The sequence below is a fragment of the Phodopus roborovskii genome, unplaced genomic scaffold (assembly GCF_943737965.1).
Source record: "Phodopus roborovskii unplaced genomic scaffold, PHOROB, whole genome shotgun sequence".
NCBI classification, from domain to species: domain Eukaryota; kingdom Metazoa; phylum Chordata; class Mammalia; order Rodentia; family Cricetidae; genus Phodopus; species Phodopus roborovskii.
This window is the reverse complement of record NW_026125391.1, coordinates 23,713,930-23,858,108: the sequence shown is the minus strand read 5'-3', so window position 1 is coordinate 23,858,108 and position 144,179 is coordinate 23,713,930. Positions and strand designations below refer to the sequence as shown.

The following is a 144,179-nucleotide window of genomic DNA, read 5'->3' as shown; positions in this document are numbered from 1 at the left end:
GAATCCCCCACCACTACCATTGTCTAATCACCAAAAAAAAAAAAAGTCCCCACCCAGTGATGCTCAAGGTGGAAGGAGAGGCCCAAGTTAACTCGCAATAAAGACACTCTGCTTTTGCATATGATCAGGTCTCTTGGTGGTCTTTTGGGGGTCAGGACTTTGGACACAACAGCACTATTAGGAGGTATGGCCTTATTGGAATAGATGTAGTGTAGGAGTGTAGGAGGAATAGTGTAGGAGGAAGCATATCACTGTAGAGACAGGCTTTTGAGGTCTCCTATGCTCAAGCTACACCCAGTGAAACAGACCACTTCCTGTTGCCTACACATCAAGATGTAGGACACTCAGCTACTTCTTCAGGAACGTGTCTGCCTGCATGCCTCCACATTGCACCATGAGATTAACAAACTAAACCTCTGAAAATATAAACCACCCCAATTTGCTTTTCCTTCATAAGAGTCATGGTCTTGGTGTCTCTTTACAGCAATAGAAATCCTAACTAAGACAGTAGGTGAATGACTTTAACACTGAAAATTATTTCCCAGAAGCCCACATGTGTGTGTCCAGTTATCTGTCAATAAACATTGAGTTGTTTTTACCTCTAAATGACTGTGAGTAATGTGATAACTGATAGGGCAAGATGCCTGCGACTCTTTTGGGTACTTACCTGAAGGTGAGATTGTTGGGTAATTCCATGGTGAGTGTAAGGGAAAGTGGCCAACTAAAGAAACACACTCTGAGCAAAGCCAAAGAAACACACTTTGGCCCTGCAACCAGAACCAAAGAAATGCACACTGACCCTGAAACCAAAGTGCCAAAGTGCACACTTTGCCCCTGGAACCAGAGCCAGTGAAAGAAATACACCCTGGTCCTAAAATTAGAGCCAAAATGCTAAAAAGGACTAGTGAAAGAAACACACTTAGGCCCTGAAACCAGAGCCAAATCTGACCCTAAACCTGTGCAGAAAACAACCAATCCCTGAGCATGAGATCTAGCCAATCTGAGCTCAAGGATTGGAATCTGACCAATCCCCACCCTGGAAATCTTCCTGGGAAAACTCTGCCCCCTAAGAATCTCTATATAAACCCTTTGTCTGTTCAGCTTGTGGCTGTTCGGCCTGCTGGGCTGTCCTCTGTCACCCTGGCAGAGGGCAGCTACTCTCCTGGATTCTTCCCTCCCAATAAATCTCTTGAATGAGGTTTGAGTGAGACCTTCAGGAGCAGAGAGACAGAGAGACAACCCTGAGTGGAGTGGGCAAAATGAAGTTGTTACATTCCACTCTGGAGGGGGGAGGGAGGGCCTGGAGCAGAGCTGATAGACTGGAGAAGCCTTTCCCTGAAGCAGGGCTGGAAGCTGCTGTGCTTACAGTGACCTGTGGTATTCATCGGCCAGAATACCTTTCCATCTAAGCTGTACAAGCCAGAGTCCCTGTCCATCCTGCCTGAGCCGTCAAAATGCTTACAGTGAGCTTAGAGCAGCACGAGGTTTCCAATTGCCAACCCTTGTTATTTACTATCTTGTTTGTGTTCTAGTCATAATTTGTCCTTACTGGTTAGATTGTATCTCGTGGTTTGACTTGCATTCCTCTGGTGATTGGTGATACTGAGCATCTTTTTTACCTGCTTTCTGGCCATCTGTCTTCAGAAAAACATCTATTTAGTCTTTTGTCCTTTTTTAAAATTGGGTTGCTTTTTCCCGTTGTTGTGTTAATAGGATTTTGGACAGTCATCCTTATCACATATATTATTTGTAAGGATTTTTCTCTCATTTCATGAGTTAGCAATTTTTTAAATTGTTATTTATACGTCAGATCCTATTAAAAAGCTATGTTTAAACCTTTACCTTGAATATTTGGGAACTGAGAATCCTTCAATGAACAGACCTCACCTCTATAGAAACTATACCACAGTTTGAAAACAAAATGAAGGGCTGGAGAGATGGCTCAGTTGTTCTTGCTGCTCTAGCAGAGTACCAGAGTTCAGTTCTCAGCACCCACATCAGGCAGTTAGTTTACTACTGCCTGTAACTCCAACAACTCCAGTCAATTCTAAGCTGACCTTTGGCTCCCTCCAGCTCATACACACACATACACATGCATGCACACACGCACACACACATACACAAAACTTTTGGAAATCACAAGAACTTTCACTGGCAATTTTTTTCAAGTTTAATATTAAATTCAAACTAATGTTAAATATATTTCAAACTTCCTCAATTCACAACTTGTCTCAGTAAGATATAGTCATGCAATGTGTAATGATTACTTGGTTAATGACAGACCACATAAGCAAAGGTGGTCCCACAAGATCCTATCACCTAGTGATGTCATAGCCATTTAAATTTGTGTAAATACCTTCAAGGATGTTGACATAATGTTGAAATTGCCTAGCAACACAATTCTCAGAATTTATTCCTGTCATTAAGCAATGGGTGGCTATACTTAATTTATTAGCAAACTGGAAAGCATGTTTCTTGACTTAAACAATAATTAGATAGATTAACAGATCTGACAACAGAAAACCAAAGCGTAGATGCCTGTGGGGAAAATATAGTAATGCTTTTTGGGAATAACATTTCTCGATCATGCCCAACAGGCCATGTCATGGCGGAGAATAAACACCCTCTGCAAAAGCCAACTGCTATACTTCATGTGGAGAAATAATGTTGAAAATGTGTATGGGGTGCTTGGAAGACTTTCATTCATTCTTCTGTTTTATGACTCTGTCAGACACTGGGATCAGATATGAGTGAGCCAGGAATGAGTCCTGACTTCAAGAAGCTCTCACTCTGATGGGGGAAAAAAGGACCAAGGAAAGAGGCAATTACCATACAATAAGGCAAAGAGCTAGCTTGGAGGAGGAATGCTTCCATCCTGGTTAATTTCACAGCTAATTGCTGTGAAGCATACCTCAAAACTACCCAAGCCAGTGGCTGACATGTTTCAGCTTGTGAACCCCATTGCCAGTATAAAACTTCACAAAGTGTGCATTGCTGTCATTACATTCTCTGTGCCCCTTTGGTGCTAAGAGGTAGGGTGCAGATGCCTGGCATTTTGTGTGTGTGTGTGTGTGTGTGTGTGTGTGTGTGTGTGTGTGTGTGTGTAAGAGACAGGCAATTTTTTAAAATTTGCTTTCATTATAAAAGTAATATATTACTCTTGTTGATGATGCATATACAGAGAAAATGACTATTAACAGTCTGCAATAGTCTGTTTCAGCTAATATGTCATTAAGATGAATTCTAAATTGAAAGGTGCTAAAAAGTAAATAAGAAAAAGCAAGAAACAACAACAAAACCCAAGTACCTTAGTAAGCTTTTGAGGTCTTGGATCTATGTGGATGAGAGCAGTGACATCCAAAGGAGGTCTGGGCAAACTGAACAGGGAAATCAGCAAGAACCCTGGATTGCATAATTCCAAGGGAATGATATTCGTTTCCACACCCATGGTTTGTACTTCAAGTTAATATCTACATGTATGAACTAAGGGATAACTACTCTCAAAGACCTGGACCTTAGAAGATCCTCTTTATCACCTAAAGCCATGCTCCCTGCCTTAGGAATGGGTTAAAGAATGCGATCCATGCCTTTTCAAAGATTTACTTTGTGTTACTTTGCCTGAGAGAAAATAAATCTCTAGCTTCTGAAGCACTAGACAATATGAATATACTGGTCCTGGGCCAGCTGAACAGACATGAAGGAGAATGTGGCTTCCTTTTATTCAGTACCTCATATTTGCTTTCTGTACTGAAATCCAAAGGGTCTTGAGAGAGATGAAAAATGTTAAGATACAACCTGTCCAGCTGTCAGGTCATGTTGTCTCGGGAATATTAAAAATAATGTAATACACAGAAAGATGTCTGTGGAGAAGCCTGGGTTCATCTGTTATGGCTCCTGTCTCTCTTGCTAATTAAATGCATAATTTTAAATAAACCATGGTACCTCTCTACACCTCTGTCTTTTGTGTCTAATTACCCTATTGAATACCCAGCTATTAGGAAGATCAAAAGAAATTGTAAGGACAGAAGGGCTTCAAAAATGTAGCATATTTGTATTATAAGTTACTGTTAACACATTTATTATTGTCTGCAATGTACTCGTACACTCGGGCAAGAGGGATCCTTGCTCCAAGCCTTGTTCTAAAGAGAGACCTTCGTATCAAAACACACATGCATGTAAATTTATTAAGTACCTATCAACATGTCCCTAGGAGATGTGGCTTCAAGGCTGACAATACTATTGACATTCCTTGGAGAATGAAAAACTCTAGATAACACATTCTGGACCATCTTTATTAAATACATACCAAACATGACCTCAGAATCAGTCTCAATTGACATGGGCTATGCCATTTAAAATGCCACTTGAGTTGTTAGATTTAATTTGAACAAGATAATGAGCAGAACAAGGAGAGCTAAATGAACTAGTAGAGAGTCCTGAAATAAATAAGGAATTGTGGTCTATAGTGGAAGGTGCCTTTTTGTTTTGTTTTGTTTTGCTTTGCTTTGGTTTTAGTTTTTCCAAGCCAGGGTTTCTTTGGTTTTGTTTTTTCCAAGACAGGGTTTCTCTCTATCCCTGGCTGTCCTGGAACTCTATAGACCAGGCTGGCCTCTTTTTGAGAGAGCTGCCTGTCTGTCTCCCAGCTGCTGGGTGGGATTAAAGGCATGCGCCATCACCGCCCAAAAAAAGATTTTTTAAAAATAGCTATTTCAATTTTTTCATTTTTATTATTTTTAGTTATGTGTATGTGTGTATGTGCATATGAGTGCAGGTGCCCTCATGCAGAAGGGTCTCTGGAAGAGCCTTCTCTCCCACCCCTAGAAAATACTTTTGATCTTGTGTCAACCACAGTTACTTGCTATGGTCATTTGCTTGTTTTGCTAATGCTGGAAAAGACTTATGGAAGGCTAGATATTCACAGGCACTCCCGAGGTCAATGCAGAGTTCCCAGCCAGCCTGGGCTCAGAGAGATGCCTTCCTTCAGAAACAAAACAATGCAACAACAAACCTTCTAAAGACACAGATGTGTTTGACTAGTTTACTCTTTAAATAATTTGGGATATGTCTGAAATTTTTAAACAATGTTTTTCTTGTAGAAAAATACAAATGCAGAAAATGCAACAAAATGAGATTCTAGTGAAGGAAAATTGGAATGAGGAGCAAAAACATAGTATGATTAAAAAGAAGTTCATATGCAAATCTGCATCTATTTTTAAAAATGCCTATTTTCTATACATTCTAGACAGCAGTCTGGTCTCCTTCGAATGGGATTTGAATAAACTAACCCACATATTATTCCTTTTGTTTTTGTCATTATGATATCCTATCATCAAAAAAATTGAAACAAAAAAAAATTCAGTACTTCATGGATAGATAATGCTTTAGGGGTTGGCAAAAATATCAATGAAAGTAATAGAATTCATATGATACATATTCATAATATTTTCTATGATAATTACCATTTCAACTTCTTTAAATGTGTAAACATATGTGAAATTTATGGCTCATTTTCAAGTGTAAGAATTGGCTTAGAAACTGTGTTGACATTGCCAGATCCTACTGCCTCAGCAAAATAAAATTCCTCCAATTTCATTGAAATTAATTTAAAATTAACATCTAATATTATAGAATTATTGTTTGACATGAAAATACCATTAAGATAGAGATTCTTCTTGTTCTGTGTGCATATTAATATGCTCATGAACAGAATTATATTATATCTAGAATTTACTTTAAAATAAGTGGATAAAATTGGGGAATGTGAATAAAAAAGATTGGTTAACTGTTTACTGTTACTGAGGTTAAAGGAATGGTATATGGAAGACCTTTGAAAATATTTAAAAGTGGCTGGCAGTGGTGGTGTACATCCTTAATACCAGCATTTAGGAAGCAGAGACAGGTGGATCTCTGCGAGTTCAAGGCCAGCCTGATCTAAAGAGAGAGTTCCAGGACAGCCAGAACTGTAACACAAAAATCCTGTCTCAAGAAACAAACAAACAAGAAAATTGAAAGTGTGTGTGTGTGTGTGTGTGTGTGTGTGTGTGTGTGCACCCGTGCGTGCATGCGCACGCACTCATGTAAAGCCTTTTGGTCAAGTCACATATATTCCTAGACTCTCTCCACAAACTGTCTCACTGAACCCCGATTGGCTAGACTGGCTGGCTGGCTAGACAGCAAACCCCTAGGACCTGCCAGTCTCCACTGCCTTATATTCCCAGTGCTGGGCTCACAGACGCTCCCTGCCTTGCCCAGTTGTTGCTTTGGGTTTTTGTTTTTGCTTTTTTGCACACAGTATCTCTCTATGGAGCCTTGGGCAGCCTGGAACTCTCTGTGTAGCCCAGGATAGCCTCGAACTCATAGAGATATGCTTGCCTCTGCCTTCCAACAAGCTGAGATTAAAGGACACCGGGCTCCAAGCCCAGCCTTTTATCCATGTGCTAGGGATCTGAATTCCAGTCCTTGTACTTGCACAGCAATCACTTACCTGGTGAGCCATCTCCCCAGCCCAGGAAGTTCTTTGTACCCTATTATCTTTATTGGTAAATGTTTAAAACTGTCAACAATAAAGCTGGGCAATGGTGGTGCATGCCTTTCATCCCAGCACTCAGAAGGCAGAGGCAGGGGGAAGTCTGTGAGTTCAAGGCCAGCCTGGTCTACAGAGCCAGCTCCAGGACCGGTTCCAAAAGCTACAGTTTTGAAAAAACAGACAAGTAGAAATTTGTGTAACAAGAATGACCAAAAAGCTAAAAAATACACAGAAGAGGAAAAACTTTTTTTTTTTTGCACATTTAAAGGTTCTTTTGCTGGGGCCTAAAAAAACAAATTGAGGAAAGAGACATCAACAGGAAAAAAAAAAAAGACATAAACATATTTAACAGTAATATTTTTTCCTTTATTTACTTTTTAATTTTATATTTAATTTTATTTTTTGGTTTTTCGAGACAGGGTTTCTCTGTATTATTTTGGAACCTGTCCTGGAACTAGCTCTGTAGATCAGGCTGGCCTCAAAATCACAGAGATTTGCCTGCCTCTGCCTTCCAAGTGCTGGGTCTAAAGCTGTGTGGCACCAACATCCAGCCTCACTTCTAAATCTTATTTTATGTGTAAGGGTGACAAACCCCCTGGACTGGAGTTACAGATGGTTGTAATCTGCTGTGTGGGTGCTGGAACTCAAACCCAGGTCCTCTTAGAAGAGGACTGTGCTCTTAACCTCTGATAGGCTCCAAAGCTACAGAGAAACCCTGTCTCAAGAAGAAGAAGAGGAGGAGGAGGAGGAAGGAAGAAGAGAAAAAACAAACAAACAGAGGAAGAGAGAGAGAGAGAGAGAGAGAATAAGAGAATTTCAGAAGCAGTAATTTATGGAAAATATGAGGGGAAAGTAAGTGAAAGATGAGGGATATAGTGAGATTATTTATGCGAACTCATCTCATTCCTGGTTTTCTAGGGGCGGGGGGGGGGGTGATCCTAAAAGCTAGAGGAGCAGGAAGTGTGAGATTGTGTCTTCCAGATATAACAGGGAAGCTATTCCCATGAAACTTCAGCAGTATGGCTTCTTAAGCCAAACCCAAACAGGTGGGGCTCTGCCTTCTGAGTGCTGGGACTAAAGGCGTGCACCACCACCGCCCAGCAATCATCACAATTTTCAATCAGAACCATATTTTGTAGTGAATATTAATATCTTTTTACTAAAAAGGAAACATCTTGGCTAGGTGGTGGTGGCACACACCTTTAATCACAGCACTCAGGAGTCAGAGCCAGGAGGATCTCTGTGAGTTCGAGTCCAGCCTGGTCTACAGAGGGAGTTCCAGGACAGGCTCCCAAAGCTACAGAGAAACCCTGTCTTGAAAAAAACTTTAAAAAAAAAAAAAAAAAAAAAAGGAAACTTCCTCGGAGATGTGCTTTACTAGGTCAAAGGTGCAGACAACAGTTGGACCGAGGTCTATCTGACCTCAAGACCCATGTTTTCCTACTTCATGTTACTGTTCAAGTCATTTCTGTCACAAAGAATATTCCCACTTCCATGAGCAGCTCAGAGTCCATCCCATACAGGCAGGGAGAAGAGACGGTGCAAATAAGAAACAAGGTGCCGGATAAAAAGTGATCCAATGCAAAACATCAAAGAGAAGATACTAACGGGAGCAGTCAAGAGATAGATGCCCATAGATCCCAGGAGGTGTGCTGAAAGGGGAGTTCTTTAGCCAAGACGGGGTGAGCATCTGGCTGTACTGTTCATGCTACTCCATCTGGTTTGTAGGTGAGCCGTCCTCACCCTGCCCACTTCTCCAGGGGATCCTGCCCAAACACTAATAACAAGCCATATTTTAAAACAAAGATACGCTCGCTTTTGTGTGAGGCATTCATTAAAAGAAGTCACGTAAGAACGTTGATTTGTATCAGGAGAGAAACGTCCTGGAGGGAGGCTTGGCCCTGGAAATGAGGTTTATAATGACTGGTGAGCTCTGGCTCCCTCTTGTTAGGACAAGATGGTTTCTCTGGCCGGCTGTATCCCACTCACTCCTAAATCCCATGCTTCTCAGCTGTATCCCACTCACTCCTAAATCCCATGCTTCTCAGCTACAAGCCATCCACCTCGATGAGTATCTCTGTTTACTTTCTAACTAAGGGGTTTTAATGCAGGCTATTAGGTGTCTAATTTGCCCATCTGCTTGTTTTCAGAAGTCTGAGTCCTTTCATTTGTGGTCCTAGGTAAGTAGTAGCTTGAAGGGTTTTGCCTCTACACAAAAGATCAGTTCCCTAATTGTCAATTTCCATAAGTTTCTAGCTGGGGTGGGGTGGAGTGGGGGGTGATGGTGGAGGGGTTTAGGAATGGGGGAGAGAAAGTTATCAGGATGAACTGAGATTCCCTGATGCTTGTAGTACAGGTTGTTGCCTTCTTTCAGTTCATTCTCCTCCCTGTCCCCACCCCTCCTCTGAATTTTCAGAAGGAGCCTTGAAAGAGCCCTGTCACACTAAATAGCCTGTCATACAAAGTAGGCAACTACTAGACTATAGGGTGACAAAAAAGACTGGCTGAAGGTACATGGGATGGCGCCTTGGGAAAAGAAATACTCAGGCACCTCATATCTTTTAGATGGTTAAAGGTAGAGAGAAATTCATTTTCTGTTGATATAAAGTGTACAGCTCTTTATGGTTAAAATAAAGAATTTATTACACTCACTGAATATAGTAATACTGCCATTGCTTTGGAATGGTTTCATATTTCACAGTTTTTCTATCATTGAAATAGCAATAGTTACTCACGAAACAGGGAGGCCATTTACAGTTGCGAAATCTTACTCAAAATGTATTCATAAGGGCTGGGGACAATATCCAGTGGCTAAGAGCACTGGCTGCTCTTGCAGAAAACCCAGATAAATTCCCAGCACCCACATGGCTGATTACAAGCAGCTGTAACTCAGGGTCCAAGGGATCTGACACCCTCTTCTAACATCTGTAGGTACCAAGCATGCACATGACACACATGCAGGTAAGACACTCATACACATAAAATAATACATGCAGGTGTGCGTGTGCACGCGTGCCCCCCACACACACATTTTTCTAGTTTTCATGTCATAAATACAATTTTAACTTCTTCTAAGTCCTTGCTCTTCCTCAATTTTCCTTGTGGAAGATCTAGTAAGAGAGTAGAAGATGGCTGTGTTTTGGACGAATGTTTTCTGTTTCATGAGCTTTGGCAGACATGTTGAAAGTTCACACCAACATTCCTAGTCTTCATTATTTTTAACAACTGAGCTTGACTGAGCTCTCATCACAGAGGACTGTCTAACTAAGAGAGATTAACAGCCCCCTGGGTGATTAGCATTGGTTCTCACTGTAACTTCCCAGGACCAAAGCTATATACAGTTAAGCCATCCCTCTGAAGACATTCTAGAATGGATCATTATGGAGTCTAACAGGTCATTAATCAACTTAACTTCAGGGCCATCTTGAACCCTGGGACAAATCCTCATTCTCTTGGTATGTTTCCAATTTGAAATTATATCTAATCATGGTATCCATAATCGGTCAGCAGAGAAAAATACTTTCAAAAGTCCAAATAAAACAACAACGACAACAACAAATGAATAGCTAAGAATCGGACAACATAAAAGCCTTTCCCATTGGTAAATTTCCAGGAAAAATCAATCCTGAATGAATTCCTTGTCCTATTTGTAAGCTGAACTTCAAGACTTGCAGTGCATACTCCTCTCGTTGTTTGCTTTTTCAGTCTCATCAGATGGCTCACCCTCAAATGTCTGTGGGTGTGTAGTCCTGCAGAGGCCACTGAGTCTTCTGCCATCATAACGGCCTGATGCGGTTGTCCTTCTGTATATATGTTGGTCTTATTGGTTGATGAAAAAAACACCAGTAGCCAGGTAAGAAGTATAGGTGGGGCTACCAGATGAGGAGAATGCTGGGGAGAGGAAAAAGAGGGGACGCCATGCAGATACCAGGAAGACTGGGTGTTCTCTGGTAAGACAAGACCATGTAGAAATACATAGATTTGTAGTTATGGGTTAATAATTAACAGAAAGCTAGCCAGTAAGAAGCCTGAGCCATCAGCCAATATGTTATAATTAATAGGTGCCACTGTGTGTTCAGTTGGGGGGCATCTAGGTTGCTTCCAGGTTCTGGCTATTACAACTAATGCTGCTATGAACATAGTTGAACAGATGTTCTTGTTGTATAAATGTGCATTTATATGGAATTACTGGATCTTGAGGTAGACTAATTCCCATTTTCCCGAGGGACCCCCATATTGATTTCCAAAGTGGCTGTACAAGTTTGCACTCCTACCATCAGTGGAAAAGTGTGCCCCTTTTTCCAAATCCTCTCCAGCATAAACTGTCATTGGTGGTTTTGATTCCAGCCATTATGACAGGAGTAAGATAGTATCTCAGAGTTGTTTTGATTTGCATTTCCCTGATGGCTAAGAATGTTAAGCACTTTAAGTGTCTTTCAGCCATCTTAGATTCCTTCATTGAGAATTCTCTATTTAGTTCTGTACCCTACTTTTTAATTGGATTATTTGGTGTTTTGGTAACTCGCTTCTTGAGTTATTTGTATATTTTGGAAATCAGCCCTCTGTCAGATATGGGGTTGTTGAATATCTTTTCCCATTCAGTGGGCTGCTGTTTTGTCTTACAGAAGCTTCTCAGTTTCAGGAGGCTCCATTTATTAGTTGGGATACCAGCATAGGACTGACCCTGAATGTGGATGTTAGGAGGACTGGGCCGTCTATGGGGTCTCTAGTAATGGCTCAGTATTTACCCCTAGTATACAAATGGACTTTGGGAGCCCATCCCACACAGAGGAATACTTTCTCAGCCTAGGCCCTCCCCAAATGATATGACAGACTTTGAAGACTCCCCATGGAAGGCCTCACCTTCCCTGGGGAGCAGAAAGGGGATGGACTGGGGTTTGATAGGAGTGATGGGGAGGATGGGAGGGTGAAGGAACTAGGATTAACATGTAAAACAACCTTGTTTCAACTTTATATTAAAAAAAAAAAAAGACCAGTAACTGAGTCACACACCCTAGACAGATACCTGACTTTCTAAACTGTCCAAAAGACTCTGAAACCACCAAAACATTGCTAAAGTACATCCTTGCAAACAAGATACCTTGAGTGTGGATCCTCGGAACACATGTAAAAAGCTGGGAGCAGTAAGATGTGCCTTCAATTCCAGTAATGGCAAGATGGGAGGTAAAGACAGGTAGGTGGGTCCCTGGGAGCTCAAGGGCCAGCTAGTCTGGTCTAAAGCAAAATTCCAAGACAGTGAGCGATCCTGTCTCAAAAGGTGGATGGTGTGTGATGACTGATGATCCAGATTGTTGTCTGACATTCACATATGTACTCTGCAAGTGTTCACCCGTCCATACATATCACACACACACACACACACTCACACACACACAAAAGAAAAACCAAAACATATTAATCTACCCAGATCTCATGTCTCATCGATGTAGAAGTAGAAAGAATTTCTAAAAGGCTGTTCTAGAACCCAGGTAAGAGCCTCGTAATGCTACCCATCAAAGATGATGGCCACCCTTAGCATCAATGGGAAAGGCAAGTAACATGGGGAAAGGGAAATAGAGACATCTCCCTACCTGCTTACAGGGTGCCTGTGAGAACATGCAGTTCTCTAGCTTGTTTGTCATTTTAAATTCAGTTTGCATTTCTCACCATGGGGTAACCTAAGTGCTCTGTATTCAGGAAACACCTAGCTGACTTCCTGTATTAGTTACTTTTCTCTCGATGTAACAGACTGCCTGACAAAGGCAACTTTAAGGAAGGGATTATTTTGATTTATGGTTTAAGAAAGGTGTGCTGGCTAGGTTCATAGTAATTTGACCACAAACAAGTTTCCTCTGAGAGGAGGGAACCTCTTTGGAGAAAGTGCCTCCATAAGATCAAGCTGTAGGCAAGCTGGTGGAAAGTTTTCTTAATTAGTGATTATGGGGGAGGGCCCAGCCCATGGTGGGTGGTGCCATCTCTGGGCTAGTGGTCTTGGGTTCTATAAGAAAGCAGGTTGAGCAAGGCCTGAAGCGCAAGCCCATAAGCGGCATATGTCCTTGGCGTCTGTATCAGTTCCTGCCTCCAGGTTCCTGCCCTATTTGAATTCCTGTCCTGACTTCCTTCATTGATGGACTACTGTGGTGATATTTGTTTGTGATCTAGCAAAGCTTGCCTGAAGATTAGAGTGCAGAGCTAGCCACTACTTAGTCATAGAGGTCAAGCAGTGGTGGTACATACACACCTTTAATCCCAGCACTTGGCCAGCAGAGGCAGACAGATTTCTGTGAGTTCAGGACCACCCTGGGCTACACAAGATTGATCCAGTTTAAAAGAGAAATAGAACTAGGCAGTGATGGCTCACACCTTTAATCCCAGCACTAGGGATGTGGAGACAGGCTGAGCAGACACAGGAATATAAGGTGGGAGGAGATGGGAGCTCATAGAATTCAGTCTGGTGCTTTGTAGAGACAGCTTCTTGCCCACTTTGGTCTGAGGATTCAGTTGAGGTAAAAGGTCTCTCTAGTGGCTGGCTCCTTCTCCAATCTTTCAGCATTTACCTCGATATCTGACTCCAGGTTTTTCTTATTAAGACCAATTAGAATTCATGCTACAGAGTACAACGTGGAAGTGTGAGTCAAATAAACCCTTTCCTTGCCAAGTTGTTCTTGGTCATGGTGTTTCACAGCAGCAATAGAAACTTGACTAGGATGAAGGGAGACAGCCAAACAGCCAGTGCAGGAATGGTCGGTAATAGGAGGTAAGGTCACACTGGCCACATTGCAGTCTGCATCCAGGAAAAGAAAATGGACAGAAAGAGGGCCGGGTTTATCGAAACTTAGAGCCCAATCCCATTAATCCATTTCCTACAAAGAGGCCCTGTCTCCTAAAGGTTCCACAACCTTCCAAACATCACCACCATTGGAGAACCAAATGTTTAAACACATGAGCTGTGGGATACATTTCACTGTTTTCTTTCCTGACCATCACATAATGCAAAGACATACCTTTCAATTTTTAAGTTCCTACATAGTCTTTTTAAGAAATTAATTATATCCATTTATTTCTCTGTGTGTGTGTGTGTCTCTGTGTGTGTGTGTGAGAGAGAGAGAGAGAGAGAGAGAGAGAGAGAGGGAAAGATTGAGAGAGAGAGAGGGGGAGAGAGAGAGAGAGAGAGAGAGAGAGAGAGAGAGAGAGAGAGAGAGAGAAGGGGTGCACATATGGAGAAGAGGACTTGGAGGTAGGAGTTGGTTTCCTCTTTGTACCTGGGGTGAATTCATGTTCTCAGTCTGAAGGCCATGTCACTGGTGTCATGCCTTCTAATCGTCCCAACACTTCAAAAATCCAAAGTCCAAGTCTCCTCTGACATCCTAGGTAATCTCTCAGCTGTGTGTCTCTTTAAAAGAAGATGAAAAAAAATTATGCACTTTCAATACACAATGATATGGAATAACAATTTTTATTCACAAAGGGAGGAACAGGGGCATAGTAAGTTAAGATCAGACTAAAGAAAGGCTGAAATCCAGCAAGGAAGACACCAAATCACACAGCTCTGTGTCTGGTCCAGAGGGAGGCTAACATGGACCAGGGCCCCAATGGCTTTGGGCATCCCCATTACCCCAGATCTGCTGCCTACACCACATTTGAACACTGGAGGCTGCTCAATCTGCCTCAAGCTTTTCTTGGCAGATACCCCACAGTCCCAGTATCCCCCAACATCCTGGGGCCACTACTGAAACTTAGATTTCACCTTCCTAGATCTACGTACTGGCCTCAGGCCCTACCACACATTGCCTGGTCTAAGTGGCTTTCTGGAACTTAGTGAGTCTCCATGACCTCCTGACTTGTGCGTATTTCATGCATGAAAAAAACATGTAAAAAAATGATGCTGCCAAGTTCTGCTTCAGGCTTGAGATGCAGCTAACCCACTTGGACTACAGCAGTAGTGGCTTCTCCATACCTTGGTAACTGAGTCTAAGAAAACACTTCCATCATTGGCCACTTTGGATCAGGGAATCCTTTTGGCAGTATTCTAAATCCAAGCCCTATCTTTTAAAATATACTTGCATTTTTACAAGCTAGAGCTTTTCTCTACAAGAGGAGTCTTGCCTTTAGTACACCCATCCTCCTGTCCCAGTGTACAGCACCAGCTTTATCTATGATGGTGTTATTTCTTCAATAAGTATATCTGCTTTGCATCCGCCTACCTTGTCTGCAACTTTATTTTCACTGTTTTTATACACACACACACAGAGAGAGAGACAGAGAGAGAGAGATGCTTGTTTTCATTTTGTTTTTTTTTTTTTTTTTTTTTTTTTTTTTTTTTTTTTTTTGCCAGCTTGACAGAAACCAAGGGAATCATAATTGATAAAATTCATCTACAAGATTGGCTGGTAGACAAGTCTATAGAATACTGTCTTGATTAATGATTGATGTGGGAGGGCCCAGCCCATTGTGGGTGGTGCCATCCCTGGGCAGGTGGTCTTTGATAATCTAAGATAGCAGGCAGAATAAGCCATGAGGAGCAAGCCAGTAAGCAGTGCTCCTCCATAGTCTCTGCATCAATTCCTGCCTTCAGGTTCCTGCCTTGAGTTCTCACCCTTCTCTTGGCAATAGACAATGATGTGGAAGTATAAGCTAAAATAAACCCTTTCCTCCCCAGATTGCTTTTGGTCCTGATGTTCTATTTCAGCAATGGAAATTCCAAAGCACACACAGACTTACCTGTGATGTGTATGTGTGGAGGTCAGAGGACCACTTGCTGTGATCGTTTCTCTTTCTTATCATGTGGGTTCTGGGGATTAAATTCAGATCGTGGGGCTTGGCAGCAAAGGCCTTGCCCACAGCACTGTATCACAGGCCTTTGCTGCATCCTTAAATCTTCACCTTCTGCTTACCTCTCCAAACTGCCCAATTCTCTTATCTTTCTGCTCTTTGTCTTTTCTGTATAGAGCTAGGTAAAAGCAGGGAGCAATTAGCTGTGACACCACATGAATGCTGTCCTACCTTGACTTTTCTCTGCCAAATTAGCCCATTACTGTTTTGGCTTTTTGTTTGATTTTGTTTTGAGACAGGGCCTCCCTACATAGCCCTCAAAGTCCTAGAGCCCACTGTATAATGCAGGCTGGCTTTGAACTCACAGAGATCCACCTGCCTCTGCCTTCTGAGTCCAGCCTCACTCAAAATTTCAGAGCATGGGGAGAACACAGAAAGATTCTTTGTCAGAATTAACAGGATGGCTTCTAACCCAATTCCTAGCAGAGTCCTTATCGCCACCCTGACCCCTAAAATGTCACTGTGCCTTTGCTGTTTCCATTCCTCTAGAGTAGTGGCTCTCAGCCTTCCTAATACTGCGGCCCTTTAATATGGTTCCCCATGCTGTGGTGATCCCCAACCATAAGATTGTTTCCATTGCTACTTCCCAACTGTAATTCTGCTACTGTTATGAATCCTAATGTAAACATCTGTGTTTTCTGATGGTCTTGGGCAACCCCTGTGAAAGGTCAGCTGACCCACACACAGGTGGAGAGCCACATCTCTAGGCATTCTGTCTTCCAAATTCCCACCTGAATGGCTCAGTAAGCTCTTCTTCTAGATTTCTAGGACTTCACCAGAGCATAGCTCCAAACTCTTCCATATCCCTCCTCAAAAACAGTAGCAGAGGCCTAAGAGCAGTAGTCAGGTTCAGTGACCTCTCCACTTCTGATACTCTTCTGTTAATAGTTACTTTTCATTGCCTACATCTCTTCATCCATTTCACTTCATATGAAGATCGAGAGCTAGTCTGATTGGTCTGAGAACAGTTCCCTTCCTCTCCTTTGCCAGAGATCAAGGATTGGCATGCAGCCAATTCTTTATGGATGTCAGGATTTTGGCTGGCAGTATTTCAATGTCTAACTCTTCCTCAAGCCTCCCTCTTTCCCTTGGAACCCTCACCATCTCTGGACCGCTTATTTTCTTTTTCCCTTTCAGCCTGGTGTTTCTGGCCTGGAAAGACAATGTTGAACTTATCCTGGTTTCTGCCCAGTGACATGACTTCTCCCATATGTGAAGCCAGCACTCCACATTTACAATAGTTAACTCTACAATCCATGCTTACACAGCCTTACAGCTCATTTTTCTGGGATTTGCCCATTTCCAGAAAGAACCAGAGACTTTGGCATAGCCGCTGCCACTGTTTCTTTTTCTAGATCTCTGTATTAAACCTACTCCCAAGGTCCCCTTTCCTACAGTGTATTCTAGCTGCCCAGACTCCTGACTTGAAGCTGGTTACTGCTTCAGATGGCCATCTCAGGGGCACAGTGCAGGGCTAACATGTTCTCTGACATGCTTTTCTCCAAACAGCCTGCTGCTTTTAGTTGTTAGAACCTTGTATGCATTGCGTTCATTTCTGCCTCTTCTCCTGTCGTGTGTTTTCTATCACTTACTACTCTCAATGGGGCTTAATTAGTATTTTTTTGTTGTTTTCTTTTTTTGGAGACAGGATCTTGCTATGTAGCTTTGGCTTGCCTGGAAATGGATACATAGACCCAGGTGGCTTCCAATTAGAGATCCTCCTGTCTCTGCCCCATGAGTGCTGATGGGATTTTTTAATGTGCCACCTTGCTAGGATGAGTATTTATTTTAAAGCTGTTACTTAAGAGGGTCAATTCTTTCTCTAATACAAATAAACCTTCAACTGCTATTCCCCGCCCAGCCCCATTTGCTTCTGACCTACTGCACCCACTTGTCCTCAGCAGCTCGTCCTTCACCTACAAGTTCAGGTAGTGCTTAAGTGAAGAAACCCACCATAGGAGCCTCCTCTCATCAACTTCAACCCAGGTCAGGTTTGTGCCTAGAGTTGCCCTGTCTCTTTCTTTTATGGTTTTCTTGTATCTTAAAAAAAAAAAAATTAAAGGTGGTGGTGGCACACACCTTTAAACCAAGCAATCGGGAGATAGAGGCATAGAGGCAGGCAAATCTCTGTGAGTTCCAGGCCAGCCTGGTCTACGAAGTTCTACCAAGTGAGTTCCAGGACAGGCTTCAAAGCTACACAGAGAAACCCTGTCTTGAAAAACAAAACAAACAGAATTCTCTCATAACATTCATTTTCTAGGCACTTTTCCTCACCAGAGCATAGCTGCTCCCTATGCATCTGCCCCCCCCCAAATGTGTATATAACCTTAGCATTGAACAGATAAGTGTGAAGTAAATCCATTACCAGCTGCAGCAGTGACGATAATGGCTAATCGTAGACTGGACTTCTACTATGTATTAGGAATCTTATATATCGTAAAAATATTTAATTCTAGTGAACATTTCTATACAGAAATCTATTTCTCTTTACTACCTAGTATTCCTTTAATCCCAGTTCATGTAAACCAATGCTGGCTTTGGAGTTGGATTTGGCTTTCCTTCTCTAAATTCAAGCATGTTGTTTAAGGCACAGTTTCTGCCTTATATCAAGAAGCCAGTTGGTGTAAGGCAGAAGAAAACAAAATCTGGGGACTGTCATTTGTCTATACTTGGTTTTCTCTCTGAAATCCTAATTTTCCACATATACATTTTCATGCTTATTGTTTCCTTTCCCAATATGCATACCTTAAAAGTTGAAATTTTTACATTGATATTGTTGTTTAAGTTCTCCACAAGGAATAATAATAATTCCTAACAGCAATCTTTGAACTCTGCAGAAATAAGATGGGTCCCCACTTCGTCATTTCCACTTGACTCAATCTGATGCATCTGGACTACAAACATTACCCTAAAAACTCAATCTGATGCATCTGGACTACAAACATTACCCTAAAACCGATTTGGGACTATTATGCTCCAGACAATTCTTGACTAACTAGCTGAAACAGTGCATTTTCTTATTACACCCTGGCCAGAGTTTCAGATAGAACTTCAGTCAAGCATGTCCTGCCATGCAGAGACTACCTATAAATGTTACAGCCAGTCCCATAGAGAAATTTTGTTGCTAAAAATTTTCTTCTTACAGGATCCCATGGAGCAATCATCATCCCATTTCACCAGGAAGTAATCTCAAGATAATGCTACCCCCTTTCATGAAAATGAATATTATCCCTAAAAGCCAAGAGTAGGGTTTTAGTTGCTTAGGATTATGTATGGAAGGTGATGCTTAGATTCAGGTATTTCTTTTAGACAGGTATATGGTATGGTTGGGAGAGGTATGGTTTAGATGGTATTTAGGTAGATTAGCTTATCTTCTTGTGAATCATCTTAGTAATTATTAGTTATATATAGCTTACATTGTTATAGACTCATATTTGTGGTAACCTATGTGAAATTAAGTTTATATTCCCTTCCCAGATGATTTGTATATTATATTTTGTCATATTGTGTAAAATCTTTCCATTTATGGTGTTTTGTGCACAATATCCTTACCATATTCTATGTATGTATACTTTTACTTATGTTCAAGACATTTTATATATCCATACAATTTAGGATATTTTTATCATGCTGCACTATACAGTTCTACCTCTGGTCAAGACATTTGTACTCTACCTCTTTTTCAGAAATTTGCATGTATATATAAGTACATAGTTATATTGCTTAAGTTTTTGTCCCTACTTTATTCAGAGAAGTTTCAACCAGTTTTATAGCTAGGTTCCTGAGTATTACAGATTGATTATCTTCACCCATGTTTCTTATACCTGAGATTAGTCAGACATAGATGCTTAATCTTCAAACACTTCATAGACCTATAGAACATGGCATTTAAATGTTTTAAAATTAGTACTCCATTGACATGAGACAGCTCCTGACAGCTCCTCGAATTTCCCAATAATATGTTGGGCACTGTTGTAGCTCCTTCTGGAGTCCATCCTTGCCTCAGCTAATGGCCTCTTGGGCAAAGAACTGCCCCCACCTCGACCACTGATTTGGACATGCTGTCCTAATGTGCTTACAGGAGACAAACATAAAAGACTGCTAAACCTTGCCAAGTCAGGGTAAGACAGCCTTTCTACCTCCCTGATTCTATAGTGGTCTGTGAGATACTCTAGGCCTTAGCCAAAACTGGTTACACCAATGTTGCTGTGAGACTTTAGGTGACTGTTCAGGTAGCCTGCAGTTTCTGTCCTTGATACACTGTTTTGAAGCTGCCTATCCACACTTTCTGCCTATCCTAGTATTGTTATCTTCCTTCTCAGGTCTTTGATGAGGTTAAAGATTAGACTATCACAACTATTGTTCTCTCTTCCTAGTTAGATATTTAGGTACTAGACTTAATCTTCCAGCTTAGGACAACTCTATTGTAAACTCTGTTATGCCTTCAGTCTAGGACTAGATATGTAGGCCTTAAATTTATATATTCTTAATTTTTCTTTTTCTTATTCACTGTTTTTGTATCAATCCTAAATCTTTTCTTTAGAATAAAAGGGGAATTATAGTGAGATATTCACTCTGTCTGTACCTGTTGCATTGACCATGCCCATTGGGTGTGAGGACAGGTGCAGACATGACCTGGGGGATCTAGGTCTGAGGGAGGGAACACTCACTCTCTTGCTGGATGGAGACAGAGAGCATCTGGAGGCATCCTTGGGACAGGAACCTGCTGGTGTTCATCTGTCTCTGTTGTAAGTTATTTCTCCCTGAATAACATTTATTCAGCTTATCTGTCTTTCCCCATCCTTATTATTCTACAATAGTAGAGAGTTAGTTTGTATATATGTTTTGTTTGTTTTTTTTGTTTGTTTTGTTTTTGTTTTTTGAGACTGGGTTTCTTTTGTAACAGTCCAGGCTGCCCTGGAACTCAATTTGTAGACCAGGCTGTCCTAGAACTCACTGAGATCCTCCTGCCTCTGCCTGCCCAGTGCTGGGATCAAAGGTATGTGCTGCTGCCACCACCACCACAGGTCGACACTTTTTTTTATAGACCCTAATTTATTTAGCTATTATCATCACTCCCCACCCTCATTATGCAGATGTAGAAAGCAGCCCAGAGAGGCCAAAGAATTTGCCTAAGGTCATCCAGCCAGTGACTGCACTACTATGGCCTTCCCCCTCACAACTCATGCTTCTGTCACCTGCGAGGCCTTCCACAGGACAACTTCCGCATGGTACTTTGGCCTAGTCTGCTCAACATTGAGAAATGGGGGTCTCCCTTTTAAAAGCAAAATGTAAAGATGTGTAAATATGGACCACAATCCACCCTAAATCTTGAACGTAATTAATTTCTTCTACTGTGCTGGCTGTATTATTCTACAGATATGTTACTCTGCAATTCTTAAAGTTACTCTGCAATTCTTTGGCGATGACATCTAGTGTAAGTATCACAGGATGGAGGTCATCAGGCTTTTCCATGTAGACATACACTTAAAGCCTTAGTTCCAAGTTAATTTTCACTAACTGATAAAGTGTTACCTGAGAATGTGCTAAAGAATGACTTTCTGAAGCCTAGTGAGATAAGCCATTCATACTCTAACTCAGATCTCTTAAACAGAGCTGGTTATTCCTGTAGGGGAACTATATTCAGATCAAACTAATTTCTTAAATGACATAAAAGGAGCGAGACGCTTGGAGGAGCCTTATGTAACTGAGTGCGGATGGCTTCGGGACTAGATGGTAGCTGACAGGGAAAGGGAAGTCAAGTTCTAGAAAAGGCAGAAATTATCATTTAAAAATTACAATAACTATCACCTGCCAGGTATTAAAATGATTAAAGGGCTTCTTTTTCTACACCCCTATCGTGATAGGTTTCATAAGCAAATAATTTTAAGAACACTAACCTGTTAAGCACTAGTAATTAGTTGAGAAAAATAAACACAAATGTTCTTGAAGACGGAGCGAACCCTGAGGGGATTCAGTCCTCTGAAATTATATGGAGTGTTACTGAAGTAATTCTTGATGACTGCTATCCCAATTGAAAGCCCCCTTCACGTTTCCTTTTGTATCCCATCATCCAAAAACAACGTCTGGAAAAAATGAAAACCAACCAACCAGACACCCCAAGGGACTTGGCTCAGTCGGTAAGAGTGCTGAGCAAAACTGAGAACCTGAGTTTGAACCCCAGCACCCATGTAAATAGCTGGGTTCACTTCACGCACCCACATGTAGCTGTAGTGCCGTGGGAGGCAGGTACAGCAGTCAGAGCACCTGCTGGCCACTGCAGGTGCAGTGAGAGACCCTGCCTCAAAGGAATAAGGCACGGTGATAAAGCAGGACACCTGACATCTTTCTCAGGTCTTCATGTATGCACACACCGGCGCACAGCCTACCTGCCTACACACCCCACACACAAAACAGGGAGGGTCTCTCTGTAGCCCAGACTGTCCTGGAAACCAGGTCACGATGGTCTTGAACTCACAGCAGCCATCCTACCTGAGCTTCCTGAGTGTTGAGATCACAGGTGTGAGCTGCCATTGTTAATTCCTATGGCAGCTGCCAGGATCACTTGCTAATATAGATGGTCTGGTGGTTGGTGAAAACCCTCTGGAACGTCTTGGGTTTTTAGCAGAAGCATTTGCTATTTGTAATACTTGTGAATGGAAGGACACTGGACTTTCAGACAATGGCCGTGCCACTGAGTAGTTAACGGGATGTGATTTTTTGTCATCTTGTGTCTCTGGACTTTAGTTTCACAAGTCAGATGCAGAAATGAGATGGTCTCCTAAGGCCACCCAAAAAGCCCTGAGTTCCACAGTTTTAAGATGTTTTTGAACACTGTTGTACAAACAAGACTCTTAAAGCTTAATTCTGTGAAATAAACTAAAAATATATCTAAACCAGTGATATGGGAATAGACTATTTTAAAAAATAGTCTAAACCAGTGATATGGGAATAGACTATTTTAAAAGATACCTCCCAAAATGTCCATTATCGTTAAACTAGTTTCTCTCTCACTTTATCACTTCACTTAAACGGAGCAGAGCAAATGCCATCTCAAGGAGGAAGAGACGACTGTGTTCTCGGTACTGTGGATGTTCAGGCAGGAAGGGTGTAAGTTCAAGGCCAGCCTGAACTACAACATAGATCATATCTTAAAGGGGGGTGGCTGGACAGATGGTTCAGTGGTTAAGAGCACTTGTCTGCTCTTCCAGAGGTCCTGAGTTCAATTCCCAGCAACCACATGATGGCTCACAACCATCTGTAATGGGATCAGATTCCTTCTTCTGGTGTTCACGAAGACAGAACACTTATATACACAAAATACATGAATAAATAAATATTAAAAAGAAAAGAATGTAGTAAAGAATGTAGTACATAAGGAATGTTTCCAAAAGAAATCCATCCTTTGTCACCGGGGAGGACGAGAGTAGAAAGACAGGAGGACAGAGAAGAGCTAGCTGATTTACTTTCCATGGCCTCTCAAGGTGGAAAGATTAGGTTGGAAATAGATAGCTGACAAACTCACATACACCTGAAGACATTCACAGCAGTGCCTCAGATAAGGGTTGTTGTGAAAGGCCCATGAAAGGCCAAGGACTCCTGGAGTGAGGCTTCAGCCTCAGAGCATGTTCAAGAGGACAACACAGGCAGAACAGTGCAAACACAGGGAAGAGAGGTGGCCTGGAAAAGCAAAGCAAGTCCCTTGATTTATCAAGGCCAGCGTGGGGTATTTGGGAAGCCCAGAACTGATGATGTATTTCAGTGAGAAGACAATGTGCCACTCTTGAGGATGAATGGACCTTCATCTGTGGAGACTAGAGTTCAATATAGACCCTGTAGTGTGGGGGTTGGGGAGGGAGGTGACAAAACCCTCCAAATGAATTACAATGAAAGGAAGTTGCATAATTTTTCAAAATTGTAGAAATGACCAGTTTGGGGTGTTTTGTGTGTGCATGGGGGGGGTTGTTTAGTTTTTTTTGTTTTATTGTTTTTTTTTTTTAAGACAGAGTTTCTCTGTAGCTTTGGAGCCTGTCTTAGAACTTGCTCTGTAGACTAGTCTAGCCTTGAACTCACAGAGATCCACCTGCCTCTGCCTCCTGAGTGTTGGGATTAAAGACCTGTGTCCACCACCTGGTAACAGCCTCTATGGTTTTATGCTTATTCCTAAACATACTTTGGAATAAGCAAATTGTGAAACAAACTCTAAAAGATGGTACTTATATAGAAGAATGAGACATATGGACCTGAAGTTAAAAAATGACAGAAAATAGGGATGAGTCTGGTCCTCAGAACACACGATAGGAGGGAACCAACTCTTTCTGTAAGTTGCTCTTTGATCATGCCATTGCACACATATACTCACACACATACCTATGTTCATACACAAAATAAATAAGAATATAATTAGCTAGGTAGTAATGCTGCACACCTTTAATCCCAACTCTTGGGAGGCAGAGACAGGAGGATCTCAGTGAGTTCGAGGCCAGCCTGGTCTATAGAGTGAGTTCCAGGACAGCCAGGACTATTTCAAAGAGAAACCCTGTCTCAAAAAACCAAAAACAAAAAAAAGGGGGGGGGGGAGAATGTAATTATTAGCAAAAAAAAAAAAAAAAGCTACTGTTTCTTTCTACATTTGATTAATATGAACAAATAAATCAATTCTACCACACCAAAATTCAGACTCCTCATGGTTAAGGTTTGGTCTTTCTTTTTTTTTTTTTTTTTTTTTTTTTTTTTGTCGAGACTCAGTTTCTTTGTGGCTTTGGAGCCTGTCCCGGAGGACTAGCTCTGTAGACCAGACTGGCCTCAAACTCACAGAAATTTGCCTGCCTCTGCCACCAGAGTGCTAGGACTAAAGGTAAGAGCCACCAACACCCGGCGATTGGTATTTTCTGTAGTGCCTTACACACTAAGCATATATCAGAGGAACCATCATGTAGTTGAAGAGTAGAATAATTTTCTCTATGTAATAGCCCTGGTTGTCTTAGAACTTGATCTGTAGACCAGACTGGCCTTGCACTCATAGAGACCCACCTGCCTCTGCATCATGAGTGCTGGGACTAAAGGCGTGGGCCACCCACCCCTTCAGCTGTACATTTTTAAAGCAATCAGGATTATGAATACAATTACAATATGCTATTTCCCATACATTTTAAACTCTTCCCTCAATGTTTATTTAAGCGAAATACCAATTATTTTCACGTAGTTAACCATAACATGTTTAATACTTGCTTAATACTTATTTAAAGATGGGCTTTGCCTTGCTATCCAGGATGGCCTAGAACCCATCCTTTTGCCTCAGCTTTCAGAATTCTTAGATCATAAGCATGAGCTACTCATGCATGACTCAGGCTTTTTTTTTTTTAATAAAAAAATTAAGTTTAAGTGTATGGGTGTGCATCCCTGGTGCTTTCAGGCCAGAAGAAGGTGACAGAGCCCTGTAATTGGAGTTACAGTTGTCAGCTGCCACGTGGGTGCTGGGAATTGAACTTGGGTCCTCTGAAAGAGCAGTCAGTGCTCTTAATGGATGAGACATCTTTGTAGCCCCTCAAGAATTTTTCAAATAGCTGTCTTATACAGTTTTTTTTTGGAGACAGGGTTTCTCTGTAACAGTCCTGGAATTCACTATGTAGACCAGGCTGGCATTGAACTCACGAAATCCACTTACCTCTGTCTCCCAAGTACTGTGACAGTGCCCGGCCACATACAGGTTTTGAAAAGATTATGTTCACGAGTCTCCATTTTCCTGACTAAAAAGAGAGCATCTCAAAAATCACATGATCCAATAAATAAATAAATTAAACAATTGTATGCCATATGATAAAGTTTTATTTAAACAGCAGGAGAGATGTCTGATATCCAGAAAGGTGACTTGCCTAGAGTCACATAAGAAACCTGGGGCTCGCACAACACAATGCTGGCTTACCACTAAGTTTCTCTCAGAGTTCACTCTTCTTCCTCTCGGTCTTGCTTTTATTAAGCTGGTAATGTCTTATCTATCTTCAGCCTAGAAAGCAATCAATGAAATTCAAGTAGGAAATCACGGAAAACTCTGAAAATGAGGGAATCCAGAGGTAAACTACTAGCTATGCCATAATGAATAAATAGTGAGAAGAGTACATTTTCAGCCATCAAGGCGGCAGCCAGGGAATAGAAACGATTTCCTTGGGGAGAGATTATGCTAAGGAGACCAGATACAGATACAAAAGATAATTGCTCTTGGGAGTTTCTCTTTTTGAGTGTGTAGAACATTAAAAAAAAAAAAAAATCACGATCACAACCTCCACACAATTTCTCTCCCGAAACATTAGGTAGACCACTTTTCAAAAAAAAAAAAAAAAAAAAAAAAAGCAAACTAACTGGCCAAGCTCTTTAAACACTCTGGTTTGGGCGACAGAAACTGGAGGCGACTCCAAACTTTCAAGCTTTAAAAGCTCGGCCAAAGCAGAGCTAAGATTTTGCAAATACCCCCAGCTGGGCTGAAGGGCGCAGAGCCTGCAGCGCTCCCTACAGCTCAGAGTTAGAACCTTACAGAGCACAGAAATCCCGAGTTACCAAAGATTGACTCCCTCTCTCCACTTTAAGAAAACCAGGTGAAGGTTGGGGTAGAGGGGAGCCGGAATGGCAAAAGGCAGGATTAATCACTTCTCCCAATTACATCAGCAGCCCCCGCCCTTTCCTCCGTGCACCTCCTCTCCTAGAACCTTCGCTACGTACCGGCGATCCTTCGCCTACCCCAGCTCCATTATAAGCCCTGATACCTCCCCATTATCACCCGCCCTGCCACACTCCCCCTTTCCTCTTCCCTCCTCCCTCCTCGGAGGGGGGGGGAGGAGGAAACCCGAGAGAGGAAACAGGGCGTTGGAGGAAGGGGCTTCGCAATAAGAGAGGAGACTCCATTGGCCCGCAGGCCGTACGCGCGCTCCCCATTGGTCACGTCGGGCAGGAATCCCCGCCCCGCTGTCCCCGCCCACCCGCCCCTCCCCCGCCGCCCCGCGGCCCTCCCCCGTGCCCCCCGGCCAGCCCCACGGCGGGGAGGGACGGACGAGGCTGGAGTGGAGGCTCCGGCGGTGTCAATGGCTCCTCCTGCCACGGAGCAGCAGCAGCGGCGGCGGCGGCGCAGGGGCTGAGGAGGATAAGGCTCCTTTAAGGAGGAGGAACGACGACGCCTCTTTCGGCCCCTATCTCCTCCCTTTACACTCATTTCCCCTTCGCTGAGGAGGGGAGGGGAGGGGGGCGGAGGAGAGGGAGAGGGAGAGAAGAGGCCGAAGAAAGAGAAAATTCCTCCTCGCAGGGCGCTCTTTCAGGGGGTGTGGGGGGAGGAAGAGGAACGGAGGAGCCGGGCGCCCCCCGCGCGCTCCCGCCCCGCTCGCCCTCTCCGAGACCGCCCGCTCGCCCGCCCACTCCCCCCCGCCGCCGGAGACGCCGCTCGGGAGTCGGCGGGCCCGGCTCGTCTGCTCGGCCGCAGACGCCGCCGCCGCCGCCGCGCTTCGCCTCGGGCTCCCCAGGCGGACGGACGCCCTTTCTTTCTTTCTCTCGCCCGGCCCGTCTTTCTGTCTGCGTCCCTCGCGGCCGCCCCGCCCGGCGGCCTCGGCCTTGCCCGTGCGCCAGGCCTGGCCGGCCGGCCTCGCTCGAGCTCCGGCTGCGCCCCCGGCCTCCCCGCGGACCCGGGGGCTCACGCCCGTCCCGGGCCCCCCGTCCCCTCGTCCCCGGCCGTCCCCCAGCTCTTTCCCGCTCCCCACCCCCCCGTCTTCCCCGGCCCCCGGAGCTCGCGGTGCGTGTGCGCGTGAGTGTGTGTGTGTCCCTCCGCCAACGCCGCCACCTCAGCCCGGCAAATGAACTCCGTCCGAGCCGCCAACCGGAGACCCAGGCGAGTGTCGCGGCCGCGCCCGGTGCAGCAACAGCAGCAGCAGCCCCCGCAGCAGCCGCCGCCGCAGCCGCCCCAGCAGCAGCAGCAGCCGCCGCAGCCGCCCCAGCAACAGCCGCCGCCGCAGCAGCAGCCCCCGCCGCCACCGCAGCAGCAGCCCCCGCCGCCGCCACCGCCGCCGCCGCCGCCGCCTCAGGAGCGGAACAACGCCGGCGAGAGGGGTAAGGCCGCGCTCGGGGCCCGGCGGGCGGGCGGGGAGGCCGGGCGGGGGCGGCGGCGACGCGCCCGGGGTGGGAGACGGAGGCCGAGCGGAGGCGGGTCCCACCGTGCCGCAGTGTTCGCCCGGGCCCGACCTGGCCTGGCCTGGCCGGCAGGAAAAGCCGCGGCTGCGCGATTCGCCGGGGCTGCGGCTCAGGCCGCGCTTTGTTTGGTTTCGGGGCCGGCACCCTTCGTCCCCACCCCTCCTCGGGGCTTCCCGGCTGGCTCACCCACCCCGCGGGAGGCTGTTGGCGGCCGGGGGCGGGCAGAGGGTGGGATTTCCCCCCTTTCTGCCTGCTGGCTCGCTCTGGGCTCCCCCTTTCTCGTGGTAGGTGGGGGGACGGCTGGCAGCGTGGGGCGGTGAGGCAGGCTGGGGAACTTGTTTTCGCCTTCTCGGTGGGCTCCCCCTTGTCCTGCAGGAGGGGGAGAAGGGCGCCGGAGTGGTCCGCGGCGCCGGCTGGGGAACTTGCACCCCCCCCAGGTCACGGGGCAGGGGGAGCAGCGGCTCTTCCAACCCCAAGATGTTTGCTGCGCAGTTTGCCTTTAGTTACAGAGCCCCTGGGAAGGACCCGTTAAATCAATACCTTTAAATAAATAAATGTAGGAGCCATCGGCCATTTCCAGCCCCCTCCCTCGTGTGCAGTGCAGTTACCCTTCCGCTGTGTCGTCCCCCCTCACCTCTTCTCCCCACTATGCCGCGGTGCTCCGGTATTTTTCCTGGTGGGTTTGAGCAACCCTGTGTTAGAACCAGCCCCTTGGGATCGTGTGTGTGTGTGTGTGTGTGTGTGTGTGTGTGTGTGTGTGTGTGTGTGTATGTATCTGCATGTAGACTCGAGTGCGCGCGTGTGTGTTGTGACCAAGGCCTAGTGAAATGTGTCATTTGGACCCAACTGTGCTGCGCTGTCTGGTAACCACCATTGTCTAAGGGCTGAGGCTCCCCGGGGTTGGATTGCTGCTTTAGCAAATGTTGGGTTTTGCCGGGATGAAGAGGTTATTTGGGGGGAGGTTTGTGACATGAGAGTGTTGCACCTTGATCTCCGAACACAACTAGTCTCTCTATTAATGAGCCGCTTGCAGTGGGTGTAAGTCAGCACGGTATTTTTTTTTTTTTTTTCATGGTTGTTTGAAGGAGGAGACTTGTTAGGAGACATTTTGCGTGTTTTGGTTGGCGGATTAAGGTTAATTTTTCATGCGTTGCGCTGGTTGTCACACCTCCTTTGATTAAGGAGATTGCGTTTAAATGTATTTTTTTAGATTGCACATTCTTTCCTTAACTGTTTCATTGTATTTGATCAAAATATTTATCAGGTGAAGGAAATTGTTAGTTTGAAAACAGTTTAAAAGGTTTAGCATTAGTCACTGTTACAATAGTATTTGAGAAAGCAGTTTGCTGAATTTTGTTTGAAAGAAGGGAATGTTTCCAGCCAGCTCGAAGTCTTTTGCAACATGGTTGGTAGAAATGTTTTAGCAATTCTTTGATACGTTTACCAGTTTTTTGGCAAATTAAAAAAAAAAAATGTATCTCATGGTTACCTTAAACATACCAGAGAGGTACGATGTTCCTCAAATAATTTTCAGGTCTTCTAGAATTGACACTAGGGAAAACAAGCAAAATTGAAATGTTAAGTGTTTAATGTTAAGGATTCTGCTATTGTAGATCACCTTTTAAAGATGTCCTGATCTGTTAATAGCACTGAAAGTGTCAATGCATTCCCATTGTATGTTTTTAAATGTTTATTCTGCAGTCCCATCTTACCGCTGTTCTAGTTTCCAATCGAGTTGAGATAGACCCTGTGCATTTTCTTCATTTATTCTAAATTATTAGTTACCATAATCTAGTCCTACCTGCATCTTGGTCATTAATGGTCACATGCCAGAGTGTCAGTTTTCTCTCTATTGTTAAAAATCTGACAAAGATGTTCTTGAATCGTGGTTTCATTATGTACTTAACCAAATAGTAAGTGAAGTACACTCTGGGGGTTGTTGCTGTGTTGTAGGAACTGTTCTGGAGGTTCAGTATTGGCATGGAGGGACAAGGACTTGCTGGTTAGTCTTTCAGGGAGAATGGTGTGAGTCTTTCAGCGGGCAATAGATGGCCTCAGAATGAATAAAACATAAAGATGAATTAAGACTAAGATAATGAACATTTTCCTAGGCTTGTGCAAAAATAATATTCTTTGAAAGATTAGCATTTTTATTACATTTTTAAATGTACTTAAAAGTTTTAGGGAGTATACAGAGTATTTCTAGTTTAAGAATCTTCTATTAATACTCGTTTAGGAATATGCTGTAATCAATAATTTTATAAGGAGTCCAGAAAGATGGTTCAGTGGGTAAAAGAGCTTACTAAGCCTGATGACCTGAGAGTTCCATACTGAGACCTACATGATGGAAAGAGAGAACCAACTCCCTTAGGTGATTTTCTGACCTTATTACATCAGTGTATACATACATATTAAATAAACAAATAATAAAAATTTTAATTATTTTATAGAGGAATTAAGGAACTAAAATTAATGTGTTTGGTTATTTTTTAAGTCTTGGTGAATATGTAACTCTTACATATACAGTTATATGTTGGTTATACAGTTGTGGTTCAGGTAGTAAATCAAAGTGAGAATCAGAATTTTTAGACAAATTAATTCAGCCTGTATAATATTAACTTAGTTCACATGAAGATTACTGTAAGCTTTTTAGTTGTAATACAGTTACAGACAAAAAAAATCTTTCAGTTTTTTTAGTTGCTTTTTATCCACAAGTTAACTAGAATAGTGCTATTAAATATGTATCTACAAATATGTGTATTTGTCTGTTTTGTACACGCATTCACATTTTCTCTTGTAATGACCAGTGTTTGAAGTGCAATAGAAACTTAGGATCTTAGCAAGATTCTAAGCCACATACCTGGGTGATTTCTAATAGGCATTGAGAGGGAGTCAACATGCAGTTGTCATGCAATCTGAAATGGTCTACAGGCTTTTTGTTTTAATCTGAAACTTTTTAGTTTGGAATTTCACATACTACTAAAAACTAGAAGAAAGTTTGTGTTTCATATAGTAGTCACAGTTGGATAATATATTCCATGATTTAATGAAATTGGAGAACATTTGGGGTTGGGTTTTGTTTGTTTGATTTGTTCATATATTTTACTTGTTTACTTATTTTGGAGACAGGGTCTCCTTGGTAGCTCTGACAGGCCTAGAACTCACTACATAGACCAGTCTGGCCTCCTATTCACTTACCACTGCCTCCTAAAGTTCTGGGATTAAAGCTGTGCATCACCATGACAGGCTGTATCTTGTATTTTTAATTTGCGTATTTGTGGGGTACTCTGTTTTAGTACATGTATGTTATGTTGCAGCCAGGATAAGCATCAAATTAACATGCCTCTTCTTGAATATTTATAACTTCTTTCTGATTAAAAACAGAGTCCTTTCTTCAAACTTCTTTGAGGTACATAGTGCATTATTGTTTTCTGTAGTCAACCTACAATAACAGTAGAGCACGGTGCTCAGTTCTCTTTTCACTGTAACATGCTGCTGACCCACCTTCTTCATCCTTCCTCCAGTTCTCCTGGTGTCTCTGATTATGCATCAGTGAGGTCAAATATAGAGGTTCCATGTATGCATTTGTCCTGTGCGTGGCCTGTTTCACTTAACATCATGAAAGTGACAGATGTCACCCCTTTGTCTCCCTGAAAATGTATGCACGTGTATGTACATGCTCATTCTTCATCAGTTGATGGTTCTTAGTTGTTTGCATGTCCTGACTCCTAAGGTAAACGAGGCAGTGTAGATTTTCATGCTGAATTTGTTTCCTTTGTGTATGCATGTTTGTTTTAAAATTCTAAAAGGAGCTAGCTTTTGCAACCTGTCCCATGGAGTTCATCACCTTTATTCTTAGAACTTACCTTTTCTAGAAATATAGAGAAAACAAATCTGCAGATGTGCTATATTCTAACTAGTAGTTTTCTAAAGATTTATTTAATAACATTTCTCTCTCTCTCTCTCTCTCTCTCTCTCTCTCTCTCTGTGTGTGTGTGTGTGTGTGTGTGTGTGTGTGTGTGTTTGAATATGGGTTATGTACATGTATGAGTACAGAAGGGGATGTCAGATCACTAGTAGTAGGTACAGGTACATGGGTACTGGGAATAGAACTTGGGTCCTGAAGAATAGCAAGTGCTCTTAACAGCTGAGCCATCTCTCTAGCCCTTAGCCCTTATTTAAAAAACAAACAAACAAAAAAACACTGTTTCACTATGTAGCCCTGGGTGGACTAGAACTCACAGATGCCTGCCTGCCTCTAGCTCCCATGCACTGGGATCAAGGATGTGTACCTGTATGCTCAGTTTCTTAGTTACTTTTCTATTGCTATGGTAAGGCGGCATGACCAAGGCAACTTAATGAAAGAAAGTTTATTTGGGGCTTACAGTTTCAGAGGGTTAGAATCTGTGACAATCATGATGGGTGATATTGTAGCGGGAAGGCAGTAGAGCAGTAACTGAACACTTACATCTTATTCTACAAGCACCAGAAAGAGAGAGTTAACTGGGAATGGTGCGGGCTTTTGAAACCTCAGAGCCCGTCCCCCATGACACACCCCTTTCAACAAGGCCACAGTTCTAATCCTTCCCAGACAGTTCCACCAACTGAGGACTACACATTGAAACATGTGCCTATGGGGAGAATTCTGATCCAAACCACCATTCATGGTTAGCCAGTAATTTTTTAGATGCTAAAATTATTTTTTTAACTGAACATGATTGACCTATTCTTATAATCCCAGCTGTAGGGAGACAGATCCAGGATCATGATTTGTAGGCTAGCCTGGGCTACAAAGCAAGACTCAATTAAAATAGTTAACAAGTGCACAGTTTAAAATTAAATTCCCTTTTGTATTGACTGTTTTCTGCTTATTTGGGTTTATATATAAATGTCTGCGTATGAGGTCAATTCTGTGTGCCTGTTTGGGCTTATCCAAATTTACCTTTAGGTTCTTTGTACTGCTTATAGAAGGAACCTCTGAGGCCTATTTTGGATTCCTTTTTTTGAGGAATTAAGTGCCCTGGAACACCATCTCCATCTAGTGACACAGCCCTCACAAAAGCTCCCATGAGAGAAGTGTTCTTTATTCCTCTTTCTTAAGGGAGCCTGTTTCCCAAAGCTTAGGAATTGAGGGATACAAAATGTTAATGCTGAAGTCCTGCAGAGAGGCCTCAAGGCTGTCACTGCTTTCTTTGATGCTCTTCAAAATCTAGCAAGCCCAAGGAAAGGTAGGCAAGAACCACCAGCAGGTGTTGTCTACTAGCAGGGCCTGCCTTCCACTTTCATTTGGCAGAGTGCAAGGCTGGCTCATCTTGCAGTATGCTGGGGGGAAGGAGCTATTTGTAAGACCTGATACCAAAGTCTAGGTTTTTCTACAAAATGTCATACTACAGAATCTGCATGTAAACTTTCCATATCCTCCCAAAGACAACATCTTCTCTGCATTATTCATTATAATGCAAGTGCTGTGCAGCCTGGCACTGTCTTATGGGGAATAGTAATATGGAAACGCTTGTGTCCGTGGCAGTTTTCAGTAGGATGTAGTTTCCTCTCCAGATAGGTCTGTTTTTGTTGGAACAGGGTGTTTATTATGTAGCTGTGGCTATCATGGAACTTGATATGTAGGTTAGTCATTTGGGGGCTTAATTTTTTTCTTAATGTTGGAAATAGCTTACTTAAGGCCTGGCATGGTAGCATATGCCTTTAATGCCAGCACTGGGGAGGCAGAGGCAGGCTGATCTCAGGGTTTTGGGTCAGGCAGGGTTATATAGTGAAACACAGTCTTTAAAACAAAAGGAGGAAGGAAAATAACCAGCCTGGGAGTTATTTCAGTGTAAGAGTTCTTGACTTCCTGTTTTCTGTCACTCATAAGGTACTCTTAATTTTGTGTAAATCCTGTTGTACCTGCCTCTGAAGAATTCTGATTTTTACTTTCCATGTCAATTTTATTAGGCTGAATTACATTCTTCCATACAACTCAGATTAGTATGTGGGATTGGTGACAAGGTAGTACTCTTCAAATTGCATCTGTTGTCCCTGGGAAACAAAATTAGAGAACATTTTATATTTTATTATAAGGGCTGTGGCAGACAGGCAGTGTAGTGTGAAGAACTTAGCTGTCCTAAGGTAAGCAGCACACTGCTCTGCCATATTTTATAAAGTCTTTGAAGACAGATGAGCACTTGAACTTCTAGACAAAAGTATAAGAGTGAAAGATACATAGCATCTATAATTTGTACATGTGATAATCACTCAGTAATGTTCACTTTGGCATAATTTTAAAAAGAGGACATTCTGATCAATTGTGTACAAAATTAAATGCAAGAAAATAAGTGCCCATGAGACTTTATAAAGACTTCCGTATATCCAAAAGTTTTGATCTAGATAGCTTGGCATAAACTGAGCAACACAGATTTTTTTTTTAAAGCTGCTCTTTTTAAAAATATTTACTTACGTTATGAATGTTTTGCCTATATATATGTAAGTGCACTACATGCATGTTTGGTGCCCATGAAAGTCAGAAGAGGGCATTGAGTTTCCTGGAACTAAAGTGACAGATGGTTGTGAGCCACTGTATAGGTGCTGGGAATTAAACCTGGGTCCTCTGCCAGATCAGGAAGTACTCTCAACTGCTAAACCATCTCATCAGCCTGTGATACTTTTTAAAAAATTATAAATAAGTAATTTTAAATATAGTGAATTGAGTTTGTTTTTGGATTTATTTAATTATATGGAGATGAGTGCATGCAAGTGTGTGCACACAAGTATAGGCGATGAGGCCAGTGGCGTTGGGTCCCTTAGAGGTGGAGTTAACAGCTGATTGTAAATCTGACATGGGTGCTGGGAGTTGAACTTGAGTCCTCAGGGAGAGCAGCCAGTGCTCTTAACTACTGAGCCATCTCTCCAGGCCCTGATTGTTTTGTTTGTCTGCTGTTTTGAAGTAGGAAACAAGCAATAGGTATTAAACGATAGACATTATAACTTTCTGCTGTGCACTAATCTGCAGACTTTCTTAATACTAGTCTGGAAAGTACATTTCATTATTCAACTAGGAATCACCATTTCCATGCATAGGAAATGTAAATCAATTCTATCACTGGCTTCATATAAAGGGAAATGGCTAGAACATGTTGGTTGGATGCTTCCCTCATGTTCAGAGGAGAATTAGCCTAGCCCTTGAAGCAGCAGAAGTGTCCTTTATTTAATCTCGTCCAGGTTTTGGAAATGGGTACCATAGTTTCATACCATTAATGAGTCACGTGGCTTCACATGTTCCAAATAACCTGATGATTTTGTCTTGCCTGTGGACTAGTTAGTAAGGTGCTGCTCTGATTGGCCAGCATGGCTTTTTTCTAGCATGTTGATGACAACACTAGCAATTATTGTACAAAGAAGGGTCGATTTCCTCTGAATTATGCATAATTTAAGAATAAAGCATTTTAAGACATTTAGCTCATGGCTGAAGGTGAAATATTTCAGGAGGGAAAAATGTGAGTTAAATAATGGTGTTAGGCATGGGGGAGGGCCTAGACCCTGTTCCAGATGATATGACAGGCTTTAAAGATTCCCCCATGGAATGGGGAGTAGAAAGGGAATGAGGGTTGGTGGGGGGTACAGGGAAGGAGGGGAGGGTGAGAGAACTGAGATTGAAGTGTAAAACAAGCTTGTTTCCAATTTAAATTTAAAAAAATAAGGGTGTTAAGCAGTAATTTTAACCAGTTTATGAACTGAGTATGCTTTCCTTACCAGAGCATTTTTGTTTTGTTTTAATATTTGGCTAATATAGATGTGCTTAAACATAATGTTAGAAAACAAAGAGATGAAGTCAACTAACTTCCTTCATATAATTTACTTAGTTTTAAGGAGATGTCAAAAATAATTTGTTTAGCTGGGCCTTTAGTCCCAGCACTCGGGAGGCAGAGGCAGGGGGATCTCTGTGAGTTCGAGGCCAGCCTGGTCTACAGAGTGAGTTCCAGAACAGGCTCCAAAACAGTACAGAGAAACCCTGTCTCGAAAAACAAAAACAAAATTGTTTTGCTTTAAATTAGACACTAATTATGTTTATCATTTTTAAAACACCTTAAATGAGATAAGTTAAAGAAAGTATAGGTTCTGTGTGATTATTTCTTACCTCTCAGTTTCTAAAACTTCACTTTCAAGTGGTCTGCTCTTCTAACATGTAGGACATTGAAAAGTTAATTAAAAAGGGTGAAGGAAAAATTACTAAAAGCGTTCTCCCATTTAGTGTCTAAACACTAAACTGTTACTACTACTGTATCATGAGAAAAGGAGGGTTATTTAGATTTTTTTTGAGTTTTATGAGAAAGATTACAGGATTTTTTTTATGTGTATGAAAGTTTTGCCTGTATGTATGTATGTGCACATCTTGTGTGCCTATGAATGGTTGTGAGCCACGTGTGGGTGCTGGGAATGGAACGCAGGTCCCCTGCAGGAACAGCAAGTGCTCAACTACTGATAAACCCAGATTACAGTTTTTCAAATGCAAAAATTTGAAGAGTAGAACTAGAGTGAAGAACTTGTCCTTTAAATTACTTTTCAATAGTAATGGTAATCTTAGTTTCACTGTTCACTCATTGAATAACACTATTTTCCAGATGGCCAAGTTGGATTGTGGCAGAAACTATGTTGAAACTTTTTTTTTTTTTTTTGATCAGGAATTAACTGGCCACCACTGTGAGTTCCTTTAGTATCTTAATACAGCCATCTGATTTGAATTGGTCTGCTGGCTTGCCAGCTCTACTTGGATTTACATGTGTTCTTGCCTGGTGTTAAGAGTTTATGAAATTTTGTTTTCTATACCTAAGCATTGGTTTTATATTTTGTACACCTGATATATAAAATAGTGCATACATGTGAGCATGTTGCTTTTAAGAATCTATAATCTGGGGCTAGAGATGGCTCAGCAGTTAAGAGCACTGGCTGCTCTTCCGTAGGACCTGAGTTCAATTCCGTGCGTGCGTGCGTGCGTGCATGTGTATGTGTGTGTGTGTGCACATGCACACATGCACAGTGGCTAACAACTGTGTGTAACTCATGTTCAGGGGATCAAACACCCTGTTCTGGCCTTCAAGGCCAGCCATCAGGTGTGCATGTGGTACAGACATAATATAGGAAAATACCAGAGCACATAAAGTAATAATTAAAAAGAATTTATATCTAAGAGGAAGTAGCTGGAAAAAAGGAAGAACATAAGACCTTTTAATTCGCTTTTTTAAATGTTTATTTTTCTTATATGTGTATGAGGGTTTACCTGCTTATATGTGTGTGTACCACATACATAAAGGCAGGGGAATCTGAGTTTGAGGCCAGCCTGGGCTACACAGTAAGTTCTAGGACAGTCAGACCTACACAGTGAGCACCCCCTCCCCCAGGTAAAGGTGAGTTTAATAGATGAAAATAGGGGCCTTTACAAGCTTGTATCTTCCAGCTAAGAAAGATGAAAGACTTTGAATGAGGTAGAAACAACAGACTTTTGAAATGAGTTTTAACAAAGTGATATTGTAGTATAAGAATAGTGTAAACATTTACGTTTCTTTTACATGATCTACGTTTCTATGTTAATGTAGCTGTTAAATTAGCTCACAGTTGTATGTAATGCTCCGAAGGCATTTTCATTAAAGAACTTGGAGTACTGTGTTCTTTAATATTTTAGGCCAGGTTAAAGCAGAAAGGGAAATTCAGTGACTGGAGGAAGGGAGAGTGGAAAAGTCTTGCAGCCACATTCTATGCAGCTTTTCTGAATACACTCTGACTTCAGTTTTCTTAAGGTTTCCCTATCTGAAACTGATTTTGATTTAAGGATTGGGATAGAGAGGGAAGTAGATTTGGAATAGGTTGTAGTGGAAGTACATATAGATGAGTCATTTGAATTTATTTTTATTTTATGTGCATTGGTGTTTTGCCTGTATATATATTTGTGTTAGGGTGTCAGATCCCCTGGAACTGGAGTTTCCGATAGTTGTGAGCTGCCATGTGGGTGCTGGGAATTGAACTTGGGTCTCTGGAAGAGCAGCCATTGTTCTTAAGCTCAACACTCTTTCCAGACCCCACAACTACCCCCTTTCCCCCCCCATACATTACATTCTGACTGCAATTTCTCCTCCCTCCACTCTTCTTGTCTCTCCCCCAGATCCATTCTTCTCTGTTTCCCTTCAAAACGAGAAAAAAAAGGGGGGGGGGGTCCAAGCACAGGCAATAGAGTCAGAGACACCCCTGACTCCACCAAGCTATACAACCCTAAGGTATATACAGAGGACCTAGTTCACAGCATACAGGTTATTTGTCGCTTCAATTTTGTGAGCCCTGCTTAGTTGATTCTGTGGGCCATCTCCACCCTGATGGCTCCTACAATCCTTCCTCCCACTCTTCTGTAGGGTTCCGGATTATGCCTAGTGTTTGGCTGTGGCTCTCTGCATCTGTTCCCATCAGCTGCTGGAGGAATCCTCTCTGATGACGATTATGCTAGGCTCCGATCTAGAGTATAGCAGAATATCATTAGAATTCATTACATTGACCTTTTTTTTTCCTCAGTCATGTTTGGTTTTATGCTAGATCTCTGGACTGTGCTGCCTCTGGTCCAGACAGTGTCAAGTATGGGCTCCCTTGCAGTTATTCTCACCTCCAACCAATAAGGGTCAGGGATCACTTATGAAACCTGGTTTGGCCATGAATTCTTGGGTCCAGCAATCCTACTTCGGCCTCTAAATAGCTGGGATTTAACATTTGTGCATGTACCACACTGTTCCTTCTGTGCGTGTGTGAATGCAGGCTCATGTATGCCATAGCACATGTGTGAAGGTCAGAGGCTGTTCTTAAGTGTTGGTCTTCACCTTCCACCATGTTTAAGACAGTGTATTTTTTTGTTGGTTTTCCCCATTGAGCACACCAGCAACCCTGAAGCTTCAGGGATTGGCTTGTATCTACCTCCACTTTCCTGTAGGAATGCTGGGACTCCAGGTCTCAGGGTACTTGTCAAGCTTTCACATGGGTTCTGGGAATTGTAACTCAGTCTGCAAGGCTTTTACTCACTAAGTTGTCTTTCTAGCCCATGAGAACTGTATTATCAGTACCGCAAAGTTTACCTATCAATGCCTGAAATCCCAGCTACTCAGGAGGCTGAGGCAGAAGGATTATACATTTAAGGCCAGCCTGGGCAATTTGGGGAGTTTTTAATCTGAAAATAAAACTTTGGAAAGAGAATTGGAGATGTATTTTGCTAGTTCTGAGTTCAATTCCCAGCACTGTTTTCCCCTCTCCCCCCAAAAAAGTTTACTTACAAAACTAAACAGACTTCATGTTCCACGTATACATTACAGGTTTAAGGGGTTGCAAGGAGAGTCTTTTTATCTTTAGAAATTTTAAAATATTAGAGATGTTGACCTGTGATTTTTAAGTATTCATTCCAACATCTAATGCTACTGAAATAGTTCTAAGTATTTTTGTTTCCACATTTAAGTTTGAAGCCCATTTCTAGATACTTTTAAGCTTATCCTTTTTAGTGGCTTTAAAATGTCTTCCCACTGGGTGGGCACCACATGTGGAGGCAGAAGGATTATGATTTCAAGACCAGCCTGGGCATAGAATTGAGTTCCAGACCAACTTGGACTATATAGTGAGAACCCCCTACACACACACACACACACACACACACACTCTCTCTCTCTCTCTCTCTCTCTCTCTCTCTCTCTCTCCCCCCTCCCTCCCTCCCTCCCTCCCTCTCTCCCCTATCCACCTACCCATCCACCCAGGGTATTCCTAAGTAGCCCTGGTTGGGGGCCTGGAACTCCCATAAAGATAACACTGTTTGGCACTCAGAGTGCTGGAATTAAAGGCAAGCTCCATCATACCCAACAGAGAAAACACTTTTTCTGTTAATTGTTCTTTGTTTTATAGTTAGTAAAATTAAGACTTAGAAAAACTTGACTGGAGTGAAAGGCACAGCAATAATAGCACCCTGGCTATTCTTCCCTAAGCTGGGTTTGGTTCTCATCACTCACATGATGGTTTACAACCATCTGTAATTTTTGTTCTAGGGGTCAAACACCTACCCTGTCCTCTGTGGGCACCAGACATGCACACTGCAAAGACGTGCATACAAGCAAAAGACCCGTACACATAAAATAATCTTAAAATCTCTTTTAAAGAATTGTAAACTTTTTTTGTTGTTGTTGTTGTTTGTTTTTCAAGACAGGGTTGCACTATGTAGCCTTAGGTGTCCTGGAATGGAATTCCTTCTGTAGACCAGGCTGGCCTTGAACTCAGAAATATGGCTGCCCTTGTCTCCCATGTGCTGGAATTAAAGGTGTGCACCACTATTGCCTGGTTAAAAATTTTAAACATTTTGCTCTGTTTTTCTAGTCCTTGACCTTATCATTCCTGACACAGGAAAAAGATGAAAATTATCAACCTTGGTAAGTTCTCAAGTAAAAAGAAGCTTGTACTAAAGTGACTAGGGTACACAAGTGTCCCCTGAGAATGACTACTTGCTTGAAATGGACGTTATGGTAGCCTTACACACAGAAGGAGGAAGGAGTTCATTACTTTAAGTCTACTCTTAGGATTTGCCAGTCTAGGCTGAGATCTTCCCTGTCCACAGAAGTAGTTTAGAGAAGATTGCTATTTTACTTTCCTAACTTAACCTTTTTTTCCAGACAGGGTCTTAACTTCTTTGTTTCTGTTTTGTTTTGTTTGTTTATTTAGCTGAGCTAAATAAATAAATAAATAAAATAAAGTTTTGTAAGGAGATGTCTACCCCCCCCTTCCCTGATTTCTTTTTTACATTTGTTCTTTGGAGTAGGGAAGGGCAGATGGTGGTCTTATTTGTAGACTAGGCTGGTCTCGTACTTCTGGCAGTTTCAGCCCCTGGAATTCTGTGATTACAGGCATGAATCTTCACACCCTGCTGAGAAGGATTTCTTAATTAGGGGCTTTTTGAATAGGATGACTTCTGAGACCTCTTACAATTCTTCATGTAGTCAGTGGGGTTTGAATTTAGTAGTCATTATTATATATACATAATTCTTGTCTTTTGAAACTTGAGGTTGAGTTAAGAAGCTGGCTTTAAAATAAAATACAGGCTCAAGATGGATTGTAAATAAGGATATTGCTTTCACTGGCTTTTTTTTAAACTTATTTTTAACTTTTGAGATAGGGATTTACTGTGTAGCCCTGGCTGGCCAGGAACTCAGAGCTCTACCTTCCTTTGCTTCTCAAGTGCTGGGATTGAAGGTGTGTGCTGTCTTGTTCTTCTGACAAGTAGAAAACAAAGAGTAGTAATTTATTGCCTATATCAACCCATATTTTTCTGCTTAAATCAGATACATACACATTTTCAAGTGTGATGACCAGTGTAGATGTGTACTACTCTATGTGTGTCATCAGTTCTGGGTGTGGCTTTGTTGGGACTCCTGCTGTCTAGTAATATTTTTGCCTTTTAGTGGCCTTTGTGCCATATTTCAAAAAGTTACTTATTTGAAATGATTTCTTTATTTTTATTTCGTGTGCATTCATGTTTTGCCTGCATGTATGTCTGTGTGAAGTTGTTGGGATCCCTGAAACCAGAATTATAGGCAGTTATATGTTGCCATGTGAGTTCTGGGAATTAAACCCAGGTCCTCTGGAAGAGCAGCCAGTGCTCTTAACCACTGAGCCATCTCTCCAGCCCCCCAAAAATTCTTTTAATCTAACAAATTTTAGGGTTTTGTGTATGTGCATTTTTTAAAAAATATACTAGCTAAGAAAATACCTACAGGATTAGGTCATTCATTTTATTTTTGTGGTATTGTTCTATTTTATTATATTTTATTTGACTTTATCTGGGAATTAAAGGTAGGAAGATGGGTTTTTTCTCTTTATTTTTTTCCTTATTTTACATACCAATTTCTGTTCCCCCTCCTTCCCATGGCCCTCAACACCCCCTCCCATCCTATTCCCCACCCACTCCACAGGGAGGTTGAGTCCTTCCAGGAGGGATCATCAAAATCTGTCATTTGGAGTAGGGGCTAGGCCCTTCCTCCAGTCTCTAGGCTTAGGGAGTGTCTCTCCATGGGGAATGTGCTCCCAAAGTCCTGGAAGATGGGTTTAAATTAAATTATATATTGCAGGAGTCCAAATATCTCCACTGCAGAGATAAAACAATACTTGGAAGGCTCTTCACATATGAACTAGTAGTTACACTCGTAGCGGCCTTTATGGGGCTTTCTGATTTCACTGGAAACCTATACTCTTTTATTTCTGAGTTATTGATGTGGAAGTTTATCCGCAATCTCTTAAGAGTTGAAAAACTAAATGTCAGGAGCTTGAATGAAAGCTGCTACATTGGGGGGGGGGGGAACTCAGGGCTTAGGGGGTTAGAAAAATTCCATATACCTGTTACAGACATGTTTTAACATAGAAACAGAAACTGAGAAATATGCACTCTTGAGTTGATGTCAGAAATGTTTTAATGAGAGACTTGGTAAGAAGTTATGATAGAGGGGGAACAACTTGTTAGTTACACTTTTGCATCTATTTCTCAAGTAGTATATATGTAACCTAGAGAGAGAACCTGGGACTGTGGTTTTAGCATCATAGATATGACAGCAAAAGTGAAAGTAGATGTGTAGTATTACATCAGATTAGAAGGCTTCTCTGCAAAGGCAAGAGACTGAGAAAACAGCCTATGAAATGGAGAAAGTATTTGCTTGCTTACTATTTATCTGATAGCCAGTTAATTTCCAAAATATATAAAGTATTACTACAACAGAAAAACTAGTAACTAACTCTATTAAAGTTGGGAAAGGACTTAAGACATTTCTCCAGAGAAGATATACAGACTAGTATGCAAGTTGGTGAAAAAAAAAAAAAAGACAGTGTCTCTAGCCATCAGGGAAATACAAGTCAAAAAACTAAGATATTTTCTCACTTTTGTTATTTAAAAAAAAAAAAACAGCAGCAGTGAAAAAAGATGGGGCTGCAAAGGTGGCTCAGTGGTATTAAGAGTGCTTACTGCTCTTGCAGAGGACCCAACCATGTGGCAACTGACAACTTGCCACTCTAGTTCCAGGTTATTTGATGCCCTCTTCTGACCTCTGGGGACTCCTGCATGCATGTGGTGCACATAAACTCATGTAAGCTTACATGTGTACGCATTAAAGAGGAAGGTAGACAAGGCTAGGAGTGTAGCTCAGTGGTAGAGCACTTGGCCTAGCCTGTGCAGGTCCCTGGATTCAGTGCTTAGCACCTCACTCCTTAAAAGACAGCAAGTATTTGGGGGTGGGGGTGGGTGGGTGTAGAGGACTGGAGCATTTGTAACCACTGTTCTTGAAATGTCAAATAGTACAGTCCTGTAGAAGATAACAGGCCAGAGGTTTCCAGAAAGTAGAACTACTGTATTACCCAGAAATTCTACTTCCAGTTATTGACCCAAAGAGGATTGAAACCAGTACCTCTACCTTCCCCAATTGGGAGTTAAACCGAGAGTCTTGTACAGCAGGCAAGCACTTCCCAGCTGAGTTCTATTCTCAGTCACAGACAGCCTTTGTATCTTGAAGAGATGCTGACTCTTGTGTTCATAGCAGTAATTACCCATAGTAAGTAAAGTATGTGAACAATCCACCTTTTATTGATGAATGGATAAACAATATATAAACATAAACATTCACACAACCTTTAAAAAAAGGTACTGTGCAGTATGCAACATTGATGTATCATGAGAACATTATGTTGAGCAAAATAAGCTAGTCACAAGAAGATAAGTACTGCCTGATTTTATTCATACTAAGTATCTAAAATACTTTCCTAGAATCAACCAATCCCGGAATGGACTTGCCAGAAAATGAGGGAGCGTCTGTGGAGATATCAACAGACATAAGGTTCTGGAAATGTGTGTGTCCTTGGTACAGATGAAAACAACAGCACTCACCTCAAGTGATCTTGAGCAAATAAAAGGAACTAGGTAGAAAGTTGTGATGTAGTAGGTTTTGTTATGTTTTTGAGTCAGGCTCTGTGTAGCCGGATCTCTCCTGGAACTCCTGTGTAGACCAGGCTGGCCTAGAACTCAAAAAGATCCTCCAGCCTCTATGCCTCCCAGGTGCTGAGATTAAAGGCATGTGGCACCACACCTGGCCAGTGTTTTTGATTATGATATGAAGTCACACTACTTGGTTAATTGTGTTATCTTCAATATAATCCTTTTTAAATTAGAATAGCTTAAATTTTATATATTTTTCAGCACAGCTTTAAATACTAATTTATAAAAAGTTTTGGTATGTATAACCACAGTAACTTTACAGTGATAGGTGACTAAAGTTATTGATTAGGAACTGAGTAGAACTAATACCGGAAACCTAGAGTTGGGACTTTGAGCAGACAACTCTTTCCAGAGTAAACTTGGTGAGTGTAGCATAAAAATCTTTTTGTATCAGTTAGATTATGATAGCAAATACAAGGAAATTTAGTGTCTAAACTGAATGATTTGAAAGGGAAATGTGTTTTTGTTACAGTTAATTGACTCTTCTTCTAGTGGTATAGATGGAAGGCTGTTTGGTGTTTTTCATAAAATTGGGTTCTTTCTGCCCTAAAGAAATTAATGATTGTTGGTTCATGAGGTGTTGATAAAAGAAATTGTTTTGTCATCAATTTAAACACACACTCTGTGTGTGTGTGTGTGTGTGTGTGTGTGTGTGTGTGTGAGAGAGAGAGAGAGAGAGAGAGAGAGAGAGGAGAGAGAGAGAGATGTGCATACTAGAGCATGTATGAGGTGGTTGGAGAACAGCTTTGGGTGGTGGTTCTTGTAGCCTTCTGCCTCATTTGAGACAGGGTTTTTTTTTTTTGTTCACCTCTGTGTACCTGTGTACCAGGCCAGCTGGTTCCATAAGCTTCTATGGATTGTCCTGTTTTGTCTCTCATCTTCCCTTAAGGAGAGCTGGGTACAGACTGGAGCTTCAACACCTAGGTTTATGTAGATGCTGGGAATATAAACAGAGGTCCTCATTCTTGTTGCAATGCAAAGCAAGCACCTTTGCCCACCCTCTTACATTTGGTTTGTGAGGAGACCTAATATGTTAGGGAAGAAGTAATTGCTTTAAAAAAAAAAAAAAAAAAAAAAAAAAGAGCCTTTGAAATACAATTAGTCTTTTTTTTTTTTTTTAACTTTTATTTCATGTGTATTGGTGTTTTGCCTGCATGTATGTCTATATGAATGTGTTGGATCCCTTAGAACTAGAGTTACAGACAGTTGTGAGCTGCCTTATGGGTGCTGGGAATTGAACCGGGGTCGCCTGGAAGAAAAGCCAGTGCTTTTAACTGCTGAGTCATCTCTCCAGTCCCCACTAGATTTTTAAAATTGATTCATATGTTCAATTAGTTACATGACTGTCTTACAGGATTCGTAAAACCTAGACCAAGAGAAAACAAGCTCTTACCTGTTTTAAATAAAGTAAACACTATCAAATAAGTGAAAGATGTTTGTCTTAAAATAAAGGTTAATGATCTGGGAATAGCTCAGTGATAGACTACTTGTTTAGCATGCTCAGGTGCTAGGTTTAATAATTAGTGCCATTAAAATTTAAGTAGCTGGATATGGTAGAGCACACGTGTGGATCTCTGTGAGTTCCAGGCTAGTCAGATGTATAATGATACCCTGTCTGAATATGGGGGGGGGGGGACCTTAAAAACTATAGGCATAAAGAGTAGATTGTAGATAATAATTTATATGGGTATATACTTGATGTGTTTCTCTGAAATGGTGATATTTTTTTTCTTAATAAAACAAATAGAGAAAATCTAAATGAGAATTTTATGGAGCAGTTATATTTAAGTTTTGTCAGTTGCAGGAAACTTCTAAAAGTGGTTTTAGGAAAGCTTTAACTAACAAATGAATGCCATGAATGCCAGCATTGGCAGTAGATACTTAGATTTAATTCCTTTCACTTTCTTACCTGGACCCAGCTTCACTCACATAATTACTGACTGGCATTCCTGAATATTTTGAGTATATACTATATAATAAATTTGAAAGTATATTCTTGAAAAAGCAAGAAATCAAAATGTATTGCTTTAAGACAAATATACTTTGTCTTAAACTTTTTTGTTTTTGTTTTGTTTTGGTTTTTTCCCCAGAGACAGGCTTTCTCTTGTATAGCCCTGACTGTCCTGGGACTCACTGAGGTCCACCTGCCTCTGTCTCCCAAGAGTGGGGACTAAAGTTTTGCGCCACCACTTCCCAAATGTACTTTGTGTACAAGCAAAAAAGCAGACTCTTAGGAAAAGTATGTGGAGAAAACTAAGTATAGCAGATAATGGGCTATAGTTAAAGCTAGCGAGAGCGCTTGAGAGTGTGAGCTTGCACTCAGGCACAAACATGACCATATAGCATTAAGTATGCAAGTTTTTTAATGTCTTGACTAGGTATTTGGCTCAGTTATAGTATATGCTGAGCACCTACACGGCCAAGCCCTGGTTTTGATATCCAGCATCATGTCAAGTAGGTATAGTGGTACATACCTTAACACCAGTATGCAGCCTTGGGAGATGGAAGCAAGAGGACCCAAAGTCATCCTCAGCTACACACTGAATTCAAGGATACCCTGAAATACATAAGATCCTGTCTCAAAAAACAAAGCAAAAAGTAGTCTCAGATGGGTGCAGGGATGAATGCCTCTACTTTCAGCACTGAAGCTAATGAAGGATTCCAAGTTTTTGATTTGAATGTATATGATTGCTTTTTTTAAAAAATTAAATAGAAGCTACAAGTTTTGCTTTTTAGTTAAAATATCCAGAGTATTCATTCCTCCATATCCATTACTCATTCTTTTTTATAGTTGCTGAGTAGTCTGTATAAATACACTGTATTTATTAGAGTATTTTTTCTGCTGGTACTTAAGTTTTTAATTTTTGCCTTTATTGAACTGTACCAATTAACCTTATGTTAGTATCTTTGAATGTCTGTTACAATTTCAGAAACGGATTCATAAAATTAGGTCATTGGCTTAAAAGGAACTGGGAGGCAGAAGTAGGCAGATCTCAGTGAGTTCTAGGACAGCCAAGGCTACACAGAGAAACCTTGTCTGAAAAAAAAGGGGGGGGGATGTAATTTATAAATTACACTAATGTTAAAAAATTAAATACTATTGAATGAATGCGTGCATGAAATACTTAGGGAACTAGGCCTAGGGTTGAAATGATTTCCAACGATGCCCAGAGAAAATGGATAAAGTAGATTTGCTTCTCTTGGATTGGTTTAGTTTGGCTGGATCCTGTGCTTAGGGTGATCCTTCTTTCTCCACTCCACAATTCCTAGGATTATAGGTGCTACTTCTGGCAAGTCAGTTTTGAAGAATGGGTATAGATAGAGGAAAGAAAAGAAAGATTTAAAACAAACAAAAATCCTCAGTTAGGGCTGGAGAAATGGCTCAGAGGTTAGCACTGGCTGCTCTTCCAGAGGTCTTGAGTTCAATTCCCAGCAACCACATGGTGGCTCACAATCATCCTATAATGAGATTTGGTGCCTCTTCTGGCATGCAGGAATACATGGAGTCAGAATGTTGTACATATAATAAATAAATAAATAAATAAATAAATAAATAAATAAATAAATACATCTTTTAAAAAAAATCCTCAGTTAGTGAAAGGGTGTATCTAAAATGCAGAGGTTGGGAGAGTTACCAATATGCTATCTTTTCATCTTGTCTCACACTGTTCATCTCTTGGTTCACTTTATGTCTTCAAATCAGACTCAAAATCTCCCATACATAGAGCTGGTTTGCTTTCACAGGCTTCTTCCCTAGACAGATTCCTTATTTATATGCTGTTCTTGAGTGAACCACAAAGATGATTACTAACATTCTTGGGCACCACTGTAAGTTTTTTTTAACTTGGTGACTGCCTCAGTATTCATCTTCTTTTATATGTTCCCATGCCTTCTTAGTAGCTACCTATATCATAACCTCAGGTACTTACCATCTCATAGTTACTATTAGGCCCATCGATGGGTCTATTATGAGTGGTATATTATCAGTAAGTATTTTGCATGTTTTATATAGTAAGATATTTTGTTCACTGTCTTGAGTATGCCCTCTTATATAGTCGTAAAGGCCAGAGTTCTCTGAACTCAAAACCTTTTTGAATTAGCTTTTGTTAGTACTCAAAAATTTAAGATTTCTGAACCTTTGGAATTGTGGTTTTTGGAGTAGCAGTGTTGAGTTGGTAATTCAGGTAGGGAGAAGTCAGAAATGCAAGGGTTCTATAGTGGTGACTGTAGTGGTACATACTTGCATCCCAGAACCTGGTAGGTAGGTGGGGGTAGGAGAAGCTGGCATTCAGAGTCATCCTCAGGGCTAGTCTTTACTACTAGTGAATTTGATGCCAGTTAGTTCAAGACCTTATCTCAAAAAGAACTTGAGGGTTGGGGGAGCCAGATTCTTATCCCAAGCATTTCAGATAAAGATTTCTGCCTGACCATGGTGGTATGCTTTTAATCCCAGCCAAGGCAGGTGGATCTCTGTGAGTTTAAGGTCAGCCTGATCTATATAAAGAGTTTCAGGACTACACAAACCCTGTCTCAAAAGACAACAAAAAGATTCCTTAAGCAGTAATGCTGTTTGATAGTTATGTTTGCTAAATATTTAACTGGAGTATATTTTCCTTGTTTAAAAGTGTATGTTGTCAATGCATGGACTTGTAAGACAAAATAGAAACTGTCTATTTTAAGTGTGAAAAGGTTTTTTGGAAGTATTTATGTATGTCCCAGTTATTTAACTTGACACATGGAAAAACAAGGTAGAAAATTTCTAAGAAAGATAACACTACTTAGAGCAGTAATAACAACCATCATTTATTGGTCACTGTTCTGGGGGAGCACTAAATGCTCTTTAGTCTTGTGACAGCCCTCATTACACAGATAGTATTTTAAATGTAAAGAGATTAGAAACTCTGTCTTTGATTAAACAGCCTGGATGGCCCCTTAAGTACTATATTACAAGGCACCAATAATGATTAACTCATGTAAAATATTTCTAAGAAATGTAGCCTTTTGTTACATAAACTTAATCACTAATTGTGTTGCAGTTACCTGCCTTTTTCTTAAAGGGAGAGAAAGTATCCCAGAACTCAGGAGGCAGAGGCAACCAGATTTCAGCGTTCAAGGCCAGCCTGGTCTAAGGATTAAGTTCCAGGATTGCTAAGGCTACACAGAGAAACCCTGTCTCAAAAAACCGAGAGAGGACAACAGTAATAAGTAGTAAATTACACGCATAAAATGATTTTTTAAAAATGCAGGACGTTTAAAAATTGAAAAACCACAGCAATTTAACAAATTAAGGAAAACTATACTTTCATATTGTTACTTATTTTCCTACTATAAATGTGCATACATATGTATTCTTTGAAAATGTTTTGTTTTGTTTTTGAGGCAGACTTCTCTGTGTAGCCCTGGTTATCCTGGAACTTCCTTTGTAGACCAGGCTGGCTTGGAACTCATAGAGATCCGCCTGCCTCTGCCTACCAAGTGCTGGGAATTGAAGGTGTGCCCACTATGCCCAGCTGAAAACGGCTCTTGGTGGGTGCATAATACTTTACAAGTGTACGGAAGCTTACCTAATATCTAGTAGACTTGTAGTTACCAATCCATTTCCTGCATGGTTTCCTGCATTGTGCTGTAGATAGAGCAAAACCAAAAAAATCGTGCTGTGAATTTCAGCTCTGAGTCTCTGTCTCTCCAAGAACAGCTTTGACAAATGAAACACTTAAAGTTACAGTCTTTAGAACAGTAACAGCTGCCTTTGTTTGTATAAAAAAGGAAGGAGGATAACCTTCATTCTTAGTGAAATTAAAGATTATGATTATTAAAGACTATCAGAAGTGTCTGAGGAGGGCAGAAGCTGTAAGCCTAAGCATATTTGCTAAAGAGGGGCTTCACATTGAAGTTACTTGTAATAAGAGTTAATGGCAGAAATAAATGGGTGGTTTTGTTTAAGAAGGAAGGGAGAATAGAGCAGTACAGAAGCATACATGACCCCAAGTTCAGGAACAGCCATTCCCTGGCTTGGACTGTGATATCTGCCTCCCACCCCTGCTGCCTGCCCTGCTCTGCCCACCCAATCATTAGGAGCCAGTGTACTCTGATTCAAAAACAAAAGAAGTAGTCATGATAAGTTTACCAAAGCATAAAAGGACATATTAGTAAAGAGTAAAGTGATCTGAGAAAGAAGTAAGTGTGTGTGTGTGTGTGTGTGTGTGTGTGTGTGTGTCTGTCTGTCTGTCTGTCTGTCTTACTTTATAACCTTCCAAACTAGAATTAGATGTATAAACCACCATGTCTGGCTCCTCAAAACCTTTTTTGATTTTTGAGACAGAGTCCCTCACTGTATACCCTGGATGTCTTCTAAACCAGACTGTCTTCAAATTCAGAGTGATCCTCTGGCCTTTGCCCAAGAGCTAGGATTATAGGTGTACACAGCTGTGTCTGGTTTGCTTTTGAGTTGGAAATGCTGTAAGAAGTTCTACCAAAGATGATCAAAAGTTAGTTATAATATAGTGAATTGAGAAAACGTAGAAAAGAACTTGAAAGGCAAAAATCCTCTCACATGGAATTAGAAAGAGGAGATAACCTTGAAAAGCAGTAAAAAGCAGATAAAAATAAGAGAAACCAGGCTTGGTGGCTCATGGTTGTAACACAGAGGAACCCTGTCTCCAAAAAGAAGAAAAAAAAAAAAAAAACCCAAAAACAAAAAACTAGCAAAAACAACAACAAAACCCACAGGAAGGGTATTGTAGGAACTAAAGATTTCTCATGTCCAGTCACACTGTTCTTGAAGTAACACAGAAAGCTCAAAGAATACCATTTTGTTTTGTTTATTTGTTTGGGTGGGGGTGGGGAGCATTGAGATGATTTTTCTGTGTAGCCCTGGCTCTCCTGGAACTCACTCTGTAGACCAGGCTGACCTCAAACTCTGAGAATCTGCCTGCCTCTGTCTCCCAAGTGCTAGGATTAAAGGTGTGTGCCAGGAACACTGTATGAACCCTTCTGCAGAATCACAAAATAAACCTCAACTGTAGACATCTGGGAGAAGCTTTGGTGGTGAGTATTAAATGTAGAAACATTCCTAAGAACTCAGAAATACAGAGGCTGGAATGGCAGAACAGTGCTGTCCACAGCCATATATAACCCTGAAGGTGAATCATCTTGTCAGAACATGATGTCAGTGTTATATAATTCAGTAAGACAGAAATGAAAGAAGTAGTAAAACTAGGCCTGTAACCCCAGCTACTCTGGAGTCTGGGGCAAGAGGATCCCAAAATCAAGGCCTTCCCAGACCTCCTAGAAAGAAGACAGAATAGTCTCATTCCCTCATCAGTATAAACAATAACTCAAAGGATAAAGATCACAAATTAAGTAATAAATTCAGCCAGTAGAATTATAAGCATACAAAAGAAACATTACATGTCATACCATAATTAAATGTTATTAGACCAGTGGATATCTGGGGGAACATCCTAGTTTAACATTGTTCTTATGATGCAACTGGTGAATAGAGAAATATAGATGAATTATAGAAATTACAGTTAATCATGCACCATGTAAGGTTGTAACCTATTAGTACCACACATGACTAACTGTAATTTCCATAATACATAGGCAGAACTAGTTTTGCCTGGAAAACATATAACCTCAAAATATTTATCTTGTTGAAGTGAATTAAGCACACTACTTAGTTGTTCTGTTTCTGTTTTTCAGCAAGGGGAATGAATTCAGGCCTTCCAGTATTCTAGGCAAATATTCTACTAATGAGCTAACCTCAGATCAGCCCTTTACTTTTTTCTTAATAAGGCATGTTTGATTTAAGACTCTGTTTTCCTTCAAGTGCAGTTGCATGTAAATTTTCTTTCACTAGATTTTAATGGTTTTTTTGTTTGTTTGTTTGTTTGTTTCAATATTAAAGAAAGCTTATATTTTTGTTCTCAAAGTTTAATTCGACAGTTCTGAGTCACCGAAGACATTTTCTAAGAAATGTGTTATTAGGCAATTTTGGTACATGAACATTATGTGTCCTTACATGTCACAAAACAAGCCTTGAACAAATGAGAGAACATACTGTTTTTTGAAATGGCAAAGTAATATCAAAGTTCTCATTGAGGAACTTTTATTAATTTTAAATAATAGACATGTTGTTTCCAAAGTATATATAAGAAAAAAAATGACTTTATTGTTGCTTTTTTATATGGTTCATTTGGATCATTGAAAACTGAAGTATTAACAAGGAATCATGACAGGTGTGTGTGGTAGGTAATTCACGAATTTATCCTAGCACTCGGGATGCAAAGGATCTCTGTGAGTTCGAGGCCAACCTGGTTTACAAAGTGAGTTACAGGACAGCCAAGGCTGTTACACAGAGAAATCCTATCTTAAAACAAATGACAACAGCAACAAAAAACCACACACATACAAAACAAGCCAAAAACATGGAATCATGTAGGCCAAGTACTTATGCATAAAATAAATTTTAACAATTTAAAAAACATAGATGCTGTCTTTTTGTTAGCTTAGGGAGAGAATTTAAGTGATATTAGGTAAGGTAGCTTGTTGCTTGGATGCCTCTTTAGCCCACACAAGATTCTGGGTGCTGTCCCAGGACCAACAAGCAAACCGACTCAATTAAGAAGGAAATGACAAACGTACACATAATAAAATATGTATTTTTTTAAGGTGCTGGCAAAACACACAAAAAAGTAGTAAAGTGGTTGATAAGTATGGTTCACTATGTTCAAAAACACTATTGGAGCTAGTGGGATGGCTGAACGTGCTATGCAAACCTTGTGACCTGAGTTTGATCTCCAGATTCCGATAGGGTGAAAGGAGAGAAAGTAACTCACAGTTGTCTACTCCTTCACATTACTCCCCACCCTATAATTTGTATATACACACAATAATAATATATTTAAAAACCAAGTACTATTTTTTTAAAAAGAAGATATTGCAGTTCTAGCACTTGGGAGGCAGAGGTGGGTAAGAATCTTATTTCAAAAGAAAACTGAAGTCAAATAAATGCCTGTGTGAATGGTTAAGGAGAATGTGGTGTGTGTTGTGAGTAGTCAGCCTTCCAGCATTTAAGAACCATGGGGCACACTGTGATAGAGCTTGATGATGTTATACAGAATGAAACAAGCCACTCAGAAATTGCCAGATACAAGAGGCTGCTACATCAGGAGGACTTACTCGAGTTCCAGACCAGCCTGGGTTGTATAACAAGACACTGTCTCAAAAAAAAAAAAAAAAAAAAAAAAAAAGAAGAAGAAGAAGAAGAAGAAGAAGAAGAAAAGACAAATATTGGGTGGGGTTTATTTAACTTGATTGTAGAATGCTTATCTAATGTGTGTGTGTGTGTGTAGTTGGTGTATGAATGCATTTGTGCCAGGTTTCTCAATTAGTTATAGCCATAGAAAGAATTGTATTGTTGGGTTGTTCAGTATGTATAGATTTGTAGCAAAAATATACTTGCATTCTAAAACTTACAATTAAAAGCAAATGGTCTGGGTGGAGATGGCACATACTTTTAATCCCAGCACTTGGGAGGCAGAGGCAGGCAGATCTATGTGAGTTCAAGGCCAGCCTGATCTACAGAGCTAGTTCCAGGACAGCCAGGGCTACACAGAGAAACCCTGTTTCGAAAAAGCCAACAAAATAAATAAATAAATAAAACACAAGTAAATCATATCATAGTCATATACAGCATACCTCCAGACAGTGGGTAATAATTCACATATGTAGTTCTTAGGAAATTAATCTGTTAGTTTTAAGTACATGAGAAGTTGCCAGCCTCTTTCACAGAAAGAGAAATTAAAGTTACAATGTTATAGTTTACTTAGGGGGGAACATAAAGGTTGGGCACATGTTCTGCTGGTTGTGATGGAAATGTTGTGTATATACAATGTGGTATATACATCCTGGACAATTGAGCCTTTAAAGGCTGACCTCAAACTCCAGAGTGCTTGGGTACAGGGCACAGACCACCATGTCTAGCTTATTAGTCTTTAGTATTATCATATCCTATATGAATTTTCACAAGAGAACTGATCAGCAGGCAAGATTTTTCTGATGAATGAATGTCCCCTCTCCCCTTTGAGGCAGAGTCTTATTATGTGAGTTACAAAGTTAGTCTTGGACTCAGGGAGTTTTGGAATTAAAGGATTGTATGACCACACCCATCCCACACAATATATCTCTAAGGATAAAAATAAAATAATGTACCTAGTTAGTCTTTAAGTATTTGCCACATAAACCTCTGCCGTCTGTCTCTTCCACCTTGTATGATGTTGGTGTGCTAACTTTACTTGAAATCCTTGCTGCTAACATTTCTCACAGCCAAGCATGGTGCTGTTGGCCTGTAGTTGCAATCATCAGGAGGCTGAGAAAGTTTGGGCTACAGAGTTGAGATTTTGTCTCAGAAAAGATGAAGGGGGGGGGGGGAACTAAAGATCATTTTGTACTTTCCCTTGATTTTGTCTTTATAAAATGATAGAAAGCTGTCCTGAGGAGGACCATTTGCATATATGTAGTAAATGATATGCTGAGGTGTTTGAGGAATGGCAGGGAAAGGACAGTAGTAAGTGAAAGGAGAGTGCTGACAAGGCAGTGGGGACAGCCACACAGTTCATGGACTGGCAGTGTGTATGTAAGAGTGCTAATAAGTTCCTGAGTGTTTCAGAGCACCAACTGCTCCTGTAAAGGACCTAAGTTCCCTTCCCAGCAGCCAGTGTTTTACAACCCTCTGTAGTTCCCAACACGGTCTCCTGACCTCTGTAGACACCAGGTATGTATGTGGCGCACAGATACACATGCAAGCAAAACACCCATACATATAAAATAACCTTAAAAAAAAAAAAAAAAAAACAAGGTAAAGACTGATTCTCCTACTCAAAGGAACATGGATTAAATGTAAAAGAAATAAAATTAATGGACACACATCCTCCTGCAATACCTTTATATACTGAAACCATTTTGTAACTGCCTGAACTCAAAAACAAAAAGGGGAAAGATACCTAGACACCCCCCCCCCAAAAAAAACACTCATTTTGGAAACTAAAAATAGTTGGTAACTGATTTAGTGTGGTCAGTAAAGTTGAAAGTAAGCCCATAGGAAAGGAAGATACAGGAACAAGCCAAATCGTGTCAAAGAACCCAGAAAGACGACGTAAAGACACAAGTCCCTTTGAAGTCTGGGTCTATAACAGGAGTAAGACCTCGAGAAGTGATAGTTAAGACTTTCATAATACCTACCTGTTGGACACCCAGCTTCCTTCCTGTGTCCGTGTGAGGTTAGGCATATGCCTGTTTCTATTATTAAGGCAGAAAAGCTGGGCTATATTATGGAAAAGATACAGATAAGGATCTTTAAACCTGAGATGATAACTTAAGTGGGAAGTGTGTGTATGAAAAGGTGAAAATCTTAGTGCTTTAATCTTCTCCCATATAAATACTAGCTTCTAGATTTGTCTTTCAAAGATGACATTCCTAGCATGGCATTAAAAGAGGTAAGCTGAGCTGTTTAGAAACAAAGTAAGAGCTGTGGATGTAGCTCAGTAATAGAGCGTTTGCCTACCACACACAGCCCTGGAGTCAGTGTGTGGCACCCTAAAACATCCTCCCAGTAAACCCTAGAAAGAAGTTGATGAACTTGCCAGTGTTTATGTTGAAACTTCATTGTGATCCTGTTTCAGTACTCTGCAATAGCAATATCAACCTTTTCTATGTCAACACTTGTAACTGTTTCAAAGTTTTCAAGGTGTGGTAAAACTAAAGTGGGCTGAAAGTGTTAATACAGTAGCTGTAGCATAAAACAAAGGCAAGCAAGATAGTTCAGTGGGTAGTGGCACCTGCGCCAAGCTCTCGTCTACAGGTTAGATCCCTAGATCCCACATGGTAGAAGCAGAGAAGTGACTCTTGCAGATTGTCCTGTGACCTTCACATGCTGTAGCATGTATGCATGCAAATAGAAAACAGAACTATAAAAACAAAAGAAAAATGTTTTGTTTTTTTTTTTTTAGAAACTATAGCAATAAACTTGTGTCATCATGGCGTACTTTCTATGAAGAGTAATGCTTGAATCTGAACCCCCCCCCCCCACAGACACACACACAGGATAGTGTATTTACTGGGGGCTCAGTTCTCAGCCTGTGGTACTATTTTGAAATACTATGGGACTTTTTGGAAGTGGGACTGGGCTGTCTGTCTGAAGGTTTATCCCTTATTTCCACCTAGCTTTTATCAAAGACATGACATGAGCAAGCATCTGTCATAGCGAATTCACCACTTTCCCTACCATCATTATGGTCTGTGTATACCCTTTGAAGTTGCAAGCCAAAACAAATCTTTACCCAACAAGTTTTTTATGTTAGGGTTATTTTGATCATGCTAAGGAGAAAAAGAAGTAATAGACAAAGTTCTCCACTAACACATTTATAGTAACATTGTTTTATAGTTCTGTGAATCAGTGTCCAACAAATACTTAATTTAATACCTGCTTCTGTATGTTTGTGTTGATACATGTATTTATTATTAAGGAACTGGCTCATGTACTATACAATCTGTGTATAGGCTTGAGACCCATAATAATTGATAGTACAGATGAAGTCTGGAGGCTGTAGATCCTTTTTTGTTCCATTCAAATCTTTAGTTCCAAGGATGAGACCTACTGAGTATTTATGGAGAGTTATTTATTTACCCAAGAGTTTGCTGGTTTCAGTATTCATCTTGCCCCAATACACTCTTCAAATTGATACATTGACACGTAAAGTCTTAATCCGTACATAATCTCTGGCTGTGGAACTCACAGAAATTCACCTGCCTCTGCCTCCTGAGTGCTGGGACCAAAGGTATGTGCCACCACATCTGGCCATAATCTCATTAAAGGTGACTCTCGCATAAATAAACTGCGATTTTTTTTTTCCCCCTTAAGAGTCAAGACATGTAGGCAGGGTGGTACACACCTTTAATCCCAGCACTAGGGAGAAAAAGGCCACTGGATCTCTGAGATCCAGGCCATCCTGGTTCCAGGACAGCCAGAGCTGCATAGGAGACCCTAGCTCAAAACAAACAAAAGCTCTGTAGTTTTGTGTTTATCGTGCAGGACTTGAGTTCAGTCTGCTCACACCCTCCCCCAATGGACCCTGTATGTTAAATATATACACACAAGGAAGAAGTACTTTGTTTCTATCACTACTTGGGTGATTATAACTGCCGTCTATACAATTTCCTATTGCTCTCTGTTCAGTATTCTATTTGCTTTTAACAAGGACCTCAGCTAGTTGTAACTCCTCCTGACTCCTGAGGGATCTGTGCTTTTTGTAGTCCTGATTAATTGGGTTGTAGTTTTCTGTTGACTTTCATTATTACTGTGTTATAACCTGGGGAATCTGCTACATGCCCCACATGGTCTTCCTTTTCCCTTTATGAGTGAGCAGTAACAGACCAGTTTCCTCTTGGTAGTCCAGATAAATTACTCAGGCAGCCTAAAAACTCCATTGCTTTTTAATTCAGATACATGGGTGTTTGAAATGGCCAGGTGGCAATGATAACTTTCATTTCAGTGGCATTGTTTTATCTCCCAATAGGAAGAAGCCTTCTTTTCTTTCTACATCTTGATTCTGAGGCATGTGAAGAAACAGTACCATATGTCAGACATTAATTCAGTGAATACATAGTTGCATACAGATCACAACCCCATCCCTACAAAGTATTAACCTAATAATCTTCAAAAGACTTTATTCTATGAAGCCAAACTGTTCTAGGATGATATATTCAGTGAATTTCACAAGTATTTGCTGGGTTGTATCTAAGGCAGCAGATAAGGTGCTGCTCTTCCATTATGGAAGTGATCCAGTGATAATCAAACTTCAATGACATCAACCTCCCACGTCAAGTCTAATATTGGTCTGCTGACAGACATGGAGCACTCAGCAGAGGCTTCAACTAAACTGGCCTTCCTTCTCCCCTCTAAGCCCAGGCATAACCTTCATCCTCGATACTTGCTTAATATACACGGTTCATGAGCCCACTAACAGGGAAGGCCACCACTTGAATATTTGTTAAAGTCCTCTGCTGATGCCACTTTTGATGGCATTTATTTACATGTTAACACAAATATCTTGGGGCTTGCCCACTCAGGTTTAAGCACATACCTCTCCCTCAGGTTTCTTCATCCCCAATTTTGAGTCACATATCTCCACGTTCATGACCATCCAGCCATTGACCACAGCCCATGGATTGATAGGTAATTGTGTATGTGACTATATTCCTTCATCACTGCCCTTCAGTAGGTGGCCCAGAATGGAATTGCAGTGCTGTATCTATTCACCCAGAACTGATTTCTCTGTGTTGTACAGGAAGGAACATCCTATAAAATGAGCCCTGTCTTCCTGTGTCAGCTGATAAAGTGAATCCCCTTGGAGGTCACGTGCAGGTGACAGCAATGATGTGGTAGTGGCAGGAGTCAGGATTACCATGAGACATTTCATCTCAGTTGTTTGCACCTTAGGACAATCCGAACAGTATGCTTCTATTTGGTTGCAGAACATGGCTGTTAATGCCCTTTGACCTGCCATCTTCTGGGCCCACTGTCATTGGCCCATATAAGCATTTCTGGCCAAAGATCTGTGAATGGACATACACTTGTCATTTCCAGTCTAATCATTTAGTTTTCAGTATGAGGCTTTCAGATCTCTTCTTGTTTTGTTCCTTCAGCTACCAATGTTAAGGAATGTGTGCTTGCATATGTGTGTCTGTCACCCACAGAGGCTGAAGATCATGTCAGATTCCCTGTCCAGTGTGTTCTGGGAACTGGGCTTGGGTGTTTGCAAGAGTAGCAAGTTTTCTTAACCATTGACCCATCTCTCCAACCCCTTTTAGCTTTTAAAATAACCATTTTGATTTCTGTTTCCTAGTTAGTGATTTTTAACTCTTTTGTGGATGTATGCTTTTTTGCTTGTCCTTCCTTTCTTCCTCCCTTCCTTCCTTCCTTTCCTTTCTTTCCTTCTTTCTTTCAAGATAGGGTTTAGGTTTCATTTCACTGTGTAGCCCTGGCTCCCAAAACTCAGGATGTAGACTGGGCCGATCTTGAACTCACAGAGGTCTCCTAAGTGCTGGAATTAAAGGTGTGTGCCACCTCTGCCAGGCCATCCTTTTGCCTCTTCTTTTCTCCCCTTACATATTTAATCCTCATAAATAATTTCAATAAATAGTTGGGTTTGGTTTTTTTTTTTTTGTTTTTGCAATTTTACAGTTGTGACATTGAGGCTCAGTGAGGTTACGGATCCTGTCCAGGTTATAGTTGTATATATGAATATGTATTTATTTATATAACCAGTAAGGTTACAACCCAGTTCATATTTCTTAAATAGAATCTGTTTTTGAACAAATTGTGTTGGTTTTTTCCACCAACATCTTAATTCTGTTAAAGATTTTTGTATTGAATGCAGTGAATTCTTTGACTCAGTGTAACTATGACTTAGAATTAGACTTGGGGCTGGTGAGGTGGCTCAGCAGTTTAACTGTTCTTGGAGAGGTCTTACTATTGGTTCCCAGCACCCACATAAGGTGACTCAACTGACTGTAACTCTAGCCCAAGAGGATAAAACGAGCATCTACATTTACGTGCACTTACACACACACACACACACACACTAAATAAACAAACAAACAAACAAACAACCAGACATACAGAAGGGGGAAGGGAAGGTTAAGAGGTTTTCCCCTTCTGGGATGAAGCGTTTGAACTGAGTTAGGATCTTACAGTTGATATGAAGACTTTTATCATGACATAAGGGACTTAGGTTCCTGTTGTATTAGCCCAGTCCCCTCTCTTACACGACTTTTCTGTTGCAAATCATGTGTTCATGCTCCAGCTTTCTGTCTAGCAGGAAACCCGAGGAAAGGCATTCTTTCTTTTAGAATTTATCCTAGCAGTCATATAGAACACTTTGTATTCTCTTGGCCAAAACCTAGTCAGATGGCCAACTCAGTAATTTTGCTATTCTTATGAATCATAATGTAAATATCTTCATCTTCTGATAGTTTCAGGTGACCCCTGAGAAAAAAGTCAGTCCACCCCCTTGGGTCACGATCCACAGGTTGAGAATTACTGTTGTAGAGGTTAGTAAACTCCATTTGATTTGAGGCCTGTCACAGGTAGAACCTTAGCAATTTTTGCTACGCTGATATAACCATGTTTTGTTTTGAATTTCTTATTGAGAAGTACTGTGGTTCAGTGAAAACTACATCCCTGTGTTCATTTATAGTTTAGCAAAATTGAACTATAGGATGAGCAATAGTAGCACACGTCTTTAATCTCAGCAGCCAGGAGGCAGAAGCAGGCAGATCTCTTGAGTTCCATGCCAGCCTGGTCTTCAGACCAGAGCTAGATACAGAACAGGTCTCAAAAAATTTGAACATAAATATGTTAAAGTATCCAGATATTTTTTTATTCACTTAGATGTCTCATCGCTTGTTACTTAAAAACAAACAAACCACTGTTTGCAAATACATGAGGGAGAAAGTGTACTCCCGTTTCACATAGCAAACAGACTATGATTAATAAAGCAACATGAGGAGTCACACCAGGATCTTAAAAGCAGTATTAAATTCCAGAGCATTGCTTCTTTGACGTCCATCCTCCACACTTGTGTGCTGAAATGTCTAATTTATATGTTCGCTGTTGACCTACTGAATAAAGTAGTTGTTTACCTAACCTTTATGGACTTCTACTCAATCTTGACAGAATCTACAGTTATTTGTAAATAACAGCTAATTTTGGTTGGTTTTGTTTTGATTTTAAAACAGGATTTCACTATGTTGGCCCTGGTGATTCACCTGCTTCTATCTCAAGTTCTGGGGTTACAGGCATATGCTACCTAACTAACTTAGACTGTAATAAATAGGAGTATTTGTTTACGGTCCATTCTGTTTACTATAATTAATTTGGTATTACAAATTGAAGATGAATGAAGTTACATTCACGTGCCTTTGTGAACATGATCAAATTGCTAACTTTTTAACTGAGGTAAGTTTAAGGTTCCAGCAAATACACCTTTTTTTTTTTTTTTTTTTTTTTTTTTTGTTAATCTCACACACACACACACACACACACACACACACACACACACACACACACACACACACACAGAGTAGCCCTGGCTGTCCTAGAAGTCACTCTGTAGACCAGGCTGGCCCTGAACTCACAGATCCACACCTGTCTCTGCCTCTCTTTTGAGTTCTGGGATTAAAGGTGTACACTACCACCACCCAGCTTTATTTTGTTTTTACTTTGAGCTTGCTATTGTCTAGCCTCAGTCTCTGAATACTAAATTACTCAGATTGTAGGCATGCCTCTGCTGGCCTGGCCATCAGTTGTCTTTTCTATAGTTCTGATGGGTCTACTCTTTATTGAGCTAATTTAACAAGAACTGGTTTGGATTTTATTTCCTAGACTGAAACATGAAACAGTCTTGAATGCAGAACAAATCCTTGTATTTGAAACTGTTAAGTCTTTGGATCAATTGGTTTAGATTTGTCATAGTTACTATCAGTAATATGTGCAGCTATGATAATTGATGTTAAAGGAGGATCCAAAAAAAAAAAAAAAGGATTATATACATTGTTTTGAGATTTGGACTAGAATAGTTATTTTTTGCCTTGTAGATTAGGTTTTGATTTTCACTCTTCTTCACATTACTCCACTTTGCTTAATTCCTTTAATAACATAGATTTTATGTTATTACTCCTTATTTTATATCATGAGTGGTGGCACTCTTTCAAAATTCAAGGTTCTTTTGGGTGTAAATTAAACTAAACTCGATGTTTAAATATCTCACACAGTAAATTAAAATGTATTTCTGATACTCCACAGCTGTATCTTTGCTCTTGTCAGTTTGTCAGCCTGGCATTCTGGTTGGTTTTCCTCAGAGCTGGGATGATTGGAATACCTCCATAGACAGTATAGCAGTCACCTGATTTAGATTGTGCTAGCAGAAAAGAACACTGCTGTCTTAGAGCTCCCTCAAACTAATGCTGCATAAGATGGGCTTGGGCTTGCCTACCCTGAAATAGATATAGATCTGCCATGGAGGATGGGTATGTGAAATCAGTTATAGTGGCTGCTCTACACCTGAGTCTCAGACTGTTTGTATTTCCCAGTCTCAGGCTTAAAAAGGGGTTGCCGACCCCACATTTTCAGTGGCACAAGGTGATGCTGGTTTTCAGGGGTGGTCAGGAGGCATGTACCATGCATGGCACAAAAGGAAGTCAGAGGACAACTTCCTGAAACTCCTTCTTTCATGCCACCTTTACATGGATCTACTGAGGACCCCAAGGCTAAAGTTTTTGGGTTTTTTTGTTTTGCTTTTTTTTTTTTTTTACTAGTGTTGGTTAAATTTCAGGGCAAAATGTTTAATTAAGGATAAGTATTGAAATCTTATAATTGCCATCGACATTTGCTAGCCATCAATATGAAATAGTCAATTTTTAATATCCTGGTTGTGATTTCTGGCAAGAGCTAACCAGTTGGAACACTGATGGGAGTTTTCTAAACTTTTTTTTTGGTACATGTGGGTATGTATATGTATGCACGAGTGCATGTGTGCCATGTGCTTGTGGATGTGGGTGTCGGATCAAATTGAGATCTGAGTTTGCCAGGCAGGCTTGCACAGCAAGTGCATTTAACTGTGTAGCCCTCTTGCTGCCCCTGAAAATATTGTGATTATTTGAAATACAGTACTTGAATTCCATAATACTAAGAAACAGATTATAGACTTCTGTGCAGCCTAACATAGTTTTAAACCTCATGTAGTTTTAACAAAGTCTTCCATGTGTCTGTTTTCTTTAAAAATAGATATAGATGTTTTGTTTTGCTGGTTTACTAGAAAATAGATATTCTGTGCTGTTGGTGAACAGCTAGAAAATTTGACATTGCATGACAGCAGGAAAAGGAGACTCCCAGCACTTGGGGGAGGGGATCCTCTCTTATAACAATAGTACCACATGAAAACTTCAATGGTTTGTTATTCTTAACATTCTTCAGTTTTACTATGATGGGTCCTGGGTCCCATGTCCTGCCTTTGGTTTCAGTTAATCATGAAGTCAATTTATAGTAAACCAGAAACAGTATTTTTAATGACATTTTGGCGCCATCTGCTGTTTCCTAATGTGATATTCCATTTACTTTGGTAAAACTTGTAAGTAGGAGGTTAAAATATGGTGTTTCTTATTTTTGCCCATATATCATGCTTTACCTGCCTGGTTTCTATATCCCATCTGACATGACTATAGACTTGAATAAAAATATTTTTGTGCTCTCCCTCTGCTGATTTTAAGTTCCTGAAGACTTTGCTTACAGAGTCTCAGTGACAAGGCTCCTTTCCTCCATTCATGGTTTTATGTCATGGTTTCTCATCTCTGAAAACCTAGTTTTTCATCTTGTTTACTTACCTGTAAAGTTCCACAGCTGTCCCTTCAAATGAACACCCATCCCATAATTCTAAACTATATTGACTTCTCTTTTTTAGATAGCACTTCTCTGTATATCCCTAACTGTCCTGGAACTCACTCTGTAGATCAGGCTGGCCTCAACTCGGAGATTCCCAAGTGCTGGAATTAAAGGCATGTACCACCACTGCCTGACTTATATTTACCCCTAAACAGGGTTTTCTTTTTTGCTTAATTATTTTACTGATTTAATTATTTTTATTAAGTATATGTGTTGCTTACAAGTGTGTATGTGATGCTTAGTACCTACAGAGATCAGAAGAGATCCCCTGTAACTGAATTACAGATGGTTGTCAACTGCTATGTAGGTTCTAGGAATTTAACCCAGGAAGTCTGCAAGAGCAACAGGTGCTCTTCTTTAGCTGAGTCCTCCACAGTTTTCATTTACCTCAGGCTAGCTTCCAACTCCAGCTATGTAGCTAAGACTAGCCTTAACTCCTAATCTTCTCCCATCTCTTATGTGATAGCCTGTGTATAGCTTCTTTTATATAAATCATTTCTACTACAAATAAAGTATCTCATTTTATATTTGTAGTCTTTTAATTATCTGACAGCATCTGGTACTTTGTCTAGTGTAGCAATTTGTTTATGCGGGAATATACTAGACTATTCCAGGTACCAACCCAATTCTTCACAGAACTTGAAAAGAACAATGTACAACTTGTCTTTTTTCCTCACCAGATGTCTCCATGTCTGTATATGAATATAGGTGCCTTCAGAAACTAGAAGAATCTGATCCTTCTACAGCTAGAAATACAGAGGTTGTGAGTAACTAGATGTAGATGCTAGGAATGAACTCAGGTCCTCTGCACAGCAGTACACACCGTTAATTGCTGTGCCGCTTCTCTGGCTCCCTATTTTTGTAATCTCTAGAAAGTAAATGTGCATATACTATTAGGTGTGTAAACTTGGAACTTCGTTGTCCTAATTGAAAGACTTGTGCATTAAGACAGATGGCTCCAAGTGGTAGTGTTTGAGTAATAGATCATTAGGCCATTCAGAGCTTATCCAGTCATTTCTAAGTTACTTTTAGATGTTGTCTATTGAGTTTGCTGTAGTGATTAATCTCAGTTCTTGCTTTTCATTGAAACACTGTCCTAGATAAGTTCTGCATTTGCATTGTACTGGTTTGTTTTGTGTGTCAACTTGCCACAAGCTAGAGACATTAGAGAACAAGGAACTTCAGCTGAGGAAATGCTTCCATGAGATCCAGATGTCAAGCATTTTGTCTATTAGTCATCAATCAGAGAAGGCCCTGACTGTTGTGGGTGGTGCCCCCCTTCCCCCTTGGCTGGTAGTCCTGAGTTCAGTGAGAAACCAGGCTGAGCAAACCAGTAAGCAGCACCTGTCCATGGCCTCTGCATGAGCTCCTACCTCCAGATTCCAGCCCTGCTTGAGTTCCTGTCCTGACTTCCTCACATGGTGTACTAAGGTTAAGAATGTCTATGTTGGGAACTGGAGAGATGACTCAGGTTAAGAGCACCATCTGCTCTTCTAAAGGACCTGGGTTTAGTTTCCAGCACCCACATGGCAGTTCACAACTGTCTGTGACTCCTGTTCCAGGGGATCTGACACCCTCACATACACATACATGCAGGTAAAACCCCAATGTACATTAAAAAATGAATAAGTAAATCTCAAAGAATGTATATTAGTAATGTGTGCAAAGTGTTCAAATTTTTCATTAATTTGTGTGTGCATTGAGTGTAGAAGTTAAAAATATACTTGTATTCATCTTATTCTGAATATGGATGTAGATAATGCTATTTATGTACCAGAAGTATACTTTCTTCTCCAGTACATAGTATTATTACCCTATCTCTGGGCCACTCAAAGGGAATTCTTTCTAGTTATATTGATGGATTGTTGTTTTATGTATATGGGTGTTTTGCTTGCATGTATGTTTTTGTACCACTTACATGCCTCATGCTCTCTGAGGACATTAGAACATGTCAGATCCCTTGGGACCAGAGTTACATTCATGAGCTATTCTGTGGGTACTGAGTCCCTTTGAAGAGCAGCCTGTGTGTTTAACCTCTGAGCCATCACTTCAATCTCTATGGACTGTTTTTAAATATCATATGTTGCTTTTGTCATCATGTATCACTCCTAAAAGAACATTGAATCTTTTTCCAAGTGGCTACTGTTTATCTTGGAGCTTCTTTCCCCTTGCTTTTGTAAGGCAGCTGCATTACCTGCTGGTTACTGTGTCCTTGTCTTATTTCTGTATTTACTCTTTAGTTTGGCTGAAATAAGTCTGCATGTCTGGAATATTTTTTATTCTCTCTTCCCTTCAGTTTGATAGTTTAATGAAGAGTCATTACTTCCTTTGTGACCTACAATGAAGGCCATTGTTTTGACATTCACTGTGACAGTTGTCCTTTGTTGTATTTGTACTTTTATAGTCAGAAAAAAAAAAAATCGTTGACCTTTTTACAGCTTTACCAAATGCCCTACATTGTTGGCTGTTGTACAGCCTTACAAAATGACTACTGGAGTTAAAGGAGACAGTGTTTGTTTTTACCTGTAGTTAGCCCTTGGCATTTATAGTTTTAACTCTGTAATTTTTGCTCTTTGGGACCTATCATGAGATATATTTTATAATCATTATTTCTGCCCCATAGGATTTTCCAAATATTAGATGGGCTATGTTAAAAAAATCATTTACCTGGGATTTGAAATAAATTTGTATACATTTTGTAACTTTTGATGTAAAATCTCAGATGGTCACAAATGATCAACCTCCTGCCCTAGCCATCTCAGCTAATATTGAAATGATATATTTAGCAGATACTGTTATCAATGATCACAATAAATACTAAGGTGGACAACCATGGCACATTTCCGTTTAAATTTTAGGCTATCTTTTGTGTAGTGTGATGTTTGAGTGAGCAGGTGTGTGCAAGCACGCTTTCAGTAGTTCTTCCTTTGTGGACTAGGCATTAAATTCAGTTTGTCAGCCTTGTACAGTAAATACCTTCGTTTACTGAGCCATCTTGCTAGCCTACTTACTTACCTCCATTTTGTAGATGAACTGAAAATGAGTAAAGGAAGTTGAAATGTATAAATGAGAAACTGAGGCCAGAGAGATGGCCTCAGTTGGTTAAAATACTGTGTAAGCATAAAGACCAAAGTTCAGATCTTAAGTATTCATATAAGTCAGCTACACACAGCAGCCATGTATCTGTAATCCCAGTATTGGGTAGGCAGAGATATGGGGACCTCAGGGACTTACTGGCCAACCATTCCAGCCAGCCAGTGAGCTTCAAGGTCAGTGAAAGAGACTGTCAAAAAATTAAATAAATAAATAAATAAATAAAGTAGAGAATCCATTACCATATATCCTATATGTGTACACACACACACACACCTACCTCCCTTTCTCTGAACAGAATGGGGCTAATAACTGAATTCTAAATGAAGGCCAGTCTTTCTAGAACTCTTGTATCTTTATACTGTACTGTACTGTCTGCACTTAATATCGATAATCTTTTACTAAATGAAAACATCTAAGGAGTTACCTCTTTAGAAAATGACTCTTAGAAGGTGTGTGTCCCACTGCATTGTATTTTCTACAGGTCTCTAAAATACTACTAGTAACAAGTGTACTCAGCGATGCTTAAATACAAAGTTTGTATTTGGATAGTGCCTTAGTTACCTGTGTAGGCTGTAAAATCTCAGATGGTCACAAATGATCAACCTCTGCCCTAGCCATCTGAGCGCTGTGTTGTGCCCTTGTGCTACCATGACTGGCTTGCTAGGTGATGCTGGGGTTTTTGTTTGTTTCATTTGTAGAAACATTACTAGGCATTGTACTATATTTGTAGTTAACTGTAATGCTATGGAAAAAGAATTGATAATGCCTCTTCCCCAATTGCTTTCCTTCTTCCAAATACAGTAGTTGTCTTATGTGACATTCATAAAGTAAAGGTGACAGTTTTTTTTTTGTGTGCCACTTGTGTGCCTGGTCCCTGAGGACAAAAGGAGGAACTGGAGTTACAAAAGCTTATGAGCTGGAGTGTGGGTGCTGGGAATCAAATTTGGGTCTACTGCCAGAACAACAAGTAGGGGTGAGAGGGAAAACTGTGATTGGAATGTAAAATTAAAGAAACAAGAACAAGTGCCCTTAACCATCTCTGCAGCCTGAGGTTAAATGTTTAATGCCTGTAAGGATGAAATTTGTAGCTCATGAAGAGGGTCTGAGTTCTCTACCTCCAATTTCAGGGACTCCACAACCCTTTTCTGATATCAGTAGGAAGCATACACACCAGACACCCACACATACACTTAATACACTTTAAAAACAATAAAACAAAATAGCCTTAGTCTCATCTTGTTCTTCATACTTTGCTGATCTTGGTTATTCTTTTTCTAATAACTATACACCAATAAAAGACATTTTTAGAAATTTCTTAAGTTTCATGTGAAAATAAAAGGACAGGCTAAACTCCCCCCCCCCCAAGTTGTGTGTTAAGATCGAGTTAATTGTCAATTTGGAGCAGTGATCATTCTGATTGATAAATTTGATACTTAGTCACATCAGCTTCTACATAGGTATAACAGTGCTTAGTTACCTTGTTAACTATTTAATCTTGGATTGAACTTGGAAATACTTAAAATGTATACAAGTTGCTGGACATGGTGGCTCACAGCTTTAATCTCAGTACTCAGGAGGCAAAGCAGGAGGAACTCTTTGAGTTCAGGGCTAGCTTTGGCTACACAGTGAGCTCCAGGCTAGCCTTACTACATGATGAGACTTTGTCTCAACACAGCCTTAGAAAAGTCACTAACTTTAAAAATATATTTTCTTGTTCAATAGAATAGGAATGTGGTTATAGATGTTGGCAGTTGGGGATAATGAAGATGTAAAACTGAAGAACAGTGAAGAGAAGAAACACCTTTTGAGAGATTTTTAGGCTTGCACGATGACTTGGCAGGTTAAAATGCTTATCATGGAAGGAAGCCTGATAGTTTCAGTCCCTGAAACCCACATTAGAAGGAGGGAACCAATTCCCAAGAGTTTTCCTCTGACCTCCACACATATGGTATGCATTCACACACACACACACACACACACACACACACACACACACACACACACACACACACACTATTAAATAAAAATAGATTCAAGAATTTTTATGATGTTCCATTTTACAGGAGAAGGGGCTGTTTTACACTCCTCTCTGAAGTGTCTTGGAGAAACAGCTTGTGATATATAACAGGAAAGAGCTAAAATATTCCCAAGGAAATGTAAGCTTGGATTAGCAGCTATCAAAATTGAGAGATTAGAATTTTCAAGTTAAAGCTATGAAATTTAGTTCTGGAACAGGTTTTCTTTCTAGATACTACCAGTAATTTTGACAAACACAAAGAACACAAGTCCATTGAGCAAAATTACTCTATCACTTACAATGTAGTTTTCTCATGAATTGGATGACACGTCAAACACGAAGCATCAGTTTTGTGCTATATAAGATGATGAAGGCGAGTCTGATGGACAAAACTCCCTCTAAAAAAGAGCAACACAGCCACTCAGTTACAGCACCATGCATGGCACAGACTTTCATTCATTCACTCATTCAGCAGATACTTGTTAGCCAAGCTTTATGCCATGTAGTTTAGAACAAAAAGTTGTAAAGTTCTTCAGTAGAAATGAACTCTCATTGAGTTTCTGATATAATAGCAATGATTTGGCTTCTCAGAGACAGTTGTTAGAGAGTAGCAGTGTGGGGTTGGTTTGTTTGTTTGGAAGGATTAAACTTAATTCCTACAGTTACATAATGGTGAAAGCTTAACAGACACATGTACTTGTTTATATAAACAAATATGTCACTGCAGGGTATTATGTAGCATTGTACCAAATGGTTAAATTTTGAAGATTTGTAATGTAAATATAACCAGGATCTGATTACATTGTATGTCGGGTCAAGGTTTTTAAAAGCAGACTTAAAATTCTTACTTTTGGATTCTCTATCTTAAAATACCTCTGTTTTAGGTAAACAAAAAAAATTTTTTTTTTAAATTACAGAATATTTATAATGTTCTTGATTTCAGTTTGTTCATGGGTATTTTTAATTGGAAAAAGCTATAGTGTTTTTCCACTGTGTTAGAAACAGTTGTCAAGTGGTGGTGCTTTGCACTGTAAGACTTAGAGCTGTTTCTAAACACACGGTTGTCACCAGCATAGTCTTGACTGTTTCCAGTCTGCTCTGTGTCTCTGTAAGTAATTTGGAATATAGATGGTCTGTGTGTGTGGAAAGGATAACTTCTATATGTTAATTTCCATAAACTGTATTCTGGAAACCTTTGGGATGGTCAAATATATTTAAAAAAAAAAAAAAAAAGGTGTTCTTGCCTTAGGCTGGCTAGACACCAGATTGTTATTTGTATCCTAATACATTTTCATTGCTACTTAATTAAAAGTTGTTAAATATTTGCCTTTAAATTAAGAAACCTGTTTATTATCTGAAGGCCTTCCTTACCCTAGTGGTTCCAATTCATAGTGAAAATTTTAATTAAAAATATATAAACATGTACACATAGATATACACACATGATTTGAAGAAAGGTCTAGAAATGTAAAAATAAATTGATTATATGTGTGCATATATGTTATATGTAGCTTTCTGTTGAATTGCATATTAACTTTGGTAGCTATTCTTGATTTTGAGATCACATATAAGTGGAGTGTCACATAGCAAAACCCTAATTAAGATAGTTAGTACTGGCAGCTGCCCAGTATTTGACTTCGTTATTGTCTTGCTTATTTATATAATAAATATTTTATCTATTCTTGTGTGCCAAATCTGTCTTGGGGAATACTTCTCTATAATTTTAGGAAGAAGAAAAATAATGTAAAAAAAAATGTAAGTTTGGAGGAAGGAAAAGTTAAGTTAGTTCCTATCTGTTCATTCTTCAATAAAGATGTAGGTCTCAGTAGTATGGGAATTCAGTAATTCTTTATCAGAGGAGTCAACGTTTACTGAGTCTGTATAGGTACTGAGCTGAAACGTGAAGAAAGATATAAAAGAGGACCCTTGCTCTCAGAGGTTACAGTTACAATACAGCAAAGATGAAAACAATTAAAACAACTGTCTTAGTATCTGTTCTACTATGGTAAAGAAAAACATCACCAAAGCAACTTTTTGTTTTTCTTTTTCTCAGACAGGGTTTCTCTGTGTATCCCTAGCTGTCCTGGAACTCACTCTGTAGACCAACCAAGCTGGCCTTAAACTCAAAGACTACCAGCATCTGCCTCCTGAGCACTGGGACTAAAGGCGCCACCACCTGCTAGAGTGTAACACTGGGACTTGGTTTAAAACAGCTTGCACAGACCCACATATGTGGTTTAGATATGTGGATCTCCACATTTATGGTCAGCCTGGTCTACAGAGTGAGTTCAAGGACAACCTGGGCTACACAGAGAAACCCTGTCTCAAAAACAACAAAAGGAACACATTTTGTTATGTATCCCAGAGAAGCCTCAAAGCTCTTGATTGCCCACGGTCTCCTCCTGCATGCTGAGGTAATAAATGTGTGCCCTAACACCCACCTGAAAACAATGTGTAAAGGAAATAGTAACTGCTAAGCTTTCTGCTCAGTTGGCTGCTGTGCCTCTGGCTTGGTTCTTCCTTGAGGAAATATAAAATCTGGCTTCTCTTTTAGTTATACTAGCTAGGGATGACTGATACTCAATGACTAAGTCTATTAATTCATTAAGAAATTGCAAAGCACTGATTCTGCAGTTTTATTATTTTCTTTTGGAGTGTGTGTCTGTCTTATCTGTTGGTCATTTATGGTTTGGTTTAAACCAGGAAGAAATTTTTTATTTTATGAATTTGAATATTTTGTGTTGCATGTATGTCTATATGCCGCATACATGCCTAGTGACTGAAAAGTCCAGAAGGTGCCAGATATACCTGGAACTAGAGTTATTAATCCCCTATGTAGATGCTAGGAATTGAACCTGGATCATCAGTGCTTTAACTACTGAGCCATTTCTCCAGTCACTTTTTTTTTTTTTTTTTTTTTTTTGGTTAGTCAATAAGAGCCTGTTCAAGTTGACTCTCTATCCCATGGGGAGTGTGTGTCTCCTAAACAAGTTGCATGTGTACATATATGTGTAGGGTTAGGGTTAGATTGTTTTTTTAATTGTTTCATCTGAATTTTGCAGTGTGGGCCTTGTATATATAATAGGCACTCTTCCTAAACTACAGTCTCAGCTCTGATTTGTTTGTTTATTTGGGGCTTTTTTGATTGTTAGCTTTTTGTTGTTTTGTGTTTTGTTTTGTTTTCAAACAGGATTTCTTAGTGTAGTCCTGCTGTCCTGGAACTCACTCTATACCAGGCTGGCCTGGAACTCAAGAGATCCTCCTGCCTCTGTCTCCCCAGTGCTGGCAGCCCTGATTTGTATGCCAACATTGGAGATAGTGCTTCATCACACTGGATAGAATCGCTTTATATTTTGTAACAGCCACACAATAGTCCATTGTGAGCTGTCTGACAGTGAACATTTTGGCTGTTGTCCTGTAGTAGAATAGCTACTGAGATGAATGTCTTGGTACATGCTACTGCTTTGCTGTGTATGTAACAACAGCTGTGGGATTAGCTGTCAGAAATGGATAGATAAGTTTCAGCATGCCACACTGCCTTCTGAAAGCAATGAAGAGCCTTTCTTCTTATTGATGGTTCTAGTATGTAAACTATCTATTGTATCTTTGCTAATTTGGTAGATAAAAAGTATCAGCCAGATGGTGGCAGAGAATGCCTATAGGCAGAGAGGCAGGTGGATCTCTGACTTCAAGGCTAGCCTGAACTACACAGAAAAACCTGTCTTGAAAAAGTGTGTGTGTGTGTGTGTGTGTGTGTGTGTGTGTGTGTGTGTGAGAGAGAGAGAGAGAGAGAGAGAGAGAAATTATATACATTTGTTTATCTCACTGTTGTTTTTATTTGTATTTCCTTAATTTAGTCCATATCTTACATACCACCGCAGCCTGTTGATGATGTATTGATTTGTGAACAAATTCCCCCTTTGTAATATGTTGCAGTCATTTTTTTTCCTGACCATCTTTCTTCTTTTGGCTTGTTAGGATTGAAATTTTTAAGGTTTTTGTTGTTGTTGTTTAATCCAAACTTAAACTTAGAGAATTAGTTGTAGAGAGGTGCCAGTCCTTAAAAAGTTAAGTCCCCTTTGACATCCGACTTCATGAGTTTGTGTGTCCTACAAACAAGACTTTCTCCTTAAGAACCATGACACACCCTGCTTTCCAGTCTCTAGGTTTCCAAGTTTCACTAACTGGTGGTGGGGTGGGGAGTAGCATTCTACCCACAAGAACCACAGGTTACATTTAGCTGCCCTGTCTCTTTGAATCCTGCAGAACAACTTTTGTACTCTTGTTTTGACAGAAACCATTTTACTTCAGAAAAGAAATTTGGGCTTGTTTGGTTTTTCATAATTCAATTCATGTTGTGCATTTTTGTTAGGGATATCATAGAAATTCTATTATTATGTGCTATCAAGTAGTACAGTTTCAGTTTGTCTTATTAATGATGTTAACCCTGAGCTCTCAATGCAGTTGGCATTTATCCTGTTTCACTTCTTAATCTCTGGGTAGATAACTTTAAATACCTTGCTTGTCATACTTTTCAGCATTATTTGTATCACTGTAGATTTATGGATTATAGCTTTGCTTTGATTACTCCTGATGCTCCAGCATGATTTTGCCTTTTCAAGCTCACTTCTGCTTCATTTTATATGACCTCATCATGTTTTGAATAATTTTGCCACGAGATGTTCTTTGTACTTTCCCTGCTCCTGCCCTGGGGTCTACCACTTTTCCAATGATTATGGAAATTTCCTTTTGTAAAAAAGGCTATTCAAAAGCAAGGTCCAGCTATTAGTTGTGCTCACTACTTTGGGAAGCTTCCTGTTCTCAGATGTGGAGAGAACTAAGGATGATAAGCATATTTTCCATTCACATCTAAATATTTACATCTGTGTTTTTGTATCTGTGGTCGAAAATCATACTTTATACCTTTATTTTAGTCTCAACATCAAAGGGCTTATCCGTGCTTTCTATTTTTATATTTACAGCTGTTTTCTTTAACAGAAATATGGCTTCCATTATCCTGTGTACTTATTTGCCAGTCATGTCTCTCTTTTGTTGTGTGTAATCCATCTCTGCCATCACCTCTGCCATGAGAGACTCTTCTTCCTGTCTACCTCAGCCTCTCCCTTCCCCCTCCCTGAGGCAGATTCTTTCATACTCTTCATCTCTAGCACCAGATCTCAGAGCACCCTCTGTGAGTATCCTTTTCACCCTAGTTGGTGTCTAGTACACAGGACTGTCTTTCCTCAGAAGTGATGCCTTCTTTACTCTGCTTCGCAGTGGCACCCTTACCAGCCAGTCTGCTCACCTTACTCTTCCATCCTGCTCCTCTCCTTAACTAGAGGCATCTTCACTTTCTCTCCTTTTTTTAATGTCTTCCAAGTGTTATAAGTCATCTAACATCTGTCAGATAGCCATCCAGTTGGCTGGAATTTCATACCCAAAAAAAAAAAAAAAAAAATCTGTTGCTCCTTTCTCTTGCCAAATTTGCAATTTTTATTAAAAAGATAGATACCAGATAGGCATTGGTGATGCACGCCTTTAGTCCCAGCACTCGGGAGGCAGAGGCAGGCAATCTCTGAGTTTGAGGAAAGGCTCCAAAGCTACAGAGAAACTCTGTCTCAAAAAAACAAAAATCAAAAAATATGGATACCATGCTCCTTTTCTCTTTTACAGATGATGTTCCTGCAGATATGGTTGCAGAAGAATCAGGTCCTGGTGCACAAAATAGTCCATACCAACTTCGTAGAAAAACTCTCTTGCCAAAAAGAACAGCGTGTCCTACAAAGAACAGTATGGAGGTCAGTTAATTGTAATTGTTTTTGCAATGAAAGAACTGGGGGCAGGGGAGCAGAACTTTTGAGAAATAGCTGATTGATAAATTTTCTTTCTGTTTCTGAAGGGTGCCTCAACTTCAACTACAGAAAACTTTGGACATCGAGCAAAACGTGCCAGAGTGTCTGGAAAGTCACAAGATCTATCAGGTATTTTGAATGTGAAGCTAAGGAGTGAAGAAAAAAAAAATGAGTTTTTAAAGGTACATGCCTTTAATTCCAGCACTCGGGAGACAGAAGCAGGTGGATCAGTGAGAGTTCAAAGCCATCCTATCCTGGTCTACATAGAGCTTTACAGGACAGCCACAGCTATATATTATTTGATATGAAAAATTACAAATTAAATACTATCTGAATGTTAAGAATAGTTACTATTAAAAAAGTTAGGACTCTAAGCTTTACCTCCTTGACTTTTTTTTTTTTAAGACTTATTTATTTTTAATTATGGGTGTGTGTGTTTTTATGGAAAGGGTATTACAATTGCCTGAATAGGCTAGAAAAAGGGCATCAGGTTTCCTGGATCTGGGTTTACAAGAGGTTGTGAGCTTCTGGTTATGGGTGCTAAGAACCAAACATAAGTTCTTTGCAGGAGCAGCGCCAACTCCTACCTCCTTTTTATATAAAAGTCCTATTTATTTATTTATTTATTTATTTATTTATTAAATTAAAATAAAATAGCCAGGCCAGGTGGTATAGCTATAAACCGTAGCTACTTGGGAAGCTCATATGGGCATGTTTGGTTAGAGGGTTGGAAAATTAAGTGCCTGCCTAAGTTAATGAGTTGAAGGCAAGTTTAGGAAACTTTTTAAGACTGCCTTAAATATAAAACAAACAAAAACTCTGTGTGTCTGTGTACAAACATATATGTAAGATAAAAGGAAAGTAGAACTCATCAAAACATAGAAACTATTAGATAAAATCACTATTTTTTAATGAGGAAATCATTGCTTGGTAAATGAATTGCTTACTTTGTTAATCTCTTTTTAGCAGCACCTGCAGAACAGTATCTTCAGGAGAAACTACCAGATGAAGTAGTTTTAAAAATCTTCTCATATTTGCTGGAACAGGATCTTTGTAGAGCCGCTTGTGTGTGTAAACGCTTCAGTGAACTTGCTAATGATCCTATTTTGTGGTAAGTGAAAACCTTCTTGTTATCTTGACATATAGTATGTGATGCCTAAAATGCCAAATGTAGGGAAGTCAAAGTGTGAGTTTCTAGTTAGAGCTAATTAGTTGAAAGAAAATTAAAATGTTTATAGACTCTGTTACTTGATTATCATAATTGTGGAAGACTTGTCAGCCCCCAGAAATGTTTATAAACCAGTAAATAAAGTTGTTTCTGCTGTTTTATAAGTTATAATAGTTGAGTGATTTGGGAAGAAATGTTTTATTTGTGCAGTCTGGTGTGGTGTTGACAGAATCTTATACAGCTGAGATCTGCCTGGCTCTGCCTCCATCTTCCAAGTGCTGGGGTCAAAAGTGTATGCCACAACAGCCCAGCCAGCCTGGTCTACAGAGTGAGTTCCAGGACAGCCAAGGCTACATAGATCAGCCCTGTCTAGAAAGAGAGAGAGAGAAAGAGGGGGGAGCTCAGAAGAAAGTAGGGCACACCAGGAACATGGATATGGGTTTCTCTAGAGTCGTGTAAAGACATGCCCAAGTGTTGGTACAGGCTCCTCAAGGGAGTGTTGCCTCATTTTTTAAAACAGGGCTAGTTGGGCTGCAGGCACACACTTTAATCCCAATCCCAGCAGAGGCAGAAAGAGCTCAAGGTCAGTTTGGTCTACAAAAAGAAGACCAGCCTGGGCTATATAAGAGACTTTTTGCACAGTTTTTCATAACCACATGTAGGTAATGAATAGGGAGGTGGTCTCCTTCCAGCAGTAAGGAAATGAGGTAAGGGCTGGTGCTAGGACTGTTCACTGCATTTTCAGAGGGCCTGGTTGGGTTCTCAGCACTACAAACAGTGCACATACAAAACTCATCCCAGTAAGTCACACAAACATACCTTTTGCAAAAAGAAGAAAATGAGTGAACTGTATGATGCCTGGTTAAAAGATTGAGATAAATCTGCTAGCAGTGACTTTTACTTGAGACAAAGTTGAGAGTTTTGACCCAGGTGTGGTACACCCCTATAATCTACAAAAGGTGAACCAAACAGAGTGAGGTTTGTTACCCTTTCAGAAGGGAAAGACTCACAGCCTGCATTTGGTATCTGGACCCACATGGTGGAAGGAGGGAACTAGCTCCCACAAGTTGTCTCTGACCTCCATATGATAATGGCATGTACACACTCCCTCCAGCCCACACAGAGATTAAAAAAATTATAAAACCCCTTTTTAAAGACATTTTATGTTGATTAATCAAAGTAAATGAACAATCTATAGGTAAAAAGACCAGAAGGAAAGTTCATCAAACATTAATAATGAATGCATTGAAGCTGTGTACTATCTTGGTTTTATGGAGCAGGGGAGGAGAGAGAGTATAGTCAGGGTCTTTTGGGTATTTTGAGACAAGGTTTCTCTGTGTAACAGCTTTGTCTGCCCTTCAACTCGCACTGTAAAGCAGTCTGGCCTCAAACTCACAAAGATCCACCTGCCTCTGCATTCCAAGTACTGGGATTAAGGATGCATGCCACCACTGCCGGCTTTTTAAAATTAATAATCTTGTAAAATATATTTTGCTAGCCAGGTGTAGTGACACATGCCTTAAATCCCAGTACTTGGAAGGCAGAGGCAGGTGGATCTTTAGTTTGAGGCCAACCCTGTCTTGACAGGAAAAAAAGAAGGTATTTTTGTCTGTGGTCCCAGCTACTCAGAAGGGTAAGGTAGGAGGCTCCCTTGAGACCAGGAGTAAGAGCCAGCCTGGGCTAGAGAGGCCCTGCACTGCCAGTGCCATCTCAGGAACTGATCAGCTATTAATTTCTATTATTTTGATACTCAATTTATCTGTCCTTACTGAAATTTTGGTCATTCAGATAATTTAATATTTTATTAATCTAGAGAGTATTTTATAAGGAAATCTTTAATTCTTCTTCCTTCAGGAAACGATTATATATGGAAGTATTTGAATATACCCGCCCTATGATGCATCCTGAACCTGGTAAATTCTACCAGATTAATCCAGAAGAATATGAACATCCTAATCCATGGAAAGAGAGTTTTCAGCAGTTGGTATGAAATATAGAAAATACAGATTTATGTTATGTGTCTATAAATAGATCCAGAGCTAGAGAGATGGCTCAGGGGGTTAAAGCATGTACCACTCTTGTAAGGGGCCTCAGTTTGGATCCCACCACCCATGTAGCACCTGGTAGTTTCCTGTGACTCCAGCTCCAGGGGGATCCAGCGCCCTCTTCTGGACTACTTGGCCAACTGCACTCACATACACCCACACACAACTATGCATAATTTAAAGCTTTTAATTAAATAAATGAATGTATCCAAGAATAGATTGCAAACTGGACACACTGGTGCCCCCACACACACACCCTACCTGAAGTCCCAGTGCCCAGGATGCTAAGCTAAGGCAGTAAGCTCCTAAGTTGAAGGCTAGCCTCTTTCATATAGTAAGACTGTCTTAGAGGGAAGAAAGTGTAAATAGCAGGAAGCCTCAATAACATGGATAACTATGATTCCAAAGGGTCTGTTTGAATTTGTACATAGACTAGTAGGTTTTAGACATTTTCAAATTCCATGTGTATCTAACTTTTCTTTCTTTCTTTTTTTTTTTTTTCTTTCTTTTTTTTTTTTTTTTTTTTTTTTTTTAATGAGGTCTCACTGTGTAGTCCTGAGTGGCTTAGAATTCTCAAAGATCCACCTGTTTCTACCTCCACTTGTGCTGAGATTAAAGGCATACCACCCACCCTTCATATTTTAATTTTCTTTTAGTCCATTTTGAGTAGTTCTTAGCTAGGAGTGATTGCTGAAAGCAGTCTTGAGACACTCAAAGCAGAAGAGGACACTTATCTTTAGTATCACGTTTGGCAGAGGCCATGGATATTACTGAACAGCCTCTGCTTCATAAGACAACTCCCTTTCAAAGACTTAACCTAGCCCAAAGTAACAGTAGTGGCAACACCGAAAATCTGCCTATAACTAGGTAGTAATGAATAGGTTCTTTGTTGTCTGAAGATGGGTTGGGGTAAGAGTTACACTAGAACATTGACTTATAATACTGTTCTATCTTGTTTCTGACTTCTTAGTATAAAGGAGCACATGTAAAGCCGGGATTTGCTGAACACTTCTACAGTAACCCTGCACGATACAAAGGAAGAGAAAATATGCTGGTATGTTCGCTTTTATTTTTTAATTGACATACAGGGTTTTGTAACAGCATTTTCAGGTAGAATGAGTTTCTGTTGACCTCCCCCATGTCTCCCTCCCATTGTTATATGACATGTGTTCCTGTCTCATTTGTATTTTTATGACTATATAGTAACTGCTCTGTACTGATGCTTCTGTTTTTTTCTAGTATTATGATACTATTGAAGATGCCCTTGGTGGAGTACAGGAAGCACATTTTGATGGGCTTATCTTTGTTCATTCTGGAATATATACTGATGAATGGATATATATTGAATCTCCAATCACTATGATTGGTGCAGGTATTTTGAAACTCATTATTGTTAGAATTTTAGCATATTATTCCTATTATTTAATTTACATATTGGGGCCTTTTTAGTGCTAGTGACTGAAAATATAGTTGAACTTGCATTTGGTATTCATACTGTTTATAATTGAATCTTACTAGAAGTACTACCATACATGAGTTTGGATGTAGTATTAATCAAACAATATCCCCAATACATGATTGTCATAAATACTAATGGAGCATAGTTAACTAAAAGATCAATATTAGCCCTGCTGCTTAATATTGATATCTTTTAAATTTATGGTGTGTGTGTGTGTGTGTGTGTGATATTGAGTATAGACGTGTGTTTGGAGTTCAGAAGAGAGGGCCAGGTCCCTGGAGCTGGAGACACAGGCAGTTGTGAGCCACCTAGTGTGGAAGCTGGGAATTGAACTGAGGTCTCTGGAAGAGCAACCACTGAGCTTTTTCTCTGGTCCAATACTAAATTTTTTTTTTTTCCTTTAAAGTCCTCCCTCAGTTTACATAGTGACGTAGGCCTGTCCTGGGCACTTGGGAGGAGGAGTTGGGAGAACCTGAGCCAGTTTGAGACTAACCTGAGCCAGATTGAGGACCTGACCTTGGGGGTGGGGATGTCTCTGCACGAATACCACTGGTCTAATACAATAAAGCTGTATGTGTCAAATGTCTTCTCTGCAGCACCTGGGAAAGTGGCAGACAAGGTTATCATTGAAAACACTAGAGACTCAACTTTTGTTTTTATGGAAGGCTCTGAAGATGCTTATGTTGGCTATATGACAATAAGAGTAAGAAAGATTTTTCGTTTTGAAATCTTTATTTGAATTAGGTAATGCAGAAGCTGTTCTTTCAAATACTATTTCTACTTTTCAGTTCAACCCTGATGACAAATCTGCTCAACATCACAATGCGCACCACTGCTTAGAGATTACAGTAAACTGTAGCCCTATTATTGATCACTGTATCATCCGAAGCACTTGCACAGGTTTGTGATGCCTTTGTGTTGGTATAAAGTGGAGCCACTGTGTTGTTCCTCAGTAGGTTTTTAATGAATAAATAATTTTTCTTATAGTTGGTTCTGCAGTATGTGTTAGTGGTCAAGGAGCATGTCCCACTATCAAGCATTGTAACATCAGTGACTGTGAAAATGTCGGACTTTATATAACAGATCACGCACAGGTATTTTTGTAGTTTGGACCTTCTTTTTTATTAATTTTTTTGAAACTGCACTAATGTTTATCTCTCTTTGTTGTAGGGAATTTATGAAGATAATGAAATTTCCAATAATGCATTAGCTGGGATTTGGGTTAAAAATCATGGAAATCCAATTATTAGACGGAATCACATTCATCATGGACGTGATGTTGGTGTATTCACATTTGATCATGGCATGGTAAGATTGGTTCTTAAGATAAAAGCTGGCTCTGACAATTAACATTTCACACTTCAGCATTTTTATCAGATTATCTGAGTTGAAGAGTATTGTTATACTCATACAATATTCACCATGTGCCCAAATAATCACACCCAGAAAATATGTTTATAGTGGAATTCTTTAAAGTTTAATCCATCAGTTAGTTCTCAAGTCTGAATGTATGTAAAAATCACATGGAAACTATGGGGTTTGTTGTTGTTGTTGAGTATGTGAGTGTGAATGTGAATTTCTATGCCCATATCAGATGTAATAAGGATTTCCAAAAATGAGACCAGAGAAAAGCATTTTTAATACAGCTTATCTGTAACATGTTTACTTTGGAAGCAGTCTCAATTGTTTAAGGGTTTTGTTTGGTTGGTTTTGATAGGAAACAATGTTGAGGGGTCAAACCTAGGAGGCATGGGGAATAGTTGGCAAGTGTTCTACCCAGCCTCTTCATTGTTAATTTGATTTCCATTTTATTTCTCTTAAGGGGAAAAATGTTAAGAAGGGTATACCATATATGAATGTCTCACAATCCTAGCCTTGCAAGGCAGAGGCAGGGGTTCCTGAGTCACAGCCAACCTTGGGTACATTAGAACAGAGCTAGGGGGGGAAAAAAGAAAACCCACTAAACCATCTTTTAACTTTCACAAATTCAAAGCCAATATAAATAATAGGATAACTGTGCTAAAGTAGGCAGAAATTACTGAGCATCTAAATTTGGCTCTTTATTTTACACAGTTTTCTAGACTTGACTTTTGAGTTCTCCAAGGTCATTGTTCCAAAATAGTATAATAGCAGACTGATGTAATGGCCTGTGATTCCCAACAGTGTGGAGGCAGGAGGGTCACCACAAGTTCTGCCTGGGCCATATAGCAATTTCTAAGCAGGTCAAGGCTACAGATCAAGACTTTGTTTTAATAGACAACAACAGCAAATGTAGTATTCATAATAGATTCATTTAGGTTGGGCATTGGTGCCTCATGCCTTTAGTTCCAGCACTTGGGAGGCAGAGACAGGTGGATCCCTGTGAGTTCGAGGATAGGCTCCAAAGCAATACAGAGAAACCCTGTCTCTGAAAAAACAATAAATAAATAATAGATTCATTTAGATGTTCTTTTGATTTAGTGTCTGATTTTCTTAAATTAATTTTCAGGTTCTCATATGACATTGCCAACATTTTTTATTGTGAGCATCAGAAATGGGAGAAAAGTGGTGACAAATAGGATTATGTTGAGATTTGATTGCTGTTATGTATTGATTAAACTACCTGAGAACATTGGGTTCATATATACATACTGTCCATGTCAAAGAAAAATTGTCATTGCTTATACCTGAAACCCCAAAACAAATCCCAGATGAATTATACCATGATGAGTGACATTTTTGAAATGTTTATTAGTCCTAGGGTGTAGCACCCATGCTACAATCTGTTCCATGAATTAGGCAAAGGCCTAGAGATTGAAATAAGAGACAGGACAGCAGGTCCATTCATTGGCAATGCCAGAATGCCAAATGCCATTTATTGAGGGAATGGAGTGGGCTTATATATACTGACTCACAGCACAGTGGAAAATAACAGGATTTTCAGGCTTAGTTTCTCCCCACCAGGTGTGTGTTAGCAAAACAGGAAGAGACCAATGACAACTCCAGGGGGCAGGAAGAGTACCAATAACAGAGTTCTGGCCTACAGCTTCAGTCTTGCTCAAGGTGCCTCAGGGGTCCGTGCAGGGCCCTACACTAGGGAGTATAGTTCAGAAGCCAGATTCCTAGATCGATTTACCCATTTTATCACTATACTCTGAAAAAACTGATCCTCTTAAAATTCAGGCTGAAGCTGAAGTCTGTATACAAGAAGGTAAAGTAAAGGCAGGTGGTCAGGTGGTGGTACACATCTTTGATGCCAGCACTCTGGAGGCAGATGAAGGAGGATCTCTGTGAGTTCAAGACCAGCTTCTTCTACAGAGCAAGTTCCTGACCCCACCAGGGCTACACAGAGGAAGAGAAACCATGTCAAGGAAGGAAGGTAGAGAAGGAGGGAGTAAATTAGAATGGACAGGTTATAAGGAGGATCACAGGTTTAAGGCCAGCCTGAGCTTCATAGCAACTCCCAATGTGGAGAGGGTAGTATTTTACGAAATAAGGTAGCTCTTTTACTGACAGATGAGAGAGGGGGTTTAGATAATTATACCAGGGGCATTGAAACAAGACTGTTAGGAAGTTGCTCTGCCTTGGAGACATATATTGGTAATAAGTCCTAAGTAGAATTCTTCATTTGGTAATGGAACTGTATACTGATAGTTTTAAGCTGTGTCCAAAAGTTATATAATTTATCATATTTATGAATAGTGTGTCTCATTCACAGTGATTTAAAGGTACAGAAGTGTGTTAGCCCAAGTACAAGCCTCTTATTTATGAAGTATCTGTGGTGATGGTTAGTTACTTTAAACTTTGGTTTAAAAGAAAATAGAAAAAAAAAATGAAAAGCTTTCTACAACTTCAGAGTTTGTTGTTGTTAGTTGTGTGTTTGAGTTCCCCTATTTTAAGAAAATGAGGGAAAAAATATACTTTTCAACTAGCTTTACCCCATCACTCATAAATCTTTTAGGGATTTTTTTGTTTTGTTTTTCTGGGGCAGGGTCTCATTGTGTAGCCCTGGTTGTCTTGAAACTCACTGTGTAGATCATGCTTGATCATGCTTCTGCTGCCTGGTCTACACAGAGATAAAGTCATGCTCCAACATGCCTAGCCTTTTTTTTTTTTTTTTTTTTTTAACGTGTACAGGTGTTTTGCCTATGTATATATCTGTTTATCACATGTGTGCAATGCTCACACTGGCCAAAAGAGGCTGTTGTCCTACAATTGGAGTTACCAATTGTTGTGAGCCACCATGTGGGTACTGGGAATTGAACCCTGGTCCTCTGCAAGAACAGCCAGTGCTCTTAATGCATGAGCTGTCTCTCCAACCCTACAAATACTTTGTCAATGTTGAGAACATTTATGTTCTTAAAGTTGCTGGTCTCTATTCACTTTGTATTTTATATCATATTCTTCCCATGCCACCAACTCTCCATTCCTGAATTTTACACTCTGGTTCATTCTAGTATGTGTCTGGGTTTTGTCAGCTACCATTTTCCTCCCCTTCATTCTTACAAGAACAAAGGAGTCTGCAGTTAGGTTATCTTTGTCTATTTTGCTGACATCTTTTAGCATCAGTGTGGCTGAGAACTTTTGCATTCTTTACTTTCTGGTGCTGGTTTGCTTTTGTGTGTCTTCATATGTTGGTTTTATTGATGTTTTTCAATTTTTCTGTTTCATATGTTTTCTTTAGAAACCTGGCTCATTCTGTTGTGTTCCTTTCCTTTTAAGTGTTGTGTGACTTTCTGAAATTGGCAGTTCCTTCATTTGCGTTTTCACAGAGGAAGAGAAGATGATATGATGAACCCTGATGGGCCACAAATAACTCACAACTGATTTTGGTCCCACTGTCTCCTGGTTTATGCTGTGTTCCTTTCCTTGCATGCTGGTTTATTTTGAAGCAAATTGAGCATTACTGGGATTGATAAAAATCCAGACAGCATTATTTTGTAAATATTTTAGCATTTATCTTTCAAAAGCTAGCATTCTGGGGCCTAGATTACAGCCCTTGGTTTTTCACCAGTGTTAAAAGGTAGGGAGGGGACCTTTGTTCTCTTCAAAAAACCCCCATGTCAGTGTCACTCTTAAAACAGTGAGACAGCTCAGCTGGTAAAATGTGTGCTTGTGTATAAGTGTGAGGACCTGAGGATGGTCCCCAGTGCTTTTTAAAGTTTTAAACAAAGCAGATGTGGTGGTGACTTGGTGACCCTGAGGAAGAAGAGACAGGACCCTGGGGGCTCTGACCAGCCAGACTAGATGCAGGTCCCAGTGAGAGAGCCTGCCTCAGAAGGAGATGGGTTCTTAAGAGTTCTGTGTGTGTATGCACGCACACACACATTTTAAAAAAAGAGTAAGAACATTTCCTTCATGTGTTCAAATCTGTTGTTGGTGTTCACAATTTGAGGGTGTTTTCCCCTTTATTTTATATATAGTGCATTGAAGAATATTGCTTCTTATATTTTGAGAATCATAACTCTTCACCCCTGGTTGGTCTAGCCTCTGCATATAGACCAGGCTGGCCTTGAACACAAAAATCCACATGATGGAATTAGAATTAAAAGTGTACATCACCATGCCCAGTTTGAAGATTGTTAATTTTTATAATTGATTATAAATGATTAAAGCAGAAGTGTCGAACTGTTAATAGGATTTCAAAAACAGAGACAGAGTTTCTCTGGGTAACAGTCCTGGCTGTGCTGGAACTCACTTTGTAGACAAGGCTGAACTCAAACTCACAGAGATCCTCCTGTCTCTGCCTTCTTTCTGAGTGCTGGGATTACAGGTGTATGCCATCACTGCCCAGGGAAAGTATAAGTTTTAACCCAGAAAGAATCAATTTTTAGTTTCCTACTTCAGAGTTACCTTTTTAAGTCTAAATTGTTTCAGTTACTTATTACTGTAGGGACTAGGAATAGTGACACATAGCTGTAATCTCAGCACTCAGGAGGCTGGGGTACACACCTATCTCAAGTTCAAGAGCCAACCATGTCTCTGAAAACATGAATTTAAAAAAGCAAAAACAACAAAATGATACCTTGATAGAAGTATCATTTACCCTCCTGTCCTACTTGTCCATCTGTCTGTGTTAGCCTCTTTTATGCTGCTAACATTGTTACCACAGCCTCATATAGAGGACGCTTACTTTGGCTCATGGTTTCTGGTCCTGGATGAAGCTGCTGCATTTGGTAACAGCCTTCTTGTGAGCAGAAATCCAAAGTGACCCAGAGCATAATATGTACAGAAACCATGAATGTTTCTACCCCGGTTTCTTTGCTTTTTCTTACAAAGCAGCCAGTATTTAATGGTAGAAACTCCACTTGCTGGTTTAATCTAGTCCTAATCACTTTCCAGAGACCATGCCTCTGAACACGTCTTTGGAGGGCTGCTTTGGGTTGGGTTGTTTTTGGTGCACACGTGAGAGGAGTACTCTACCTGTGGTGAACAGGATCAGCAGCTCATTCCCCCCTAATTGTACCTCCTTCATTTTCATTTATGTATATGGGTGTTTTTCTTGCATGTATGTCTGTGCAGCACATGTGTGCAGAGCCCATGGAGCCCACAAGAGGGTGTTAGATCCCCTTTACAGTTGTAAGCCTACCATGTTGGAGCTGTGAATCAAACATGGGTCTTTGGAAGAGCAGCCTGTGCTCTTAGCTACTGAGTCATTTTTTTCAGCCCTACCTTAAGTCTTTCATTACTTTTTGTTTGTTGTTGTTGTTTTGTGGGGTTTTTTTTGGGGGGGGGATAGTTTTTTTGTTTTCTGAGACAGGGTTTCTCTGTGTTGGAGCCTGACCTGGCACGCACTCTATAGATTAGGCTGGCCTCAAACTGACAAAGATCCTCTCCTGCCTCTGCCTCCTGAGTGCTGGGATTAAAGGTGTTCAACAACGACGGACACCTCCTACCTTAAGTCTTAATCCTTGCTAATAGGAGTTTAAACTATAGCCACATTGGAGTGCCATTAGATCTTATAACTTCATTAGATTAGTAACACCCCTTTCATTGAGAACTAGACTCCAAGGACATCCTGAAGTAACATTCATTAGTTTAGTGTCCTCTTTATCCAGAGTATGCAACACTTATTTGGCAGGTGTTGTATAAATTATAACTTGGGTTGTAGATGTTGATTTCAATGAAAATGCCTTTTCTTCCCTCTAATTTTATTTACTTAAAAGCAGTGTAGCATAGACTGGCCTTGAACTCTGGATCCTCCTGCCTTATTATTCTGAGGTCTGGAACTAAAAGCAATTTCAACACTGTGCTTTGGCTCTTTTTTTAATTTGGAGAGGTTTCATGTGAATTTCTTGCACTTCTTTATTTGTTTAACATCAAAAATTATAATTATACCTTTTGTGATTTTATGTTGAACCACTTTATGTTTATAGTGGAGTTGTATCTTAACAAAGTAGATAAATTCCTTTATACTACATTTTAAAACAAAATATGCTAGTTCCATTGCGTTAGGACAAATGAACCTTTGTTTTTTTCTAATGCTTTTTGAGACAGGGTCTCATATATAGCCCAGGCTAATCTCAAACATCTTATGTAGCCAAGGCCAGCCTTGAACTCTAAATCCTCCTGTTTTTGCCTGCTAAGTGCTAGGGTCACAGGTCACCATACTTAATGGGTGTTTTCGGTCAGTGTTTTGTTCATTAATACTGGTTTTGAGACTAGGCCTTTCTAGTGTAGCCCGAACTGCTGGGCAGGTTGTCTTTTAGAAGGTTATTTATGGAGCTATTTTTCTTTTTCTCTTTTTATGCTCTGGGGAATCAAACATAATAGGCATTTTATTTTCCCCACTCTCAAACCAATTGGTAAATTTTAAGTGATGTGTATAAATGTTTTGTTTCTGTGTGTATATATATATGCACCAAATGTGTGCCTGGTGCCCACAAAGGCCAGAACACATTTTGGATCTCCTGGAACTTGAGTTAAAAACACAATTGTGAGCTACCACATAGGCGATAGGAACCCAGCCCAGGTTCTCTGCAAGAGCATCAACTGTTCTTAATTAACTATTATTGAGCCATCTCTCTAGCCTCGATTTGTTGATATTTGTAAGACAGTCAACATGTGTTTTCTTTAATGACTTCAGGCTTTTGTTAAAGGATAATACATACTAAGTAAGTATAATTACATTTACTAAATAGGTCTGTATCTGTTTTTCTTTCCTATCATTGAATGCATTTACAATAATTAGACAATTCACATAGTTTTTGTATTGTCATTTGAACGTTGGTGTATACTTAGACCAACTTAGAACGTTGGTCTACTTAGAAAACAGCCTTTACATAGAGATTATAACTTTTTTTTTTCAGGGTTACTTTGAAAGTTGCAACATACACAGAAACAGGATAGCAGGCTTCGAGGTAAAAGCCTATGCTAACCCCACAGTGGTTCGGTGTGAAATTCACCATGGACAGACTGGAGGAATATATGTCCATGAAAAAGGAAGAGGACAATTTATAGAGAATAAAATATATGCGAACAACTTTGCAGGTGTATGGATTACCTCAAATAGTGACCCAACGATAAGGTATTTGCATTATTACAGATGCAGGTTGTTCTTTGTTTTTTGGTTTTTTTCTCTCCCAAGAAAAGATACTGAACTTTAACTCTTAAAAAATACTTTGGTTTTTTTTTTTTTTTTTTTTTTTTTTTTGGTGGTGTTGGGGAAGGGTGGGGTGGGAAGTTTTGAGGCAGAATTTCTGTGTGTCCTGGCTGTCCTAGAACTCACAGCGATCCTCCCTCCTCTGACTCCCCAGTGCTAGGATTAAAGGTGTGAGCCACCACCACCCAGCTTAAAATATTTCTTTGAGTTGGGCTGGAAATATGGCACAGTGGTAGTGGTTAAGAGCACTGGCTGTTCTTCCAGAGGACTCAGGTTCAAGTCCCAAGCACCCACATTTGTAACTCCAGTTCCGGGGATTTGGCACCCTCACACAGATATACATGTAGTCAAAACACACATTTATAGGTGTTTTATTAATGACTCATGTTATAGGACATTAAATAGGTCTACAGCCTTCTTAGAAGATAAATGCCTTTGGTCTTTTTGTTATTGTTGTTTTTGTTCCTTGCAATTAAGGAAGCTAATTATCTAGGACAGAGAGACTTAAGAATTTCTAAAAGTCTTTTGCTCACTCTGATCACAGTAAGAAAGCAAAAAAACTTAGAGCAAGTCTTAAAGGAATCAGTGATCAGTCCTGTAATGCAGAGCTGTGTTTAACCAGAGCATAGGGGTTTTGGTTTGGTTTGGTTAACTAAATGGGGTGTCTGGGCTTCTTGTATATTTGGCTGGCCTCGAACTTTATGTAGACCAAGCTGCCCTTAATCAACTCACAGAGAAGTCCACTTGCCTTTACCTCCTGAGTGCTGGGATTAAAGGAGTGCACTACGATGTCCAGCTGGTTTATTTTTAATGATCACGTTATCGGTTGGCTTTATGAAAATATATTGCTAAAACTCATCACATGTTTCTGAGCCAGCTAAAGAAGTTATTTTGTGGGTTTCAAGGTAATATTTAAAAATACTATTTTGGAGTTGGGTGTGGTAGCAAACACCTGTATTCCCATCACTTGGGATTCAGGGTGGAAGAGGCCCACAAGTTTGGGGCCAAAACCAAATCAAAACAGCAAAAAGAATTATATTTGGGCTTTGCAGATAACGTTCAGAGCTTACCCAGCTCTGAAGGCCTAGGTTAGTTCAGCACTGTAAAGTGTACATAAATAAATCCCTTTCCACCCTAAATTATAAAAGAATTTAGAAATACCCAATCAAGCAGCTGTTTTTTTTTTTTTTTCACATTAACAAATTTTAAGACCACAGAAGCTATACGATTTTTTTTTAATAATCAATTCATATTTTAGGGGGAATTCTATATTTAATGGAAATCAAGGAGGAGTTTACATCTTTGGTGATGGACGAGGCCTTATTGAAGGAAATGACATTTATGGTAAGCAAATGGTGTGTGGGTGGGTGTGTGTGTGTACACATGTACACCAGACACATACAGACTTATTGAAGGAAGGCCCAGTTCTTGACTTCCACCTTTCTCATGGCTACCTGCGCGTTGCTTGGCTCCTCTTGTTTCCTCTGGATGTGTGTCCCACCTTCTTGATGAACTTGAGTACCTTCTTGTCCTTAGAGATCTTGAGAAATTCCATAGTGCACTAGGGCATGAAGTCACATACCTTTCATATCCCAGCACCTACCTCCATCTGGGACTCCAAATCCAGGGTGTCTATGATAAACAACATTTGTGAGAACAAAATACCCCCCAAAACAAACAAACAAAAACCAATCAATCTTTTTTTATTATATATACAATGTTGTGCCTGCTTGTATTTCTGCAGACCACAAGAAGTCACCAGATTGTGAGCCACTATGTGGTTGCTGGGAATTGAACTCAGGACCTCTGGAAGAGCAGTCATTGCTCTTAACCTCTGAGCCATCTCTCCAGCCCATAAATCTTTTTAAAAAGAATAAATTCTCAAAGATTATTCTCTGGTACTTAAACATCTGTGCACAAGATATATGACAAATATCACAGTGAAATAGAAAAAAAAAGACCCTAGTCTTAAAGAATATGTATGAGGTTTTTTTTTTTTTTTTTTTGGTGGGGAGTTGTTTGGTTTGTTTCCATTCACTCAGTTTCTGCTAATAAACCATGTTGGTTGAAGTTGAGTCTACTTTGAGCTGAGTAGAGGAGAGAAACAGTCTCCACTAAAGCTTTAATTAATACTTGTCTGCCAGACACAGGGTATTCATACCAGTTCCATGAGATACATACTGTTAAACATCTGTAGTTGTTAATCAGAAAACAGGCATGAAGAGCCTAAAATACTGGCTCAGTCGCATTGTAAATGAATCCTTAACGACCTGGTTTGATCTCTGTAATCTGACCAACATTTCCACATCTACTTGTAATCTAGTCCTCTTGGTGTTTCTTGTAATGCTCCTAAAATCCTAGTACATGAGTAGTTGCTGCTCCCTGATGTTTTAAAGTCCTTACTGTGCACTACTAAGCTCTAAACATTGTAAAAAAAAAAAAATTTTTTTTTTTAATAGGCAATGCATTAGCAGGAATTCAGATTAGGACTAACAGTTGTCCTATTGTTCGACATAACAAAATTCATGATGGACAGCATGGTGGGATTTATGTGGTAAGTTAATTAATATAGTTCTGTAAACTCATACATGAGATCAAGGCCCCTGGCTGGGGATGTGCCTCATTGGTGGAGTGCCTAGCCAGAGTAGGTTCAGTTCCCACCACCATTTAAACCTAGGCTAGTGGCCCAAGCCTATAATCCCAGGATTTGGAAGAGGAAGCAGGCTCAGACGTTTAAGGTCTAATTGTTGGCTATATAAGAAATCCAAGGTTAGCTTGAACAACATGAGACCCTGCCTCAAAAAATAGGAAGGAAGGAAAAACCTACAAAGTGGCTCATTAAAGTTTGCTCTTGGGTACATTATTCTAAGCACCTGTTTCTCTTAACTGTTGTGGTCAAGCCTTATATTAAAATATTTTAAATTCCCAACCCTTTCATTTTAAAAAAAAAAAAAAAAAAAGGAAAAAGTGGGACAGCTGGGTACTTTGGCCTGTAATTCTAGCATAGAGCTAGAGCAGGACAGTCACAGGCTCAGAGCAGGGCCTGTAGTGACTTTGGTGGCAGTGCACTTGCCAAACAAGCATAATGAGGTGTAGTGGCTTGTGGTTGTAATCCTGCCACTGGGGAGTCAGAAAAGAAGAATATCTGGGTTGAACAGGTGCATAAATAACTGGAGACAACAAACTTGAGGCTGGCCTTGCTACATAATAAAAGTGGCTGAAATGAAGAGAGGAAAACCACTGGGAGGGGCCAGGCAGAGTTGAGAAGGTCACATTCACTTTTGGATTATGAATTTGTGCCTTTAGTAGTAGACAATAAATACAGGTCTTGTTTTTCCTTTGGATATATGAATAACTTGTAGACGTGTGTAAGCAGCTTAGGAGATAGAACCTTCTCTAATTTATTTGGAGGATGGGAATGCATACCACTCCTCAAATGGGAGGTCAGAAAACAGCTTAAGGGAGTTGGTTCTTCTACCATGTGGGCCTCAGGCATCACATTCAATCAAGCTTAGAAACTACATGCCTATACTAGCTTAACCATATCACCTACCTTTAAAGGCTAAATTACTGGTACTAAGTAGCATGTTTTAAGTTGTATCAACTGGTTTGCAGTCTTTTTTGTATTATTAAACCAGGATTTTATTAATGTGACTACTTTGAACCTAAAATTCTGCAAAAGCAGTATTTAAACTACAGCCACCACTGCCACCCAAAAGAATCTTAAAATTAATCCCACCTGCGTCTTTTAAATTTTTTTCTAATGGTGGTAAAAATTCCGACAACTTTGAGGCCTTACCATTTTGGAGATGTTTCACAGCAGAAGTTTGTATTAACTTTGCTATATGAGACAATTTTAGTATGTTGCACATCTTAAATGTTCCTTTCTTTAAAAAGTGATGCTTCTCTTACTGTGATAGATTTAAAGTACAAAACTATACAAGAATGTTATAAAAACTTCAGAAGAGTAAACTCAAGTAGAAGCTAAGAAGCTGCATTTAAAAAAAAAAAAAAAAAAAAAAAAAAAAAAAAGGCTATGGCTTTTACACAGAGGAACCCTGTATCAAAAAACAAAACAAAAGTCATGGTGGTGTGGAAGATCAAGATAGGAAGATTGAAAGTTGGGGTCTATAGCCTGTTTTGAGGAGGAGGTGGCTCAGCTGTTGTAAGAGCACTGGCTGCTGGGTTCAGTTCCCAGCACCTACATGGCAATTAACAACTGTCTGTAACTCCAAGATCTGATACCCTCACACACATGGACATACATACAGGCAAAACACTAATATATAAAATTATTAAAAAAATAATTTAAAAGGAGGCAATGTTGGGCAGGGCAGGGCCTTTCACGACTTTCACCCCAGCACTCAGAAGAGGCTGTGGGTCTCTGAGATCAGCCTGGCCCACCCAGAACTACATAGTGAGTTATCTGTCACTCTCTCAAGCAGGAAGGGTGATTTGGGACCCAGTGAGATGGTGCAGCTGGTAAAGGCTCTTGCACCATCCTGACAACCTTAGGGGAAGACCAGGGAAGGCCTATGGGATAACCAAGCCTGTGGGAAGGAGACACTGAGTTTGCTCTCCGGAACCCCATGTAAAGGGAGAGGGAGAGAACCAACTCCACAAAGCTGTTTGATGACCACCTTGATGTGCTGTGGCATGTGCACACCCTCAAACATTATGCACACACACAATAAACGACAGATTTTTTAAAACAGGAGAAAAGAGTGTTAGAAGATACTGCTTAGTGGTCAGGCATATTCCTCACATTCATGAGTCCTAGGTTCAGTTACCAGAGCTAGAAAAGAAAAAGTTGTCATTTCCTTACCTAGCTGAACAGCAGCTGTTGGCAGAGCTGTTTCAGGGAGGATCATACATAGATGGCATATATTATAACCAGCTTAACTTCTGTTCAGCATGAAAAGGGACAAGGTGTAATAGAAGAGAATGAAGTTTACAGCAACACTCTGGCTGGAGTCTGGGTGACAACTGGCAGCACACCAGTACTGAGAAGAAACCGGATACACAGTGGCAAGCAGGCAAGATCACTTACCTACTTTGTCTTCTTTGGGTTACTAATGTTTATTTTTTAGAAAGATATTGTGTGAAAGAGCTGTTCTTTTCTTTCCCTTCCAACTTAGGTTGGTGTTTATTTTTATGATAATGGACATGGTGTGCTAGAAGATAACGACATCTACAATCATATGTATTCAGGGGTGCAGATAAGGTAAATGTTTACTTGGGGTATTTTTGTTTGGTTGGTTTTTTTGTTTGTTTTTGTGAAAGACTTGGAGTATGTAGACTGAAAAATTGCTCATTAAATGGCTAGTCATTATTGTGTTCTGTGTATTCAGATTCTCTTTGCTCTTTTTCTTGGTCAGGAGTTACTAACATATGCCAGAAGAGCTAGCTCATTTCACTATTCTGTCATCTAGAGTAGTTCAGCTGCTACCTACTCTTATCTCTATAACTGGCATGTCATTCCATTCTGTAAATATTAAACAAACCTTGTAACTCACTGTGTAGACCAGTGTGGTCTGGAACTCAGAAATCTGCCTACGTCTGCTTCTGCAGTAGTGCTAGTGCTGGGATTCAGTATAAGTACCACCATATCCAATATGAATAAGTTTTTAGATCACATTTTTAATATTTCATGGAATTAGAAATCTTTGGGAGTGGTTATTTGACTTTGGTTTGTGTGACAGGGTCTCTGTAGACCATGCTGGTTTCAAACCCACAAACATCTGCCTCCCAAATTCTGGGATTAAAGGTATATGCCACTCAGCACACCTGACCCAAGAATCTTAAGAGTCTTAATGATTATAAATTCAACCTTTAACTTCATTCATGAGATGTAAAGTCATGTAACTCCATCTTAGTTTAGCTATAGAGCTCTATAGCGATAATCTATAGCAAAATAATACAAGGTTTGGTTCTATGAGAAAGAATTAATCAAACCATTTATTTATAAAGAACTTTTCTTTGTATGTGCATGTGAGCAGTTATGTGTGCAAAGGCATAGATGTGGAATTCAGAACAACCTTCAGGCCAGTTCCCCTTCCTCCATGTGGTTTCAGGTCATCAGCGATGTTGTCAGGTGCTGAGCCATGTCACTAGCCCTGCACAATTAATTCTTGCCATGATAACTGCTGTTTGTCATAGTTATAAAAGATGAGTTAGTAAACAAGAATAATTGATTCAAATATCATTAACTTTCTTTCGTACCCGTAGGACTGGAAGCAACCCTAAAATTAGACGAAACAAAATTTGGGGAGGACAGAATGGTGGAATTCTAGTTTATAATTCTGGTATGTTTAATCCATCATCTTTTTCTATGTTAATGAACTTTAGAAATTATGCCTTCTAAATAACATACCTAAATTTTGCATTTATAGGTCTAGGCTGTATAGAAGACAATGAAATATTTGACAATGCAATGGCTGGAGTCTGGATTAAGACAGATAGTAATCCTACACTAAGAAGAAATAAAATCCATGATGGAAGAGATGGTGGCATCTGTATATTTAATGGGGGTCGAGGTATTGTTGTTAATTTTGCATTAGTAAAAAACCCAGTTTTCTGTTGTTCTTCTATCTCTTTAATGATCAGTGACACTGCCAACTAAAATGTTACAAGTAGTTGAACATTTCTCCTTATCACATCCTTAAATGGTTTAGGAAATTAGTACCTGGAACTAAACAAATGAATGTGTAAAGTACTTCCATCTTTTGTAACTGCCTTGACTCTGCCAATTGTCAGTAAAGCTTTTTGAAGGTAGAGTTGCACATTTTCACTCTGGTCTTTTTATCCTAATAAACATTAGCTAAGTTAGAGAACTAGATGTGATAAATAAATATGTAAAATACACACAACTATAGGAAACAAGTGTTGATTGTGTAACTGTTGAGAACTGAACAAAGCCAACTTGATCCTGGTCCATAAAGCCAGCCCAGTTTGCCCTGAGGCATTAGTTCTACAGTGATCACCCTTTCCAATAAACCGTTCATAGTTTGTAAAACGGTGCTAAGAGCAAAGCACAGATTCTACAGTGTCTGCAATCCAACTCCCAAAATTCTGTATTTTTCCTCATGAAAGAAATATACTAATGCTTGAGATATTTACTGTAGCAGAACAGTGAGACTCTTAAAGAGGTTGACAGTCTTTATGAAATAGTGAGGATGAGTCAGTTGTGGTGGCTCACATCTCTAGTCCGAGCCCTTGGAAGGTCTCAATCAGAAGTGCCATAAGCCTTAAGTAAGTCCAACTTTGGCTCAGTGTGAGACTGTCTCCAAAACAAAAAAAAAAAAAAAAAGGCAGTGGTGGTGCATGCCTTTAATCCCAGCACTCGGGAGGCAGAGGCAGGCGGATCTCTTGAGTTCGAGGCCAATCTGGTCTACAGAATGAGTTCCAGAATAGTCAGGACACATAAACCATGGGGGTGGGGTGGGAGTAGTATAGAAGGGTTGGCATTAATTGCCAAGTTGCTGAGCAAAGGTTCCTACAATAAAATAATTTGAGCTATGTCTCAAAATAGTCAACTGATGGAGAGCTTTTCAAGTGTAATTGTTTGCCTTTGACTTATTTTGTAATGATAGCTAAAGACCATAAATAAAGATTATGACATTCATAAAATGAACAATTAAATGGAGTGGCACATTGTTAACAATCTGAGGGAAGCTGAAAATGGTACAGAAGGTACAAGAAGTGCAGAAAGCGGAAGCTGGCTAAGAGTTGTCTGTGTGCAGTGAGGGTTTGGCTGTCTGATAGCATTGGAGGCCATGAAGACAGCTCAGTGTGTAGAGGGAGGGGCTTGTGCACAGGCCTGAAGACCCAAATTTAGTCTCCATATCCCACAGGGTAGCCAGAGACCTTCATACATGTACACCTACATTTTGTACATAGTCAATAAATGAGAGAGGAAGACAAGCAAGCTGGTTAGAAGCAGGGACTTGTACTAATGTAGACAAGAAGTTACAAATTCATGAACAAATTACAAGGACTGTGTCTAAAATGGTAGGAATGGGGCAGAAGAGATGACTTAGTAATTAAGAATATTATTTTGCAGGGTGGTGGTGACACACACCTTTAATCCCAGAGGCAGAGACAGGCTGATCTGAGCCCAAGCCCAGCCTACTCTATAGAAATCCTGTCTCGAAAGTCCAAAATGTGTATGTGTGTACACAGACACACAAATTGTATCTGTTCCTGCAGATGGGTTCAAGTCCCATCTACATGGTGGCTCCTAAGTCTCTGTAACAGCAGTCCTAGGGAATCTTGTCCTCTATGTACCAGGCTTGCACATGGCACACAAACATAGCAGGCAAAGTTAAAACAGGTGGGAATATGCTAGGGCTGATGTTCAATTTTAGATTGGGTCCTTAACATTGCAATGCCCAGAAATATTACAGGTCAGATGTCTACTGAAATAAGCCTTTCTGGAAACAGAAACACCAGTTTTTACCTGGCATCTAGAGGCCAGAAGAGGGTTTTGGCTCCCCCAAACTGAAGTTACAAGTAATTATACGCCACCATGTACTGGGAATCAACCCCAAGTCCTCTGGATATGTCCAGTGCCTTCTCTTCATCTCTTGTGTAATAGCTATTACTTACTATTTGAAGTATTTAAGTCTTTTAGATTCCTTGGCACACATTCATAGTGGTAATGTGTGAAAACCTCACAGAGGAAGTGATGCTAGGAGTAACGGTATGAAAGAGTGCAAGTCATTCCAAGAATAATGTGAAACAAAGGTTCACAAATACATAGTAATGTAGTTTTTCTACGAGTGGGAAGAGGAGAGGCAGACAGCAGAAAGATTCAAATTCAAGTTGATTTCAAACCACTCAAAAATTAGATTTATGAGCAGAGAAAGTTAAGAGTGTCAGATCAAATGAGATGGGAATAAATGATGAGAATTCTGCACATTACTTCTTTTTGAGTTAAGAACAGGAGGAAGCCATATTCCACGAGGCGCTAGCCAAGTCAGCCCCTACGTAACTCAGGGGGCCTGCCTTGGGCTACATATTAAGACCCTGTTTCAACATTGTTTGCTGTATACATTAGCCTTAATCTAAGTGTTTTAATTAATTATAGGTCTCCTTGAAGAAAATGATATTTTCAGGAATGCTCAAGCAGGTGTTCTTATCAGCACTAATAGTCACCCAGTCTTAAGGAAAAACAGAATATTTGATGGATTTGCTGCAGGTTTGTATTCTTTATCTGTGACTTGTTTGCAGCCTGTAACTTTAAGGGTTTCCTGGTTATTAGAGAGAACCTATTCAAAGGTCAGGATTCCTCTGCTCTAGGCCAACCTTGCTCTGTAATCCTGGCTGTCCTGGAACTCTGTAGACTAGGCTAGCCTCAAACTCAGAGATCTACACCCATTAAAGGTGTGTGCCATCACTACCTGACTTCAAGGAACTACTCTTAATGTTTAACATTAATTGGAATAAATTAATGTTAAACATTAAAATTTGTAGTCAGATTGGAATACAGGTAAATTTTAAAAGGGGGGGGGAGGGAACTGTCTTTTTAACAGTGCAATAGAAAAAGCTTAAAAAAAAAAAGACAGTTAAGTTTTTACCAAGTAAAGAAGAAAAAAAGCCCTTTCTCTTGTATTATTTCCCCCAGTTTATCTGTCCTGTGTGACTGCATCACTGTCAGCAGTAAAAAAGTGAATGTTATTGTGATGGTGAAAATATTTACAATTTGTTCTTTAAAGAGAATAAGCAAACTAATGTAAAATTGCCAACTTAACATCCTTCCCAATTTGGAGATTCTTTTTAAGAACAATAAGTGTTCTTGTGGTGGTGGCACATGCCTTTATTCCCAGCACTTGGGATGCAGAGGCAGGTGGATCTCTGTGAGTTCAGGGCTAGCCTGATCTGCAGAATTGAGTTCCAAGACAGCCAGGGCTGTTACACAGAGAAAACCTGTCTTAAAAAACAAATAAAGTGATTATGCATCTACTTGTAAATTTTACTTCAGGTATTGAAATTACAAATCATGCAACTGCAACACTAGAAGGCAATCAGATTTTTAACAACCGATTTGGAGGCTTATTTTTAGCATCTGGTGTTAATGTGACAATGAAAGGTATGTTGGAGTCTATGTTCTTCTAAGTACTTTAAAAATTGTAATCAGAAGTCACTAATTCCTTCTTTCAGTTTCCCCATTAGCAGCAATTTTAAATGACTAGTTTGGAGGAGTTGGGATATTTTACACAAAGAAAACCTGTTTCTTTTCCTGTACAGAATTATATTCTTGGCTAGCTATTAAAAATACTTTTTTGTTTTTACAGATAACAAAATAATGAACAATCAAGATGCCATAGAAAAGGCTGTTAGTAGAGGACAATGTTTATATAAAATATCAAGTTATACCAGCTATCCCATGCATGACTTCTACAGGTACATTTATAAATTTTTTGAAGTGGAAGTTAGTGATTACCTAGTATCTTTGGTTCTATTGTCTGAACTGAGCTATAGAATAAACACTGGGTGAGGGGAATCTTTACAGTTAACTGATGTTATTAAGTTACAGACCAGGCTGGCCTTGAACTCACAGAAATCAACCTGTCTCTGCTTCTAGTGCCTGTCTGTTTTGAACAACAGTAACATCCCCACTGTTACTTACAGCTCAGGTGGTTCCACTTTTCTAAGACAAAGTATTAGATTCCTTTCCGTCTAGACTCTAGCCAATTTCAAAAATTCCATTAAAACACGTGCTTTAAATTCCTGTCAAGTTCACTAATACAGTGTTTTGGTTTTTAGATGTCATACTTGTAACACCACAGATCGAAATGCCATATGTGTGAACTGCATTAAGAAGTGCCATCAGGGACACGATGTAGAATTTATTAGGCATGACAGGTATGTAGAGTACTTGTTGCTATATTGCCCACAGTCACTTACTTCCCTTCGCTTCTCTAATTTTCGGGTTTTCATTTTGCTTTAGGTTTTTCTGTGACTGTGGTGCTGGAACACTGTCCAATCCTTGTACATTAGCTGGTGAACCTACACATGATACAGACACATTATATGACTCTGCGCCACCTATAGAATCTAATACATTGCAGCACAACTGAATTCCTTCTCAAAAGAAAAAGTCCTGCCATTCTAACATCGTAACTTAAAACAGTTTTTGGAAGATTTAAAATACTTGCCCATGCTACAGAAAGAGACTGTACTGAAAAAAAAAAAAAAAAAATATGGATACACAAGGTCAGTTGACACTATGAAGCTCAAGCTACCAAAAAAGAAAGTGGCAATATATTGACTCAGGATCTCAAAGCTGGGTGTTTTAGCATTACTGTGTAAAGACTTTTGAAGGGTCAGAAGTGAAGAAAGTAAGCTGCAATTTTGTACAGATGCCAACTTCTGAAAAAGCTGGTGTTTTTACAACTAGCATTGAATGCAGTCCGATTTGCAGTAGTAATCTTCAATAGACAAGCAGCTTTGTTGCTGCCTTTATGGACATGGGTACCAATTGCTTTTGTAATATGGTAAAAATGTGAGCTAGCACTTCTGCATTGATTTTTTTTAACATGTATTCAGATTGAGAATATGATTTTAATGCTTTAATCTCATGTAGTTTGTTTTTAATTTCAAGCAAAATCTTATTGTACTTGAATGTGCCCTGTTTTGTTAGCACACCTAGACTTGCTGTAACTGTACTCATGTCCCAGTATGTACGTTCTTTCTATGAAAGAGAAAAACACTAATCTTAAATTATATCCAGCAATGTTTCTGGTATCCTTTAAGAAAAGTTAAGACTATTATTTCCTTCCCTCTCCTGTGCAGCATTCAAAAAGAAAAAAGAAAAAAAAAATCACCCATAGAAAAAGTTGAGTGTTTTAATGAGACTTCCTAGGAAGGGATGCACTGTAAAACAAAAGTATTCTTGTATCTCAGTTTTGTGAAAGGTAAAAACTACTATGTTTTAAAGTTCACTTTAGAAAGTCTCTTCAAAACAGGCCTGTATTTGAATTCTGTTCATAGTTTTTATTTGAACAGTTTAGACAAAATGGCTGGAAATTAAAGCAATTTCCTGCATTAAGCTGAGACCAGTATATATACAACCCTATACAGTTTCATAGCTTCCCCTCCCATTTATGTGTATTGGTGACAGTGGGTATAAACAGCCTGAAAGTGTATGCATGTACCATAACATCTAGACTTAATATATTGTGGAGTATTCAATAACCATTATGTAGAAGGTAGATGAGAATTAAAAGGGTTTAATTTCCTAGAAAGAAAATGGAAAAATGGTCATTTTTAAAAAATAAAGTTTATTAGATCATAATGTTGTCTGAATTTACCACCTTTGTCAAAAGTCAACTCAGCTTCCAATGTAGTCTACAATTCCTTAATCAAAGCCAGCAGCTTATGGATAGCTTCAACGTCTATAGTTGGCCTTTCACTAGCCAGACAGACTTCCCTTTAAAAAAAAAAAAAAAAATCATTTTCATTTTGTCTCTGTACCAACCTTCCAACTCTTTATCTACAAATAATTACCTAAATAGCCGTAATGACTGATTCATCTTCTCAAATTCCCTTGCTTTTCTGTGTCCCTTTTGTATGACCTCCTCTGGAAGATGAGCCAGCCTCGCTGCATTGAAGCCATAGCTCTTGGGACAAGCCCCCTGAATGAACTTGTAGAGGAAGGTAATAGTCTCCTGGCTGGGATCCTCACACTCATTCTCTACCATGCAAGCCTTCAAAAGAGACAGATTGTTTCATTAGGGCTCTATGACTTATGTGCTGCCAATTAAAAAATTGCTGATTAATTCTACATACCATATGTCCTAGGCGCACAGAAACATTTTTAGAATAGTCTTCTACTAATGAATGATAGTGTGTAGAAAACAATGTTCGACACTTTATGGTTTCAGCAAGTTCTTTGACAACTGCATTGGCTATCGCTGTCCCATCGAAAGTTGCAGTACCTCTTCCTGTGAAAGTCAAATGTACTGTACATTAAGAAGTGCACAGGGTGCCAGGAACAGGGACAACAAACAGAGGAAACATAGATCCTCCACCTCAAATGAGTAACTCCGCTGTCCCAGGCAATAAGTCCCCACATGGGAGTTGACTGACAGATACAAGACACATGGTTCAAGCCACAAAATTTGATTTTAGCAAGGTTAGAAAATTTAAAGCTCTCACACAGGCTTGATAACCCAGCTATCTCAGGAGTTCAAGGCTAATCTGAACAGGTGAGGCCCTGTCAAATTACCCAGTAGGCATTTGCTACTAAGCCTGAATTTTATCTCTGGGTACCACATGGTAGAACAGGGACTAAAAAACACACACACATTAGGAAAATGGTCAGCACCACTGGGAGACAGCACATATTGGGAGGCAGCAATATATGGATGAGTTCAAGGCCAGCCTGCTGGTCTACAGAGCAAGTTCCAAGACAGCCAGAGAGATACACAGAAACCCTGTCTTGAAAATCTATATAATTCCAAAAGAGCCATCGATGGGCAGGCACATGGTGCAGACAAATCATACACCCACATACTTGGACTCAGTTATTTTAACCGTGTGTGTGTGGGGGGGGGGGGGATACGAAGCCAGATACCCCTGGAACTGGAATAAACAGGTAACTGTGAGCTGTCCGGTGTGGGTGCTAGAACTTAACCATTTCTAAAGAAGAGCACTTAACCGATGGGCACATATGCATCATCTACTTAAAAAGGAAGGAGATGGGGAATGTACAGACAGCTCTTGCCTAATATACAGGAGACCCAGGTTCAGCCCCAGTACTGCCGGAAGGGTTTGTAAAAGTGTAGTCATAGTGGCTAACTTCCTGGGAATGGATCTTTAGAAAGAATTACTTCTAGTGTTTAAGACATTGTTGAAACAAAAATTGCTTCTTACCTAATTCATCCATAAGCACCAAGGAATGTGCTGTTGCATGCCTAAGTATGCTAGCAGTTTCACTCAACTCAACAAAAAATGTACTTTCACCTAAAAAGTAAACAGGACTGTGTTAACAGCAGATTATATCTTGTGTGAATATGACAAGAAGAGGGGAAACAAAAGTTATGATAGTTTTTAAAGAAGAGGCAGCTGTTTTTATCACTTCCAACTGAACTGGGGGTGGAGAAGGAAGAACAACTCACCGGACATTATCCTATCTGAGGCTCCAAGTCTGGTAAACACTCTATCTACTGGTGTGAGCCGACATTCTTCAGCAGGTACATAACAACCCAGCTGGGCCATTACAGCCAACAGACCAGCCTATGAAGGTGGGAGGAAAGGGGTGTTCTGATTGACATTAAAAGAAGCTATACACAGTACACATTTGACTCAAGAATGCTTGGGTAGGACTCCATATAAGTAAAGCATGCCAAACAAATACGAGGACCTCTGGCCTCTATCCTAAGGGCAGGATCAACAGGAAGCTGCTTGAAGCTAAAACTTCAAATGCTTTAGGATACATGACCCCTCCCTGTACTTGTCCCATTCTTTTAAAGTTGAGAAACACATATGATACAGCCATTTCTGTTAGCAAATTCGATACTGTAATATGTGCCTATTCTTTATAGCCTTTGGGAATTTAAAGGACAAATTTTAGCTCTGGTTGGCTAAGTCTAGTACATAATTAGAAGAGACAAGTACGTCAAATGGCTGCTTTGTTCTAAGAGCTGGGGGAGAAGGACAGTATAGCTGAAGAACATGTACACACGAGACCCTGGGCTCAATCCCCAGCAAAGTAAAACAGTACTACTATTTTATTACATCAAAGACATCACCTAAAACCTCCCCTTCCTGCTGTTGTTGCTCATGAAAATCAAGGGTCTCACACATCTAATCCTGAGTTTTTTATCACCAGAGCATTATCACCTTCACATTGGCTAAGAAGCATCTGACTGATGAGACAAGCATGTGACTATCTGGACAATCGCTTCCCAATTAATAAATAGAAAAGGAAGAATAAGTTACCTGTCTTATGAGTGTAGATTTGCCCCCCATATTTGGTCCAGTAACAAGAACACAATAGGCTTTGCCATTTTCTTCTGCTTCTTCCTCACATCCTATTAGAATGTCATTAGGAATAAAATCATCTCCAAAAAAAGTCTTTGTAATGCAGGGATGTCGTGAGCCTTTAAGCTCTAGGAGGGGGTGTGTGTCTTCTCCTGGTAACAGAATTACTGGGCGACACATAGGGCCATCTCCTCCTTGGCTATAGTTAGCAAGGCATAGTAAGACATCTGTCAAAAGAAGATTAAAAAGTAAAGCATTATTTTGTTAAATTTACTGCCATATCCAGTACACAGGACTTGTTCCAGCTTCTACAAAATGGCTTTTAAAAATGAGCCATCGAGATGGTTCAGCAGGTGGTGGCTGCCAACAAACCCAATGACCTGAATGAATTCAGTCCCAAGGAGAGTTAATTAATTCCCACTAAGCTGTCCTGTTAACCTCCACAAGAACAGTTACATGCCCAACCACACACACACACACACACACACACACACACACACACACACACACACACACACGTATTCTACTACTCAGTATGCTGTTTTGTCCTAAAATGCTCTGAAGTGCCAGGCATGGTACTGAACCTTTAATCCTAGCACTTGGAAACCCAGAGGCCACAGCCATACAGTGAAAGCCTGTCTCAGAACCACAAAATGCTGTTACTGAGAACAAGTTATTGGCCTGGGTGTTTCCCATGCCCTCCATAACAGGAGAAATAAGTTTCCATCTCAGCAGTTCTCTCACATCTTTCCTCCACATCCACGGAGATGGGGTGCTTACACAGTCACAGATACACCAAGTACCTGAGGTGACAGGGCCTTACAGCTAGTGCTGGGGAACAGTGACAGCTGTGAAAGGTTTTACTGTTCCAGTCCATTTGGTAACCATGTTTAGATGAGGGCTTTTTGTGTTATGATCTAAGTATAGTACCTTGGTTTCCATACTTTAAAAAACTGATGCCCAACTGTTCCAGATACACTAGCCCTGATATTTTAAGATTACCAAATTATAAGCACACAAGTCAGGGCATGATACCATAGAAGAGCTAGAGAACAGGACCAGGGTTGTTTAAAGCCTTACCCAACACTGCAATGCACTCTATAGCAGACTGCCAGTCCTTGTAATTTTTAGCAAAGTTATAGAACAGCCGCCTCATGCAGTCCTTCAAAGACATGTCCCTACGTTCTTCAGCATTTATAAGATTAGCTAATTTCTTCTCAATTGTTTTGGTCCAGTATCGTTTACAGCCCTTTTTAGTAGATTTTAACTCGTATTCTTCCGGTAGGTTACGGGTAACAAAATTATCTGGAATCTCCAACTGGTACCGGTTCCTACCAATCCCCCAGTAGACTATGGTCCTGCAGCCAATGCGACTGCGCTGTTTTTCCAAGTACTCCAGGAGGCTCTGTTCGTTCTCCTTTATGTCAGCAAGTGCTTGGTCATAATCGGAGTCAAAGCCCGCCTTTGGAGTAATGAGTCCAGTCTTCCTAGCCTTCTCGTGGTCAAAAGCTGTGTCCCATCGGTTCAGCTCTGCACTCAAATCAGGGAAGCGGCCTTCAGGACTTTTTGTCTGTAGAGTAACAACCTGCCTGAGGGTTTTAGACTTAAAATCAGCAGCAGCATCCTCCATAAGCCCTATAATCTTACATACTACTTTGAATCCTTCTAGAGTAGACAGAAAATCAATGATCTTCTTTTTGCTGTATGTGGTTTCTTCATACATTATGGCCCTGCTGTCTGGATGGTTCTGGCTCTTCAGGGGAGATCCAATGTTATGGATCTTACTCAGTAGCCTCTCAAGATCTGGTAACTTCTTTAGGAGGTCTGCGACTTCAGTGACTTTGTCAGGGAAAGCCATCAGGTCTTCCACAGCATCTAAACGGTCGCTGATAGCACAAGGGCTACAGAGAGGGGCACAAAGCCATTGTTTTAGGAGCCGCTTGCCAAAGGGAGTATGGCAAGTATCAAGCCTCTCTAGCAGAGTCCCTTCAGTAGAACCATTTGTCCCATTCAGGAAAATCTCCAAGTTGTTTAATGTCACTGCATCTAGCACCATTCGCTGATTGGCTGTAGTGAAGATAGCACCAGGTCTTACTGTTGTGACCATGTCAGAATCCAAGGGAAAATACTCTTCAAAATTAGCCATTGATAGAAGCTCCTGGTCAATCAGGCATTTTTTGAGGTAGAAAACACAACCACCTAGAGCAGAGAGGGCCAATTCACTCTTCTCCCCAGGTGTCAGGCCAAGAGAATCCGACTCCGAGGTCATACTTTTAAGCACCCTGGGCAGCACTATACCACTGTCTTCACTTGACTTCCCAGTAAAATACCCTCCTTCGAGGAGTGCTCTCAAAGTCTTACTAGCATCCCAAAACTGGGAGCCTGGTATCAGGCTTTCCTGAAGACAAGAGGACAGTGAACCCTTCAGAACTGTTTTGGTCTCTGTTGAGAGGTTTCCCTTCTCAAACAAAATCTGTACTGGAGGATAGTGTGCCACAAGTGTCCTAAATCTGGAACAATGGCGATCATCTGAAAACTGACCCATGAAAAACTTGCCCAGTGACGTGTCAACGAAGCACACACCATATACACGAGTATGGCCAGAAGAGTCTCCCTCCTTCTCTTTAAGGCTAAGAAGGTACCTACTGTAGCTCTCAGAGGGATCACCCTCCAGCACACTGTATGTCTGTGTGCCTTTGGTAATGATCCTGCAAACCTCCCTTCTCACTACCCTATCAAATTTAGATGTGTGGGCGGCACCCCGACAGCGTGCCTCCATCATTTCTGGAGTCTCAGTCTGTTCCACTCGGGCTACTTTATAGCCCTTCTGCACCAAGGAATCTGAAAATCGGCCGAATGCAATTTCTGGAAACCCAGAATGGGCCCAGTTGCCCTTCATGAATACTAGGCCCAGTTCATTGACTCCAATAACAGCATCCATGTGATACAACTCATAAAACTTCCCCACCTTGTAGAAAATGACAAGATCAAAGTTCTGAGACTTAATCTCCCACCACTTCCTCATCCCTGGAGTACAAGAGTTAAGGAAATCTTCAGGCACATGTAGTGTGGAAGAATTAAAATCGGGGTGATCAGGCCGTCTCCTGTGCTCATCTCTTCTCTTTTCTGGCTTAAGCCAATCTAAAGTTTCATGATACCAAATAGTAGGCCCACTGCTGGCATTGCCTCCACCACTGACATGGGCCTGGGATTCAGAATTTGTAGGAGCAGAAAAAGCACTCAAGGTACTCTTGGCCTCTGATGAAATCTGGGTTGCTCGTTTGGTGGCTACGGGTGTTTCCTTCCTTGAACCTTTCCTTCTAGCTGCACTGTGGCCAGCCATTGTCCTCTTGCGCTTCGAAGCACCCTTGCCAAAGGGGCCCAGGCCCTCACTATCACTGTCTCCAACTCCACTGCTCATTTCATCACTGCTCCCTTCTTGCTTAGTGTCTGGCTTGAATTCTACATCAGAGCCGCCGGCGTCACTCTCAGAGTCGGAGATGACCCTTCGCTTTTTGACCTGCCGGCTGCTTCGCCGAGGCCCCTGCTCCTTAGGCTGCAGCTCTTCTTCACTCTCACTTTGATTGCCCTCTTCTCTCTTATCAGATACGGAAGCTGCTGAGTGCACCTGCCAAAGGGGAAATGTTTTAAACAAAACAGAAATCCCTAAGTCAATCTCTGCACCACAAAAGAAAAAAAAAAAAAAAAAAAAAAAAAAAGAAACCAAAACACAGACATTATGACTCAGACTCGTAACCCTGCACTCAGGAGGCTGAGGCATAAAGATTATTGAAATACTGAAGCTTTTTTTCTATGAAGGCACCAGGTGGGCTAATTGGTATAGTACCAGCCTGACATGTATGAGACCCTGGGTTCAATCCCCAGAACTGGGAAACAACATGTGTATATATAACAGTCTGTAATCCCAAAGACTTAGGCAAGCTTCAGCTACAAAGACTGTCTCAAAAAAGGGGGAGGAAACTGTTGGAAACCCAAGTAAGTTAACTTCCAATCCAGGGAAGTACAGGTATATACATGTATAAACACATAGGACATTCACATCGTTTGTTTGTTTGAGGCAGGGTTTCTTTTGTGTAACAGTCCCGTCTATCCTGGAATTTGCTCTGTAGTCCAGGCTGGCCTCAAAATCAAGAGATTCTCCTGCCTGCCTCCCACGGGCTGGGATTAAAGGTGTGCACATCACGTACATATCATTTCTCCTCATCACCCCTTAAGAGAACCGAAAGCCTGACCTCTGTGTCTTCATCCTCTTCCGGCTCTGAAGGTTCATCACACACTGCCAACTCAAGCCTCTTAACCTTGTCTTTATTTAAGGCGTCGTCTGCGCGTTCCATTGCTCTTAGTATTTCAGACTTTGAACTGTAGAAATGACCTCCCTTTTGGGCATCCTTGGACTTTGAACCTAGAAATATACTTAACAATGAGAACAAAGTGGCTGGATAGATAGCTGGTCAAATTACAACATGAACAAGAATGGTTACAATCAGTTATAATGCCCCATTTTGACATAGGTCAAAAGCTATAGGAAGAGATTTTCAGGGGAAAGTTGCCAATGAAACTGGAATCACCACTTTACTTCTTTGAATTTACCCTGTTCAATCATCCAGGGCCACTTACTAAGTCTCTTCCAATGTCTCAGAACATGGGCCAAGGTGTGACAAGCCTCAGAGTGGTTTGGTTAGGGACTCTTTCTAAAACTGTCCCAAAGACAGGTGAGATTTATGTAAATAACAACTGGATAGCCAGGCTGGAATGCAACTCAATTGGTAGAGTACGTGCCTAGCCCTTGGGAGACAGACATCTGGAGAGTCAGGAGCTCAAAGCATGTTCAGAGCTGGAGCCCAGCGGAGGCTCCATAAAACTCTGTCTCAGAAAAAAAGAACCAATCGGCATTTCTTTAACAAGGGGCCTACTATTTAGTTTTCCCTCCAAATATCACCATATTACAACATTCAAAGACGTCTGCTTTAAAATAAAACTCTTTTTCACTTAACATTTATTTCGTGGGAATGTAATGCAGTGGTTGAATGTTGGCCTACCATGGACTCCTCAGGGCTCAATCCCTAGAACCCGGTTTTCATCATTATCTTAAATGAGAACACTTCCATCTAGTCAATAAAAATTTAGCATGCCGATTTAATGTTAAAAATTACTTTTCTAAGAGGCATTCACTAAAACAGAAGTGGCTCTGACTTGTTCTTCTGTTGAAACAGAACCAAGACTAGAAAAGAAAGCCAAATGTCTAAATTAACACACCCAAAGCATTCTATCACGTTGTCTGCACATGGAAACAGGACAGCCTAACCTTCAGTGGTACTAACAACCTTTATGGACCATCTAAGACAAACTTACCCTTTCCCTAAAGAGCAAAAGCCATAACCAGAAACAAGAATTATCAGCTGGAAAGTGGACCTGTGGTTTCCCCAAAGTGCCCACTGTAGCTTCACCACACATCATGCCATACCCATCAACACTTGATCCAGGAACTACAAGACAAAAGAGGCCTCTCCACCCATGTGTTTGGCTAAAGTATTAAAACAAGTATGTATCTCAATTTATTTTTTTAAAGAAACTAGATGCTTGCTGGGACCTCACCTGATGGTGTGATTGTAATCCCAGCTCAAAGAGAAATATTTCATCCTCCTCCAAATTCAAAGCAAACAGGTTGTAGTGGCACACAACTTTAATCCAACATAGAGAAGCAGAGGCAGGCAGATGTCTGTTTTGAGTTCAGACTGGTCTACATAGTTAAGTTCTAGAACAGCCAGGGCTACAGAAAGAGACCTTGTCTCAAAAATAAAGACAGCCTAGGCTACAAAGTGAGCTGAAGGTAGCCCATACAATTTAGTCTCAAAAAATAATCAGGCCCCACCACTCCCTTAATCCCAGCCTAGTCAACATAAAAATATCCAGGACACTTAACCCAGCACTGGGAAAACATAAGGCCTTAGACTTGTGCACATTTTGGGCAAGTATATACCCTCAGCCCAACAAACGGGAATCTTGAAGAACAAAGGATAGAATTTAAAAGGCCAAGACACAGCATTTCACATACAATGACACTATAAACCGTTTCCTGATCTTACTTTGCCCAGGCACTTTTAAAATATTAAAATTAATCCTAAAGAACCCATTTCATGTGCTGCCTGCCATAAGAAGTCATTTTATGGGTCTGGAGAGATGGCTCATTGGTTAAGAGCACTGAGTGCTCTTCTGGAGTTCCTTAGTTCAATTCCTAGCAACCATGTGGTGGTTCATAGCCACCTCTAAGAAGATCTGGTGCCATCTTCTGGCCTGCAGGGATATTTGCAGGCAGAATACTATACACATAATAAATAAATCTTTTTTTTTTTTTAAAGTCATTTTATATATGAGTAACAGTATCATTCACCAAAATCATACAGCAGGTAAGTAAAAGAGTAGAATCAACTTCCTGGTTCTCTTTTCCTTCTGACATGGTGGTTTTCAGTAAACATACCTTTTGCAGGACAAGCATACTAACCAAAAGGTATGGTTTTTAAAGAGTTCTGAGACACTCACCCGGCTGTATCCCATACCAGAGTTCAGTGTGCTAGCGTGGGATGTCTGGGAATAAAGGATGTGGGACTTGTTCACAGGCAATGTACAGTTTACTATATCCTGCAATTATACTGTGTGTACAATGCATAATTCGAGACAAGAGATACTCTTAGCCCATGTAAGGTTAAATATGCAGCACTGTTAGTGTCTGTGCAAATAAAACTGAGCTTATAAAGAGTCTTGTGTGACACACAATTCAAATATACTCAATACGTTATAATTTTGGAAGCCATATAGTACGCATCTGTCATGGAATGTCACTGATCCATGCTATTATCCTGCTTACACTACCTACTTATCCCTTCAAAATAGAGATAATCTAACTTCTTACACTTCTCATGTCTGTTTCATAGTTCAATTAGCTAACTCGTATCAAGAGATAAAATTTTCCTTGCAGGGCTAAATTGCTGTAAGTTATTCAAAAGACATAAATAAAATCCCATAAAAATTAAGTAGTTAAAACCAACTACATCCCATCTCTTTATCTCTCTCTACCCCCATCTTTCTCTCTTTCTACACACACACACACACACACACACACACACACACACACAGTTTCATTGTATAAGGGAGAATCAGTCTCTTGTATCTCTTACCTGTATATGGCTTTAACAGCCTTTTGCTAACCCAGCCCCTTGTTGGACTGTCATCAAAAAACTGGACATGAACACGGACTGATTTCCCTTTCTTCCGGATGAATGTTCCATCAAAGGGATGATTATAAACCAGGCAAGGCCACCAGGGGTAACCTTCCATCTTAGCCCAAACCAAATCGCCTGGTGAGAAGTCACAAGAACTGTTGCCAAAAAGAAATATAGAATTTGGTTAATATTTGGTTACCTTACTTCAAAGGTAATAACCCACAAGTAAGCACTTTTAAGGAAGCTCTCATTGAGACTCATTTAGAAACTTCTGGCAAGTTAAAAGGTTCAAGTAACTTATAAAGTAAGCAAGCTAATACAATGCTTACTTAATAATTATGACAACTATTTAACTGGTACTATATGAGCAACTGTTTCTCAGAAGTTAAAATGATGGCAAATGAAGACTTAGTGTCATACCTATACTGTACAGCAGAAAATTAATCTACAAGACCTGAAATCAAAATAATTATCAGCTTGATAATGACATCAAATTCATTCAAGTTAGCCTGGATTGTTCAGCTAGGCTCCTATGTGTTCTCAACATTCCAAAACCCCAAAATCTGCTTCCCCCTTTAACAAACTAGTCTTGTCTACAAGTGCCTAACAAGAGAGAAGAGACGGAGAGAATACAGAATACACATGCCTAGAGGTCTCCCCCCCCCCAAAAAAAAAAGGTTCATCCTCCACAAAACTTGATTTGGCTCTTGTGGGTTGTCTGAGGAAAGGAAGAGATAGATGGGGGGGGGAGGGGGAAGGACAGATCATATTGCCAGAGGCCACTTAAAATATATAACAGATAACAGCTAATGTGCAACAGGTTGATCCACCAGATGAATAACTCTCTGAGGGGAGCAAGACCATGGGGTTACTGGCTGTGGAAAATGCTTGTTCCTGTCTTTAACTTTCTCGTATGTTGTTGCCACAATTTCTCTCTAAAAAGAACAGTTGTGGGATTCTTTTCACGGCCTGTTGGTGGTGTATTTTACACTTTGAGGGCATAACTATGTCTATGAATTGACAGAAGGATGACGACTTACACTGTATAATTTGGGTGAATAAAATATACTTTCTTAGCTGGGCCTTTATTCTACAACTTTAAGACAATTATAGACTTCAGAGCAAATCCAAAATAGACAGTTGCCCTGGAGACAATTGTTCAGGGACAAGTTTTCAAGTGTCTACTGCTGTACCAAGGTCAGGCATGAAACAACTTTAGTGCCAGTTTTTCATTGGCAAAAAGTCTGGCAGGTAACATAGAAGACACAACTCCCCGTACAAAACCCTCTCAGCATTGGACTCTGCATACGCCTCACCTCACTCTTACGACATAAGCCAACTGTTTATTGCTTAGGTCCTAAATTTCAAGGTCACACTTCATGTCTCAGGCTATGTGCAGAGGCCAGCCAAGTGTTGCCATGGTTACTCACTTCCAGCCAGTCAGTGCCATTCTAAGCCTGAGAAGAACCATGTGATTCCTTGTGCATCATAATGGCTCTTTCTTATTGTTTACTCAAGGCATGCCATGTGACCTTGAATATGTAACTTACATATTGTATAGAGTTTTTCTGGAGGGAGAAGAGTGTTTTTCAAGAGGCAGTAATAATAAAGAGTTACCTTCAGAAGGTGGGGGTTCTTTCCTAATGACACTCAGACAGATAAGGATTTTTCTGAGACCTGCTACTATGTTGTCATTTCTTTTTGCTACCCTGGAGCAGTTCTGGGAACTAGTCTCCCTAGCTGTGGTCCTATTATGCCCCATTCGTGGGACCCCAAAAATCCACCACCAAGAAGGTGACACACTAAATGTAAAAACAAAGGTTTCTTTTATTTCAAGCTGCAGCCTGGATTCTGCCCTGTTTGGGAACAAGCAGAATGACACTTTCAGTTGAGGGGGATTTTTAAAGGGAAAGTTCAAAAGACTGGATGTCTTGAGATTACAAATCTTTCAGGGTTACAAGGGATGAAACAATACTGTGTGTTTCAGGCAGGGTGCAATTAAGCAGGATGCTGTAGAGGAGGTAAATTTGTTAATTATCTCCTGGGCCAGGGATTTTTACAACCGCAAATTGATAGCTATCTGATCTTCTTTAGGACAGAGAAATGTTGCCAAAGCTGGGGTGTGTTATCTGTTCCCAGGCCTCTAGTCACATACCTAGTTCTTTGTTTAGCCTCAGCTGTCAGGCTGCCTTTTGGGAGCTGAGAGAGGCTTAAAAGTTTTCCTTTTTCTATATGGGTTTTTGGAGTCTGTTATTAGACTTTTATTAATTTTTCCCATTTCAGTACCATACAAGAACCCCCTCCATGACAAAAAGACCACTAAGAGCTACTCTTGCCCAAGAGAGCACTAAATAGTAATGTTCTCTAGGCCCACTTAAAAGGTCCTCAGCACCTACAATCTTAAAATAAGCACACTACTACAGTAACAATACATTAGACATTCCAGAGTATTCAGTTGAAGTCAGCTGACTTATACCTAATCATAAACAATATTTCTTCAAAAACCATTAATATTCCCAACCAGGCCTGTAATCCCAGCACATAAATAAGGCTGAAGCAGGAAGAACTCAATGACTTTAAGGCCGTCCTGGATTACATTTCAAGGCCTATAACAAAAATGTGTGTGCACATAAGCACACATTTGTTTAGGGAATGTGGGTCAATGGTACAACATTTGCCTACCATGTACACAGCACTCAGAGGCAAAACACACTTAGACTACAAGTGAGAGAATATGAGCATTATGTTATACTGTATCTTTATAAGGACTGGCTCTCAATTTCATTGTTGGTTTTCTGTTGTAGCTCTGGCCTTGAATTCACAGAGATCCATCCTCCTGCCTCTGCCTTCCAAGTTCTGGAACTAAAGGTGTGCACCACCAGTGCCTGGCTCAACTTCAGACTCTACAGTGACCAATACAAGTTTATGCATATCGTCTCAGGCTCACTAAATGGCCATCACTAAGAAGCTATACCAGCCCAATTCAAACAGATAACTGTTTCCTAACCTGACCTTGCCCAGCAAGTCTTTCTTCAGTGACACATTCCCAAGAATGGAAGAACCAGGGGATCAAAAAACTAAAGTTAGGAAAACAGGTATCAGGAAATCTTGTATAAGCTATGTCTTAATGCCAGGCAAGTTTATTAAATACAGCATCTACTACACAGCTTGGAGGGAGGAAATAGGACAAAGTCAGCAGAAAGCTAATCAGGCAGTGTCATAAACAGGAAAAACAGAGTTTCTCAAGTGTACCTTGCTGCTTTGTGACTGAATACAATAGCCCTTGGTGGCCAGGGTGTGTATGAGTGGAGGGGGGTGTTCCCAGCATTCTGAAACTTCCCCAATAGCCCCCAGGCTATTACTGGCCTTGCCATGCACAAACCGGGTAAGTTCCCTCTCCATCTGATGTCAGGGCCTCAGGGAAAGACCTAGCCTTTCTTCCTCAACACTAACCAAGGACCAAGCAGGGACTGGTCTTCAGTCTCAGCAGGCCTTCCTTTCACTGAGGCAGTTTAGCCACTGAAAAAGAGTTCTCTAAAATCTTTTTTTGCTTAATTGTATTTTTCATTGATAATGTTCCTTATGTAGCCCAGGCTGCCCTTGAACTCCTCATACACCTGGATGGCAAACAAAAGATCTGTCTGACCAGGCGTTGGTGGCACATGCCTTTAGTCACAGCACTGGGGAGGCAGAGGCAAGCCAACATGGTCTACAGAGCTAGTTCCAGGACAGTCTCCAAAGCTACACAGAGGAGGAAAAAAAAGAAAAGAAAACGATCTGCCTGTCTCTGCCTCCTAGGGCTGGGATCAAAGGCATGTGCTGTTAGGAACTAGCAGCCAGCTGACCCCCGCCCCGAGGATGGGCGGGACACGCTCATGGTCTTGTCATCTCTACATCAGCTTTACCTGGCAGCCAGAGGACTCTTTTAAAGCAAGCGCACCAAGTGCCTCTCTCTTTGCTCTCTTTTTGCTCTCTCTTTGCTCTCTCTCTCTCTCTTCCTGCTTTCGGTTGGCCACCAGCTACCCCCTCTTTCTCTCTCTCCCCTCTCTCAATAAACTCCATGTGGGCGCTGGGTCTCGTGTTTGTGTTTCTTAGGCATTAGCTGCGCAGCAAAAGAACAACATGTGCCACCACAACTGGCTAAGTTCTCTAAGGAGAAGGGATTTTTCTCTAGGCTGCACTCATTTCTGCAGATGGATGTCTGTGTTCCGGCTTTAACCTCTGTATCAACCAAGACAATTTTTCCCCCAGTGGGGAGAAAGATACCAATGGAGTCAAGCCTGTCTGATCAAGAATGGCACAATAAAACAAACATTTGACATGCAGTATCAGATTTTTTTCTTTTTACTTTTTTCTTTGTGTGTGTGTGTGGGGGGGGGGATAGGTAAGCACTACAGCATGCATATGGAGGCAGAGAGACATATAGGTTCCAGGTCATCAGGCTTGGCAGCAACCACTTTACCTGATAGCCACCTTTTTGGGTTTTCTTGTTTTTTTCCAAGACAGGTTTCTGTTTGGCCCTGGCTAGGACTCACTCTGTAGACCAGGCTGGCCTCAAACTCAGAGATCCACCTCCTTAGTTTTGGAATGAAAGGTGGTCCCTGTCACCACCCAGCCACTCTCAGATTTTTCTAACACTAAAAGCTTTGTGTGTTGAGTACATACATGTGTGTAGTTAAACACGCCCAAGGGTACGGGGACCAGTGGTCAGTCTCAGTTGTCATTCCTCCATTATCAGCCACCTTTTCTGTTCTGAGACAGAATCTCTCACTGGCCTAGAACTTGCCAAATGGGCTAGGCTGACTGGCTTGCTAGCTAGCCTGATAGCCCTGAGATCTGCCTCCCCAATACCAAGGGCACATGTCACCAAGCCCAGCTTATTTGTTAGGTGGTTTCTGTGTACTGAACTAAGATCCTCATAACCATCCAACCTCCCCAGTCCCCACATGTACTTATTGTGCAATCTTGAAGACAGAGGCAAATCCTGAGTTTAAGGCCAGTCTGAACTACACAAAGACCTAGCACCAGAGCCAGAGTGATGGCTCCGCAAGTCAAGTACCTGGGTAAAGATGCCTCACGAGTTATCTCCAACGCCATACACACTCCATGCATGAGCACAGCCACAGCCATCTCCCAGAGCCACACATAAATAGTATAATTAGTTTTCAAAAAGAGTCAAGACATCCTGGTGTGGTGACACAGGCCTTTCAACTCAGCGTGTGCATGGTGGAGGCAGGCACATCTCTGAGTTCCAGGACAGTCAGGACTACACAGAGAAACCCTGTCTCCCAAACGTGAAGGCAGGGCCAAGAAGATAACTCAGGGTGAAAACACCAGGCTTGATGGCCTGGGCTCTATCTCCAGGACCCATGGGTGGAAGAATAAACTCCCCCAAGTTGTTCTGACTTCTACAGCCTACTATGGCATGCATAAACTTTTTTAAACATTAAAAAATAGGTAATTTTTTTAAAAAATAAAAATAATGGGGCCGGAGAAGTGGCATAGCAGTTAAGAGCAATGGCTGCCCTTCCATAGGAACCAGGTTCAATTCCCTGAACACAGAGCAGCTCACAATTGTCTATAAGTCCAGTTCCAGAGGTCTGGGGTCCTCCTCTGACCTCCCTCAGGCACCACATATGCACATGGGTACACATTCATACATATAGGCAAGCACACGACATACATCTCTTATAGTTAGCTGTTTCTGAGTTGTCTTTTATCAAAACAAAAGGAAAGGGTGAAATAAGGGAAATTATCTCATGCCCTCCCTTGGTAACATACATTGGCCCCTCATGATGCCCAAAGTGAAATGACAGAATATTGGATGCCAGAAGTTTTCAAATTTTAAATAAGTTATTCTTGGAATTTGAAATTCAGTGAGGCAAAATAGTTAATAAAAGCTAATAATAAAAATAAATGCCAGGCACAGTGACAGACACCTGTAATCCTTAGTATCCAGAATCAGGGTGGGGGAGTCGGGTGGGATGGGGTGTCAGAAATTCAAGCTCATCCTCCATTACACAGAAAGTTTTGAAGTCAACTTGTGACATAGAGACTGTCTCAAATATTAATCAGTGGGCTGAGATAAGGCTCAGAGACTAAAAGCACCTTTAAAATGTAGCACTGGCTAGCCTACAACTCTCTACAAAGATAAGCCAGCCTCCACCTCACAAACACCCACCTACCCAAGTGCAGAAATTAAAGGGTTGTTACCATGCCCAGCCTTTAAAAAAAATGCTTAATTAACTTAAAGTTTAAATAAACTAATGTAAAAGTAAAACAATCCACTCAAGATAGTTACCAACAACCACGCTATTAAGAACACAAGAGTCCTTAATAATGGCCACACAAGCTAACACCTCCAAAATGTCTCTTGGGTGCAGCTCAGGGGTATAGCATTTTTAAAGGCAAAACCACAATTACATCAGTGTTGGGGGGTTAGAGTGTCTTTGTAACATCTGTCTTTTGACAGAGCTCAGCAGTATTTTCCAGACACAACACTACACTGATGTTTTATTCACGATTCTTCTTAGTTATTTTATGTTTTAGCTGTAATTTATACATCTGGACAATGGTCAGGGTTGACAGTCCTATCCTAAAGTGTTGCCAAGGTGGAAGTGGTTATTGCCGGGTGCCAGATATCATGGTTTAATAAGGATCAAGATAGATGTTTATTCAGGGAGAAATAACTTACAACCTCGACAGATGAACACCAGCAGGCTCCACCGGATGCTCTCCTCTCCACATCCTACAGCAATAAAGCGTTCCCCTACTCCTCAGACCATCTTCCACAGGTCACTTCCTCTCCTGGCCCCACCCCCAATGGGCGTGGTCAGTGCCACAGAAGGAGACAAAGTGAATATCCCACTACAGTGTTGTTTTTAACAAAATCTCAATGGTTCAATATTGCCAATAAAGACTCAGGAGCCAGACGCTGGGGTGAAAATCTGCTAGCTCAGAGAGGTAGAGAAAGCACCCAGCTGACTTCCTAAAGCCCCCTTTCCTACAGTCTCCAACAACAAACCTCAAACTGAGTGTCCCTTCCATCTACTTCATGTGCATCTCTCCATCCATCCTCCTGACTCCCTCTCACTCTCTATAGTTTATGCCTGCCTACGGGTTGCTTGCTTTTGACCCATGGTTGACTGTACTTGATCCTGTTTACAATATTCAAACAGAAAGCTCTTAGATTAATGCTGTGTGCTAGAACTGAGCCAAAACAACTAGAAACAAGTTTTTCCAGTAAATAATGCAATCTTGGGGTTCAGTGTGATCATATCCTCCAACAAGACAGACACAAAAATGGAGTCAAGGTAAAATAGTGTTACCATAAATTTACTTCAAAAGCATTTTAACTTAAGTAAGAAATGACACCCTAAGGTGGCAGCTCAGTAGCAAAGCATTTCCCTAAGTAACACCTAGTACATGTGGGTACCACTCATCAATATTTTAACCTACTGTTTAAAAAAAGAATACACTGACTGACCAAAGCTATTACCTGCTTCTATAAACAGAAGCTAGACATGGTGGCACAGACTGGTAATCCCTGCACTTGAGAGGAGAAAAAAAAAAACACACACACACACACACACACACACACACCAAAATAATTAGGAGTTCGAAGTCACTTGCAACTACATATGAAATTCTAAGCCAGTCAGTCACAGAAATAAAAGGGGGGGGGCGTGACTGGTGCATGCTGTGGAAACACTGGAAATTAAGATTGCTACTTCTTCAGCCAATATGATCTACAAAGCAAAACCCATCTCCAAAATTTAAACTAATTTAGAAATACCATATAAGTAAATGATCCAGACTAACCTCTAACATTAGTGTTGGAGTAAAGGTGGGGGAAGGAGGGGCTAAATGAAACTAAAAACACCAGGGCATGCCTGTAATCCCAGCACTCAGGAGGCTAATGCAGGTGGGCAGCCCCAATTTCAAGACAGCCTGCTCTAGTGTGACCCTGTATCAAAAACCAAGAAAACACACACCAAAAATACCCACAAGTTGGGTCTATAAATGTAGTATGAGTCTACAATATTTTTAATATTTTTCTGTGTATTTTTTTAAGCCTAAAAAAGGAAAAAGAGGAAGCCAGAGAGATGGCTCCAGTGAGTTAAAAACACTTAAGTACTATTTGCAGCACACACACTGGGCAGCTCACAGAACCAGAACCCACTCAGATCTGGCTAGCTCCAACCTGTCCTTTTAGTTTACAGAACTGAAAAAAACCTAGTTTGAGCCACAGCTTCTCCTTCCAACACACAAGAAACTCATATACTCTACTTTGGGGTCAGTTTTTACTCAGGTTACATTAAAATACATAAAGTATCTTACAGTATAAAGTAAATGCAACCTTTATTTTGGATGCCACAAAAAAATCAATTCACAGCCAAGTAAATACTCATTCCTCAATAAATGCTAGCAGAGGCTACTAATACTTTAACAGGTTCTGAGATCAGACCTAGCTGGGGCCTTAAACACACGCTTAAACATCTTAAACAAGCACTCTGAGTTAGAACCTCCAACCCCAACTATTCCAGGGGCTTTTCACAATAATTCAAATACACAACTGCGGGCTGGACATGCAAGCTCAGTGAGTGGTACAGCAGGCAAGGTCCTGTGCTTCAGGCCCAGTACCACAAAAACACCCGCACATACACAAAGAGACTGCCTTTACAATTACAGCTAAACTGAAAAGTTCAACAATTCCTATAGGACACCTCGAATAGGCATCAGAAATCGCTGAGAACTACTGACTAGCAATCTGCTTTGACTTTTTTTTTAAGTCTCCATGCCAACATTGGCTCCAACAGCCACCATCCCATCATGTGTTTAAAACAATAAGAGCCAGCTTTCCAAAAATGTCTCTTAATTGCCTCTACAAAAGACAGGCAAATTCATAAAGTGCTAGAACAAACCCAGACATGCTTCACCAGCAAACTTTCTTGCCCGGAGTACTAAACCCCAGTACTTCGGAGGCCCCACAAACTCCGAAAATCCCTTCTGCCCTCGTGTGCAATCGTGCGCTTAAAAGCTGTGTCGTCCTAAACAGGAACACCTCTCCCACCTGATAACAAACTTCCACCTGCCACCCAAGTTTCCTGCCGTCTTCCCCCGTAGGCACACACCGCCTCGCCTGCGCTGGCCCCAGCCCGCAGCGGGACACACCCCCGCTCGCGGGGGTCCCCCACCCGGGTCAGTGGGGGGGCCTCGGCCGCAGATCCTCCTGATCCACCCCACCCCATCCCAAGATGGGCACGCGCCTCCAGCGGCCCCTGCAAGCCCCAGGCACCAGCCCCGCTCCTCCCGGGCAAGCCGCCGCTGCTCCGGCCTGGCCCTGCACAGCCTCCTCCTCCTTCCGGGCGCCCCGCGCGCGGCCTCAGGCCCCCCAACTCCACCTCCAAGCCCGCTACCTGTCGGGAGCGGCCAGCGCGGCCGACCTCCGCGGCCTCCCGTTGAGGTTCTTCGCCTCGAGCGACGAAGCGGACACCGCCGCGGGCTGAGACTCGGATCCAGCCTCGCTCCAGGCCGCAACCCGGCCGCGGGAAGCGGAGGCCCCGGGGACGGCGGCGCCTTTGCGCGAGGCCCGGGCCGCGGCCTTCTTGGTGTCCACGAGAGCCGGGGACTTGGAGAAGAAGCTGTATAGGGTGCTTTGTCGCGACATGGTGAAGGAAGGATAGCTGACCCCGCTGTTCCGCCACGGACAGTGCCTGCAGGTACCGCCTCCGCCGCGCGGCAGCTGCTGGCGGGAAAGTCGGGGGGGAGGCGCGTCCGGCCCGAGCGCTCGTAGCCCGGCAGCCAATTGGCGCGCGCCTCTGCCTGCGCGGTGGGCGGGGACCCACCTCGGACGTGCCCCGGCGTCTGTGGGCGGAGTCTAGCTGCCCCGCCCTCAAGCTCGGGCTGGCGGGCTTTGCAACTCTGGGCAGGAAAGTTGTTAGGCTTGCGGCGGTCTCCCTGGGAAGTCCATCCGTCCAGGACGGAAGTGGCGAGCGCGGTCTCCCGGGCCCTAGCCGGAGCGACTGGACTCACCCTGCGGGAGGCCGCAATAAAACCTACCCCGGAAACACCTGGCGCTGCGGGCGGTGCTGCGGTTGGACGGTTACCGTTTCCCCCTGTGCGGTGCATTCGCAGAGCGGTGTGCACAGTGGCACTTGTGAATGCCTAGCGCAAGGCCCTTGCATTTCAAATCAGCAATCCACAAAACTTGCTTGACCCATCATTGCTTCAACTAGTCCATGCCTCATAATCTCTGAAGTTGACTGCTGAGCTCCACAGTCTTGTATCGGAGCCCTTTGGCACAGGCGTGCATAATGTTTTGGATTTTAGAAACTGAGAATGTTAAGGTAATGTTTAGAGTCGAAATCTGGGCCCTAGCAACCTTAGCATGTTGGTCTCTTCCCACCCATCCTTAATTGAATAAAAGATAATAGCAACAACAAAAATCAGAGAACGGAGATTTACTCAGTGGGGTCACATCAGGAAGAAAAAGAAGTTCAGAGGCCCGCTCCATGAGGTTTAGGTCCAAACAGGACAACAGGACCAGAATGGCCCTTAGCAAGAAGTGGTCTGGTCCAACATGGTTTCTGCTCCAGTCTGTCCTGCAAGGTGATTCAACAAGGTTCAAGAAATGTTTGAAATCTCTTTCGGGAAACGTTCTCTGGCTAACAACTGGCTTTGCCTCTTCATTCCTCCCTAGAAATTCCAATTCCTTAGGATCCTTTGTTTCAATTGCTTGATAAACAAGTGGGGGTGGTGGGGATTAAGTGTCTCTCCTCAGAATGGCTTCATGCCAGATTGCTTAAAAGATTTTTAGGAAACTAAAGTTCCTATTCAAATTCATGAAAGATATTGGAGCCAGGTGTAATCCCAGCACTCTGGAGGCTGAGGCTGGTGGATCTTTGTGAGCTCAAGGCCAGTTTGGTCTATAAAGTGAATTCCAAGATAGCCTGTACTCTGTTACATAGAGAAACCCTGTCCAAAAAAAAAAAAAAAAAAAAAAAAAAAAAAAAAAAGAAAAAGAAAGAAAGAGAGAGAGAGAAAGAAATTGGGAGGTTAATGATTCTGTGATCTCTTAATCCAGCTCAAAGTAAACATGGAATCGGCCTCAACTATCAACAACTTCACTTTGGCAAAAGGATAATAATAAGATTTGCAATGTAGGCGGTGGTGGCCAATGCCTTTAGTCCCAGCACTTGAACTGGGGAGGCAGAGGCAGGCAAATCTGTGAGTTCAAGGTCTTCCTGATCTACAAAGTGAGTTCCAGGACAGCCAGGTCTGTTCCACAGAGAAACCCTGTCTCAAAACAAAACAAAAAAACAAACAAAACAAAAAGATTTGCTCTGAGCCAGGCTGTCCTGGAACTTGCTCTGTGGACCAGGCTGTACTCAGAGATCTGCCTGTATCTGCCTCCCAAGTACTGGGATCAAAGGTGTGTGCCACCACTGCCCAGCAGAGCATAAGGTTTTTTGAAGGCAGAAATTCACACTCTGGCTTCTTACCAGGCAGGTAAGTAGGGGTGTGAGTGTAGTGTAAACAAGCAATCTGACAGAAGCTAAAATAAGCAGTTATCTGGAGGGGGAGTTTGCACAAGCAGGAGTTTCACAAAAGATAGGTTAAGTTAGCTGGGACATCTTGACCTTGGGTTCCTAGAATAGAGTTGGGTAGTTTCCCATGAGAGACCAAACTCTAGTTAAATCTGAAAAAGCCTCATCAAGGACACAAGTTGGAGGAACTTCTGTACCTTGTCACCCTGTCATGGGACTAGCAGGTTACTTTCCAGTGACAGATTCCTGAGGACCCTATTGTGGATCCAGGAGATCAGAAATAAAGAAAACAGTTATGTTGGCATCAAGACTTCATGAGCCAAAGACTTGTGCCAGCACATTTATTACATACAGCACCATATATATTATTTTTGAGGGAAAAACTGGAAAGTCAGCTGAAAACCATCATACAATGGGACGAGGTCAACAGGAAGCTAATCAAGCAATTATTCACAAAAAGGACACAGGGTTTCTCAAGTGCATTACAGACCCAGCACAGGTCATACTGATAACATAACCAGAATCAAATCTCTCCTGACCCCAGGACAGTAGTATTCCCATTTTAGGTAAGGAAAACTATTCCTTCTCCAAGCATCATAGCCTCAGGGAAAACACTGGGTTGCCCTGACCTGAATAGCTTCACAATAGCCCCTCCCCTCCTTCACAGACACTTGTATTCTACAGAGACATTATGAGTCCCTAGCTAACTGACTCCCCAGAGCCCTGACATCTCACCTGGGAAGTGACTTTACATCCAAAGGGTACTGCCATACTGTGCTTGGTCCCTTCCCTGCCTCCCGTCTGGTTCCAGGTCTTGCTATGAAGTCTCTCATCCCCACAGAGCTAGCTATAAGAGGCTTCCTCTGAGTCTGGAGAGATGGCTCAGAGGTTAAGAGCACTGGCTGCTCTTTCACATATGCTGAGTTCAATTCCCAGCAACCACATGGTGGCTCACAACCATCTATAATGGGATCTGGCTCCCTCTTCTGTCATGCAGGCATACATGTAGGCAGAACACTGTATACATAATAAATAAATCTTTACAAAAATGGGGGGGGGTGAGGCTCTCTGACAAAGAGGCTTTGGCTCTCTTTAGAGACCCCCACCATGCTATCTGTGTCTAGTACTTTGTCCTGAACTCTCCTCAAAGCCCCTGCCATGCCATTGTCCCTCATTCTGTTCATTAAGTCTTCTAATAAACTTCTTGTTCCCTAGTACTCTGATTCACTTTCCTCTTAAACACTATTCAAACCTAATACATTGTGTTAATCCCAAAGATGGGAGGAGAATGACCACCAACACAATCATCATGGCCACATTAATTAAACCTGAGGTGAGGTTTAAGAGGTCAGCCTTGAGTAGGTGTGGTGGTACATGCCTTTAATCCCAGCACTCCAGAGACAGATGCACTGATTTCAAGGCCAGGGTGGTCTACACACTGAGTTCCAGGACTGCCAAGGCTACACAGAGAAACCCTGTCTCCAAAAGAAAACAAAAAGGTCAGCCTTGGATGTGAGAAGACAAGCTTTTATAGCTCAGGGATAGGGAGTTTTACATGTAGAACTTGGTAAGCAAAATAGGCGGGGTTGCAGAAGCCAGTGTCAAGATATTTGATCACACTGAATCATGAATGATTTACTAGAAAAACATTTTTCTAGTTGTGATGTGGCTCAGCCCTAGCACACATCTTTAATCAATCTAAGAGTTTTCTGCTTGAATACTGTAAACAGAATTGAATAAAGTCAACCATAGGTCAAGAGAAAGAGCAAGCAACCAGTTGACAGGAATAAACCATAGAGAGTGAGAGTCAGGATGAGGGTAGACAAACACAGGGGAAGTAGAAGGGAGAAACTTTTGAGTTGGAGGGGCTTTTTGAGGGAGAAGGATGATTCTGCAGGAAGAGGAAGTTAAGCTGAGTGCTTTCTCTGTCTCTCTGAGCTTGCAGGCTTTGACCCCAGCATCTGCCTCCCCAATCTTTATTGGTAAAATCAACCAATTGAGACTTTTGTTAAAAACAGCAGAACGTAAACATAGTTAGTCCCTCCTGAAACAAATCCATGGTTGCAAGATGGGGATAACAAGGCAGCCATAGGTGCTCATACAACCGTTTGAAACAAAGATAGGGTTGGTTGTCCTCTACGAACACACACACACAGTTAATAAGTGTTCAAAAAGAAAAGAAAGAGAGAAGACTTCAACCATAGCTTGACAGTAGACAGTGAGGCTCTGAAAGAGGCACAGGGAGGGTAGAAGCACACATTTTAATCCCAGATCTTGGGAAGCAGAAGTAGCTGGATCTCTGAGTTAGAGGCCAGCCTGGTCTACAGACCATGTTCCAGGCCAGCTAGGATACATAGTGGGAACATGTCCCAAAAGTTAAAAAACAAAGAAGAAGAAAGCAAAGAAGAAAGGGAAGAAGGAGGGAGTGGAGAGAGAGAGAGAGAGAGAAGAGTAGGAGGAGAGAGGAAGAGAGGAGGCCCACTGTCAGGTCCAAAGGAGTCTCCATTTCTACAAATCCCAAAAGGCAGTGTGTATGTCCAGAAATGAGAGTTGTGGCTCAGGTTACACTGGACTATCAGATTGCTGGCAGAAACTTCCAGCATTCCACAGGAACCTGTGAAATGGTCTCTGTGTGTACCAAGCCATCTCCCCTTCCCCTGGCACATAAGGCACCCAGCTCCCTAGTGACATGTGCCTGTGGTGCATACTATCCTGGCCCTTTCCACCCCCTTTCTACCACCCCCCACCCTAAATTTCCAGGCTATTCCAGTACACAGGCTTTCTTACCCCAACTACTCATTCTCCTTATAACCTGCACAATTTACACACACACACACACACACACACACTCTCTCCCCACATAGATAGCCTTGGCAGTTTGGAATAAACTTCTTTTTCTACTCTTGAGCAGGCATTTCAGTGGTGTCTTTACTGTGTCTACACTGACCTACCAAACTCCACTGTGGTTCTGACCCTACCCGATTTCTTTCCATTTGAGTTCTGAACTCTCCTGAGTCTTTCTCCCCTGTAGTTTACCTTAGATCCCAGAAACAAGTCTGACTGCTGAACAAAACAAATTATTTCCTAAACAATAGACACCTTATTGGCACCTACATAGCTCTACATGGCTGATCCTAAGGGCCCAAGATAATGATCAGCCAGACCACAGCCAGGCCCCCGGAGAACCTGGACTGCTATTGTGGAAACCCCTACCTTGTTTCTTGTTTCAATTTCCTATATCATGCACACTCAACTATAAGCACCTTGAAGATGGATTTAACTCATTGGACTCCCTCTCCTCAGGACTCAGGGAATTCTGCAGAGAATGTAAGGCCATCTGACATTCTGATGAATGTAAGATGGAATCTTTGTAGACCAGGCTGAACACAAACTCACAAAGATCTGCCTGCCTCTGCTTCCTGAGTGCTGGGATTGTAAAATGGAATCTTAAAAGCAGTTCTGAGCCAGGCATCAGTGGCTCCAAAGTAATACAGGGAAACCTTGCCTGGGGGAGAAAAAAAAAAAAGTAGTTCTGATTTGCATTTCTCTGATGGCTAGGGATGTTATACATTTCTTTATGTGTTTCTCAGCCATTTGAGTTTCCTCTTTTGAAAATTCTCACCTGTATCCCATCTTTAGTTGGGTCATTTATCTTTTTGATAACTAACTAGCTTCTTGAGTTCTTTAAATAGTTTGGGTATTAATCTGTGGTGATATAGTTTATGATCTAATAAAGCCTGCCTGGAGATGAGAATACAAAGCCAGCCACACTAGCCACAGTCATAGGACTCAGGAGACAGAGGCAAATGGATCTCTGTGAGTTCAAGGCACACACACACACACACACACACACACACACACACACACAGCCCTTACATTTCTTTCCTACTACTCCCTTTATAGCAAAGCCTCTGAACAAATATGAATCACATTTTCAGGGTCACACATGGCTTTTTGAGTAAATAATAAGAAACAGAGTCAAACTGATCACACAGTTTCTCTCAGGCCACTGAGTAAAATAAGCACATAGCTCTGTGGTCAGACAGAAAGTGACACTAAAATTCCAGGCTTAAGCAATAAACTGTTGTCTAAACCCTTGAGGTGAGGAGTATGTGCAGAAAGTCCACTGCTGAGAAATTATGTCTGCTAACGTTGCTTCAAGCCTGACCTGGGAAACTGACCTGTGTATCTGTCTCCAGATGCTTTGAAGTTGTTCTGAAGTCTAAAATTAGCTGTCTTTGTGACTGAGAATTATAACAAGTATGGTTTTTCTGCCCGCCGCCTAGTCTTGTCCTGCCGCCACGCCGCCAGCCCCAAAAAATGCACAGAGACTCTGTATTTGATACAATGCTATTGGCCAGGTGCTAGTTTCTTATCAGCTAGATCTGTCTTATTAACCCATTTCTATGTATTTCCACGTGGTCTTACCGAGAGCGGAGGAATGGCAGTTCTATTCTCTCCAGGCTCTCCATCCTGACTCCTACTTACTACCTCCTCTTTCCTCCTTATCTCCTAGCCCCTCCTATCTTCCTTTCCTATTGGCCAACAGTGCTTTATTCATTAACCATTATGAGAAACATTTACAGAATGTCATCTCCCATCAGAGAATACTATTATTTCCCTATGTCAATCTGAGCAAGGAAAAAAGTCCTAGTGTTATTTCTAGTCATCAGAATATATAAATTAAGCAGAAATCGTCTTCCTGACTATCCACAGCTATATGTTGCCCAGTAGATGGAATACATACACGAAATAAACACACAAGCAGTGGAGAAAGTACTCATAGCTGACACATGAGAAAAGCTACAGATAGAAACAACAGTCATTTACAGCCAGTGACCCCATCAGATAGTTACTTATCCGGTTGGTCAACCTGTTGAATACTAGTTGTCACCTGCTGTATAATCTCATGACCTCTAACACCAATCCACATGTGCTAGACAGGCAGAAAAAGAGAGCTAACTGTAACAAGAGGTTCTAAATACACGACTTATATTAATTAGAAAATGGTTGGCCAGTGGCTTAGGATTCTTATTGGCTAGCTCTGTCTTAATTATTAACCATTTCTATTAATCTATGTATTTCCACATGGTCTTATCTTACCAGAGAATGCCCTGCATGTCCTCTCTTTCCAGGCTCTACATGAGAACCCTCTGTGCCTACACTTCCCAGAATTCTCTTCCTCTGGTAGCCCTGCCTATCTTCCTGCCTGACTACTAGCCACACAGTGTTTTACTCATCAACCAATAAGAGAAACATATACACAGAAGAACAATCCTCATCAGTTAACTGGAAATGGTATGGCTTTTGAAACCTCAGAGCCCACCCCTAGTGGCAAGCCTCCTCCAACAAGACCACACCTCACAACCCTTCCAGAACAGTTCCACTAACTGGAGACCCAGGCATTCAAATACTTGAGTCTATGGGGGTTGTCCTCATCCAAACTACTGCAGTCTTGGTGTTGCCAGCTTAATCTGTAGACTCCCAGAACTTGAACGAAGAAGGCAGAAGGAAAAAACGTATCCTTTCTCCAAAAGCTTGTGGTTGTTTTGTTTCTGGGCAGTGATGGAGATTAAACCCAGGCCTTGTGAATGCCGGCCAAGTTTTCTACCACTGAGATACAAAATCATCACCACTGAAAAACAAAACAAAATTCTGTGTGTATGGTGCTGGGGATTGACCCAGGGCCTTGTACATGCTAGGTACATGCTCTACCAGGTAGCTCCATCCTCACCTGCTTACAGCTCTAAGTGTCAGAGCCAACTGCGACAGATGGAGAAACTGTAATGTCCGTCAACGCAGGGAGAGAGATTGAGAATTTGGTTCTTAGCTCAGTGGTAGAACATTTTTGTCCAGAGTTACAAAGCCCTGGGTTTGATCCTTGATACCATGAAGAGAAGAACAGATATTTGAACCTATGGAGGCCAGGTTTACCCCTCACCAGGTCTGACTGTGCTTGCCTGTTAGCCCTGTGAGAGCATGGTCGGAGACAACAAACAGAGGAGAAGACCTGCCCCTCTAGGTGGGTGACTCCTTCCAGCTGGTGGCCCAGATGTAAAGAGGTTGGAGCAGGATGGCCTGTTACCTTCGCTTTCCGAGTGATGGATCTATTGCTATTTCTGCCGCTGCTATCTCTGTCAACATTAGGCTCCTGGGTCTCCGGCTTTCCATTACAGCTGGACCTCCCAGGCCTTCAGCACCAAATGGGACGGCTAAGGTATTCAGCTGTATGGTTCTCTGCTCTCCAGTGTACAGACAGCCAGTTTCAGATTTCCCAGCCCCTATCATGTAAACCAACCTAATAAATCCCATTACAGTATATGTGCATTCTATTGATTCTATTCCCCCTAGATAACCCAGGCTGATAGGCTGGCTGTGTGACCTTGTACAGATGACTAAACCTCTCTGTGCTTGAAAGAGGCATCTCTAGGAGTTAGGGTGTAGCCCAGTTGCAGAGCATGTGCTTAGCTTGCACAAAGCCTGGGTTCCCAGCACACCCCTCCCTACCAAACGGCAGATAATAGTACTAATCACACAGGGCTGTTGAGAGAGTTCAGAGAATGGCTCCCCATAGAGTCCTCAGAACTGCCCAGCACAGACTAAGTACCATTTAATAGTTATTTGGAAAAGGTAAGGCATTTACCCAAGGGCCCTCAGTTAAGTGCTAATAATCAGAAACGAAATAAGCAACACTTTCCAGTCTCTTGCTCCCAGGTTCACACTAACTTGACGGTTTGCTTTAGGAAGTATCTGCTCCTAAAAAGTAAACCACAAACCATGTGATTTAGCCATGGAGGCTAGCCAGCACAGTGGTGTGCGCCTGTAGCCCCAGCTACTTGGAAGGTTGTGTGTGGGGAGGGCAGGGCAGGTAACAGGAGAACGGGCATTAGAGGGGCTTGAGAAACACGGTAAGAGCACCAGTCACAGGTGTGTGAGCCTGGGTCACCAGCTGCTGGTGCTGTTCTGAGAGGTTGTGGGACCTCTTAGAGGTAGAGCCTCGCCACAGAGGAGTGACTCGGGGCAGGCCTTGAGGTCTATAACCTGGCTCCACTTCCTGGCCCCTTTCTGCTTCTTGATTCACCTGGACATGAGCAAGTAGCTGCCTCACACTCCTGCCACTAAGGAGCCATCTTCTGTCATACCTTACATTTCTAGTTTGGTTTGATAAAAAACGCTAACCAAAAGCAACATGAGGGGAGGAAAAGCTCTGTTCAACTTACAAGGAACTGAAGTGGAAACCACAAGGCAACGCTGCTTACTCTCGCTTCCTCTGGCTTGCTCAGCCATGTAATTTATATAATTTAGGACCACCTGCCTAGGGGGTGGTACTGCCCAGAGTGGACAAAGCCCTCCTCCATCAATTAATAATCAAAGAAATGCCCTACAGACATGCCCACAGGCTAATCTGAAGAGGGCAATTCTTCAATTGAGTCTCCCTCTTCCTAGTTACAGCTAAGTTTACATCAAGTTGACAACAGCGAACCAGCACACTTGCCTACTACGATGGGCCATATTCTCTCAATACCAAGATCTCAAATCAACCTCTCCTCCTGCTAGTAGCTTCCTGTCAGGTATTTGATACCAGAACTCACTATATAGACCAGGCTGGCCTTGAACTCACCGATCTGCTTGCCTCTGCCCCCTGAGTACTGGGATTAATGGCCTGTGCCACCAGTTCTAGCTGACCATTTGGTTTCTGAGTTTCTGGAAATGGTTTTTGAGAGACATTTGAAAGAGTTAGGATCTGGTTTTTTGTTTGGTTGGTTGGTTTTTGTTGTTGTTGTTGTTTGTTTGTTTGTTTGTTTGCTTTTTGAGACAGGGCTTCTCTGGAGCTTTGGAAGCTGACCTGGAGCTAGCTCTTGTAGACCAGGCTGGCCTGAAACTCTCAGAGATCCACCTGCCTCTGCCTCCTAAGTGCTAGGATTAAAGGCATGTGTGCCACCAACACCCGGCAAGAGTTCAGATCTGAAACTAGATGGTCCCCAAGATGCTATAAGAAGAGCTGGGTAGAGCGTTCTGGTAGGACCACGGAGGACTAGAAAGCTGATAGTAGTGTGGAGGTGAAACCCGGCTGCTGGAAGGGAACAGGTACTCCACCAGAGACTGGGTTAGAGGCTGTTCATGCTGTGCTGGGGAAGGATCTGGTAGGGTTTCCCTTGTGATCTGAGAAGCTGAGACTGAGTTAGAAAGCAATGCTCTAAGTGGTTTGTGGAGGAAATTTTAAAATGTGATAATATGGCCGGGCAGTGGCCAGCCTGGTCTACAGAGCTAGTTCCAGGACAGTCAGGACTGTCACAAAGAGAAGCCCCTCCTGCCCAAGAACCAGCTTCCTAGAATGATGGGAGTTGTACAATGCCATATGGGAAATATGGTGGCTGTATGGGTTTGTCCTTAAAAACGTCTACAACATGCATCGGGGCCACTCACTGGTAATTCTGGGATGTAGCCCCCTTCTACATTTAATTAATGCTCCATTCAAATTTGGCTCAAAACTGGATTTTCTTTTGCAAATCTCAGCATTAACACTGTTGGGCCATTAAAGGTTAGGCTCACATTGTTATGCCTGGTCCACAAGACCTCCAGAGACCACCAAGGAGCGGACTCCCAAATGCAATCACAAGGTTTCTTTATTAAAAATTCAGATGAAGCCTAGGCAGGGACCTTGTTCCACAGGCTGGTGAGGCAGTTGTAGAATACTCCGCACTTCCTAAGTGAGGGGTTTTTAAGGCAAAAATCATAGAATAGGGATAGGGGAGACTGCAGAGTGGGAGGAGGGGGAACTTTCCAGGAGTTTATCTCTTGTGCTGTTTGTGCCGGTAAAAGTTGTTTCAACTTTTCAGGTTGGCTGTCCTAGGGTCAGGGCCATTTGTGTCCCATTCAGGGGCTGTTTGAAGTTATTTTAGCAAGGTATTTTATCTTTGTGTTTGTTAGGACCATTTGGAGTTATCTCCCCTTCCTGCGTGTCAGCTTTCCGGGGGATGGTGTAAGCCATCTGCATGGATCGTGGGGTCAGGTTGGCACATAATGCTATGTTTGGCCCTTTTTTTTTCTAGGCCCTTTTTTTCTGGTTTGGCCTTTCAACACCACCTACTTCTGCTGGGATTAAAGGCATGCATGACCACGGCCTGGCTTTTTTAAAATTTATTTATTTATTTATTTATTTATTTATTTATTTATTTGAAGAGTAAGTGATAGGGCTGCTCTTCAAGAGGACCCGAGTTTGGTTCCCAGCACCCTCACTGGGCAGCTCTCAGCCACGTGTGGTTCGGCCCAGGAGGATCTGATGCCCTCCTCTTCCAGCCTCTGAAGGTATTTGCACAAGGATAGCACACACAGACACATACACAAATCAAAATACATCTTTAAAAAGGACTAACATTATAATTCAAGGCTGTCTTGGGCTTGCTCACAGCTGCAAGGGGGGGGGATGGGGCAGGCGAGTCCATGGCACACTTTGGCTACTAAATTTCTATGAGATTGAGCAGTGAGGTGTCACCTGGTTTTTGGGAGAGGAGGTGAAAGACCCGCAGAGCATGGACCTCCATGCTCCCACTCAGGAAGGCGCCCCCCCCCCCAAATCACTCACGAGAAGTGGTCTTGATGTAAAAGCATGAGGTCTTTTATATTCCAAGTGCACTGGGGTCCACAGTCATGCGCCATGTAGGGGTAGAGGACTGAGGACCCAGAGTACAGAATTGAGACAGCTTTTATACAGTTACAACAAAGCCTGAGCATCATAAACCAATCATCTCATAGCATCCAGAGCCAGCAAGGTGCGGACCAATCAATTTAAACCATCCAAGCCCGTGCTTTATAGACCAATCAGTTTTCAATAGCCCTGCAGGTCTGCATTTGTGCAGGCTCCTAGGCAGGGTGACAGATGGCAGTTAGGTTAGGTCACTGGGGTGGGGGTTTCACAAGCAGTTTACAAAGTCAGGTAAGCGGTAAGGAGTGTGACCTTTCGCCTATTTACTGGCTGAGAGCAGGGTCTGGAATTTAAGGTATTTATAATTTTTAAACTTCTAGCTTCCTGGGGTAATTGGGGAGTTAGGCTGTATTTTTCCATCCTTACAGAGGCAGCTAGTGAATCTGTGGCCAGAGGATGGTGGGGAGACCTCTTTAAAGCCACCTCATTTCCCAACTGACTGGCCTCTGTAGTTCTGAAGAAAGAGCCAGCAGATAGATGGGTTTCCTCAGGTGTGCAGTGAGTCAAGACATGCCCCATGCTCTTTGTGTCCAGACTGGTCTCAACAGCACCCCCCCCCAAAGCAGGACTCAGGTGGGTCACACTCGCAACTGTTGGGGCTCATAATGGGGTGTCCTAAGGTATATGCCTGGAATTTCTGAGTATAATCACTTACCGCTTCACAACAAGAAAGTGTCCTGAGAAATGTCCTGTTGGGCCATCTGATGTGAATAGATGACTGATACACTGAGATGGCCATATTGTTACCAGGCGATGCACTCCAGTGGGACCACAGGTAAACAGTATTTGGCTGAACGGTCGATTGGTGCGTGTGGCTTTGTTTCAGCTGAAGGAGTCTGCTGGCTATCCGACTTCCTCCTGCCCACTGTCTCCCTCTTTCTCCCGATTCTTCCCCAGCCAAGCCATAAACTCCAGGAAGGTCACCTCTAAAGGTCACCCCAATACCTCCCAGAAGCACCTCATGTGACAGGTGTCCTGCACATGCCTAAAGAGAAATGGTGCACGCCTTTAATTCTAGCACTCAGGAGGCAGAGGCAGGAGGATCTCTGTGAGTTCATGGCTAGCCTGATCTACAGTGTGAGTTCCAGGGCAGGTCCCAAAGCTACGCTGAGAAACCCTGTCTCGAAAAACTGAAAGGGGGGGGGAGGGAGAGGGGAGAGAGATGCTGTGCTATAGAGATACAGAGAAGGACCCAGATAAATAGGCACACTGGACCCCTCGGTCTACCCCCATCAGCTTACACCTGCCGTTCATCCCCTCCTTCCACAGGTCTGTTTGCACCTTCAGGAAGAACGTTGCAGCTCCTGGAAAAGCACACCTGTAGTCTCAGCACTGGGGAGGTAGAGGCAGCAGGAATAGTTCAAGATCACCCTCAGCTAAGTTTCAAGTTGGGAAGTTTTTGTGGCTACACAGAGAAACCTAGTCTCAAGAAACAAGCAGGCAAACAAAACAACAGACAGTTCCAAACCAAACAAGAAAATCCAACCCAACGCACCTGACCACCGACCCTCCCCTAACTGCTCCCTCACTACCTAGTACTGGTGACTGGCTTTGCCTCTTCTGGTCTAGCCCATAGAGTTGAAAATCATCACGTGGCTCTGATCCTGTCTCAGTTCCTGGTTTCCTTCCCTACAGCCACCTGCTCTCAGTAGAGGTCTTGCAGAGCTCTGCTTGGGCCAAGGTGGTTGCTGTTGCAAGGCGCTGTGCTGCCACCAGGGGTCAGCCCTCGCCAGGAGGTGAACACAGACACTTAGCTGGAGCTGCAGTTCGACTTTGATCTTGGGCTCCTGGTACCATCTCCCTGAAGTGGCCAGTTTCCCCAGGTCTCCTGGTCCCAGAGGCAAACATGTAAGGTCAAAGTCGTAGAATGGAAGTAGGGCTGTTACATAAACCTCAGGGACACAATTAACTTGAACTCTTTATCTTCTCTTCCTTCTCACCTGTCTCTATTATACACGCACATGCACATACAAATAAATAAAACTCATTTGTTGAGGTTGTTTGTATTTTGATTCGTTGTTGTTTTTTGAGACAGGGTTTCTCTGTCCTGGAACTTGGCCTGTAGACCAGGTTGGCCTCAAACTCACAGAGATCTGTCTTCCTCTGTGCCCTCAGGTGCTGGGATTAAAGGTGTGCACAACAAATTAAAACCAACAATGTTTCTACCCTCCAACTTCAAACTTCTTCCTCCGAAGCGGCGGGTCATGCCCTTCCGTCTGGGCAGTTCTGTCGAGTCCACAGTGAAATGCCCACTCCATCCACGTCCTCACAGTATCTCAAGGACAAGCCCAGCAGCCCCCTTCTAATACCAGAAATATACTTTGAAAGGGCCAGACGCTACAGATCAGGATGTGGCTCTCAGCTACTGTTCCAGTACCTGCCTGTGTGACCCTTACCATGATGACTAAACCTCTGACATTGTAAGCAAGCTCCCAATTAAGTACTTTTTCTTCTAAGAGTTGCTTTGGTCATGGTGTTTCTCCACAGCAATAGAATACTGACTAAGACAGTAGCGAGATATTCACTTTGTCTGAACCTGTGGCACAGACCATGCCCATTGGGGGTGGGGACAGGGGCAGACTTTACCTGGGGGTACTAAGTCTGAGGAAAGGGTCCCAGGAGCTCTCTGGTTTGCAGCATGGGGACAGGAGGGCATCTGGAGGCATCCTTGGGACCAGGAACCTACTGGTATTCATCTGTCTATGTTGTAAGTTATTTCTCCCTGAATAAACATCTATTCGTCCTATTTGTTTCTCCTGATCCTTATTAAACCTCAATATCTGGTGTCAGAAGCAGGATCCAGTTTTCATGGGACCTGGCCGCAGATGCTGCTCCTTTCCCCCACCATCCCCGAAAAGGCAGGGTCGCTTGCCTAACCAGGCGGATGCACCACAGCTTGTGGGACATTTGCATCTGCCCTATAACTCCTTTTTCTCTGCAGCACAGCGGCCCCGAGACTGCACTCACTGCTGCTCATATCCTGCCCATTCCCCCATGTTGCATTCGAGCAGAGCCCTGGGCCTGCCCTGCTTGTGTGTTCCTGAGGCTCGGCAGAGTCAGTCAGAGGCAAACGCCTGTTAACCTTGCCATCCCAGCAATTTGCACAAGGCTCGTTTCACTCCTTCACTTAACAAAATTTCACTTGCCTTAGTTTGTTAAGAGCTATTCTACAGGGACTGGGATTAGAAGGATCGTCTGCTGCCAGATGCTATTTGGTGGTACACCTCCAGGCGTAACTACCACAAGTTGAGATCTACAACTAAAAGCATTGAAGTTCTAGGACAGCAGAATTATATCTAAGGTAACTGCAACATTCTTTGCAATTTAAGCTGATATAATATCTGAGATCAATTGTTCCATACCTATGGCTGATAATCTTATGATGCATGATTTTAGGAATTCTTTTATTTCATATATAGAAGGAATTTTAGCAGAAGAAAATCATGACTTAACCAATATATACATTAATTTTGTAATAGCAATGGGTTTCATCATTTTTATAATATTCTTAAAGAAATGGTTTGAGATTAGAGCAAACAATAAGGAACTTGTACAAGCCATAGGAGACTTAGTAATAAGGATTCAAAATATTGAAAATGACAATAGAGAGCTAAAAAAACAGATGCAAAACATAGAATGTTTAGAAAAAAGGTTCAGAATATTGAAAATGAAAATGGAGAACTAAAAATCAGAATGTAGAATATTGAAAATGACAATGGAGAGCTTAAAATAAGAACACAAAACATATGCTTAGAAAAAAGGTTCAGAATATTGAAGATGGCAATAGAGAGTTGACAGGTAGAATACAAAACATGGGACATAAAAATGACCAACTAGAAAACAGAATTTGTTCCATGTCTGATGCCTCAATAACCAAGACAGAAACAATGCAATGCATTAACATGCTAGCAGACACAGCTCATTCCTGGTCAGACGAAACTACTAATAAGGTTAAAAAACTGGAACATCAGATGGAGAGACTAGCAGATAGAATCTGTTTCATGTCTGAGGATAATGGCAAGCTAGTGGATAGAGCATTGTTTCTAGAAGGCAGTTTACATGCTATTCAGATAATATCTAAGGATGAGAATATTAAAAATATGGAATCATTTGTAGTTGGAGAAAGCAAGAAACTGACTGATTCAATGAAGTCTCAAGAAAGTTGTATGTTTTGAGAAGTTCAGACACTCAAAGAAGACCTTCAATCTGATACATCAGAAGAACTATACACAAAAGGTGTCATTGCATATCAGTGGGAACCAATATGTATGAAAGATTTAAAAGGTATACAGGAAGCAGTAGTCTCTTATGGCATGCACTCACCATATGTGAAACAATTAATAGAATCATGGGCAAGGAATAACAAGGTAACCCCTAAGGATTAGGATCAATTAATATCAGCTGTTCTTGAAAACTCCTTTCAATTTGAATGGAGGGATTTATGGAGAGAGGAACCAAAAGCTCTTGAATTTCAAGGCTTAAAGAAAGGTTGTAAGGTTCCCCAAGATAAAATTATTGATGAGGGTCTTTATGCTGACCCAGGAACTTAAGATGCATATGATGAACACAGCTTGTCTCTATGCAGTAGTAACTTTGAATGCTTGGGGTAAGGTTCATGAACTAGGGGAGAGGATAGAATCCTATACTGAGAGAACGCTTTAGTGTATTCCTAGAAAGGTTGTCTAAGGCAATACAATTAGAAGTAGCAGACACAGATTCTAGGCAAAAACTCATAGAATCCTTAGCTTATGAGAATGTGAATATACGATGCAAACAAGTTCTTTGGCCTTTAAAAATCAGATCAGCATCTGATTTTTTATATTGAGTATAATGACAATAACACTAAAGCTTGGGTAGGAGAAGCCATCTCCAAAGGTTTGAAAAGATATAAAAATGTCAGATATTTTAACTGTGGTAGGATAGGACATTTAAAAAGAAATTGTAGGCAAAGTATTTCTAGAAATAACACTCCCAGGAATTAATTGAACAGAAGGCCTCAGCCTTCTGGGTTATGTAGAAGGTGTGGCAAAGGCTGACACTGGACCAATGAATGTAGATTGACCAGAGACAAGCAAGGAAACCCTTTACAATTGGGAAACTCCTTGGGGGGCGGCTCTCAAAGGCCCCCATGTCTAAGGTACCCTGGACATTCCCAGTCATTGTGGAGGGCAATATCCCACAAGATGATTAGAAAATCCAGTGCCTAGTGTAAAAACTCATACCACTCTGGATGACAAACTAGTGATGGAAGTTGAATCAAACATGAAAGAAGGAAACAAACAAAAAAACAAAAAAACGTATATTTTGGCAAACCTCTATAAACAGTCAAAGGCCTAGATTGATAGTTAAGGTGAATAACAGACTGTTTGGAGGCATTGTTGACATAGGTGCTGACTTAACTATCATAACTAATAAATCTTGGCCTTGAAGATGGCCCCTGCAAGAGGTAAATGTTCAATTCTTAGGGATTGGAACCCTGTCTCAGGTAAAACAGAGCACGAGATGGATTAAATGTGTAGAACTGGAAGGACATAGAGGAAGGTTGAGACCATATGTGGCTGATATAGCAATAAATTTATGGTATAGCAATAAGTTTATGGGGTCATGATCTATTATAGCAATGGAATACACAGATTAACATCCCTCCAGTATTACATATGGACCATAAATGACCCCATGATTGTGGAAAAAGTATTATACAAGACAAACACCAAATATCCAGGCTGTACAAAAACAGAATACAAGTGCCAAACAAACAGGAACTAAAAGATCTACCCTTAAAATGGCTAACAGATGAACCTATCTGGGTAGGGCAATGGCCTATGACCTCTGAGAAGTTAGAGGCTTTAGAAAACCTGGTTCAGGAACAGCTAAATACTGTTCGAGGAATCTACCAGCCCTTGGAACTCTCCGGTACTTGTTATCAAAAAGAAATCTGGTAAATAAAGAATGCTTTCAGACCTGAGAGCCATCAATAAAGTTATTCAGCCAAATCTATCTCTACAGCCTGGAATGCCCTTGCCTTCTTTGATACCTAAAGAATGGCCTAGTATAGTTATTGATTTAAAGGATTGCTTCTTCACTATACCTTTACAAGAACAAGATAAAGAAAAAGTTGCCTTCATGGTACCTAATTACAATAATTCTCAACCAGTTAAGGGATATCAATGGAAGGTTTTGCCACAGGGAATGCTAAATAGCCCCACCATGTGCCAATATTTTGTGCAAAAACCATTGGAAATAATCCACAATCCATATTTACTATTACATGGATAATATATTGTTAGCTGATTCTAAAGTAGAAATATTTGAAAAAATGTTTGAGAAAATAAAGGAAGTTTTACCTCAATGGGGATTACAAATTGTACCCCCCCAAAAAAATACAAAAAGGAGAGTCTGTCAACTACTTAGGATATAAAATAGGTCTACAGAAAATTAGACCACAAAAAGTACAGATCAGGAGAGATTGCTACAGACTCTTAATGATTTCAAAAATTACTAGGAGAGGTTTCTCAACTACAAACCATTATTGGAGTAAAATGGCATGATTTGAAAATCTTGAAAATGGCCCTAAAAGGGGACAAGGACTTGAATAGTCCATGAATACTATCAGCTGAAGCTGAAAAGGAATTAGAATGGGTAGAAAAGAGGATACTAGAAGCACATGTGGACCGTGTGGATCCAAACCTAGACTGTATTCTGGTTATATTACCATCTAGAGAATATTCTTCAGGGATTTTGATGCAGAGGGAAGTTATCATATTAGAATGGATATTTCTACCACTTAAACAGAATAAAAAACTAAAAACATATATAGAAAAGATCTGTAACTTGATTATAAAAGGTAAATTAAGACTTTGTCAACTGACAGGAAGGGACCCAGCAGAAATTATAGTACCTTTAACTAATGAGGAAATTTTCTCCTTATGGAAAGATAATGAATATTGGCAGAGAGCATGCAGTAAATTTTTGGGAATGATTAGCAACACTTATCCCAAAAGTGAAAGAATCAAATTCATAAAGAAAACGATTTGGATCCTTCCACACATTGTAAGAAAAACACATATCTCTGGAATTCCTACATTCTACACTGATGCAAACAAATCTGGTAAGGCAGGATACAAATCAGGAAAAATAAGTAAAGTAGTTCAAAGCCCATATAATTCTGTAAAAAAGGCAGAATGGTATGCCATTCTCATGATAATTATGGATTTTACAGAACCCCTCAATATAGTTACTGACTCTCAATACACAGAGTTGTCTTACACATTGAGACTGCAGAATTTATTCCTGATGATACAGAATTGACTTCATTGTTTATACAGTTACAAGATACTATCAGAAATAGGACTCATCCTGTGTATATATAATACACATCAGATCCCATACAGATCTGCCAGGTCCTTTAGCACAAGGCAATGATGAAATTGATTGGTTATTAATAGGATGTGTGCTAGAAGCCTCAGAGTTTCATAAGAAACACCACGTGAACAGCAAAGGTTTAAAAAAGGATTTTTCTATCACTTGGCAACAAGCTAAGGAAATAGTAAGGGAATGTCCTACTTGTTCATTCTATAACCAAACTCCTTTACCACCAGGCAGTAACCCTAAAGGTATAAATAGAAATGGAATATGGCAAATGGGTGTGTTTCATTTTGCAGAATTTGGAAAATTAAAATATGTGCACCATACTATAGATACATTTTTCAGGGTTTCAATGGGCCACTGCTCTGAGCTCTGAAAAGGCTGATTCTGTTATCATACACCTATTAGAGGTAATGGCCATTATGGGCATACCTGTACAAATAAATACTGACAATGCTCCAGTATATGTCTCCAGCAAATTGAAACAGTTTTTTGAGAATTATAACATAAAGCACATAACTGGTATACCACACAATCCTACAGGACAAGCAGTAGTTGAGAGATCCAATCGTGCTTTAAAGGAAATGCTCCAAAAACAGGCAGGAGGAACCCAAGACACCCAAACACAGTTTACATAATGCTTTATTAACATTAAACTTTCTTAATGTTAATGAAAAAGGAAAAACAGCTGCAGAAAGACACTGGACAATAGAAAAAAACTACTGAACCAAATCAGCTGGTGTACTTCAAGGATGTATTGACTTCAGTATGGAAACCATGATATGTGTTATGTTGGGGTAGGGGTTTCGCCTTTGTACCTACAGGAGAAGAAAAGCTATGGATACCATCTAAGTTGATCAAGATCCAAGTTGAACAAGAGAAGTATCTTAATGAAGAGAAATGGCAAGCCATCCAACAAATTAGTTCCCATGAGATGTGCAGAGACCTCTCAAAGGTAGGGGAAGTGTTCTGTTCTTGTCCTTACAGGAAAACAGAGAACACCCATGTGTTTGGTTTTAGTTACGTAGGGTTGGGTATGAAAGGTGATGCTTAGACTTTTTTAGACAGGGATAGGGTATGGTTGGGAAATGTATGGTTTAGACGGGATATAGGTAAATTAGCCTATCTTCTTGTGAATTATTTTATAATAGTGAGATATTAGTATTATATAGCTTACATTGTTATAGATTCTTATATGTGGTAACCTATGTGAAATTAAGTTTATATTCCCTTCCCAGATGAACTCTATATTATATTTTGTCATATTGTGTAAAATCTTTCCATTTATGATGTTTTATGCACATTATCCTTAACATATTCTATGTATGTATACTTCTACTTATGTTCAAGACATTTTTGTATATTGATACAATTTAGGATATTTTTATCATGTTGCACTTTATAGTTCTACCTCTGGTCTAGACATTTCTACTCTACCTCTGTCTCAGAGATTTACATGTATATATAAGTACATAGTTATATTGCTTAGGTATTTGCCCCTGCTTTACTCAGGGAAGTTTCAATCAGTTTTATAGCTAGGTTCCTGAATATTATAGATTATCTTCAACCATGTTTCCTATACCTATGAGATTAGTCAGACATAGATGCTTAATCTTCAAACACTTCATAGACCTACAGAACATGGCATTTAAATGTTTTAATATTAGTACTCCATTGACTTGAGACGCTATTGCTCCTGACATCACAATTCACTCTCTTGATAATATGTCGGACACTGTTGTCACTCCTTCTGGAGTCCATCCTCACTTCAGCTATGGCCTCTTGGGCAAAGAACTGTCCCTACCTCGACCACTGATTTGGACATGCGGTCCTATGTGCTTGCAGGAGACAAACATAGAAGACTGCTGAACTTTGCCAAGTTAGGAAAAGACAGCCTTTCTACCTCCCTGCTTTTGTTGTGGTCTGTCAAGTACTCTTGGCCTTAGCCAAAACTGGCTTTATCAACATTGCTGTGAGACCTTGGGTGACTGTCCAGGTAACCTGCCCATCTGCACTTCCTACCTACTCTAGTATTGTTATTTTCCTTCTCAGGCCTTTGATGAGGTTGAAGATTAAACTATCACAACTATTATTCTCTCTTCCTAGTTAGATATATTAGGTACTAGACTTAAGCTTTCCAGTTTTGGACAACTCTATTGTAAACTCTGTTATGACTTCACCCTAGGACTAGATATGTAGGCCTTAAGTTTGTATGTTTTCGATTTTCCTTTTGTTAGAGCACACTTGTTATCCACTGTTTTGTATATAGTTTTGTATCAAGCCTAAATCTTTTCTTTAGACTAAAAGGGGAATTGTAGTGAGATATTCACACTATCCGCTCCTGTGGCACAGACCATGCTCATTGGGGGTGGGGACAGGAGCAGACCTTACCTGGGGAAACTAAGTCTGAGGAAGGTTCCCCAGGAGCTCTCTGGTTTGCAGCATGGGGACAGGAGAGCATCTGGAGGCATCCTTGGTACCAAGAACCTGCTGGTGTTCATCTGTCTATGTTGTAAGTTATTTCTCCCTGAATAAACATCTATTCGGCATATTTGTTTCTCCTAATCCTTATTAAACCTCAATATAAGACAATCTTCATCTTTGATTTGTTGGCTTTCAAAGAAATCTGTCTCCTTGTTCCAGCAACTTGTCCTTAGGGTTGACAAACAGACAATCCTGCCCTGTAACCAAGAGACTTGCATTATTTCTGATTTTCAGTGACTGCTACCCTGATGGGGTGAGATTAATGACCTTTGCTATTTGTGTGGGAAAGTAGAGCTTATTAATTATTGCCAGGAGTGTACAGCTCAGTTTTTGGTTCTCAAGAACAGAAGACAAAGCATCAAAAACTAGGTTTTGTGGGGCATACCTAGAATCCCAAGACTAGGAAGGTGGAGACAGAAGGTGAAAGACCTAAAAAGTAATGTTAATGATGGACTAACCTAGAAACCAATATCTGTTCCTTGGAATTTGCTAGCTTCCTCTCACAAGGCCCTGAGATAAGAAAAATTCACACTGCCCCTCCTTTCCTGTGAGTCAACAGGTGGTAAATAGGGTCAAGAGATAGCTGTAACTCTGGTTTGCCCAGACAAGATTAATTAGCACACCTGAGGCCCTAAGGCCTGCTGACCCTAATAGCAGACCATCCTCCAAGGGTCAAGTACTCAATGGACAGAGGGTCCCACCCCCTCCCTAAGCTTGTGGGGTTGCCTTTAAAAACACCTGGGCCCAGGGGAGGGGGCTTCTCCCTAGCCTGCATGCTGGAGGAGCCCGTTTGCGCAAACGTTTCCTGTTCATTAAAGCCTCTTGTGTTTTGCAGCAACTGGACTGGACATTGAGTTCTTGAGGTATCGACCGAACCTGGAAGACTCCTCATTCTGAGGGTCTTACAAAGGATTATTATTTGGTCTTCGTGGGCTACACAGCGAGTATGAGGTCAGCTGGGGATACAGGAAACCTTTGAAAAACAAACCAGCAAACAAACAAACCCCTTTTCACCACTTGAAAAATACCACAGCTTCTTCCATTCTTCGTATTGGTGACCCGTTTAGACTAAAGGAGGACCTATGACCTACCCTGAGAACATTTCCATTTTATAGATGGAAAAAACTGAAAACAGGAAACATTCTAAAGGCAGTCTGGAGCCCAGCCATTGGCAGGACCTGTAGTAGGAACACTGTTATATTTTCTGTGTAGGAGTAAGGTTTTTCCTCCTCCCGTCTGACCCCACTGCCATGCCAGCCCCAAATAATACACAGAGACACTGTATTTGATATAATGCTGTTGGCCAGCTACTAATTTCTTATCAGCTAGCTCTGTCTTATTTATTAACCCATTTCTATTAATCTAAGTATTTCCACGTGGTCTTATCTTCCTGGAGAAAGGGGCTGGTGTTCTTCTCTTTCCGTCTTCCATCTTGGATCTCCTCCCTACTACTTCCTCTCTCCTCCTTGTCTCCTAGTACTGCCTATCTTGCTTTCCTATTGGCCAACAGTGCTTTATTTATTAACCAATACAAGAAACATATTTACAGAATGACATCTCTTATCAGGAGTCACTTCAGCAAGGTGGAAACAAGCAGAGAACATGAATATTTAAAAGCACTGATGAGGTGGAGGCAGGAGGATCGTCTTCTGCTACATATGAGGTGAGTTCAAGGCCATGCCTGGTTTGTATGAGACCAGGTGCCACTACATGACAGAGAACAAAGCAAGCAGAAAAACAGCCATCAAGATTGGAAGCAGGGGCAGGAAATGGAAGAGGGAGACTGCCCTCTTTGCTAGAGCATCCTGTCCAGCTACCCAACTCCTGCTGCCTCCGCCACCACGAGAACGCCATCCCTGATTCTTCTTACAGGCTTTCTTGACACCTGTAATAATGGGAGGACCCTAAGGACAACCCACTGTCCTATTGAGGTTTTCCAGGGCCCTTGGCAAAGACTGCAGCAAATGAAGAGACAAAATGAAAGACCAAAAATCGCACTCATAATCTGAAGCGTTTACCTAATTATTCTTTATCAATAAAAAAACTGGGAGTCAGAAATTGAATGATCAGAGAAGCAGAGAAGCCACCAGTCATCCCCTCTCTCTTCCATTCCTCCATTTCTCAGCTTCGCCTTACTATTTTCTGCGTCCTGTCTGTCCTCAATCTGAGACCTCCATGGTTAATTTTGGTCAGTTAGTAGCTAGCTCCATCTAACTCAAAGCAAACTTTATTGTCAGAACTCCATCAAAATATCATATAACAATAATCCCCCAGTCCTAGCAAGCAGACACTGTTTGGAGCCAGCTGACTCTGACCTGTATAATTGCCTTATACAAACAATTCAAGTCTAACTCCCAAAGTGGCCAATCTCAGGATGGACAAAGTGGTTTTTGTTGCTGCTGCTGCTGTTGTTTTAGCTTTTTTTTTTTTTTTTTTTTTTTTTGGTTTCTTTAAGCAGTTTTGTAGGCCAGGATGGCCTTGAACTCATAGAGATCCACCTGCCTCTGCCTCCCGAATACTGGGATTAAAGGTGTGTGTCTTAACATTCACTACCTAACAAGATAGCGGCCCTCCTCTTAGCTATTCAAATACCACCCCACTCAAGTGAGCCATGACAAAGCCATGTAGCTTTTCTGAACTGCGACAAAAGGACTCCTTCCCTGTCAGCAGAGTGATTCTCCCTGAGAACTGGCCTGTTGTGTTTATGTCTGCCCAATAATAGACTGTTTATTACAGCCTTTAAATCATTTTGGTCTGGTAAATATTTTTAGTTACATGCCTTGGGCTTTGTTGCAGGCTCAATGGTGACAGCCGAGCTGACTATGGAGAAGGTTGAGCCTTTTAGCAAGGACTCTGCTTCTGAGGGCCAGCCCTGGAGGGAGGGAGGAGAGGGAGAGAGAAGAGAGAGATGTTCACGATAAACAGCAAAACATTTTTTTTTTAATGTGCATTGCTATTTTGCCTACATATATGTCTGTATGAAGATGTCAGATCCACTGGAACTTGACTTACAGACAGGTGTGAGCAGCCATGTGGATGCTGGGAATTGCACCCTGGTCCTGTAGAAAAGCAATCAGTGCTCTTAACCATTGAGACATCTCTCCAGTCCACAAACGGGTTTTTCAACAGCTCATTCATCCTTTCTTCCTCTAAATAGGCAGTGAACTATACCTACGCACACTTGAATCACCTTCAGGGGCTTATACCACACCCTGAAGAGATTAACATGACCCCACCACCACCACCACCACCACCACGGAGGATTTCTTGACTTAATGATAACTCAGCAAGGGATGGAAACACTGTGAGCAGGAAAAAATGGTGACTAGCCCCTCCTGGAGGCAGATGTGGGCTACTGCAGAGACCTAGCAGGACAGACCTAGAGCCTGCTCCAGGAGGATGGAAAGGCACCATGGCTTCCCAGTCTGGGTTTCACCCCAATCCATGGGGCTCAGGGTCCCTGCTTGTGGGGCACCCATGCTCCCCTCTTCAGATCACTCTAAATGCAGGCTCGCTCTGCTGAAAGCGACGCTTCTTTCTTAGTCAAGCCAGGAAATGGAAGACTACAGTG

The 144,179-nt window shown here is 41.2% G+C and overlaps 2 protein-coding genes across 5 annotated transcripts; one reads left to right on the top strand and one right to left on the bottom strand.

Annotated features, from left to right (window-relative positions):
* The first annotated feature begins 27,090 nt into the window (after positions 1-27,090).
* Fbxo11 (F-box protein 11) lies at positions 27,091-99,573 on the top strand. 4 transcript variants are annotated; one of them, XM_051175234.1, is made up of 23 exons: positions 27,091-27,445; positions 73,844-73,968; positions 74,070-74,151; positions 74,992-75,133; positions 77,045-77,174; positions 78,206-78,289; positions 78,475-78,607; positions 79,291-79,397; positions 79,483-79,594; positions 79,682-79,788; positions 79,865-80,002; positions 86,983-87,200; positions 88,534-88,619; positions 89,735-89,829; positions 92,189-92,311; positions 92,414-92,499; positions 93,504-93,580; positions 93,668-93,811; positions 96,364-96,474; positions 97,258-97,365; positions 97,571-97,679; positions 98,043-98,141; positions 98,227-99,573. In XM_051175234.1, exons 1-23 carry the CDS (start codon positions 27,193-27,195, stop codon positions 98,354-98,356), a joined length of 2,799 nt encoding a protein of 932 aa, XP_051031191.1. In that variant the 5' UTR covers positions 27,091-27,192; the 3' UTR covers positions 98,357-99,573. The 4 variants fall into 4 exon arrangements, with proteins under 4 accessions (XP_051031191.1, XP_051031189.1, XP_051031193.1 ...); XM_051175232.1 differs by having other exon boundaries at positions 74,989-75,133; XM_051175236.1 differs by lacking the exon at positions 27,091-27,445 and adding an exon at positions 27,660-27,810 and having other exon boundaries at positions 74,989-75,133.
* On the bottom strand, positions 99,540-119,243 carry Msh6 (mutS homolog 6). The gene is made up of 10 exons (XM_051175231.1): positions 118,924-119,243; positions 109,460-109,659; positions 106,517-106,686; positions 103,344-105,891; positions 102,222-102,490; positions 101,399-101,516; positions 101,154-101,243; positions 100,068-100,222; positions 99,786-99,985; positions 99,540-99,708 (listed from the first exon to the last, which is right to left on the bottom strand). The coding sequence occupies exons 1-10, from the start codon at positions 119,172-119,174 to the stop codon at positions 99,627-99,629; spliced, it is 4,083 nt and encodes a 1,360-aa protein (XP_051031188.1). The 5' UTR covers positions 119,175-119,243; the 3' UTR covers positions 99,540-99,626.
* Between the last annotated feature and the right edge of the window lie 24,936 nt (positions 119,244-144,179).

Excerpts from the sequence above, each read along its gene's own strand:
- Fbxo11 (XM_051175232.1), top strand. The coding sequence starts at position 27,193 with ATGAACTCCGTCCGAGCCGCCAACCGGAGACCCAGGCGAGTGTCGCGG. Across the intron at positions 74,152-74,988 it reads AAAGTCACAAGATCTATCAG|CAGCACCTGCAGAACAGTAT; the intron begins GTATTTTGAATG and ends ATCTCTTTTTAG. Across the intron at positions 88,620-89,734 it reads TGAAGGAAATGACATTTATG|GCAATGCATTAGCAGGAATT; the intron begins GTAAGCAAATGG and ends TTTTTTTAATAG.
- Msh6 (XM_051175231.1), bottom strand. The coding sequence starts at position 119,174 with ATGTCGCGACAAAGCACCCTATACAGCTTCTTCTCCAAGTCCCCGGCT. Across the intron at positions 105,892-106,516 it reads AAGAGGATGAAGACACAGAG|GTGCACTCAGCAGCTTCCGT; the intron begins GTCAGGCTTTCG and ends CCCCTTTGGCAG. Across the intron at positions 99,986-100,067 it reads CTGTGCGCCTAGGACATATG|GCTTGCATGGTAGAGAATGA; the intron begins GTATGTAGAATT and ends TCTCTTTTGAAG.